Source organism: Natrix helvetica (genome assembly GCF_964273705.1).
Source record: "Natrix helvetica genome assembly, chromosome: 2".
Classification (NCBI taxonomy): Eukaryota; Metazoa; Chordata; class Lepidosauria; order Squamata; family Natricidae; genus Natrix; species Natrix helvetica.
The window spans coordinates 279,796,715-279,918,930 of NC_138552.1; the positions used below are offsets into that span (position 1 = coordinate 279,796,715).

The 122,216-nt window shown below is 44.7% G+C and overlaps 1 protein-coding gene across 1 annotated transcript; it reads right to left on the reverse strand.

The window, feature by feature from the left end:
- Positions 1-6,416: 6,416 nt before the first annotated feature.
- RASA4B (RAS p21 protein activator 4B) lies at positions 6,417-109,921 on the reverse strand. The gene is made up of 21 exons (XM_081943400.1): positions 109,554-109,921; positions 64,250-64,306; positions 61,210-61,323; positions 58,753-58,814; positions 50,139-50,268; positions 40,975-41,056; positions 37,412-37,546; positions 32,399-32,490; positions 31,339-31,456; positions 28,780-28,933; positions 27,911-27,975; positions 27,678-27,790; positions 25,611-25,803; positions 19,498-19,635; positions 18,585-18,729; positions 17,247-17,416; positions 14,951-15,088; positions 12,189-12,324; positions 10,220-10,340; positions 8,543-8,598; positions 6,417-7,150 (listed from the first exon to the last, which is right to left on the reverse strand). Exons 1-21 carry the CDS (start codon positions 109,616-109,618, stop codon positions 7,020-7,022), a joined length of 2,415 nt encoding a protein of 804 aa, XP_081799526.1. The 5' UTR covers positions 109,619-109,921; the 3' UTR covers positions 6,417-7,019.
- Positions 109,922-122,216: the final 12,295 nt, after the last annotated feature.

Sequence of the window (122,216 nt, forward strand, 5' to 3'; positions counted from 1 at the left end):
GTTCAAATCTCACCTTGTTCTAATTCAGTGCAAATCTCACCTTGCTCTAATTCTAATTCTTCTACGCATCGGAGCTCAGAATCTGGAAAACGTTGCTTCTTCAAGAAATCCATTGTTAGTGAAAAAAGTTCTGTGTAAGATGCTACATCACAAGATTCAGGCTGCTTGCTAATGCAACACGGTGTGTGTTTTAGAGCGACATAAGAAAAAGACCGAAGGAAAAAAGATGGAAGAATGAAAGGCACAGAAACTTTACCCTACCACCCCCGCCCCCGCCCAACAGAGTAGCTGGATTGTTGTTGTATATTATCAAAAGCATCATGAGATAGAGAAACCCAGGGGTTTTTTAGTAAGAAAAACAAAGAATTGTCCAATTCTGGTGGATGAACAGAGATAAAAGAGCCAGTCTCTATGATCCACAGAAACTAGAGGCCGAACAACTGAATTACAGGAGGGGTCCAGTGGTGGGATTCAAATAATTTAACAACCGGTTCTCTGCCCTAATGACCTGCTGGGTAGGTGGGGCTCGGTGGTCATGTGACTGGGTGGGTGTGGCCAACTCAATGTCACTCATGTCGATGGGCGCTTCATCTTAGCTGTTACAATGTAATAAGGGTTAACTGGAGAGGCAGTTTCAGGGGAAAAAACACCCTGTTAGAAATCGATGGACCGTGGCTGATTCCCTTCCGCATATCTTTTGAGATATTTAGAAAAGAAATAGTCTTTAAGAAAATATTCTAATTAATAAACAAACTTTAATAATAAAATAATAAAAGTAGATGAAACAGAAATAACTAATTGGTTACATTTTGATAATGAAAGCTACGTTTGCCAAAGTTGGCTGCCGAACAAAGAAGAGAGGAATTTTGGAATGTGTAACGCGTGCGCAATAAATCACTTTCAGATAAGAACCCTTTTTTTTGTTTTATGACCTGCGCAATAAAGCTTTCTTAGTTTAACTCTTGAGTGTCAATTCAGGCAGTTCAGGCCTAGCAAACTTTTTAACATCGTGACACCCCTTCTTTTGCTAGTCTGGGCTGACGTCATCAAATCATCAATTAAGGCACATCTTCTTTCGCAGATACTCGTGTTGATTTGCGGCGAGTGGTTTGTTAAGCATGTCTGCGATCTGATCATGTGTAGAAACATATTGCAATTTAACAAAACCTTGCTTAACTAATTGCTTTGTGTTTTGATAACGAATGTCAATGTGTCTGGACCTAGAACCTGTAAAATGTGACTCAGAAATATAGACAACAGATACATTATCTTCCATCACGGTGATTGGTCGAATCGGACGTGTCCAGATATCTGTGATCAAAGCATCAAACCACGTTAGAGAATTACAAGCATCTGAAACACAAGCATATTCAGCTTCAGTAGATGAACATGAAACAAAACTCTGTTTTCTCACTTGCCAGTAAACAGGACAACCATTTAGGAACATCATGTAACCAGAAGTGCTTTTGCGTGACTTCTTGTCGCTCGCCCAGTCGGCGTCGGCAAAACAAATCAACTTTGGTTGATCAGTGTGTGTTGGTTCTAGCAATAACTTCATGTGCTTAGTGTGTTTCAGGTATTTCAACAACTTCTTAATGCATGACCAATGAAATTGTGTTGCCTTACCTACGTGTCGTGATAAAAGATTAACACTAAGTGCGATGTCAGGTCTGGTCCAACTACTAATGTATAATAGTGAACCAATGACTGAACGATAGAGTGTTTGATCCTCGAACTCAGGACTTGGTTCATGTGTTAAGTTGTGAAAATCTGTTTGCATGGGTGTCTTTGTTGTGCTAGCATCTTTCATGTTGCAATGATGTAGAATGTGGTCAATTTTCTCTTCTTGTGAAAGACTAAACCCCTTCTGTGTCTTTTCAATTTGAACACCTAAATAAGTGCTAATGTGTCCTAAAGATTTTAGTGTGAAGTATCTCTGCAAACTTTTAGCAAAAATCTCACTCATTTTCTTATTTGGACCAATATAAACAATATCATCAACATAAACAAGAATTATCTCATATGCATTGTTAGATCTTTTTGTGAACACGCATTCATCAGTTTCGGACTTAATAAAGCCCATTGAATTTAGTTTGTCAGTAAGACATAAATACCACATTAAACCTGACTGTTTCAGACCATAAAGACTTTTGTTCAGGAACCAGGTATCCCCTTCTTGCTTTCGGAATCCTGGAGGGCTTCTCACGTAGATCTCTTCATCTAGGTCTGCATGTAGATAAGCTGTGTCCACATCAAATTGAAAAACTTCTAAACCAAGAATAGTTGCAGTGGTTAAAGCAATTTTTACACTTTCAGTTCTGACTGTTGGTGAGTAAGTGTTTGTGTAGTCCTCAGGATAACGTTGAGCGAAACCCTGAGCTACAAGTCTGGCTTTGTATAAAGACTCACCATTTGGTTTCTTCTTGATTCTGTAGACCCATCGGGTGCCAATGACTTTCTTGTTTGCTGGAGGTTTTGCAGGTGTGAATACATTAAGTTTCTTTAAACTGTCCATTTCATCCTGCATTGCATCATACCACTTGTCTTGTTCTGAATCAGGAAGCTGTTTGATTTGTGTGAATGTCTCTGGAGGAAGAGTAACGTTGCAAATCAAAGGTACTGGTGTTTTTGTCAGTTGCCATGAATAACGTTGTGGAGGGATTCCTTTTGTGGCCCTCTTGGAGCGTCTAGGAACAACAGTCCAGTCTTCTTCTTCTTCTTCATCATCATCCTCGTCCTCACGTTCGTCGCTAGCATCAGCATCCGCGGCTTGAGAAGACGGAACATCAGGTTGTGAAGAACTGGTAGAAGGAACATCTGCCTGCGAATTGTCATCAGGCTGCGTGGCATCTGGAACACCATCTCTAGGAAAATAAACTTCAGGATCATTGGAATGGATCCTGGACCAGTCAATGTCTTCCTCAAAATTAGCAGATTGTGAAATGACAATCACATGTTTAGTATCAATGAATTTGTACCATTTTGAATTATCATCAATACCCATAAATCTTAGTCTCTTTGGTCCTTGAGTTATAGGAGTGTTCACCATAGCATATGAACCAAAAATATGGAGGTTCTTGAGATTAGGCTTGTAGCCATACAGCATGTAGAAAGGAGTTTGATTGATTACACTGCTCCAAGTACGGTTGACAATGTAATTTGCATATTTGATTGCTTCACCCCAGTATGCGTTACTGAGATTGGCATCTTCTAGAAGACAACGCATCATGGTTTGTAGAACCCCTTGTCTTCTTTCTACGACTCCGTTATGAGCCGGTGTATATGGAGCAGATGTCTGATGAAGAATTCCATTCTTACGCATCCAGTCCTGGAAACGCTGAGACATGAATTCTGCACCACGGTCACTCTGGATTCTGGCGATGCGAACTTGGTATTGTGTAGAAACAAACGCTGCAAAGTCTTTAAAGATCTGAAAAGTCTCAGATTTCTCTCTCATAGGATATACAAATCCATATCTAGAATGATTATCTACAATTGTTAAAAAATACTTTCTGCCACCAAGTGTTGGTGGGAAAGGACCCACTATGTCAGTGTGTACCAAATCAAAAATGCGTGTTGACCGGCGTGTAGCGTGTTTGGGAATTGCAGCCGCCTTGGATTTAGCCTTTTTGCAAACCGCACAATCCAAAAACACCTTACACCCCTTTAGATCCAAACCTTTTGCGAACTCCGGCATCTTTCTAAGAACACGGAAACTGGCATGCCCCAATCTTCTGTGCCACTTGTGAATACACCTGGAATGCAAAGGTTTACCAGTTAGTGAATTCTCAACATTAACAGTTTCATGAGGACCCTCAGGCTTGCTTTGAGCAATCTGTTTCTGTTTTCTTTGTTTGTTGGCTTTAGGAGCCTTTGGCACAGTAACGCTTTCTCTCTCTGGGACAACTCTCTCTGGGTCTGCGTTGTGCCTTTTGGAGTTTGCATACTTGCCTGTGCTTGCCCTTTAGGCTTTGGCTTTAAGTAATAAACACCACCAATCAGCATGGTTTCAGCAACAATATCACCATCTTTAACTAAGTAACTTGCTTTTTCGAGGTGGTGAACCTGGAACTTTAACTCTCTAGACAAGTGACTTTGACTAAGCAAATTACTGGTTGCTGAAGGTATGTAATAAACATCAGGGATGTGTGTATCGAGCTCTTCAATGTAAACAGTTCCTTTTCCCATAACCTTGCAAGTGTGGTTGGTGAAGGAATACAGTTCTCGATACTCGGGCTCTGGTTCGCCCATCTCTGTGAAAAGTTCCCTTCTGTGGGTAACGTGCACAGCTGCTCCACTATCTAAAGTCCACAAAAGACGTCTGTCGAACTTTGGATCAGGTTGTGGAACGTTGGTTATGGCCAGTGTTGCAAGCGGAGCTTGTGGATCACGCCTTGGACCACGACGACCTTGTCTTCCGCCTCTACCTCTGCCTCTGGAATCTGTTCCTCTGGGCTGGTACGTGGCGGGAGCTGGAACTCGTTGGGGACAATCCCGGGTGTCATGTCCCACACGGTTGCAGGTGTAGCATTTTGGCATCCTTGGAGCGTAGCCTCTTCCTCGGAAGGGACGTCTGGCTGGAGCCTTTGGTGCTGGAGGCCGTTGCAGATGTGGGGTAGCTAACCTGATAGCTTCGTCTTCCACTAAAAGTCTGCAAACGTGGTTAACTGTGCGTTGAGCAATAGGCACGTAGTTAATCTTTGCAACAGCATCTTTCCATTCATAATTCAATGAGTTAATGATGATGCTAATCATTTGGATATCATCGATTACATGGCCATTTTGTCTCAATTCACTTCTCATTCTTTTCAGTTTGGTCAAATGTCCACCAATTCGTTCACCAGGTTTCAACTTCGAACCATGGAACTCAGACATGAGCAAACATGAGGATTCAATTGAAACGGGCCTGTAGCAATCTTCCAAAATAGCCCATATTTCTTGGGCAGTTGCATCAGGTGGAAAGATACCTTGGATCTCAATTTCCATTGACATGAGTAAAGTCGTGATAGCTCTGTTTTCGAGATCTCTTATCGCAGGTGTCCAGGGCTGACGGGGAGGATTAAAAACCATGGAATGTGTGCCTTCTCTTCGAAGCAAGAGCGCAATTTCACTGACCCAGGCTTTATAATTCTCTCCTGACTCCTTTAATTTGGACTCACCAGTCAAGGGGGTGACTGTGAATACCTGCTGAGGAATGATTTGTTGCTCTGGTTGCAAAGCTGGTTGTTGAACCAGGGGATGCTGGGGTTGCATCATTGGCCTTTGCGTGGCAACATCAAATTGGCTTCCTCGAATTCGCCTTTGGCTTTGCCTTTTTCCATCTAGGGAGGATTCAACGCCGCCAGGGGGTGTTGAAGACTTAACCTCTGGAGACAAAGTTTTGGCTTCTAAAGGACTCATAGACAGATCTCTGAAAATCTGGTCCAATTGCTTAATCTTTTGCTGTAATAATTTTTCTCCGCCAGCAGATGGCAGTGCAGCTTCACTTTTTGGCTGCCTCTCCTTTCTATACGTATGCGGAAGTTCAGTCGACTCAAAGGGACCACGTGACCTCGGTGACGTGTACATGTCTCTTTGTTCTAATTGACCAATGAACTCTGTGGGGTGTGTCTTAGGCTGTTGTTTTGAAGAAGACAAGATGGCGTCCTCAGACATTTTGGGAGTGGGGGAGCTTCTTCTACTTCGCCTTATCTCTTCAAAACACACTCTCGCCTCCCTAGCATATTTTTCAAACAGTTCTATTTGATCTAGATAGCTTTGCATTTCTTGCTCACCATCTGGGGAGATGTTATAAAATCTGCTTTCTGCGTGGGAGGATATTTTCTGTGCCGGCAGTTGCCATTCATCAATCGTTTGATAATCTGCGAGGGTCTGGGAATGGAGTGGCTCTGGCAGAGTGGGAAGTTTTGGCTTGGCCCCCAAAAATTCATAATCTCCTGGAGATATTTTAGAAGGAGGAACCACTGACCTCGTTTCGTGGATGTCGCGTCCTGTAGCTCCTTCTCCCATATTTGGCTCGGCACCTGAAGGAATTTGTTGTTCCTGAAGCACGTTTTGATCTTGCTTCTCTGTGTCCGAGGGAGCCTCCTTGTCAGAGGAAGCTGATCCATCTGTGCTCGCCCCATCTTTCTTTTTCTTTTTTTTCTTTTTCTCCGACATTGCTAATTAGGCTTAGTCGGTTATCTTTAGATAGCATGAAGGGAAAATACAGCCATAAATTGTAACCATCTCAGCTGGTATCATCAAAAGCCAAAACTCTGCTACCAAGTTGTCAGGGGAAAAAACACCCTGTTAGAAATCGATGGACCGTGGCTGATTCCCTTCCGCATATCTTTTGAGATATTTAGAAAAGAAATAGTCTTTAAGAAAATATTCTAATTAATAAACAAACTTTAATAATAAAATAATAAAAGTAGATGAAACAGAAATAACTAATTGGTTACATTTTGATAATGAAAGCTACGTTTGCCAAAGTTGGCTGCCGAACAAAGAAGAGAGGAATTTTGGAATGTGTAACGCGTGCGCAATAAATCACTTTCAGATAAGAACCCTTTTTTTTGTTTTATGACCTGCGCAATAAAGCTTTCTTAGTTTAACTCTTGAGTGTCAATTCAGGCAGTTCAGGCCTAGCAAACTTTTTAACATCGTGACATGTAAGCAGGGCAATAAAGCTTAAGCTAGAAACAACACCAGAATGTTTCCTTCCTGCCTTCCTTACAGGATTAGCCCTGTAAAGTGGAAAAAAACAAAAGGAGATTTCTTCCAACAACCGGTTCTCCGAACTGCTTAGAAAGTTAACAACCGGTTCTCCCGAATAGGTGCAAACTGGCTGAATCCCACCACTGAGGGGTCCCAAAAGAGAGGTTAGGACTTTCCGAGTCCCCCCCATTCCATCTCAGTGGACAACATTGAGTCCAGAGTGTGTAGTTGCCATTCTGGGGATGTAGCAACCATTCTGCTTGAAGAGGACAAAGGTGGAGCTTGCCCCCAAATGATTTTTTTTCTTTTTTTGGTGGGAGTCACGTCTGCAGTTCCACCAAGTGATTCTGATGGGCCATGTCAGTGGACCGGGAAACCTCCTTTTGATAAATTTCTTCTAAATCACGTAGTATCTGGAAAAGCCTGAAAGGGCGGTCAGCATTTTCAGGATCTGTAGCAAAGAGAGGGGGAGAAGACAAGAGGGGAGATCAGCTAGGAAGAGATATCCAAACCCGCTAGTCATCATTTGATATCCCTAAAAGAGGACAGCTTTGACATGCAGAACAACCTTTTTTCTATCAAGGACTATGTTTTTCTTTGAGCTGATTTTCTGCAACAGAGTAGGGAAACTAGAAGTGGACAGGGACATACATTCTCCCACTGACGTTCTGCAGGGTTATGTGCAAAAGACCTTGGGAGAAGGAGCGAAGCAATGCTGCCTTGGGCTAGGTCCGATAAGAGACAGCATATTAGCCAGGGGTGGGATTCAGCCTGTTTGGACTGGTTCGGGCGAACTGGTAGTTCCGACGATCAGCCGAGAGCGAACCAGTTGGCCTGCCCACCTGCCCTTGCACTTTACTTACCTATCTCCTCTCATCTGATTAGCGCAGCAGGTCAGATTGCTGCACCTCAACTGTTATTGCCCAAGAAGTAACGTGGAAGATAAGCTTTGGTAAAACTGCGCACACGATCACCGAACCGGTTGCTAAACCGGCAGGATCCCACCACTGATATTAGCTGAAGAGCGGGCAGGGCAAGAGGCTCAGAAGGGACCCTCCCTAGCCTCTCAAGATGTAAAGGAGATGGGGGAGAATTCCACTTACAAGATTCTGTTAATGTATCCTTACAATAAAGTAGAATGACCTCATCTGATCATGTTTTTCTGTCTGATGCATCTGGTAGGGCTGACACCAATCTGTCAATTCACTCTACATATTTATAATCCAGCTATTATATCCATAAACCCATGTCATGATAATATAGATACTAAGATATGAATGTTGTATTTGTACTGATAAATAAATAAAGGGAGACTAGTATAGATCTATTTCGAGCTAATTAGCTCTCATCAGCTAGCCATACCCTTACTGGGATTTGAACCTGGGCTGTATTATATCTTAGGCAGGAGTCTTAGCCACTAAGCCACAGGCTCGCCTCCTTATCAGTTGAGCCAGGGAAATAGGTATGTATTTGTGTTACAACCCCTGGTATGCCTAAATATGGGAGGAAGGTCACTATTTCTTTCTGTCTAAGATATGAATACATATATCTGTTCACCTCTGTTAAATTTGGAACAAAAGCGACCTCAACCCAGCATCCCCATTTCAACCAGTTACTATCATTATTATGGTTTGTTGGACAATCAGCAGGATGTTTAGACTGGACTTGGCATCTTTATCCACCAACTCTATTATTATTTAAATGTATTAGCTTCCAAAACTCTGCCTAACAATGGATTATGGCATTAAATTAAATAATAATTTAAAATTTAATGCCAGAATCCATTGATGGGCAGAGTTGGGCAGCTAATACATTAAAAATTAAATTAAATTAAATTGTGTACCTTCGCTCTGATGTTTTTCACTTTTCTCCAGAACTGACAATTCCTCATACTTTTCCCTTTGGACAGTAAAAAAAAAAAGTTAAAAGTTAGTAAATCATATAGCAGGGGTGTCCAAACTTGGGAACTTTAAGACTTGTGGACTTCAACTCCCAGAATTCCCCAGCCAGCCATGCTGGCTGGGGAATTCTGGGAGTTGAAGTCCACAAGTCTTAAAGTTCCCAAGTTTTGGACACCCCTGTCATACAGCACACTTCACAGATGGATGCATTTTGTGAATTGCGTTGCAAGACAAGGAACATTATACAATAATCACTTCAAAACTTCAATAGTTTTTCAGGTGTAAGAGAGCGTGCTGTCACACTGGGAAAAGCAGTATACCTCAAACTTGGCAACTTTAAGAGGGCCACACTTCGACTCCCAGAATTCTCTAGCCAGTATGGCTGGCTGGGGAATTCTGGGAGTTAAGGTCCACCCCTCTTAAAGTCGCCAAGTTTGAAAAACACTGCTTTAAGCTTTTAATTTTTATCATCAATAAATGTTTCTATCAGTTGGTTTTACTAAAGTCCACTTTAGGATTGTTTTCTCTGAAAAACGGACAACATGTCGCTTGTCTTCTCATCAGTGTCGTTATACAGGCTACCTCTTCACGACATTTCATCCCTAATTCCTTTAACTGCTTTCTTTTTCTTTATAAATCTTGGTTGCAAAACAGTTCCCCCCTCGGCTGCATGAAGTCATAACATCAATTCCCTAATTAGTGCAGAAGATAAGAGAATAACAGAATTGGAAAGGACCTTGTGTGTAGGTCATCTAGTCCAATCCCCTGCTCAAGCAGGAGACCCTATACCATTTCTGTCTAATCTCTTCCTGAAAGCCTCCAGTGATGAAGCACCCACAATTTCCGAAGGCAAGTTGTTCCCACTGGTTAATTGTTCTCACTGTTAGGAAATTTCTCCCTATTCTAGGTTGCTTCTCTCCTTGATCAGTTTCCATCCTTTATCTGGCCTTTGGGTGCTTTGGAAAATAGGTTGCCCCCCTCCTCTCAGTAGAGAGGAGTCCCCTATCATGTCTCCCCTGGTCCTTCTCTTCACTAGACTAGCCATGCACAGTTCCTGTAACCATTCTTTGTATGTTTTAGCCTCCAGCCCCCTAATCACCTTGGTTGCTCTTCTCTGCACCCTTTCTAGAGTATTTGATTGAGGATGATTATATTCTACTAAGTTGGTGTTATTTCTTGGCAACCACATAACCTTCTTTTAAATGACTTATGTAGCAACATCCAGGAATATGAAGAATTAAAAGCCAAAGTCTCCGTTCCCCCCACCCCAGAGGTGGTATTCAGCAGGTTCTGACCAGTTTTGGAGAACTGGTAGCGAAAATTTTGAGTACTTCAAAGAACCAGTAAATACCACCTCTGACTGGCCCCTCCCTCATCTATTTTCTCCAGAGTCCCGGCTGATCGGGAGGAAATGGGGATTTTTGCAGTAACCTTCCCCTGGAGTGGGGAGGGAATGGAGATTTTATAGTGTCCTTCCCTTGCTATGTCCACCAAGCCACGCCCACCAAGCCATGCCCACAGAACTGGTAGTAATTTTTTTTTAATCCCACCACTGCCCCCCCCCAATTTTATAAGAATACTTCAGCATTGGGTGAGGAAGGGATGGTCAGTCAAGTCACCTCATCACTTCTTGAATTGCAAGCAGATGCTGGAATATCAGCTGAGCCTCCAAGTCAGGATCCAAAGGATCATTCCATTCCCGCAGAGTAACTCCATGCCGAGTTTTGTCACAACCAAGACCTTCAAAGCAAAGAAGAGACGACTGAAAGCATTCTGTTCCAATTTTGGAGAATCATCTTGCTGACAAAGAGCCCTACATAGTCCCAAGCTGTAGGTCAGCGCCGGCGAACCTTTTTTGGCTCACGTGCCATAAGTGTGGGGAGCGCAGGGGGGTCGTGTGCGGGCGTGCCGCACCCATAAGGCAATGCGCGACCCCCCAGTGCGCATGCACGCAGTACAGACACGACCCCCCCCCATTTTTGCATGCTTTTTTCGCTCTCCCCAAGCTCCAGAGGCTTTATAGGAGCATTGGGGAGGGCGAAAACAGCCTCCCCCCCCCCCCGGAAACCCTCCAGAGGCTTCAGGCACCTTCAGGAGGCTTCCCTGAAGCCTTCGGAGGGCTCAAAACGACCCTCCGAGCAAACCGGAAGTGACTTCCGGTTTGCTCAGAGGGTCGTTTTAAGCGCTCCGAAGGCTTCAGGGACCTTCAAGAGGGTTCCCTGAAGCCTCCAGGGAAGTCAAAATGACCCTCCAAGCAAACAGAAAGTCCGTTACCGAACTTCCGGTTTGCCCGTAGGGCCAGTTTTTTGCGCTCCGGAGGCTTCAGGGAAGCTCATGAAGCCTCCGGAGGGCCTCCGGAGTGGGGGGGGGGAAGCTCTTTTCACCTTCTCCAGGCTCCTATAAAGCCTCTGGAGCCTGGGGAGGGCAAAAAACAGCTTTAAAAAAGGGTGAACTCATCTGGTCAGCGCGCGCATGCATGCTGGCCAGCTGACAGGGCAGCGCCTCGCGTGCTCTGACCAATGGCTCCGCGTGCCACCTGTGGCACGGGTGCCATATGTTCGCCATCACTGCTATAGGTAGTCCTCGACTTAACAACCACAACAGGGCTGCCAGAAAACTCATTGTTAAGTGATGTGATTATTATGTGAGGCATTGCATGACCTTATTTTATGAGTGTTTTTACTGTAGTCTTTCTATGAATCGCCCTAGTCATTCAGTGAGAATCCCAGAATGTGCCTTATGATCTCCTTTGCTGGCTTTCTCATTGATTTTGCAGGCGGGAAGCAAATGGCAGGGAAGGTTGCAAACGACAATCATGTGACCACGGGACACGGCAACTGTTGTAAAGGTGTGACAGTTGCTCAGGATTTGAATCATGATCCCGTGGCTGCAGGGACTCTGCGATGGGCCGGTCACAAGTACTTTTTTTACATCCTTGCAGGCCTTCCATTCCCCTCCACCCAGACAGAACTGAAGAAGCTTCTTGGATGAGAAGCGAAACGTCTTCAAAGAAAAACCGGACAGTCCAACTGACTCTTGAAAAAGCACCTTTGGGACAACCATGACCTGGATGACGGAGAATCTCCATGGACATTTAGCTCTGTTAAGGACCATCGTAATTTTAAATGGCTGGCAAGCGAGTGATGGTTACACAAGGAAGTGCTGTACATTTTTCTTTTCTGACCCATTTCCCCAAAAATAAGACTTCCCTGGATAATAAGCCCAATTGGGCTTTTGAGTGCATGTGCTAAAATACCCCCCCCCGAAAACAAGCCCTCCCTGAAAATATTGCAACATAGCACCAGCCATGAGGTGACCACGATCGCCGCCTCCTGTACCTCAAAAATAATAAGATCTCCCTGAAAATAAGCCCAAAGTGCTTATTTTGGGGGGGGGGGGTCAAAACAAAATAAGACCCTGTCTTATTTTCAGGGTAAATGGGTATAGTTTTTATTTTTTAAAGAGCCCTCTTATATTGATATATATTAAAATAAACTTAAGGAGAAAACATTGTGATACAAAGTCTCAGACCCAGAGATATGGGAGATAACAAAGGCAGTACAGTAGCATTGCCAACAAATGCAATACCTGCTTTGTCCTTTAGGTGGCAGCAACTCCATTTGTCTCCTCTGAAAACTCCTGGGTGATAGGAGCATAGCATTCCCGCGTTATTCCCACAGACTTTCCGTAAGGCTGAGAGCCACTGGCTCAGCTCGTTCACACACTGTAAAACAAGGTCAGGCAGAAAGGACATAAATGCCATGGATTCTCCTGATGGGAGGTAGCCCGGGCCTTTAACACATTTCCCCTTTTTCTGCCCTGCTTCTAGGGAAACAGATACTGCAAGGACCAGGCTGTGGGTTTTGCAGTGCTGTATATCCCACACACTTGTTTGACTACAGCAGGGGTGTCCAAACTTGGCAACTTTAAGACTTGTGGACTTCAACTCCCAGAATTCCCCAGCCAGCTGGCTGGGGAATTCTGGGAGTTGAAGTCCACAAGTCTTAAAGTTGCCAAGTTTGGACACCCCTGGACTAGAGAAAACGGCAAATCAATAGAAAGCAGAGTGGACATAAAAGTCAGGAAGCCAATGTTGAGCTACTTTCAATTCCCTTAAAAGATACACACCTTCAATCTTGTTCACTGTGACATTCCAACCCTCTGGAATGACCTCCCCCCCGATATCAGAACCACCACCGACTTCCGCTCCTTTCGACAAAAACTGAAGACTCACCTGTTCCGTTTAGCCGGCCTGGCCCATTTATAGTCTTATTCTACCTCCTGGCAGATATTTTAATTGGGTATTTTTAGGGTTATTTAAATATTGTTTTTAACTACTTTACTTCAGAAATGTACAGTTTCTTATTGCCTCCTCTTTTATGTTTGTACTTTCTATCTATTGATGTGTTTTTATCTGACTGTACACTGCCCCAAGTCCCTTTGGGGAGAGGGGGCGGTATAAAAGTCTAAAAGTCTAAAGTCTAAATAAAAGTAAGTAAGTAATTTGTAGGCGAGAGAATAGACATATAACAGGATGCTTGAACCGTAGTTGATACTTAACCATGCATATTAAAATTAACCAATGATAAAATACAAATATAGAATGGAATTACAACCCGATTCACACCTGATTCACCTGATTCATTTATTTTTCAAATTTATTTGATGCAATGGTTTCACGGTCTAATTAAATGTCAATGCCTAATACAGGTTCTGCCAACTGCAGAACTGATTTCATTGACCCAGCGTTCAAGGAAGATTCTAATTAGCTAGAGATAGATCCTTTCTTTTTTCAGGGCGGATGGGGCTACATTAATTTAATAAACTCCTTTCATGGTATGTTAATTACTTACTGGAGGGTAACCTGGCCTTGTTATCAGTCATTATTGAGACAAAGACCTAGAGAGGAACTGCAAAAATGGAATTTATTTTGAGACTCTGTTTCTGTGGTCATTTTAACAGATTAACCGAGTTGGAAGGGACCTTGTAGGTCATTTAGTCCAACCCCCTGCCCAAGCAGGAGACCTTACACCATTTCTGGCAAATGGCAGTTCAGTCTCTTCTTGAAAGCTTCCGGTGATGAAGCTCCCACAATTTCTGAAGGCAACTTCTCTTCCATTGGTTGTTTGTTCTCCCTGTCAGAAAATTTCTTATTTCCAGATTGAATCGCTTCTTGCTCAGTTTCTATCCATTATTCCTTGTCTGGTCTTCAGGAGCTTTGGAAGATAGCTTGACCCCTTCCTGTCTGTGGCAGCCCCTCAAATATTGGACAACTGCTATCATGTCTCCCCTGGTCCTTCTCTTCACTAGACTAGCCACGCCCAGTTCCTGTAACCGTTCATCGTATGTTTTAGCCTACAATCCCCTAATTATCCTGGTTGCTCTTCTCTGCACTCTTTCTAGAATCTCAACATCTTTTTTATAATGTAGGGACCAAAACTGGATGCAGTACTCTAGGTGTGGTCTTACTAGGGCTTTATAGAGTGCTATTAGTACCTCACTTGATCTTAATTGAATCCCTCTGTTAATGCAATTTAGGACTGTACTGGGTTTTTTTGGCTACCTCCACACACTGCTGGCTCATATTTAACTGGTTGTCCTCTTAAGACTTCGAGATCCACCTCACAGTGACTGTTTGGGAGCCAGGTTCCTCCTAAACTGTCCTTTGTTTTCATTTACTGCAGTGAAGTCTTTCCATGGTGGTGTTCATCCTCACTGAAACACCATCAGTCAGTCACCCCAGATTAGCTATTCGCTCACAAAGCTGGAATTATTGTGGTTAACCCTAAGCCTGACTGATGCCTGGATCATTCTCACAATGCAAATAAGGCCTATGCTCTTGTTAAACTCTCATAAAAAGTAAAGCGTCTCTCAATCTAAAATTCGTCTCCTGGTGAATTCATTGATGCTTCGAAATACTTTTCGTGCAGCAGAACAAAGTTAGTTTCCTGCTGTCTTGTTTGGGAACATTTTGACGATAGCCCTGAGATTTCCTAGTGGTTTCCCTTCCAGAGATTTAAACAGACCTGACTCTGCTTAGCTTCTAAACCCAGACAAAGATGGCCAAGTGCCACACACTTGCTGGGGCAAAGAATCAACAGGCTGAATTTTTGTTTCTCCTTAAAAACATTTTGATTCCCTTGCATTTTATTTGAAAGCATCTCTCAGTTTTGCAGACGTGAGAAACGGCTGGATTCTATGTATTTTTTTGTCTAATCTATATAGCTGCTCATTTCACAAAACAAGTGGCATATTGTATCTATCAATGCAACTTCTGTCCTGGGGCCACCCAGATGGATTCTTGCTTCTCCCTCCCCATCCGAACAAAATGTGACTTCTAGTGTCTCCACCTTGCACTGCAGGTACGCTGTGTCTTCTTGCCCAGCATCGTTAGTGTAGATGATCTGCATGACATGGGAGATACCAAAACTCTTCTCTTCTACTTTCTCAGCTGCCCGGATGCTAGTCAGTGGCACAAAGGAGCTTTTCTGAAAGGAAATCCCATCAATATTTATTCAAGAAACCTTGAGTCAAATAGAAGCAAACTTTGTCTCGCATTGTCAATCCAACCAAATGCTTCCAGCAATCCTTTCCCCCAGTAGCCACTAGTATTCTGCAGAAGACAGTCTCTAATCATGGAGATTCTATATCATCACAATAGGTGAGAGTACTAGAAATAGAGCTTTCTTCCTCCGCGAATCTGACAAATTCTCTTTTAAAGTTTCCCTCAAATGGAAAACACTTAAAAAGATAAAGGCAAAGGTTTCTCCTATGCACGGGATGGCGAACCTATGGAACACGTGCCAGAGGTGGCACGCAGCGCCCTCTCTGTGGACACGCACTCTGTCACCAGCTGTTATATGGGTTTTCGGCATGCATATCTTTGCAGACCAGTTGGTCTTTGCAAGTGCTGAAAAACAACCTGAAAACGACCCAAAAAATGGCCATAAAACAGGCATGCGTGCGCCAGCCAGCTGGTCTTTGGGTTTCGGTGCTCTGCTGCGCGTGAAAATTAGCTGGCTTGAATGTTATTCTTCTTCAGCACAATAATAGCTGGTTCAAAATCACATCATGAGTTTTATAACCAAGATTTGAATTCAAATTTCTGCACTCCTAGTCCAACATTCTTATACTATTTTATGTCAACTCACAAATTATCCTTGGCCTGCTCTTGAGTTGCCATAGGCAAGGGGGATGGGAAACTGACGAAGCAGCATAGCGGCTACAAATAGAAGCACATTCCAAGCATTTCTTTCTCAAGGCTGTCTCCCAGGTTACCCACAGCAGCTGGAGGGGGAGTGATCTCTACAGCCCATAAAAGTACTCTGTTGGCTAATGTGATTTATGACACACCCTGGGGGGAGTGGGGGAAAATAGGGCCATAATTGGACCATAAATTATATGGGGTCGGAGTTGGCTTCACTTGGGTACGTACCAACATGTTGCTCCTAATAAATAACTGGATTTCTTTTGAAGCTTGGCTCAAGGGTCATGATTTAGTTAGGGCAATGGAACCCTGACACATTGCTTCAAGGGCTTCAAAGTTTTGAATATTTGTCATCAAGTTGTTTTTGACTCCTAGTGACTATGCAGGTAGATTATATCCACAATGATCTATCCCTAACCTGGTCTTTTAAGTCTCGCAATGGTGCCCCCATTGCCACTGCACCTGAATTCAGCTCAGCAACTTCAACTTCTCTTCCCTCCCATCTTTCCCAGAAATGATACCTTTTCCAGGGAGCTCAATCTTCACATAATAACAATAGCACTTAGACTCATACACCACTTCACAGTACTTTTACAGCCCTGTCTAAGCGGTTTACAGTGTCAGCCTATGGCCCCCAACAATCTGGGTCCTCATTTTACCCACCTTGGAAGGATGGAAGGCTGAGTCAATCTTGAACCCACCAGGATCAAACTCCTGGCAGTGGGCAGAGTGAGCCTGCAATACTGCATTTTAACCACTGCACCATCACAGTTCTAATGTGCCCAAAGTAGGATAATTTGAGGCTGACCATTTGGCTGCTGCTTTGGGGGGAGAGACCTACCATATTTTTCGGAGTATAAGATGCAGCAGCAAGGTTTTGAAGAGAAAAATAATTTAAAAAAAAGTTTTTGCACTCTGCAAACCTCCCAAAAATGGCCCGCTTCCCCCCACAAAAAAGGCATGAAGAGGGAGCCTTTAGGGTGCTCCGGGGGGGGGGGGGGGACAAAAACGACCATTTTTTTGTAAAAAAAAAGGGCATGGATAGTCTTTAGGAAGCTTATAGAGTGCTCCTGGGAGCTGGGTAAAATTGAGCAAAAAATGGCCCGTTTTTTGCTCATTTCTGCCCTCCCCAGCCTCCAGGAGCTCTCTCAAAGCCTCCTAAAGGCTATGCCCAGCTATTTTGGTGAAGGGGGCAGGATTTCGGGAGGCAAAAAATGCTGTATTCAGTGTTTAAGATGCACCCAGATTTTCAGCCTCATTTTTGAGGGAAAAAGGTATGTCTTATACTTTGAAAAAATATGGTAGTTTCTATGATGATTGGCTAGCTTTCATGGGCACTCCTTCCTTGGACTCCCCAACTTATAGAGGGTTTCAAGAAAAATGATTTCAGGACCATGGCCAGAGCCTCTGGAAGTGGCCAATCTCCATCCTTTACCTACCTTGGAGTTGGGTGTCTTGGCACAGGTGAGAGCCTCATGCGTCAATGAGAAATAGAGCTTCTTGAAGGAGAACGAGAGGAGAGGCCCCTTGCTTCTCGCCTTGTGGATGAAGAGGTATCCTTCTTTTACCACCTGAGGTTGCAGGGAGATGGGCTTCTGCAAGTCTAATTCTGTAATTTAATATCCGCAGCAGTGAATGCAATATTTGTGCATGTGTTTTGAATGAGCAGGAAATAATAATAACATTAGTAATAACACGAGTTGGCAAAAAATCATGAGATATAATCTGCTGCCCTCATTGCTAACCTCAGTCCTACTTATATAGTCTCTGTTCTGGCTTGTTGTTAACTGGGATTGTCCCTGCAAGCTGTTGTGGTCCACCAGCAGCCAGTGGAACCGGCAGAAGATTCAGACAGTAAGGAGGTTGGGGAGGAACATGGGCCAGTCCTGGAGTCTGGGGAAGGCTCTGATGAGGCAGAGATGGGCTCAGAGCCGTATGCCAGGTATCAGCTGCCTTCAGAGTCAGACATCAGTGAGGCAGAGGAACAGCTGGAGCCTGTTCCCAGTGTGTGCATGCACAAAGTTGCCAGAGGAAGGGAACAGCTAAAGAACAGAGGTTGACTTGGGAGTAAGGCCACAGGTGGACAATGAATTGCCCCTCTCAGAGGAAATAAAAGATGAGCGAAAGAGGAGTGGAGTTTGCAGGAGACAATTAGTTTGCTTAAGTGGTTTGTGACTCTCCAAGATTCCTTGCCAGGTTTTGCAGATATCAGCCTGTCAGGTCTCCAAGCCAGATAAGGTCTGTGGCTGTAAATCCTCCCTTGAAAGACTTCGTTGGATGTGAATGAGCAGAATTCACTGTAAGTTAATAAAAGGGTTTTTTTTCCGGGACAAGGAGTTTGTTTCCTGCTCTTGGGAAGCCTTGGTCAGAACACAAGCTGTCCTACTCAAAGCCATTAGTGAAGCTACCTGGCTTTGCTTCCCTCCCCTCTTTGGATGATACCAAGGGTCGGAAGGCTCATCCACAGGTGCTTGCTATTTTGGTCATCAACTTTGTTTTTGTCCTTGGGATACAAGCTCTGCAGCTTTTGTATATGCACGTGATATCACAACAACCATACAAAAGGATTGTAAATCATTTTTTTCTGAGGATGTCATATCTTTGAACTGTCGTTAAACAAACAGTCATAAATTGGCCATACTAAGAAAGAAATGGGATTGGGCTTTACATTTCAAATACCAATAAAGTACCCTCTGGCTGATGGCTCAGAGAAAGCACTTGGCTGCTTGCAGTAACCAGAACATTTCTTAATTGGTTTGGCTTTATCAAGCATTTACCATCTTTCTCCTCAATGTCTATTAGCTGCAGGATGAACTGCTTCATCTGGGCAACCCCACGTTGAATGATGGCTTGCAGGGGGGCCATCCACGCTTCCTTGGTGCGGCTGATGCTGTTGTCCATGTTCCCCACGTTTTGGACAGCCTGGCCCAGCAGAAAATCAGAACACGTCACCACAACTCAAGGACAAGCTTCAACCAGATTGAGAGAAAGCCAGAAAGGTTTGCAGTGGAGAGAATGCTGGGACTCATGAGATGAAGGGGATTGAGATTTAAATAGCCACCTGGTCCAATCCAATCAGGAGTCATGTTTGGCTCAAGGGAAGGGAAAGGAAGGGGGAAGGGAGAGGAGGAGAGGGGAAGGGGAGAGGCAGAGGGAGGGGGGGAGGAGATGGAGAGGGGAATGGGAGAGGGTGAGGATAGGGGAGTGGGGAAGAGGAGATGGAGATGGAGAGGGGAAGGGGAGAAGCAGCAGGAGAGGGGGAAGAGTGGGGAGGAGGAGATGGAGAGGGGAAGGGGAGAGGCAGCGGGAGAGAGGAAAGAGAGTGGGGAGGAGGAGATGGAGAGGGGAAGGGGAGTGGGGAGAAGGAGAGAGGAAAGGGAGAGGGGGAGGAAATGGAGAGGGGAAGGGGAGGAGAGTGGGGAGGAGTAGATGAAGAGGGAGAGAAGAAAGAGAGAGGGGGAGGGAAGTGGGGAGGAGGAGACAGAGAGATAGGGGGAAGGGAAGTGGGAGGGAGGAGAGGGAGAGATGGAGAGGGAGGGGAAAGGGCAGAGAGAAGGAGGGGAGGGGAAGGGAAGGAAAGGAAAGCAAGATGAGCTGAAATAAGAAACTAGAAAAGAGAAGAGTCAAAAGAAGGACCCTTTTTAGACATCTTCAGGCTGTTAAGAGCATTTCTCCTGGGACAGGTCTTACCTTGGCCAGCAGAAGAAGAGCCCGGCTGATGTGAGCATCGGCGTGCTTCTCCCGTAGGTGGAAGAGTTTGGGAGACATAATGGCTGGAGAGAAGAATCGCAGGCAAAGGAAGCTGGTGATGGCAATGAATTTCACATTCTGCAAGTTCAGAAGCACAAAGAGCTTTTGACAGGGGATGGGAAGAGACCAAGGACAACAACAACCTGACAGGCAATACCAAATCTCTCCTTTGTGATCTCGGAGGAAAGGAGAGTGGTAAGACTAAGGTAAGAAAATTAGAAATGAAAACTTCCTTAGGATATTGGTTAGAAACACATTCAAATCCCTGATGGATGGGATTGTCAGATCCTGCCCCTTTTCTTCCCACAAGATCTCACAAATTGCCTTATCTGACAAAGAAGCGGAAGACTTACCAAAGAATTTGTAATCACAAAAGAATTACCAAGAGTTTACAAAATTATAATCCCACATTACTGGAAGGGGAGCGAGATAAGTTACAACAGGAGTGTCAAACTCAAGGCCCGGGGGCTTGATCCAGCCCATGGGGTACTTAGGTCTGGCCCGCAGGGCCACCCTGGAAACAGCAAAGGACTGGCCCGCGGGGCTTCTGCCAGTGAAAACAGGCTCCTGAGCTCAGTTTTTGGCTGCTACGGCCTCCTGCAACCAGAGATGGGCATCACATAATGTAACAACCAGTTCGCCCAGCACCGAAAATGTGAGCACGCGTGCATGCGCAAAGCTCCAAAAACGCAGTGATATAGGATGAAATACCCGCCAGTTGGAACTACTGGTTTGGCTGAACCGGTCAGAACCGGCTGAACCCACAAATGCCTGCAACCCTTGTTGTATTCTTTCCTCCCCGACTTACGACCGGGGAATTCCCCCTGTTGTCAGCCAGCAACAGCCATGCTGCGCCTTAGCCAATCAGGCGCGGCATGGCTGAAGGCGGGCTGATCGGTTCTCCTGATTGGTTCCTCGGCCTGACAGCTCTCCCTTAAATAGCTGTCAGGCTAAGGAACGGGCGATTCTCTCCTGTATTGCTTGCTGTTATTAAATCCTAATAAAATAGAGTTGGACGTTCCTCAGTGTGTCAAGCCTCGTCTTTCCCCACACTTCTTCACTGGCGACGAAGGTGGGATCCTCCTGAGGCGACGACCCTGACGGAACCCGACCTCTTCACACAGCCGCTTGAGTTTAGCTCCCTGAGCCGCACAACTTCAAGCCGCTATGTCTTCGCTTCCTCCGTTCGCTCCCTTCGGAACCGAAGGAGAAGGATGGACAGGATTTTTGGAGCGCTTCGAGTGTTTCCTGCGAGCCAACGGGAAAAGGGGGATCCCGATGGAGGAGAAGTGCAGCTTCTTCCTCAGTAGCTGTGGAACCCCGATGTTCAACGCCGCCCGGGCGTTGGCAGCCCCTTTGCCAGTCCACGATCTCGACTGGGATACGCTGATGGCCAAGCTGAAGGGACATTACGCCCCGACCCCATCGAAAATTACCCGGCGGTACGCTTTCCGCCAGTGCGTCCAGAAGCCGCACGAAGACGTCAGCCAGTTCCTCCAGTCCTTGCGGACCACAGCTATTCCCTGCGAGTTCCCGGACTTGGAGGACAACCTGGTGGAACAATTTGTCAGCGGAATCAGGGACCGCCGGCTGAGGAGGCGCCTCCTGGCTCGGCCAGAAATCACCTTGGCAGAGGCGGTCGCTGAGGCACGGGCGGTGGAGTTGTCCGAGCAATCCGTCGCTGAGATGGACCGCCACCCGTTTCCATCTTCCCCAGCGCACACCTGCCTCATTGATCAGCTGGTGCCCATGCCGAGCCCGGCTGAAGAAGAGGAAGAGCTCGTGGCTCGCCTGGCAGAACTGCAGAGACGCCGCAATCCGCGACCTCCGCGCCAGACTTTGACAACCTGCCTTGGCTGCGGGGGCAGCCACGACCGGTCCGCCTGCCCATTCCGGGCATCCATCTGCCGCCGGTGTTCAAAAAAGGGGCACCTGGCCCAAGTTTGCCGAGCCGTGCTGCCTCCACCACCACCCCAAGGATCCACAGGCCAGCAGATGACAGCAGGACCGCAGCAGCCCCGCCGCCAGCCGCGCACGAGAGCCAGCTGCTACACCGTGGAGCCAAGCCCAGCAGCCGCCCCTGCTGAGGCGACCTACCAGGCCTCCGCAGGTGCGGACAGAATCAAGGCGTCAGTCCTCATTGAGGGCACGCCTTGCGTAATGGAGGTGGACTCCGGCTCGTCCCGCTCCATAATTGCCTGGGCTGACTTTCACAAACTGTGCCCTGGCGTCCTTAAACGCCAATTGACTGCCAGCCCCGTGGCCCTAAGGGACTATCAGGGGTCACTTATCCCAACCCTGGGCTGCTATACGGTCAGGGTTGAATACGGGGGGTTTTCGGGTTGCCTGTCAGTCCTCGTAGTTGAGAAGCCCCTCCCCGCTTTACTGGGGCTGGATTGGTTCCCCGCCCTTGGTCTCTCCGTGCAGGGGGTGCACTCCATCTCAGACACGCCCCCTGACGTAGCTGCTGTCATCTCCGCCTACGCGGACGTCTTTGACGGCAAGCTGGGACTATACAAGGGCACCCCCATCTCTCTTAATTTAGATCCCCAGGTTGCTCCCATTAGGCTGAAGGCCCGCAGGGTGCCTTTTGCCTTAAGGGCCAAAGTTGATGTGGAGATTGACCGCTTGCTGGCGCAGGGCGTATTGGAGCCTGTTGACTACTCACGTTGGGAGACCCCAATAGTGGTCCCTGTGAAGGCCGACGGCTCCATACGCCTCTGCGCCGATTTTAAATCCACCATCAATTTGGCCCTTCAGGCAAACCCCTATCCAGTCCCTGTCGTACAGCACCTGCTCCACTCCCTGGGGCAGGGCTGTATTTTCGCGAAACTGGATATGGCGCAGGCCTACCAGCAGCTCCCGGTGGATGACGAAGCGGCGGCTGCGCAGACTATCGTCACCCACCGAGGGGCTTTCCGTTGCCGCCGCCTCCAATTCGGCGTTTCCGTGGCCCCGGGGATCTTCCAGAGCCTCATGGAGCGATTGCTCCATGGGCTCCCTGGCGTTGTACCCTATTTCGACGATGTCCTGATCGCTGCATCCAGCCGCTCAGGACTCCTCGAAGTACTGGGGAAGGTCCTCGACCGTTTTAGGGGCGCGGGTCTCAAATTGAAGCGCAGCAAATGCTCATTTGCTGTGCCTAAAGTGGACTTCCTCGGCTTCTCCATAGACGCCCACGGAATCCACCCCACCCCTGCGAAAGTCGCAGCCATCAAGAACGCCCCCACCCCCGCCTCTAAGGCGGAGCTGCAGTCGTTCTTGGGGCTTTTAAATTTCTACGCGCCATTTCTGCCGCACAAGGCGTCACTAGCCGAGCCGCTGCATCGGTTGCTCGACCGATCGGCGGCCTGGCGCTGGGGCAGCCGCGAAGCGCATGCGTTCGCGGCTGTCAAAGACATGCTGACGTCAGAGGCAGTCCTAGTCCAATATAGTGACAGGATGCCCCTGACTCTAGCGTGTGACGCCTCCCCCGTGGATTTGGGGGCTGTCCTGAGCCACGTACTCCCCAACGGCTCGGAAGCCCCCATAGCTTTTTATTCCCGGACACTCTCTCCAGCGGAGAGAAACTACAGCCAGATCGACAAGGAGGCTCTGGCTGCCGTGTCCGGGGTTAAAAAGTTCCACGAGTACCTCTACGGATGGCATTTCACGCTCTTCACTGACCACAAGCCGCTCCTTGGGCTTCTGGCCGGTGACCGTCCGACCCCTCCCATTCTGTCACCCCGGATGACACGTTGGGTGGAGTTCCTAGCGGCATACTCGTATGCCCTGGTCTACCGCCCTGGCAAGCAGCTGGGGCACGCTGACGCCCTCAGCCGCTGCCCCTTGCCCGTTTCCAACCCTCAGACAGTGCCTTGCCTGTCTGTTTTGGCCATTGCAGACCTCGCCTTGCCGCTCTCTGCGGGCGATGTGGCGGCAGCGTCTCTGGCCGACCCCACCCTCTCCCAGGTGATGACCTGGGTTCTGCGGGGGTGGCCTGGGGGGCCGGTGTCCGACGACCACCGCCCCTACAAGGCCAGGCAGCTAGAGCTGTCCCTTCACAGTGGGTGCCTCCTGTGGGGGGACAGGGTGATCATTCCACCCACCCTGCGCGAACAGGTGCTGTCTCGCCTCCATGAGGGCCACCCTGGCATAGCGCGCATGAAGGCACTGGCGCGCAGCTATGTTTGGTGGCCCCATCTGGACGACGAGATAGCTACCTGGGTTGCCAGGTGCTCGACCTGCCAGGTCTCCCGTCCAGCGCCTCCGGCGGCCCCGCCGCGGGAGTGGGAGATTCCTCGCGGCCCATGGTCACGCCTCCACCTGGATTACGCCGGGCCCTTCCGAGGCCAGGTTTTCCTGGTCGTGGTGGACGCTTACTCGCGCTGGGTGGAGCTCATCCTCATGACCTCCACCACAGCCGAGGCCACTGTCCGAGCATTGACGCGCCTGTTTGCCACCCACGGCTTGCCAGACGTCGTTGTGTCGGACAATGGGCCTCAGTTTGCGTCCACCGTGTTCCAGGAATTCCTGGCCACCCAGGGCATCCGGCATGCCCCAGTCGCTCCCTATCATCCGGCCAGCAATGGCCGGGCGGAACGCGCTGTCCGCTCGGCCAAGGACGCCCTTGGACGAATGGACAAGGGCGACTGGCCCACGAGGGTGGCTGCCTACCTCCTGGTTCAGCATTCCACCCCGTGTCCACTGTCAGGGAAAACCCCCGCTGAGCTGCTGATGGGCCGGCGCCTGCGGACCACCTTAGATAGGTTGCACCCAACCTATTCTGAGGCACAGCCGAGCAACCTGGGGCCCCCTCCCCGCTCCTTCCGTGAGGGCGATCCAGTTTGGGCAAGGGCTTTCTCCGGGGATCTTAAGTGGGTGCCTGCCACCGTCATTTCTGTAACCGGCCCCTGCTCTTACAGGGTCCGGACCGCCGACGGTGCAGACTGGCGCCGCCACGTGGATCAGCTAAGGCGTCGCCAACCTTCGGATCCACACAACAACCCTGCAGGGTCGGCCTCTGCCATTCCACCAGAGGCCCTGGGGTTGGCGCCGCACCCGATTTCCCCGCCGTGGCCGTTGCCCAGGCCGCAAGAAGTTTCAACTGAGTCTGTTCCAGGCACCTTCCGCCTTCCACAGCCGTCCATCGGCCCAGCCCCCGTTGGGCTACCAGTTCCGTCATTGCACCCAGTATTGGCCTTCCCTCAATCAGGCCAGCCTGTTCCTCAAAACAATTCAAACTTCCCTGACTCAAGCCCGCCAGCGGCCGCGCCACCCCGGCCCTGCCTACCTGCTCCTGAGTCTCCGCCTCCGGCTGGGATAGGCCTTCAAGATGGCGCCTGGAGCTCCACTCCCTCCAGGGAAGAGCTCCCACGGACACCACCTCCTCCTCCGACGATCTGCCCAGTTCTGAGGCGTTCTGGGCGTGTCCGACGCCGCCCAGCCTATCTTAGCGACTACGCATGCTCCACTGTTACGCATGCGTCCTCGCTAGGGGGGAAGGAGTGTTGTATTCTTTCCTCCCCGACTTACGACCGGGGAATTCCCCCTGTTGTCAGCCAGCAACAGCCATGCTGCGCCTTAGCCAATCAGGCGCGGCATGGCTGAAGGCGGGCTGATCGGTTCTCCTGATTGGTTCCTCGGCCTGACAGCTCTCCCTTAAATAGCTGTCAGGCTAAGGAACGGGCGATTCTCTCCTGTATTGCTTGCTGTTATTAAATCCTAATAAAATAGAGTTGGACGTTCCTCAGTGTGTCAAGCCTCGTCTTTCCCCACACTTCTTCAACCCTCTGCCTGAGAAAACAGAGCTCAGGAGGGACGCATGCAGTCCTCCCGAGCTCCGTTTTCACTGGCAGAGGGTTGCAGGAGGCCGTGGCAGCCAAAAACAGAGCTCGGGAGCCCGTTTTCGTTGGCAGAGCGCTCAAGGCGCCACAGGCACCCCCAATATGAGTGACGTCGAGCTAGCCATGCCCCCTCTGCCCCCCCCAGGTCAAACACAACCCTGATACAGCCCTCAATGAAATGGCGTTTGACACCCCTGAGTTAAAAGAATCTAACTCCGCCCCACTGACCTGATTTTTCTCCTCAGAGAACCGTTCTCCAACTCGCTTGAAAAGGAGCTGAAAAGTGGCACGGATGACAGGAGGGCATATCTTGGCAGACCTGGTGATGGTGTTCAGTAGGTCAGTCAGATACGACTGAAGGAGCTGGCCGCTCTGCTGGATCACCTCACTTTCACTGTGGATCCGGTGAAGGCTAGAGCATCTGAAGCAAGAAACAAAAATAATCAAATATTTCAGAGCTTCCCTGTATGCCATCACAGCCATGTTGGATTTCACCAAAAATGAAGTAGCCCATCAAACGGATGTCACATTCAAAATGGTCGTCACAAAGGTGCTTTTTTCACGAGGCAACTGGATGTTCTTTGTTTTCCTTGAAGATGTTTGGCTTCTGATCTAAGAATCTGCTTCAGTTCTGAGAAGAGAAAAGTCTTCCAGAAAAAACAAAGCAAGTTCAGTTGCCTCTTGAAAAAAGCATCTTTAGGACAACCATGACTTGGATGCCTGAGAATCTCCATGTTGTTGTTAGCTGCAAAGTCATGTCCGACCCATTGCGACCCCACGGACAACGTTCCTCCAGGCCTTCCTATCCTCTACCATCCTCTGGAGTCCATTTAAACTCACGCCAACTGCTTCGGTGACTCCATCCAGCCACCTCATTCTCTGTCGTCCCCTTCTTCTTTTGCCCTCAATCTTTCCCAGCATCAGGCTCTTCTCCAGTGAGTCCTTCTTTCTCATTAGGTGGCCAAAGTATTTGAGTTTCATCTTCAGGATCCGGCCTTCCAAAGAGCAGTCAGGGTTGATCTCTTCTAGGACTGATTGGCTGGATCACCTTGAAGTCCAAGGGACTCGCAGGAGTCTTCTCCAGCACCATAGTTCAAAGGCCTCCATTCTTTGGCGCTCAGCCTTTCTTATGGTCCAACTTTCGCAGCCATGCGAATCTCCATAGACATTCAAAATGGCTGCTTCATGCTCCGAACACTCCATCAGTTTGCTGGAGAGTAGCAGGTGAATGACTTATTACTTCATTAGAATCGGAGGCTTTTTAACATGGTGTTTCTCAACCTTAGCAATTTTAACTTGAGTGGATTTCAACTCCCAATATATATATGTATAAGATTCAAATGTTCTAAAATTATGTTGCCTGATAGATATTTTCATCCCAACACTTCAAGCAATAAGACAATGAATAGCACTAACATTCTGGCATCCAAGATTTTTTTAAAAAAATCTTCTAATCTAAAATATATTTAACATCAAAAATGGCATATTTCTTTAATTGCCAGTGTTAATCTGTTCATTTCTGCACATTGTAATATTTCCCTAATTGCATTCTCCTCTGTAGGCATCTCTTCACTTTCCCAGTTTTGTAGAAATACAATCCTAGCTGCTGTCATAACATGGATAAACATATAATAATATATTATATTATATGGGAATCATTTTATCGATGGTTAGAGAATAAATATAAGAATTAGAAATAGTTGTGTAAAATATAGAAAATGTATTAATAGTAATTAATTAGTAATAGTAATTAATAATTAACAGAGTTAAATAAATCAAGAAGAGGATTGTTATAGTATTAGATATTTAAGGTATTGGTATTAAGCTAGGAACAGATTAAATAATGAATATGATTGTAAATTTTAATTGTTATTGCAGAAAATATTAGTACCCAGATGACACACTGTTTAATGGAAGATGGATTGTTTATTTAAAAAATAAAAATAAAAACTTAAAAAAAGAAGAAAATGGCACATTTCAAAGAAACACACTATATTATTTCCCAAAATGCATTTCGGAATCAAATCAGCCATTTTTGAAGAACCAGGGATGGGAAATAGCAATCAGGGAGAACAAGATTCCACACACACCCTTTCCCCATCCACCACCCCAGTTTCCATTCTGGTAAATGGGAGGGATGTGATTGATAAAGCTCATAAGGGCTGCCATTTTGTGAAGGCACCCACAACACTTCTCAAGGTTTTGTATCACTGGCTCAAAAATGGCGAGGCCCTTGACTAGAAATCTCTCCTTCACAGAGACGCCTCCCCACTGTTGCTCCTTCCTTCTTCTTACCCGATCTCTTTGCTTTCCACTTTGCTGGGATCTAGTTCGATGTATCTCTTCTCTTCAAACACTCGGTTGATGGACGGCCTAAGGATTCGATGGAGATAGTGCATACCTGCCACCTACACAAGCCAGAGATTAGAGACACAGCAGAAGAAGACAGTGAGCTTCATAATCAGAAACTGGTAGGAACAGCCTCCCCCCCACCCATCGTAGACGGAAGGCAGAATCCCACAAAGTACCTTCAGAAATGACTCCATAGACTTAGAAGCTAAAGAGTTGCTCCGAAACAATGTGTTGGGTTCAACTGAAACACAGAAAGTGGTTTATGATCGATCACTGATCTATATACCCTTTCAACCACTTCATCTTATTTTATGAAGAAAAACAGGAAGACTTTCTATCTATGACATTTTGATGTAGAAAAGATGTGGAGACTCTAGAAAGAGTGCAGAGAAGAGCAACAAAGATTATTAGGGGACTGGAGACTAAAACATATGAAGAACGGTTGCAGGAACTTGGTATGTCTAGTTTAATAGAAAGAAGGAGTAGAGGAGACATGATAGCATTGTTCCAATATCTCAAGGGTTGCCACAAAGAAGAGGGAGTCCAACTATTCTCCAAGGCACCTGAGGGCAGCACAAGAAGCAATGGGTGGAAACTAATCAAAGAGAGAAGCAACTTAGAACTGAGGAGAAATTTCCTGACAGAACAATTAATCAGTGGAACAGCTTGCCTCCAGAAGTTGTGAATGCTCCAACACGTTTTTAAGAAGGTGTTGGATAGCCATTTGTCTGGAATGGTATAGGGTTTCCTGCCTAGGCAGGGGGTTGGACTAGAAGACCTCCAGGTCCCTTCCAACTCTGCTATTGTATTGTATTGCATTGTATTGATCCTTGAAAAGGTCAAGACATCTTTCATTAGTTGTCCCCTTTGATTCAGCTATATCTTTCTCTTAGATCAGGGGTCTCCAACCTTGGCAACTTTAAGACTTGTGGACGTCAACTCCCAAAGTTCCTCAGTTAGCAAAGGCATCCTCCCCACCCACCCACACCCACACCCACACACTCATAGAATAAAGTAATGTGTGCCCTCCTGCCCTGGTCCTTACAGGTTCTGTCCAGCTCCAGTTTGAAGAGGAGGTCCAAGAACTCTTTAATCAAGCCTTGGCCCAAGAAGAGCTTGACTAGGTTCACCGCAAGTTCCTGCCTGCATTCAGCTGTTGTAGTCTCATCAATCAGGGTTATTAAGTGCACTTTCTGGTTCTGTAAGGAGAAGAACGGAGGCCGAGGAAATACATTTCATGGAGAAGTTAATGCACATTAATTTCAGAAAGGGCGGGCGTACGTTTCATAAAAACGTGATGTTTTTTATGTCCCTTTGAACATCACCGTGTCTGCGTTCTCTGTTTTATCAAGCACATTTTCATCGAACGTACAGCCTTTGTGCAGTTGCCGTCCATTCCAAGCCACACGAGAGTCGTAAGTGTGAGCCAAAGACATTTCCCTGCCTAAGGCGAAAGATGAAACACTGATGAAGATTCTCAAGTCTTTCAGACAGAGTTATCTGGAAGCTGAACCATGGCCATTGAACTTCTTTCCTTTTTTGGTTTTGAAATGTTTTGTGGCTTATCAAAGCAGCTTCTTCAGTCTGAGATTCTTCATCAACAAAGAAACTACTTCGATAAGCAGCGAAATGTTTGAAAGAAAAAGAAAAAGGAGTCCAGTTGCCGTGACTCAACCCTCCGCACATGGCCCTTTGTTCTGTGTACAGAAACCGATCCAGCAGCTCAATTTTGCTCAATATTAGCAATAAGAGAAGATTAAGAGCTATGGTGATGCAGTGCAGAGGTGGTATTCAACAGGTTCTGACCAGTTCTGGAGAACCAGTAGCGGAAATTTTGAGCAGTTCGGAGAACCGGGTAAATACTACCTCTGGCTGGCCTCGCCCCCATCTATTCTCTGCCTCCCAAGTCCCAGCTGATCAGGAAGAAATGAGGATTTTGCAGCAACCTTCCCTTGGAGTGAGGAGGGAATGGAGATTTTACAGTATCCTTCCCATGGAGTGGGGTGGGAATGGCGCATGCGCAGTACTAAAAAAATGCTTCTGCGCATGCACAGAGGCAAAAAACAAGATGACGGCACCTATGGCGCTGCCAAGAGAACTGGTTTGGGGGCGTGGCAGGCTGAGTTACTACTTCTCGGTCGAACTGGACCAAACCAGGAGGAACCCACCTCTGGAATGGACACTTTATAGTATCCTTCTCCTGCCATGCCCACCAAGCCACACCACACCCATCAAGCCATGCCCACAGAACCAGTAGTAAAAAATTTTGAATCCCACCACTGGGCGCAGTGGTTAGAATGCAGTACTGCTGACTACTTCTGCTGACTGCCAGCTGCCTGCAGGTTGGCAGTTCGAATCTCACCAGGCTCAAGGTTGACTCAGCCTTCCATCCTTCCGAGGTGGGTAAAAATGAGGACCCAGATTGTTGGGGGCAATAGGCGACTCTGTAAACTGCTTAGAGAGGGCCGTAAAGCACTGTGAAGTGGTATATAAGTCTAAGTGCTAGTGCTATCCACCTCCGCTCACTCCTGTGTGCAGTGAGCCAGCTTAGGAGGTTCAGGAAAGACTGTGTGGCCTGAAGAGCTTTATTCTTCAAGAGAGTGATTGGGAGGTTCAGATGGAATGGCTACTCAGCTGTGCTTGTTGCCCTTTTCCCCAGCATCACAAAGCCGGCACCTCACTCCCCCTAATAGTGGGCTCCATTGTGAGATAGGTTAGCATGAGAGAACTACCTGGTCTATAATCACCCAAGGATCATTAGAAATGTTTGGAATAAGAACATGGGGCTCCCAACCACTCCTTTTCCTGGGACAAGAATGGTACAAGGGTCTACAAAGATGATTAGGGGACTGGAGGCTAAAACATATGAAGAACGGTTGCAGGAACTGGATATGTCTAGTTTAAGGAAAAGAAGGACTAGTGCAGAAATGATAGCAGTCTTAAAATATCTCAGGGGCTGCACAAAGAGGCAGGGGGTTGGACTAGAAGACCTCCAAGGTCCCTTTCAACTCTGTTACCCTATTCTATTCTAAATCAGTCTTAAACAGTGGAATGACTTTCCTTCATATGTTTTGGGTGTTCCAACAAAGGAGGTTTTTAAGAAGAGATTGTACAACTATTTGTTGGAAATGGTACAATAGTCCTCAACATACAACAGCTCATTTAGTGACTGTTCAAAGTTACAACGGCGCTTTAAAAAGTGACTTATAACCCTTTTTCATACTTACGACCGTTGCAGCATCCCCATGGTCACGTGATCAAAATTCACACGCTAGGCAACTGACTAATATTTATGACGGCTGCAGCAGTCTGGGATCCTGGGATCCCTTTTTGCAATTTTCTGAAAGCAAAGTCAATGGGAAAGCCAATTTCCCTTAACAACTGTAATATTAACTGAATACCTGCAGGGATTCACTTAGAAACTGTGGCCAGAAAAGTCGTAAAAGGGAGCAAAACTCACTTAACATACCTCACTAAGCAACAGACATTTTGGGCCCGATTATGATTGTACGTCTAGGACTACCAATATAGAGTCTCCTGCTTAAGCAAAGGGTTGGTCCCCCAAGGTCCCTTCCAACTCTGTTATTCTATTAGTCCGTCTCACCTTTATCCCTGCTTTCACTTCCTGGCACAACAGCTCGACAAGAGGCTGGTAGTAGATGGAGGGCAGAACCATCTCATCCCGAAGCTGTACCTGCAGGTGTAAGGAGCCTAGATTCCCTCTGAAACACATGTACAAATAAGGATATTAGATATATATTATAAATTGGCTACCACTTTCCTAGCATTTGGGGATTACAGAGACATTTCAGTTTGGTCTCATGGAATATGAGTTCAATGGATGATCTCATGGAATATTTCTCGTAGGCATCTCCTGTTCTGACCTAGGCTTCCCAAGAGCAGGAAGCAAACTCCTGGTCCCGACAAAAAACCTTCTTATTAATTTACTGTGAATTCTGCTCATTCACATCCAGCAAAGTCTTTCAAGGGAGGATTTACAGTCACAGACCTTATCTGGCTTGGAGAGCTGACAGGCCGATCTCTGCAAAACCTGGCAAGGAGTCTCGGAGAGTCATGAGGCAATTAAGCGAACTAATTGCCTCCTGCAAACTCCATTCCCCTTTCACTCCTCTTTTATTTCCTTTGGGAGGGGCCATTCATTGTCCACCTGTGGCCTTACTCCCAAGTCGACCCCTGCTCTTTAGTTGTTCCCTTCGTCCGGCCACTCTGCGCATGCGCACACTGGGAACAGGCTCCAGCTCTTCGTCTGCCTCGCTGATGTTTGACTCTGAAGGCAGCTGATACCTGGCATACGGCTCTGAGCCCATCTCTGCCTCCGACACAGAGCCCTCATCAGAGCCTTCCCAAGACTCCAGGACTGGCCCATGTTCCTCCCCAACCTCCTCACTGTCCGAATCTGCTGCCAGCTCACAACATCTCCATACTTATTCTCCAAAGAAGCAAAGATGACGTCAGATGTTTCTAATAGCCTTAGGGCAAAATTAACTAATCAGACAAAAAGTAAAAGTAGATAAGATGAATCCGTTCAAGACACTGTAAGGCAACTTTTAATGTTTTTGGAGGAACCCCTTCTGAACTTCTCCCTAGCATCATTTTTCATTTCTCCTTTGATAATCTGGTAGGTATTGAGAATTCAGACTTACTCATCCAATCTTGGTTTGGATTTGTCTGGGCGGAGCAAAAACCATCCTTCTTCTCTCTGGACAGCCTTCAGCCTTTGGACATTGAATACCACCTGCAGATCAGAAAGAAATGTTCAAAAGAGGTTGGTGGCCTCCCAAAGACATTAACCATCCATGAACCAGGGATCACGTGGCAAGTAGATGCAATAAGCCATTTCCCAATTGTTTCTTTCACATTAATTATTTTGTGTTGGGGGGGGGGGAAGCTGAGTGGCAGAAGAGATGCCATGAAAGCAAAGAGGTGCACCCTATTTTTCAAAGAGGAGTTAGTTTAGAGTCCTATCAAATTAAGACTTGATTATCAACTAGCCGGCGTTGCTGGGGTATTTATTTATAGGGGGAAAATGTCTGGACCAAACATAATTTCTAATGTTGGATTTTCCCCCTTATCAGAGGGAGCCCCCTTGTGGTGTACTGTGAAGCCATTCCATGGCAACTCCACCACGCTGTACAGTAAAAGTCATTTTAAAGCACAACAGGCTGTATCTTAACAGAGCACCCCTCCTGAGGGATGTCAGGGGTATCTTATCCCCAGAGTATTTGTTTCCAGAGGTTAAGTCATCTGTGTACCAAGTTTGGGTGAAATTGCTCGAGGCTTGAACACACACACAGATATTGTGTTGCATTTTCTCCCTGGAAGGCTCCTAGGGTGGAGCTGAAAGGCAAAAGGGAAGCAGTATGCTCCCTCCCATATTTGGGCATATCAGATGCTTTAACATAACACTTAATATGTATGTATGTATGTATGTATGTATGTATGTATGTATGTATGTATGTATGTATGTATGTATGTCCCATGCACAAGATCTGTGAAAGGACAATAGGAAAAAGCCAAAAACAGCCTCTATAAAAGATTGTTCCTGCTCCAAGTCACTGCTATCAACTGTACTTTAAGAGTCTCACAAAAGTCCGTTGGTTGGATTTTTTTTCAAAAAAAATATCATCGTTTTTCTATTCATATGTGTTCTGTAGGGAGAACGAGGCAGACAGGAACTGAGGCAAGGCAGGTTGAAGCTAACACAACCTTTATTAACAGCTTAATAAGGCAAAATGTAAACCTTGACCCGTCAAACAGCAACATTTGACAGCTGACAGGCCTTTTTATACTAGAGCTGTCAGACGCTGAACCAATAGAATGGCTGCATTCTCCCGCCAGCTGGCTGCTCGCGTCTCAACCAATCAGGGGCCGGCAATGATAGTCAAGGGCGTCGTAGCCTCGAGGACTTAACAATACGGCTTGAATATTTTGAGGCAGAGTTTTTCAAACTTGGCAAATTCAAGATGAGTGGACTTCAACTCCTAGAATTCCTCCAGATGGCAGCACATGGTCAATTTATTTGAGAACCTAAGCAAAAACCAGGCCTAGTAATTCAAGTAGATCAGGGAATCCCAATTGTAAGAGGTCTGGGCAGCTGGAAGGGCATCCTGGGGGAATGAACATCAAGCCATTTCTTTAACTTTGCAGGAAAAAAATGTGTACCTTTTAAGTCAAACTGACTTTGTTGGGAGTTTTTTTTTCTTTTTTAAAATCATGATTATCATCATCACCATCTTGACCCAATATAAAGCACATGCATGTATCCATATAAACAGCTTATTGTTGGAGTTTATTATTAATGCTTATCGTTTGTGTTTATTGCTCGCGTTTTATCTTTGAAAGCCACCCAAAATTACATACCATGAGATGGGTATCTATATAAATCAAATCAAGAAATAAATAAACACATCCAGGGGTGGGCTGCTGGGGGTTCGCAGGGGTTCGGGAGAACCTCTAGCTAAGATTCTGTGCAGTTCAGAGAACCTCCAAATCCCAATCCTGGCTGCCCCCCGTCCCAGGAGTCCCCACACAGCCCGTTTGGGATGCAGGTATGTGCAGGGCACACACGGAGGCTCAGGGAGGGCGAAAAATGAGCCGACCGGAAATTCAGGGAGACCAGAAACGGGCCTCCAGAAGTGGGTTGCTCCCGGTTCGGCCCAGATTGGAAGTGTTGCATGAGAGCACGTCCAAACCAGTAGTAAAAAACTGGCAACCCACCACTGCTGGGGAGGCCGTTTTCGCCCTCACGGAGGCTTGAAAAAAGCCTCTGGAGCCCAGGGAGGCCAAAAACGCCAGCTCCCTGCTGTGGTGGAGAAGGCCGACTAGGCCAAGCCTACCATGACCGCGCCCACCCAGCAACCAGGCAGAGAACCCTTTGCTAAAATTTTTGAAGCCCACCCCTGAAACCATCTGTTTGCCAGGCCTGCAGTTATATTCCTTTTAGGATCTTTGGCCTGCCACACTCTCTCTCTTTCTTTAGTGGGGAATTAGTGGGGAATTGGGAGGGAGGAATAGTAAGGAGTAGAATGTGTTTGTTTTCAAAATAAAAAAAATCCTTTCTAGAAATCAAGGTCATTCTGTGTCTCTGCGCCACTGCATCTGACCGGAACTAGATGAGTGGACATGCCAGCATGGCAGAGGAAGATTGGACCATGTGATGAACTTCTGGATGTGGGGACAAGATCATGAACTTTCAACTAGGTGGAAACCCAGGAAGTTTTCAGATTTGGGTTCCCACAGATTGTACCAGAATGCCTCTCTTATTAAATTGATGGAAGCTATGCCTTGAACTCTGATTTAATTCCGGATGATATTTGGAACACTGGCACTGTTTTGTCATTTATTTGCATCCAGTGCCTACTGTGGACAAGAGGACCCACTGCCTGAAACAAAAACACCCATCTCTCTCACAAAACCCCTTTCCTGGCAGACCCCCTCATCTTACAACATCTCCACCAAGGTGCCTTCATAAAAGGTGCAGGTGGGTGGCCCAGCCACCTCGCAGTGTGTCATCCTTTCTCAATGTGTCAAATGGCCAGAGAGCCTCTCAAGAGCTTGTGGGGAGGGGAGGGGTGGGGGGCTTGGCCCCAGTTCACTCCCTATCATGCATAACGCTAAGAGTTGCATAGAACCAAGACGGGCGGCAAATAAATCTAATAAATAAGCGGCAAAGATGACTCTGCAGTGATCCAGCAAACAAAGGAAGGCCGCCTCTGCTTTGTGGTGCAGTGACTCATCATTAATTACGCAGCCACATTTTCCCAGGCATTGCCAAAATGTTAAAAAATACGCATCTATTCACACATTGCGCCATGTGGCTTATTGGTTTGGGCTTGCATATTGTGGGAGCCCAACAATTTACTGAACACATAAATCAAAGGTTAATGAAAAAGTAATACTGTTCTTGTTATGAAGGATTGGATTCAAGAGATATGTTTTTTAAAAGGCATTTTTATCTATTATTAGCTGATAACCCAGCGTTGTCCAGGTATATATTTATAGCTGGGGGGAGATGTCTGGACCAATCATAATTTCTAATGTTGGATTTTCCCTCTTACCAGAGGGAGCCCCCTTGTGGACTACTGTGAAGCCGTTACCATGGCAACTCCACTGTGCTGTACAGTGGAAGCCATTTTACAGCAGTACAGAAGCCATTTTAAGACACAACAGGCTGTATCTTAACAGAACATATACCCTGAGGGACTTTAAGGGTGTCTTAACCCCACAGTATTTGTTTTCAGAGAGTAAGTAATCTGAGTTTGGTTGAAATTGCTCAAGGCATTCCACCTTCCAGTTATGCTGGAATGAACACACACACACACACACAGTATGTATGTATGTATGTATGTATGTATGTATGTAAACACACACAAATATATCTTGGTACGTCTTTCTGTGACATGGCTGTTATGATCTCCTCTAACATTAGAGAATTATTTTTTTTAATTTTATGTTACTGCTTTGGGTAGATTTAGATGTCTCCTTGACATTTGATTGATATGTGGCAAAACTAGATAATTTCCACCTTTTCTGATTTTATTTGTGTTTTGTTTTGTAGTTTCTCATGTACTTCCCATTTTTTGGCATTTCCCCCCCTATTTCTTTCTGGAAAACTAGTTAAGATAAAACATAATAAATAACCCAGGCTAAAGCAAGTCATGGCTTTGTACAATGGGTCTCTACCAATGCATTTAGATAGATAGATCCTAGTATTATTATCAAACAGCAGCTATTCTTCTTTTCTTTTAAGTGCATACTGTAGGAAGAAAAATCCGGTCTTGTTCCAAGTTGGGAGAAAGCCACTGGAAATAAAATGGAGGCTGACTGCAAGGAAAGAAAGTTTATTTGGTTGCCAGAAACTTCAGTGACAGCAACTTGTTTCTGGGATGGCTGACAAAATAGCTAAGTGAGTGAATGGATCTTTATAGGCTTCTGGGGTTTGGGGTATGAGATGCTCCAGGGGGTTGTGCAATGGAGTGAGCTTTGTCTTTTACTATTTCAATGGTGAAGGGTTAATCCTATTACGTCCTAAAGGTCACGTCCTGTCCTTAGAATTTGGGTGGGGAAATGCAAATTCTTAATCCCATCAGCTCCAGCCTTCTGTGGGAGGTTGTGGCTGAAGGTGTTTTGTTTGTGAATAGTTTGTCCCAGTCTTTCTTAATGGATGCAAAAGATCCAACTCTTGATACTACTGCTTGAGGCTATGGGGCTGCTTTCTGCCTTTAAGAGCATGCTTCTCTGTTTCTTTTTTGGAGAAATATAATATTCCGGCCTCTTTTTAATATTAAGAATAAATAATATTTTAATCAGGGGAAGGGGGTTCCTTCCTACAGTAGTAAGAAAAAAAGAAGGAAGGAACGGTGAAAAATAAAAAAGAAACAAACATCAGCATCATCAAGAAGCTGTTCGAGGCAATACAAGCATCCAAGACATTGATGATTTCAACTGCAGCCATGTTTAATTTTCAGGCCTTCGTATCCCACGTCTTAGTCACAAGAATTTGCAAGCAGCTACTTCAGATTATTGCTCTCCCCCCGGGTTCTCAAGTTAGAGTTTCTAAATATAGCATAAACAGGACAGTCTTTCAACAGAGCCAACTCCTTGCTCCTCAGATGTGCTAACACCTGCCTTCAGCGTACCCTTCTTTTTCAACTCACCTTCCCCAAAAAATCATTCCTGCTGACAAGATCCCAATCCCAGACTTCAACAATACACAGCTTTTCTGTGGCTGACTCATCCAGGTCAAACTCAAAGGTCTCGTTCCATTTGGGGTAGCAGGATTTTTTGATCACCTGAAGAAAGAAATCGGTAATTGTGAACTACCTTGAAAGTCTGTGGGAGAGGAATTCACTGCACATTAAATAAAAAGGGGTTATCGGGACCGGGACTCGGCTTCGTGCTGCTGGAGAAGCCTAGGTCAGAACAGTTGCTAAGTTGGATTTGTCTAACAATCACTCTAAAAATTGTCGTAAAATTGAGTCTGACTCAACTTATGACCACAACGACTTATGTACAATGGAAATTTAGTCCCATTTGTGATTGTAAGTCGAGGGCAGAAGTGGGTTGCTGCTGATTTGCACCGGTTCGGGCGAACTGGCAGTGGTATTTTGCCCTGGTCACCCGAACCGACAGCGAAGTTCTGGTGACCCAGGCCAAAATTGGAATCGTTTTGCCCTAGGTCGTAACAAACCATTGCTTCTGGTTCCTGCAAAGCACAAACCGGAAGCAACACTGGCAGCACCCCACCCCTGGTCGAGGGCTATTTGTAGTAATGGAAGCTATAACAGAAACTCTTTTTTAATGATCCAGCTAGGCACACAGAACCCTTGTCTGTCTGTCTGTATCTATCTATCTATCTATCTATCTATCTATCTATCTATCTATCTATCTATCTATCATCTATCTATCTATCTTTCATCCATCCATCTGTCCATCCGTCCGTCTAGCTATCAATAGTATCTATATATCTATCTATCTATCTATCTATCTATCTATCTATCTATCTATCTTTCATCCATCCACCCATCCGTCTGCCCATCTATCTACAGTATCTATCTATCTATCTATCTATCTATCTATCTATCTATCTATCTATCTATCATCTATCTATCTATCATCTATCTATCTATCTTTCATCCATCCATCTGTCCATCCGTCCGTCTAGCTATCAATAGTATCTATCTATCTATCTATCTATCTATCTATCTATCTATCTATCTATCTATCTATCTATCTTTCATCCATCCACCCATCCGTCTGCCCATCTATCTACAGTATCTATCTATCTATCTATCTATCTATCTATCTATCTATCTATCTATCTATCTATCTATCATCTATCTATCTTTCATCCATCCATCTGTCCATCCGTCCGTCTATCAATAGTATCTATCTATCTATCTATCATCTATCTATCTATCTATCTATCTATCTATCTATCTATCTATCTATCTATCTATCTATCTATCTTTCATCCATCCACCCATCCGTCTGTCCAGTGGTGGGTTCCTGCTGGATCGCACCGGATCGCGCGCGCTCCCTTTCAGCGCTCCACCTGGCTTGCGCGCTCCCTTTCAGCGCTCCACCTGGCTTGCGCGCTCCCTTTCAGCGCTCCACCTGGCCTCGCGCTCCCTTTCAGCGCTCCACCTGGCCTCGCGCTCCCTTCCGGCGCTGAAACCGGAAGTCCAGTCTTGCCCCGCCCCTGGCGAAGCAACGACGCCTTTCTGCGCTCCACCAGCTCGGCTGGGAACGGAGATGTTTCCTCAGCGGAGCGGAGCGCCTGAAAAGACTTTTCAGGCGCCCCGCTCCGCTGAGGAAACATCTCCGTTCCCAGCCGAGCTGGTGGAGCGCAGAAAGGCGTCGTTGCTTCGCCAGGGCCGGGCAAAACTGTACTTCCGGTTTCAGCGCCGGAAGGGAGCGCGAGGCCAGGTGGAGCGCTGAAAGGGAGCGCGAGGCCAGGTGGAGCGCTGAAAGGGAGCGCGCAAGCCAGGTGGAGCGCTGAAAGGGAGCGCGCAAGCCAGGTGGAGCGCTGAAAGGGAGCGCGCAAGCCAGGTGGAGCGCTGAAAGGGAGCGCGCGCGATCCGGTGCGATCCGGGAGGAACCCACCACTGCGTCTGTCCATCCGTCTGCCCATCTATCTACAGTATCTATCTATCTATCTATCTATCTATCTATCTATCTATCTATCTATCTATCTATCTATCTAATCTTCTGTCAGTCTGTCCAACTATCTACAGTATCTTTATCCTATCTCTCTATCTCTCTATTTATCTATCTCTCTATCTCTCATCTATCTCTCATCTATCTATCTATCTATCTATCTATCTATCTATCTATCTATCTATCTATCTATCTATCTATCTATCTTTCATCCATCCATCTGTCCATCCGTCCGTCTAGCTATCAATAGTATCTATCTATCTATCTATCTATCTATCTATCTATCTATCTATCTATCTATCATCTATCTATCTATCTATCTATCTATCTATCTATCTATCTATCTATCATCTATCTATCTTCCATCCATCCACCCATCCGTCTGCCCATCTATGTACAGTATCTATCTATCTATCTATCTATCTATCTATCTATCTATCTATCTATCTATCTATCTATCTATCTATCATCTATCTATCTATCTATCTATATCTTCTGTCAGTCTGTCCAACTATCTACAGTATCTTTATCCTATCTCTCTATCTCTCTATTTATCTATCTATCTATCTATCTCTCATCTATCTATCTATTTATCTATCTATCTATCTATCTATCTATCTATCATCTATCTATCTATCTATCTATCTATCTATCTATCTATCTATCTATCTATCTTCTGTCAGTCTGTCCAACTATCTACAGTATCTTTATCCTATCTCTCTATCTCTCTATTTATCTCTCTCTCTATCTATCTCTATCTATCTATCTATCTATCTATCTATCTATCTATCTATCTATCTATCTATCATCTATCATCTATCTATCTATCATCTATCATCTATCTATCTATCATCTATCTATCTATCTATCTATCTATCTATCTATCATCTATCTATCTATCATCTATCTATCATCTATCTATCTATCTATCTATCTATCTATCTATCTATCTATCTATCTATCTATCATCTATCTATCATCTATCTATCTATCTATCTATCTATCTATCTATCTATCTATCTATCTATCTATCTATCTATCTATCATCTATCTATCTATCATCTACCTACCAACCTTCCTACCTACCTACGTTTGTCTATGGCTGGCTAAGGGTTCTGTATATTACATATGGGTTTTTTTTCCAGTTCAGCAAGCCAAATATCTCCTGTTTGTTAAGGCCAGACTGGGGATTATGAGATTTGAAACTGTATGTATTTTATCAAAGTGCTTCTTTTTTCAAAAAAACCCCTTTTTTTGCACTTTGCTTTTACTTAATTTTTCAATTTAAGTTGTCAAGTCTTTCCAACTGTCAGTCTTATAGATCTAATGAAATAAATCTGTGTGGGGGAAAGGTCATAAAATCAGGCATGACTCACTTAACAATTGCCTTGTTTAGCAACATAAATTCTGGTCCCAATTGTGGTTGTAAGTCAAGCACCGCCTGTAATGTATGGGGCATTAATAAATTGTAAACCCAAGTTGGATAGACAAAAGTAATCAACTACAATTTCAAATATTGGTGGTGTCTCATCTTCTTCTTCTCCCCACAACCTCAACTCACCGAAGTCTCTTGAATCTTGCTATTATAGCGGACTCTGACAAAAGGATCAGAAGCTCCATTCCGATCTTTCCGAGCCAAATCCCTTGAAAGAAAGAAGAGAAGGAAGGTTACAGATGATGATGGTGCCATTTGCATGAATGCAAGGGAAAAAACAAGACAAGTTTAACTCTCAAAAAACTAAAGTCTACCATATACATTTGGCACACCTTTGAATACAAGGTGGAAATTGTGTCCGATTCTGGAACACTCCCTGGACAAGTCCCTGCAGTTTTCTTTGCAAGGTTTTTCAGACGTGGTTTGCCATGGCCACATTCCTAGGGCTGAGAGTAAGCTGGCTTTGTGTCTAAGGCAGAACTAGAACTCCCAGTGTCCTCGTTTCTAATCTGATGCCTTAAGCAGGGGGTGGGCTGCTGGGAGTTCACATGGGTTCAGCCGATCATCTAGCTAGGATTCTGCCCAGTTCGGCAAACCCCCAAATGTCACCCCTGGCTGGCCCCTCCCACCCCTCCCCTCCCAGGAGTCCCCACGCAGCCCATTCATCATGGCAGGTAAGTGCAGGGCCCCGCGGAGGTGGGGAAATGGGCCTACCGGAGGTTCTGGAAGTCCGGAAACAGCCTGTTTCCGGCCTCCGGAGGGCGTCCAAAGCCTGGGGAAAGCAATTTTTGCCCTTCCGGAGGCTCAAGAAAAACCTCTGGAGGCTGGGGAGGGAGAAAAACTCTCCCCACCCCCCGTGGTGCAGGACTAGGCCACGCCCACCATGGCCTCAACCACCACGCCCACGCCCACCATGGCCACGCCCACCCAGCAACAGGGCAGCGAACCTGTCGCTGCAATTTTTGCAGCCCACCCCTGACTACAGCAAATTAGCTCTCTCAACCCTGCAGTACCCCAATATTACTACAGCTCTGTAAATCCTTAGTAAGACCACACCTGGAAAAGTGCATCCAGTTTTATTCACCACATTACAAAAAAAAAGATGTTGAGATGTTGGAAAGAGTACAGAGAAGAGCAAGTAAAATGATTAAAGGCCTGGAGATTAAAACATATGAAGAACGGTTGCAGGATTTGGGTTTGGCTTGTCCAGAGAAAAAGAAAAAAAGGACTGGGTAAGGGGGTGGGGGTGGATGACACAGGATAGTAGTGTTCCAGTATTTGAGAGGCTGCCACAAAGAGGAGGGTCAACTTATTCTCCAAAGCAGAAGACAGGGCAAGAAACAATGGATGGAAACTAACCAAGGAGAGAAGCAACCTGGAATTAAGGAGAAACTTTCTAGCTGTGAGGACAATTAACCAGTGGAACAGAAGTTGCCTTCAGAAGTTGTAGATGCTTCATCACTGGGGGTTTTTAAGAAAAGACTGTTCAGCTACCTATCTGAAACGATGCAGGGCTTGAGCAGGGGGTTGGACTAGAAGACCTCCGAGGCCCCTTCCAACTCTATTCTGATTAAGATCAAATTGGTGCCCTTCCATCTGCAGACTCTCGTATACTGCCAAGAAGACATAGCCACTCCTGAAGGATACAGGGCATCCAAGGGCAAGTCGGTCTTTTAGAGAATTCTTATACCGATAACTCCATGCAGATAAGTAACAATCTGCCTCCTTTGGGAATCAATTCTTTAGTCTTCTGAACTGTTTTGTTTGCTGTATAAAATGGCATTTTCCTGATTTCCAGGATGCCCCCCTCTCTCTCAACCCTTGAAAGCTTGCAAGTGTTCAGACATACTCCATTTGGTTTTATCTTGCCCATCCCATCTTTTAATTGCAAGATGTTTTTTTCTGACTCTAATTAAAAAGTAAAGGTGCTGGTTGTTCACGACTCTAGGGGGCGGTGCTCATCTCCGTTTCAAAGCCGAAGAGCCAGCGCTGTCCGAAGACGTCTCCATGGTCATGTGGCCAGCATGAGTAAATGCCGAAGGCACACGGAACGCTGTTACCTTCCCACCAAGGGTGGTTCCTATTTCTCTACTTGCGTTTTTTACATGCTTTGGAACTGCTAGGTTGGCAGAAGCTGGGACAAGTAACGGGAGCTCACTCCGTTACGCGGCGCTAGGGATTCGAACCACCAAACTGCCGACCTTCTGATCGACAAAGCTCAGTGTCTTAGCCACTGAGCCACCGGTCCCTGAGTCTAATTACATAGGTTTATAAAACAGGAAGATGGAGAACCGTAGTGCTTGGACAATAAAGTAGTGCTTGGACAATAAAGAAAGAGGAATTATGAAGTTCGTGTGATTCAGAAGAACGGAACACGAATGAACAATGGTAAAATCCTCAATAAAGGCACAAAACCTTCTGCTCCAGTGTGGTCCCCCCGGAACCCCTTTTGTGATTCTCATCAAGAGGCCTTTAAAAAGAATGATAAAATGCATCCTGTAAGGATGCTGCCCACCCTCCCTTTCTTCTTTCTCGCTCACCCCTTCCTGATGATACTCTGTAATGTTCAAAAGAGAAAATCACTACTCACAGAGGCGGCTTGTAATTTCAAAGTGATTTCCTTCAATTACAGACTGGGGTTTTATTTTAATGAAAAAATATAGGATGCTTGTATCCAGCAGTGACCCGATAGATTCCAAGGCTCACGAAAAGAAAGGAAATGGAAAAGTTCACAGTTCTCTGATTCATGTTGCCAGATCCTTTGCTTTCAGAAAGCAAGGGAAAAAATATACATCCCCACCCCCCAGTAAAACTCATCTTTTGCTCCAATTTTACCCTATTAAAACGGTCTGCTTTGTTATGGTAAAGGTAAAGGTTCCCCTCGCACATATGTGCTAGTCGTTCCCGACTCTAGGGGGCAATGCTTATCTCCGTTTCAAAGCCGAAGAACCAGCCCTGTCTGAAGACGTCTCCGTGGTCATGTGGGTGGCATGACTAAATGCCAAAGGCGCACGGAACGCTGTTACCTTCCCACCAAAGGTGGTCCCTATTTTTCTACTTGCATTTTTACATGCTTTCGAGCTGCCAGGTTGGCAGAAGCTGGGACAAGTAACAGGAGCTCACTCGGTTATACGGCGCTAGGGATTCGAACTGCTGAACTGCCGACCTTTCTGATTGACAAGCTTATATTACATTTCTTTGGTTATGGCAGAAGCCTGTCACAGAACACTCAGAACTCCAGGATTTCTTCCAGATATGTGGACCAATTCTCCAAATTCTTAGCAATGCCCATTTGGGAATTTAGCAAAACAGAATAACAGAGGTGGAAGGGGACCTTGGAGGTCTTCTAGTCCAACTCTCTGTTCAACCAGGAGACCCTATCCCATTCCAGACCAATGACTAGCCAATCTTTTCTTTAAAATCTGCAATGGTGGAAAGCAATCTAGTTAGAAGACAGCAGACTGGGAGAGATTGGCCTAGACCAGGGGTATCAAACTCGCTCCGTCACGGTGGCATCACGTGATGTATCACTTTTTCCCCTTTGCTAAACCGGGCGTGGCCAGCGGGTGACACATCCGGCCCATGGGCTGCAAGTTTGACACCCCTGGTCTAGACTGATTGGCCTGAAGTTTCTCAAACTTCAATGACATTAAGATGTGTGGACTTCAATTCCCAGGATGCTGGTTGGGGACATTCTGGGAGTTGAAGTCCACACATTTTCAAGTTGTTGAGGTTGATAAAGATAAATTGCTGGTTTATTGTTCATTCCTTTGATTTTAACAAAGAAGACCTGGCTAAGGGCACCTTGGCTGCTTTTCCAAACCAGAGTAACAGAAATCCCTCTTCCAGCTGAGTACAAGCACAACTCTTAGTACAACGCTTATAGCTTATAAATTTTGGTCACCATACTACAAAAAAGATGGTGAGGCTTTGGAAAAAGTTCAGAGAAGAGCAACTAATATGATCAAAGGCCCGGAGACTAAAACATATGAAGAATGGCTGCAAAATTTGGGTTTGGCTAGTCTAAAGAAAAGAATTAGGGGTGACATGATAGCGGCATTCCAGTACTTGAGGGGCTGCCCCAAAGAAGAGGAGGTCAAATTATTCTCCAAAGCACCAAAAGGCAAGACAAGAAACAATGGATGGAAACCAACCAAGGAGAGAATCAAATTGGAATTAAGGAGAAACTTCCTAACCGTGAGGACAATTAACCAGTGGAACGTCTTGCCTTCAGAAATCATGGGCGCTCCATCACTGGATATTTTTAAGAAGAGTCTACAGTCACTTATCTAAAATATTATAGGTTCTCCTGCTTGAGCAGGGGGCTGGACTAGAAGACCTCCAAGGTCTATTCTATTCTATTCTATTCTATTCTATTCTATTCCATTCCATTCCATTCCATTCTATGCTGCTAGGCACGGTTTCTTACTATCAATCTCCTTTTATTGAGGTTAGGGCATGTAGAACAAGAGAGCTACACTGGCTCAGAATGTTCCCAGACAGGAAAGGTTTGGTCTAAATCTAGTCGGAAGTTTAAGACGTGAAAACAACAGGACATGTGGAAATCACAGTGACTTCTAAGATTAAGAAATCCTGGCAGCAGAATTCCTGTAAAATAAGTCTAGTAGCTGTAAACAACCCGCTGTTTTGTATTCCAGGACATGACACGAAGGAAAGTGAGGTGGTGATCTTGCTAATGCTAACAGGATTAGGTTTGATTTTGTACATCCCTCATAATGAAGGAAGAAAAAAAAAGGAAACTAAACGAAAGAACACTCAAAGACCTCAGTAACAAGATCAAGCTGAAATATTTCCCTAATTTTGCAATTTTCAAGAATACTAGAATTTATTTTAAGATATTTTTTTTAGGATAGATAATGTTCCCATTTCTCTTTGGGTTTTCCTTTTCTTTTCATACTTACCTAGTTTAAATAACATAGGTACCATGGGGGTTGTCTTGGCCTTCTTCCAGAATTTTAAAAAAATCTATTTTGGCCTCCATCTCTAGGGTTTTCTGGTGGTCTTCTACACAACTACTAACTACTTTGCCTCTCGCGTATTTAAGACCAGCCAAAATTAATCAGGTATTGCTTGTAATGTGGAGTTAAATGGTTTTAAAAATAGGAAGAAACATACAGTTCAATCAGCAATTGGCCATGAGCTCTGCTAAGATGGCAGGAATAGCCAACACTCCAAAAGACAGGCTTAAGATACAGAAGGATTTTGACAGACTTGAACTTTGGGTACTTTCTAACAAAATGAAATTCAATAGTGAAAAGAGTAAGGTTATATATTTAGGCAAGAAAAATAAAATGCCCAGGAACAGTATAGGTGGTACATGGCTCAATAGTAGTAACTGTGAGGGGGATCTTGGAGTCCTAGTGGACAACCATTTAAATATGAGCCAGCAGTGTGCAGCAGCTGCCAAAAAAGCCAACACAGTTCTAGGCTGCATAAACGGAGGGATAGAATCAAGATCATGTGAAGTGTTAATACCACTTTATAATGCTTTGGTAAGACCACACTTGGAATACTGCATTCAGTTCTGGTCGCCACGATGTAGAAAAGATGTGGAGACTCCAGAAAGAGTGCAGAGAAGAGCAACAAAGATGATTAGGGGACTGGAGACTAAAACATATGAAGAACAGTTGCAGGAACTGGGTATGTCAAGTTTAATGAAAAGAAGGACTAGGGGAGACATGATCGCAGTGTTCCAATATCTCAGAGGTTGCCACAAAGAAGAGGGAGTCAAGGTGGCCAGGAACTACAGAGCCCGGGCCTACGGCTGATGCTTTGCAATGCAAGGTCTGTAACCAACAAGGCCCCCTTCATTAATGAGCTGATCTACAAGGGGGAGCTGGACCTTGCAGGGATAACGGAGACCTGGTTGGGCCACGAGGGTGGTTTACCCCTCGTGGAAATGTGCCCATCAGGTTTCCGCGCATTCCATCAGCCTCGGGCCCTGGGTAAGGGTGGTAGGGTGGCGGTAGTTATACGGGAAGGTCTAGAGCCGAGGGAGTTCACTGTTCCTCAGATATCCGGGTGTGAGTCCCTTGGTGTGAAATGGGGCCTAGGGAGGCAGTTGGGCTTGCTGATTGTATACTTGGCTCCTCGCTATACATCAGCGGCCCTGCCCGAGCTCCTCGAGCTGATCTCGGAGACGGCGGTTGAGATCCCCAGGCTTGTGATTATGGGGGATTTCAACCTGCCGTCGACGGGAGCAGCGTCTGAGGTGGCTCGGGAGTTCATGGCTTCCATGACAGCCATGGGCCTGACCCAGTTAATTCAGGGCCCCACACACGAAGGTGGCCACACACTGGACCTTGTTTTTGTATCTGAGCAGTGGACGAGTGATCTGGGTATAGGGGACTTTGTTGTTACACCCCTGTCATGGTCAGATCACTCATGTCTCCGGCTGGACTTCCCTGGCGCTACCCCCCACCGCGAGGAGGCGGGACCAGATGGTCCAAGCTGGTACCGCCCCAAGCACCTGATGGAGCCGGATAGGTTCCAGACGGAGCTTGGGCCATTACCTGTAGCCCTGACCCGCGCTCGGTCGGAGGACCTAGCGGCCGCCTGGAATACGGCGGCGGCTGGGGCCTTGGACCGGGTTGCGCCTTTGCGACCTCTCCTGCGGCAGCGACCCACCCGGGCTCCTTGGTATACCGAGGAGCTGAGGGTGATGAAGCGCCACAGGAGACGTCTAGAGAGCAGGTGGAGGTCCTCACGCTCCGAATCTGATCGAACACAGGTAAGAGCCTACTTACGGACCTACCTTGTGGCATTAAGGGCGGCCAAACGTAGATATTGTGCCGCTCTTATTGCGTCCGCGGATAACCGCCCTGCCGCCCTGTTTAGGGTGACCCGCTCCCTCTTGTCACAGAGGACGCAGGGGGCACCCTTGCAGGGCAGAGCAGAGGAGTTTGGGGAATATCTGCAGGATAAAGTCGCTCAGATCCGGAGCGGATGGGCCCCCCTCAGTGGACCGGACGGGCCGCCAACAGCGAGTCTTGTGAGACCATTCTGGGAGGAGTTTGATTCTATTGCCCCCGAGGATTTGGATAGGTTGCGTGGACGGCTGCGACCCACCACATGTTTAATGGACCGGTGTCCCTCCTGGTTGGTACTGGCATCTTGGGAGGTGACCCGAGGCTGGCTTCTGGGCCTGGTGAATGCCTCATTGGGTGAGGGATCCTTACCAACCGCCTTGAAGGAGGCGGTGGTGAGGCCCTTACTTAAGAGGCCTTCACTCGACCCAATGGAGCTAGCTAACTATCGTCCAGTCTCCAACCTTCCATTTCTAGCGAAGGTTGTTGAGAATGTGGTGGCGCAGCAGTTTCCACGGCACCTTGACGAATCCGAGTATCTAGACTCACGCCAGTCCGGCTTCCGACCCGGGCACAGCACAGAGACAGCCTTGGTCGCGTTGGTTGATGATCTCTGGAGGGCCAGAGATAGAGGTTGTTCCTCTATCCTGGTCCTATTAGACCTCTCGGCGGCTTTTGATACCATCGACCATGGTATCCTATTGCGCCGGTTGGAGGGGATAGGAGTCGGAGGTACCGTTCTGCGGTGGTTCGGCTCCTACCTCTCCGACCGGAGGCAATGTGTGTTGACAGGGGGACAGAGGTCGACCCCGAGGCCACTCACTTGTGGAGTGCCACAGGGGTCGGTCCTCTCGCCTCTCCTGTTCAACACATATGTGAAGCCGCTGGGTGAGATCATCCGTGGTTTTGGGGTTGAGTATCACCTCTACGCTGATGATACTCAGCTGTATATTTCAACCCCAAACCACCCCAACGAGGCTGTCGAAGTGATGTCCTGGTGCTTGGAAGCCGTCGGGGTCTGGATGGGGGACAACAGACTTAAACTCAACCCCTCCAAGACTGAGTGGCTGTGGCTACCGGCACCTCGGTTCAGCCAGCTGACCCCATCGCTGGCCATAGGGGGCGAACAACTGCCCCCTGTGGAACGGGCGCGCAATTTGGGCGTCCTCCTTGATGCCCGGCTGTCAATGGATGACCATGTGGCAGCCGTGGCAAGGGGGGCGTTCCACCAGGTTCGCCTGGTGCGCCAATTGCGCCCCCTACTGGACCGGGATGCCCTACGCACGGTCACTCATGCGCTGGTGACGTCCCGCCTGGATTACTGCAACGCTCTCTACATGGGGCTGCCCTTGGGACGCGCCCGGAGACTGCAGTTAGTTCAGAACGCAGCCGCGCGGGCTGTGATGGGGAGTACGAGGTACTCCCACGTAACACCTCTCCTGCGCGAGCTGCACTGGCTGCCTGTGGTTTTTCGGGTGCGTTTCAAGGTGCTGATTACCATCTTTAAAGCGCTCCATGGCACGGGACCTAGTTACTTGCGGGATCGCATCCTCCCACATACATCCCTGTGGCCAATTCGCTCACACAGGGAGGGACTTCTCCTGGTGCCATCCACTAGGCAATGCCAATGGGCGACACCGAGGAGTAGGGCCTTCTCTGTGATGGGCCCAACCCTCTGGAATGACCTCCCCCCCCGACATTAGAACCACTACTGACCTCCGCTCCTTCCGGCAAAAATTGAAGACTCACCTGTTCCGATTAGCAGGCCTGGCATAATTACAACTGTCCCTCCTGGCAAATGTATTATTATCTGGTTATCTTAGGGGTTTTTTAATTCGTTGCGTCTGTTTTAGGGATTTAAAATTTGTATTTATATAGCTCTGTACAATTCTTTTAATTGCATTTTAACCTCCTCCAAACTGTACATATTTAACTTTTTTATTGTATTTTCTGATATCTCTATGGACTGTACACCGCCCCGGGTCCCTTCTGGGAGAGGGGGCGGTCTAGAAGCACCAAATATAAATAAATAAAAATAAATAAAACTATTCTCGAAAGCACCCGAAGGCAGGACAAGAACAATGGGTGGAAACTAATCAAGGAGAGAAGCAGAACTAAGGAGAAATTTCCTGACAGTTAGAAAAATTAATCAGTGGAACAACTTGCCTCCAGAAGTTGTGGATGCTCCAACACTGGAAGTCTTTAAGAAGATGTTGGATAACCATTTGTCTGAAGTGGTGTAGGGTTTCCTGCCTAAGCAGGGGGTTGGACTAGAAGACATCCAAGGTCCCTTCCAACTCTGTTATTCTATTCTATTCTATTCTATTCTATTCTACTGGAGTTACTTGAGGTTTTGACCTCATATTCTTTTCCTTCCTTCCTCTGCTTTCTCCAATGAGTGAAACATTCTCAGTACTGTCTCCTTGCAAGACCCTCCTTTCTTTCCTGGGCCCCCATTTTTACCTGGCATCGAACACAACACAGCGCAACTTCCTTGCAGCACCGTTGCCGATGATCTCGATCTGCAGGTGGATTTCTCCTTGCACTTCCTCATCAGGGTCGATTTCCGTGAGGTTCAACCAACCATTGTAGCCTAAAAACAGGAGCATGCAGAGAAGGGGGTGGGGGGAACCAAATGTGTACCATGAGAACAATAGCAGAGTCTACTTTGCAGGGATGGTGCAAGGTGAGATAATCAAGAAGATTATCAAACACTTTCTTGACATTTCATTCCCGCCTCATGATTATCTTCTATTGGTTAAGGTTTGGTGCTGCCTTTGCTTCTACAGTTCAAGACAGCATTCATTTACTCCCTGCCATGGTTATATATCCCCCCTGCAATCTGTGAGGTAGAATGGGCTGAAATAGAAAGTTCCTCCAGGAAAGTTCCCAGCTTATCGTCTGATTTACATCAGGGGTGGGCTTCAAAAATTGTAGCAAGGGATTCTCTGGCCGATTGCTGGGAGGGTGTGGCTATAGTGGGCATGGCCTAGTCGGCCTCCTGCACCACGGCCTGGGAGGGAGCATTTTTGCCTTCCCTTGGTTTCGGAGGTTTTCTTCAAGCCTCCGGAAGAGCGAAAACAGCCTCCCCAGGCTCTGGAGACCGGAAAAGGACCTGTTTCTGGCCTTTCTGAACTTCCAGTAGGCCCGTTTTTAATCCTGCTCGAGCCTCTGCGCACGCCCGGCACTTAACAGCGTCCAAAACGGGCTGCATGGAGACTTCTGCAAGGGGAGGGGTGGGCTGAGCCAGCCAGGAGTGGGATTTGGGAGTTCTCCGAACTGCACAGAACCTTCGGTAGAGGCTCTCCCGAACCCCTGCGAACCCCCAGCAGCCCACCCCTGGTTTACACACACTGCACACAGTTGTTGTGTGTTGATTAATTTTGAGTTGATGAATAAGCCACGATACGTTTGCACAAAATGGTAGCCTAATCCACTATGGCATATAACCACAAAGGTTGGATTGACTCAACAGAATAAGCAGTGGCATTACTACTACTACTGTACTACTCCTCCATTTGTGTTGGAAGCACCTACAAGGTGCTTCGGGGTTGAAAGGATTAATAAAGGAGAATATCTGTAGCTCGGGGTTGAAATGAGGGGTCCTAGGTGCTCTCTGAGCTTGGCTGTTTTCTTGCAGCTGTCTCATTACCAAACTAGCTAACATCATCAGAACACGGATGATGTTACCTAGTTAAGGTAATGAAACGTCTGCAAGAAAACAAACAAGCTCAGAGGGAACCAAGGACCTCTCTTTGAAAGTGTAGCCAGTGACATCACTGTTGCCCAGGGGACTCCCAAGGGGTCACTTTTATGTTATTTTTCCACCAGTGGTACCTATTTATCTACTTGCATTTGTATGCTTTTAAACTGCTAGATGAGGTAGCAGATGCTGCGGCAAGTAATGGGAGCTAATTCCATCACATGGCTCGCTCTCGGGTTTTGAACTGCTGAGCTGTCGATGGTCTTTTGACGTGAGCCACCACAACCGCAGCATTGGCTCAGAGCAGGGGTGTCAAACTCGTGGCCCGCAAGCCAGATGCGTCACATGCTGGCCGTGCCCACCCCAGTTTAGTGAAGGGGGAAAAAGTTTTGATACGTCATGACAACATGACGCCCAGTGGTGGGATTCAAATTTTTTTACTACTGGTTCTGTAGCATGGCTTGGTGGGTGTGGCAGGGAAAGGATACTGCAAAATCTCCATTCCCATCCCACTCCAGGAGTAGGATACTGCAAAATCTCCATTCCCACCCCACTCCAGGGGAAGGATACTGCAAAATCTCCATTCCCACCCCACTCCAGGGGAAGGATATGGCAAAATCTCCATTCCCACCCCACTCCAGGGGAAGGATACTGCAAAATCTCCATTCCCACTCCACTCCGGAGGAAGAATACTGTAAAATCTCCATTCCCACTCCGCTCCAGGGGAAGGATACTGCAAAATCTCCATTCCCACTCCACTCCGGAGGAAGAATACTGTAAAATCTCCATTCCCACTCCGCTCCAGGGGAAGGATACTGCAAAATCTCCATTCCTACTCCACTCGGGAGGAAGAATACTGTAAAATCTCCATTCCCACTCCGCTCCAGGGAAAGGATACTGCAAAATCTCCATTCCCACTCCACTCCGGAGGAAGAATACTGTAAAATCTCCATTCCCACTCCGCTCCAGGGGAAGGATACTGCAAAATCTCCATTCCCACCCCACTCCAGGGAAAGGATACTGCAAAATCTCCATTCCCACCCCACTCCAGGGAAGGATACTGCAAAATCTCCATTCCCACTACACTCCGGAGGAAGGATACTGCAAAATCTCCATTCCCATCCCACTCCAGGGGAAGGATACGGCAAAATCTCCATTCCCGCCCCACTCCGGGGAAGGATACTGCAAAATCTCCATTCCCACCCCACTCCAGGGAAAGGATACTGCAAAATCTCCATTCCGACCCCACTCCAGGGGAAGGATACTGCAAAATCTCCATTCCCACTACACTCTGGAGGAAGCATACTGCAAAATCTCCATTCCCACCCGAATCCAGGGGAAGGATACGGCAAAATCTCCATTCCGACCCCACTCCAGGGGAAGGATACTGCAAAATCTCCATTCCCACCCCACTCCAGGGGAAGGATACGGCAAAATCTCCATTCCCACCCCACTCCGGGTAAGGATACGGCAAAATCTCCATTCCCACTCCACTCTGGAGGAAGGATACTGCAAAATCTCCATTCCCACCCCACTCCAGGGGAAGGATACGGTAAAATCTCCATTCCCACCCCACTCCAGGGAAGGATACGGCAAAATCTCCATTCCCACCCCACTCCAGGGGAAGGATACTGCAAAATCTCCATTCCCACTCCACTCCGGGGAAGGATACTGCAAAATCTCCATTCCCACTCCACTCTGGAGGAAGGATACTGCAAAATCTCCATTCCCACCCCACTCCAGGGGAAGGATACGGCAAAATCTCCATTCCCACCCCACTCCAGGGGAAGGATACTGCAAAATCTCCATTCCCACTCCACTCCAGGGGAAGGATACTGCAAAATCTCCATTCCCACTCCACTCCAGGGGAAGGATAATGCAAAATCCCCATTCCCACCCCACTCTGGGGCCACTCAGAGGTGGTATTTGCTGGTTCTCCAAACTACTCAAAATTTCCACTACTGGTTCTCCAGAGCCTGTCAGAACCTGCTGAATTTCACCCCTGATGACGTTGCAAGTTTGACACCCCTGGAACAGAGAAAAGAGACATTTCAAAACTCTTCACCCAGACAAAATGGGCGGAAGTGTGTTTTAAGGCCAGAACAATGAGATAACATACGGAAGCAATTCGGCTAGAACTTCCCTAATTATTTGAAGTATAAGGAGGAAGTAAAGGTGGCCCTTGAGTTACAACCATTCATTTTGTGACCATTTGAAGTTACAATGGCACTGGAAAATGTGACTTATATCCCGTGGTGGGATGCAACCGGTTTAACCACCGGTTCGGTGAGTGCACACTTTCCGGGGGGTTGGACTACAAGACCTCCAAGGTCCCTTCCACCTCTGTTATTCTATTCTATTCTAGATGATCAAATTGGTCAGTCTTTCTGAGTTCCCAGCGGTCCTTTTCCACTCTGCTTAGGGGATGAAAATGGTTGATTCTTTATTTAAAACATCTGCATCCAGTCTTAATGAAACTGAAACTTGCTCAGTGCTGTGAGCCGCCTTCTAATAGCAGCCAGTGACGCTGTGCAGCAGCCAAATACGCTGAATTGTATCTCGCCTTGTGGCTCATTTATTAGCGAAAAACCCAAAACCAACAGCTGCGTTCTCCCAATATGCTTTGCCTGGTTACCGAAGTGACTCATTTTCTGGATGATAAAGTGAACCATAAACTGAAAACAAAACACAAGGAGGGTTTGCAAAACACATTAAACCAAGTGCACACATACACACGCACGCACATATCTAGCTAAAGTTTAAAGCCGTAGCCTGTCAGGTCCCTTGTTAACTGACTTAATAGTGTTGTTTGAAAACAGAGACTGCGTGTCCTCAGCTGTTCCCCATTCTAATCCCACGTACAGTAGATGGAAGTTGGGGTTACAAAAGGAAGAATGCTTACTCTCTTTTCTTGGAAAGGGAGATTAAGCGCATGAGGGCAGGACCAGAAGCAATGGGTGGAAACTAATCAAGAAGAGAAGCAACCTAGAACTTAAGGAGAAATTTCCGGACAGTTAGAACAATTAATCAGTGGAGCAACTTGTCTCCAGAAGTTGTAAATGCTCCAACAATGGAGGTTTTTAAGAAGAGATTGGATAACAATTTTTCTGAAATGGTATAGGATTTCCTGCCTAAGCAGGAGGTTGGACTAGAAGACCTCCAAGATCCCTTACAATTCTATTCTAATTCTAAATCTAATTCTATTCTTATTCTAATTCTATTCTATTTCTATTCTATTCTATTCTAATTCTAATTCTAGCAACATACCCAGAGGTGATATTCAGCTGGTTCAGACCAGTTCTCCCGAACCGGTAGCGAACATCGTGGATGGGCCTGTCCACGCGCCCCAGCTCTATGCTGTCCTATTTAGACACGTTTTTGAGGCTGGGTGCATGCATGGAAGACGCATGCATGAGCAAAGCGCATATGCGGCCGGGCGCATGCGTGGAAGGGGTACGTGAGCCCGCAAAGTGAGCGCGTGTGCAGCGAATCCATGGTAACAAAATGTGAAACCCACCAGTAAAGATTACCTCCCTAAAACTATCTTAGGCACGAAGCCAGCAGAATGATTTTGAGCCAGTCCCTCCCTCTCAGCCCTAGTAAGAAGGTAACAGCAAGCCTCTTCCAAAAAATGTTGCAAAAAATTCAACAAGGACTGGTCCAGGGAGTCACTAAATGTTAAGACACACCAAGGCACACTTCAAAAAAGCAAACAAACACTTGAGCTGACAAAATCCACTGCACGGTTAGAGCACGGGTTGATCCCAAGCTGGTCAACCTGCTTTGTCATTTTTTTCCCAATAGAGACTTGAACTGGAAGGCAAGAATTTCTATGCTCTTTTTTAGCTTTACAAGAGCTTTCAACTTCAGCCCCAGCAACTGCAGAGAGAGAATATCTTCCTGCCCCCATCTCAAGGATGAGTCAGTTTGTTTCCAATAGATCACCCCAGATTTTTAAGTAAGTATCTCACGTTCTCTGTCTAGCATGGAAATTAGAAAAGAACCAAAATAAAATATTATGTGCAAAGAAAGAGGGAATCCTGCTTTAAAAAGGTCTTCCCTTCTCTGCTATGGTCCAGAGGTGGTATTCAGCCGGTTTGGACAAGTTTGGGTGAATCGGTAGCGGAAATTTTCAGAGAACCAGCAAATACCACCTCTAGTTGGCCCCATCCTCCTGCTCCTGCCGTTTCCTGTCCTATATTCCCTTGTTTTTTAGCTCAGCTGATTCGCGCATCAGAGTGAATTGCCACGCCTCAACAGTTCAACTCACCAGCGCTGACACACTGAGGGCGGTCTTTGAGTGTTGTGTGCAAAGCACTCTCTCATAGAACCGGTAGGAAAAGATTTGGAATCCCACCGCTGCTATGGTCCAGAGAACGATAGATGATGAAGAACCGAGAGGTTGTGACAACCAACAATATTTGTAGCTCTAAAGTTTCTTGGTCAGCTTTGACTGAGAAGAGAGGCCACCAGAGCTTATGTTATGTGGCGTCTAAATCAGCACTGACATAGTGAAGACAGCAAAGCTATAGAAACCCTGGCCATTTAAAGATGTGTGGACTTCAACTCCCAGAATTCCCCAGCCAGTCTTGCTTCCCTTGCTGGTTGCAGAATTTTGGGAGTTGAACTCCGCACATCTTAAAGTAGTCAAGGTTGGAAAACATTGTTCTAAACGTGTGGCCGCCCCTGTGTTGTTTAGAGAAAAGAAAGATGGCTCCTTTCGTCTCTGTGTTAACTACAAAAATCTTAACAGTGTGTGCGTGGAAAATGTATACCCCCTCCCTCTGATGAAGGATATGTTGGCCTAATTGGGTAAAGGGAAGATCTTCATGAAATTGGACCTAAGAGAGGCCTACTACAGAGTCAGAATCAAAGAGGGAGATGAATGGAAAACTGCTGTCAACTGCCCACTCAGATGTTTTCAATTCAGAGTACTCATGTTTGGCCTAGAGGGGGCGCCAGCTGTTTTCATGCAATTAATAAATGAGGTTTTACATGAATACCTGTACAAGGGCGTGATGGTCTATCTTGATGACATCCTTATCTACACAAAAACACGTGATAAACACATGACTTTAGTGCGATCTACTCAAGAAACTCCGGGCCACTGAACTTTATGCCAAATTGTCTAAATGTGAATTTCATCAAGTGAAAATTGATTACTTGGGCTACCGCATCTCCCACAACGGCATTGAGATGGACCCGGTGAAAGTCCAGGCTGTAACTGAGTGGGCACCTCCTCGCATCTGCAAAAAATTACAAAGTTTTTGGGGATTTGCGAATTTTTATCATCAATTTATCACCTCATTCGCCAGCATTGCTTTGCCCATTACAAATCTCCTAAAGTCAAAAGGGGTGGCCAAGCCCAGACCGGGTAAGCCTTTGAATTGGACTATGGAGTGTCAAGCCGCTTTCGAGAAATTAAAGCGACTCTTTGCAGCTGAACTCATTTTGAAACACCCAGATATGGAGGCACCATTTATCATTCAAGCTGATGCCAGTGATGTGGCGGTGGGGGCAGTATTACTTCAAACAAACGCTGATGGAAAATTGCAGCCATGCGCTTACACCTCTCGCAAACTGACAGAGATGGAGAGAAGATGGGCTATATGGGAAAAGGAAGCTTTTGCGGTCAGATGGGTTTTGATGACCTGGCAGCAAATTTTGAATAGGGGGGTCCAGTTCACCTCCCTCTTCTGGAAGGAGTTTCTGAAGTTAATTGGCTGTGTCCAGGGACTAAGCTCCGCCTACCATCCTCAGACTAACAGGGCTTGTGAACGGACTAATTCTGTTTTGGAACAATACCTCCGGTGTTTCATCCATTATCAGCAAGATAACTGGGCTGAACTGTTACCACATGCTGAGGTGGCATACAACAACTCTGTTCACAGCTGTACCGGCTTGACTCCTTTTAGAGTTGTGTTTGGGCAGGACTTTGTACCGATTCCTGAGTTGCCTCGAGAAAAACCACAAATTTTGTCCCTCTCCGAGTGGAGTGACCAGCTTCGCCAAATTTGGCCCATGACCCACATTTATGTAGTTAAGTGAAAAATGAATTTGTCCCATTTTATGACTTTTCTTGACACATTTGTTAAGTGAATCACTGCAGTTGTTACATGAGTGTTAAGTCATAAATGTGAAAAATGGTCACTATTTTCAGTGCGGGTGTAACTTTGAACGGTCACTAAATGAACTGTTTATAAGTCAAGGATTGCCTATATTAAAAATGGATTTGATTTAGTCTATGGAGTGACAATGACCACTCCTCTGATTTCTTTCCCTTTGTTCTAGTGGAGCCCTGGGATCCATACCTAAACCTTTGAGGGAATCACTTGTTCTCCAAACCCAGTTTATAGTTTTCCCTCCAGAATTGCAGCCAACACTCATGCACATTCCTTAAGTGCAGTGCAGAACAGTTGAAGAACACAACGCAAGGCCAAACAACATAAGGAAAGTCTAAATAATAAGCAGGCGAGGACACCACAACACAACAGAGTAAATAAGCAGGAGAGGTTCACACACAACAAAATTAAAATAGGATATTGTTATTCAGTGCATTGTGAGAACCCAACCATTAGCTTAGCACAAAGGGTGAACTAGAAGTTCTGATGAAGGTATAATATGGAGCACAAGATGTTCTGTGACACCCACATTTTGTTTGATTCACATGGGTTTAACAAGTTACTGTGAACTCATCCAATAAATCTGGGGGGTGTTGTTAAAAGCTAACAATCTTCTTCCCTCTTCCTCCCCTCTTCTGAGCTACAACCTCTCCAACCAGCTTTAACCATGACACCCCCAGATGAGGTGAGATGAGGTGGGTGCCTCCAAGCATTTCAGCCTGCCTGTTTACCTGGGAAAATGAATTAGATTTGGAGCTTGCAGGCAAAACGGTAAAGGCAAAGGTTTCCCCTGTTCAGTCATGTCCAACTCTAGGGGCCAATGCACATCTCCGTTTCTTAACCAAGAGAGCCATCATTATCTGAAGACGCTTCCATGGTCATGTGGCCATTATGACTATACGCCAAGGCTCACAGAACACTGTTACCTTCCCATCAAAGTGGTACCTATTTATCTACTCGCATTTGCTTGCTTTCGAACTGCTAGGAGCTTACCCTGTTGTGCTGCACTCAGGTCTCGAAACTGGGCCGTCAGCTTTCCAGCTGACAAGCTCAGCATCTTTAACTGCTGAGCCATCGCGCCCCCTTTGCAAGCGGAAGTATTGATCATTCTATTTTTAGAAATGAGATGCCCAGGAAATAGTTCTAACAGTAGGTTCAAAAGGCAGAAGAAATGATCCCATTCGTTTCTGCATCCATTCCATTTACTCATTCAAATGAAGAGGTGTCTTTCTCAGCCAAGAGGGAATCTCACCTTTTGGATGCTCGGCCAACAAACTTTGGGGGATGCACACCTTCCCAATGACGTCATCCCGGCTGATACAAGGAAAACAAACAAGACAAGACAAGGCACTTCAGCATTATACAGATGGGGAGCCTAGAGCTGAAAATATATTGGTAATATTTTATATGGGAACCAGGACCCACAACAGGGTTACAATGACCTGTACGATAATCTTTATGGACTTTCAGAACCAGCTCTTTCAAAATGTTACAGTACTCTGCTTCACCATTTAATCATTTGTGCCTCTGCCAATATATTTGGTTTCTTCTTCTCCTATAACCCTAAAGTGCTGGAGATGCTAGGAAACTCCTGCGAGGAATCTGTATTACCGTATTTTTCGGAGTATAAGACGCACTTTTTTTTCCTCAAAAAAGAGGCTGAAAATCTGGGTGTGTCTTATACATCGAATATAGCATTTTTGCCCACCCCCCTGAAGCCCCGACCCCCTCACCAAAATGGCCATGCATAGCCTTATGGAGACTTTCAGAGAGCTCCTGGGGGCTGGGGAGGGAGGATAGAAATAAGCACAAAACGGCCCGTTTTTTGCCCCCCTAACCCCCAGCAGCACTCTATAAGCCTCCATAAGGCTACGCATGCATTTTTTTTGACAAAAAGGGCCGTCTTTTGCTCGTTTTTGCACCCCCCCCGAGCACTCTGCAAGCCCCCCCCCCAAGGCTATTCAGGCCTTTTTAAAAAAAAAAAAACACAGGCCTGTTTTTGTGAAAAACAGGCCGTTTTGGGGAGGTTTGCAGAGTGCAAAAACTTTTTTTTCCCTTTTGGAAAGCTCTTTAACTGATTGATGAGAATTACATTGATCAAATGCTGTGCCAGCAGAAAGAAAATCTTAGGTGCTGCAGATTATCAGCAATTTCCTTCTCCAGCACATGGATAAATACACCTGGAAACATCTACCTACCTACCCACACACACTCTCTCCCTACATACCTACTGTATTTCTCTCTCTCTCTCTTTCCCTCCCTCCCATTTCCTCTATCTACCTACCTACTTTTTAAAAAAAATTTCCTCTTCAAAACCTTGGTGCGTCTTATACTCCGGTGCGTCTTATACTCCGAAAAATACGGTATATTACTTTGAAACACTTCTTCTCCAACCAGTCACCCATCTCCAAACCAGCAAAATCTAATCTAAAATCTAACCTCAAAATCTAATGCCACCTAGTGGATAAACATTGTATAATGCAATTATCCACACACTTTGATTGGCATTGTATTGTATACAGTTTTCTCCTCTTTAGAGGGAGAATGCTACCCTCTAAAAGTCTGATTAGGATGGACAGTGGTCCCTGGTCACAAAACACCTACTCCTGAAAGGGAGGAAGGCTGCAAGGGTTAGAATGAAGAATTCTGAAAAAGAGCATCTCACACTACACCTGTTCCCTTCAGATATCTTGAAAAGCTAATAAGGGTGGAATCTCTTGAATACCTGGATAAGGGAACCTGCAAGAAATCAAGATGAGGAAGAGGAGGAGGAGGAGAAAAGAGAAGGAGAAAGAAGAAGGGGAAGGAGAAAGGAGAAGGAGAAAGAAAGAGAAAGGAGAATAAAGAAAGAAAAAGAAGGGAAAGAAGAAGGAGATAGAAGAAGAGAAAGGAGAAAGGAGAAACAAGGAGAAACAAGGAGAAATAAGAAGGGGAAGGAGAAAGAAAAAGAAGAAAGTGAAGGAGAAAGGAGAAGGAGAAAGGAGAAGGAGAAAGAAGGAGAAAGGAGAAGGGGCAGAAGAAAGGAGAAGGAGAAAGAAGAAGGGGAAGGAGAAAGGAGAAAGAAAAAGAAGAAGAGAAAAGAGAAGGCGCAGGAGAATGAAGGAGAAAGGAGAAAGAAGGGAAGGAGAAAGGAGAAAGAAAAAGAAGGGGAAGGAGAAAGGAGGAGCAGGAGAAAGAAGGAGAAAGGAGAAGAGGAAGAAGAAAGGAGGAGAAAGAAGAAAGGGAAGGAGAAAGAAAAAGAAGACGGGGAAGGAGAAAGGAGAAAGAAAAAGAAGAAGCGGAAGGAGAAAGGAGGAGCAGGAGAAAGAAGGAGAGAGGAGAAGGGGAAGGAGAAAGGAGAAGGAGAAAGAAAAAGAAGAAGGGGAAGGAGAAAGGAGAAGAAAGGAGAAGGAGAAAGAAGAAAGGAGAAGGAGCAGGAGAAAGAAGAAGAAAAGAGAAGCAGAAAGAGAAGGAGAAGCAGGTGGAGGAGGAGGGAGAAGGAAAAGGGAGATCTCAAATGACTTTGTACTACATGAATGGTCTCCATGACGTCACCAGAAGCCAAGCTCCAATGTGAAAGATACTTTCCTTACTCTCTTATAAAATACACAGTGCAGCAGGTGGGCTCAGCAGGGAGACCTCGTCCCACTGCTGCTTCAGCATGTGAGGCATTCTCACTAAAGGCAGGGGACAAGGGGAAGGGATCGTTCTAAAGGGAAGATTACTATACCTCAAAGCATCTTCATCCATCACATAGAAGGATACACAACGGAAACTGGGAGACAAGTGGACTTCATATTCTTCACCCCAAAAGGGAAAGAGAGTTTTCCACACTGTGGCTGTCCTGAGGGAAGAAGGAAAGCAATCAAAGAACCTTTTTTTTTTTGCTCAAATGTAACAAAGAGGGTTTTTAAAAATCTCCAACAAGAATACATTTCTTAACAACAATGCACTTTGGACAATAATTTAAGCAAAGCCCCAGGAATATATTTAACACCTGAGTAGTCAATTTATTAGAGAAGAAGCTGTATTTTATGTTATTAATTTATTTTGAACCGGCAAACCCTATAGCCGTGATGGCGAACCTGTGGCACGCATGCCAGAGGTGGCATGCAGAGCCCTCTCTGTGCGCATGCACGCCATCACTAGCTGCTCTGGCCAGCTGGTCTTCGTGGCCTGAAAACAGCCCCCAAAATGGCTATTTTCCAGGCTGTTTGGGGGCCTTTTGGGGGGGGCTGTTTTGGGGGCCATTTTCAGGCCGTTTTTCGGGCCTGCAAAACAGCTGGAAAACGGCATGAAAATCAGCCAAAAACAATCTGAAAAACAGCCTGAAAACGGCCCAAAAAACGGCCTGAAAACACCCAAAAAACAAGCATGTGCGTACCAGCCAGCTTGTCTTCAGGTTTCTGGCGCTTCAGCGCACGCATAGACACACATGTTCCAGTTTGGGCACTCGATGCCGAAAAGGTTCGCCATCACTGCCCTATGGCATTGGTGTTACCCAGAGTCTATGAACCTGAAATAGTCGGATTACTTTCCAAATTCAGGGCAGGAGAGAGAAAGGTTAGGAAGGTTACAGAACAGCCCACCTCAAATGATTAAGCAGATAGAGAAGGAAGAGTTGGATTTGTTCCCTCAAATTTATTCGCAGTATTTAGGATACATCATTTTGCCGTTCAGATATCGGTGGCAGAATTAATAGAGCTACGTAGGATTGGCTCACCTCAGTTTGACTTTTGTTTTGTTTTTTTACTGATCCTCCATCAGGCTAAACAACTGTGGTCGCAGACCAACGTCTTCTAAGAAGTGATAGCTACTATAATTTCAAACTTCCGTCTAAATAAAGTTTCACCAGGCTGGTGAAACAACAGGTGTTTCCTTAGGCTGGGCTTTTAATTCACTTCCACAGAGCACTCAGAAGGCAAATATTGCATGATTCATCCTTATTGGGAATCATCAGATGTTGGCAGCCAGATGTTCCTCTATGACTAATTTACACTTGAGAATTACCAGTAAGGATGAAAACTGGAAGTGGGAAGGTAACGCAGGCCCTCCTAGTGAGCTACGTGACTGAAAAACATAACACAAGGTACACACTGTGTGAAAATAGAGAAATGTTCCACCCCTCCAGGATATGGGATTGGGTGGAAGTCACATAACACCTTGTACACGTGGGCATGGCATGCAGATAATCCTCAACTTACGCCCATTCATTTAACGAACATCCAAAGTTACAATGGTGATGAAAAACATAGTTTGAATGGTAGTTGCGCTTAAGATTGTCACAGGATTCCTGTGGTCACGTGATCGAAATTTGTTGCGGGGCAACTAGCATGCATTTTATGACAATTGCATCACATGATTGCCATTTGTAACTTTCCCAGGATTTTCTGACAAGGAAAATCAATGGGGGAGACTGGGATTTGCTTAATGACCATATGCTTCGCTTAACGATGGCAGCAAAAAGATCATAAAATCAAGCGTGACTCACTTGACAACCACACTGTTTAGCGATGAATTTCCAGTCCCAATTGTGGTCATAAGTTGAGGACTAGCTGTAATATAACATCTGTATCCCTGCTCTGAGAGCTTAAGGCAGCGATGGTAAACTTTTTTTGGCTCACGTGCCATAAGCGGGGGGGGGAGTGTAGGGGAATTGTGCGTGGGCGTGCCGCACCCATAATGCAATGCACGACCCCCACAGCGTTCATGCGCACATGAAGATGCAACCCCCCATTTTTTGCATGGGGGGTTTATAGGAGCCTGGGGAGGGCGAAAACAGCCTCCTCCGCCCCTCCGGAAGCCCCCCGGAGGCTTCAGGAGCTTCCCTGAAGCCTCTGGAGCGGAAAAAAAATGGCCCTACAGGCAAACCAGAAGTTCAGGAACGGACTTCCGGTTTGCTCGTAGGGCTGGTTTAAGCCCTCCGGAGCCTTCAGGGGCCTTCAGGAGGCTTCCCTGAAGGCTCCAGAGGACGAAAAACAACCCTACGAGCAAACTGGAAGTCACTTTCAGTTTGCTCATAGGGCCGTTTTTAGTCCTCCGGAGCCTTCAGGACCTTCAAGAGGCTTTCCTGAAGGCTCCGGAGGACTAAAAACAGCCCTATGAGCAAACCGGAAGTGACTATAAAGCCTCTGGAGCCTGGGGAGGGCAAAAAAATGGCTTAACAAAAAGGCTGAACTGCGCGCTGGCCAGCTGACAGGGCATTTGCCTTGCGTGCCCTGACAAGTGGCACAGGTGCCATAGGTTCACCATCCCAAGTTTAAGGGAAACTAGACTTTATATACCACTAGTTCATAACCCGCCATTTCCCAGGTGTTTATTTATAGAGGGAAAATGTCCGGACCAAACGTAATTTCTAATATTGGATTTTCCTCCTTACCAGAAAGCCCCCTTGTGGAGTACTGTGAAGCCGTTACCATGACAACTCCACTGTGCTGTACAGTAGAAGCCATTTTACGGCAGTACAGTAGAAGCCATTTTAAGGCAGAGCAGGCTGTATCTTCACAGAACGCACATCCCAAGGGGTGTTAGGGGTGTCTTACCCTCACAGTATTTGTTTCCAGAGAGTAAGACATCTGTGTATCAAGTTTGTTTGAAATTGCTCGAGGCGTTCCAGAGTTATGCTGGAACACACACACACACACACAGCCGTATGTATGTATGTATGTATGTATGTATGTATGTATGTATGTATGTATGTTCTGGTAAGTTCTGATTGTGGTCTTTTTTGTTCTATGAGGGAAAGAAGAAAAAAAGTGCTTTTGGCTTACCTAATTATTGTTTCATTGTCAATTTTCACAATACAGTAGGGGTCACTGCTACCTGTACTGAAAAGGAAAAAAAAGAACAATACATACAGTATAAGGATATGTATGACAGTAGGACAAAAAAGCTAATACAATCCTTGGTTGTATAAACAGAGGGATAAAATCAAAATCACATGAAGCCTTAGTAAGACCGCACTTGGAATACTGCATCCAGTTTTCGTCACCACATTACAAAAAAGAGGTTGTGACTTTGGAAAGAATACAGAGAAGAGCAACTAAGATGATTAAAGGCTTGGAGACTAAAACATATGATGAACGGTTCAGGTTTTGGGTCTGGCTAGTATAGAGAAAAGAAGGACATGATAGCAGTGTTCCAGTATTTGATAAGCTGCCACAAAGAGGAGGGGGTCAAATTATTTTCCAAAGCACAGGACAAAAAACAATGGACGGAAACTAAACAAGGAGAGAAGCAAGCTGGAATTGAGGAGAAACTTCCTAATAATTAGGACAACTAACCAATGGAACAGTTTGCCTCCAAAAGTTGTGGGTGCTCCATCACTGTGGTTTTCAGCAAGAGACCGGACAGCCACTTCTTTGAAATTGTATAGGATCTCCTGCATGAACAGGGGGACTGGACTAGAAGACCTCCAAGATCCCTTCCAGCTCTATTCTGATTCTGATTCTTCCCATACCATGTATATAACTAAATGAATATAAGAAATTATCCACTCATTTATTAGTGAAATCAGAGGGGCAACTTGCCAGAAAGAGCCCCATCATTTTCCTTTCCATATTGTCATAAGCTAATTAATACTTAAAGATGTTTCCTCTAACTCGTTTATCCAACTTTTAAGTGCCAAGGAATCCTCCCTCAACCAACCTGTCTAAGCTTTGTAAAGCTGTATAATGAGGAAAGCTGAGTTTATGTGACAAGCACATACCATCGTTTTTCATTGGCAATCTGATCCTGGTTTTAAAGACTTTGCAAGCGATGGGGATCTCTAAGTGCTGAAAACGAAAGGCAGGGTTTGCTACCTTGGGAAGATTTGCACCGATTTCTTCTAATTCACAACAACAAAAGCAGAAAACCAAATTTAAAACCCTGACTCTGCCATGTATATGTCACGATCCTATTGCACTTATTAGGTCTCGACCACATGTTGGAAGAAAGGTTCCTGCTAACTGCTGGTTAAGGACATGAGTCCACATGCCATTTTCAATCTACTTTTGGTCCACAGAGAAGGAAAACTGGGCCCATCTCTATCAAAAAGAGTGTGTTCTGGCTTCCATTCACACAAGCAGTGTGTTGTGGCCCACCAGCAGAGCTGGTGGCAGACTCAGACAGTGAGGAGGTTGGGGAGGAACATGGGCCAGTCCTGGAGTCTGGGGAAGGCTCTGACGAGGGCTCTGCATCGGAGGCAGAGAGGGGGCCAGGTCCGTCTGACAGTTATCAACTGCCTTTGGAGTCAGAGATCAGTGAGGCAGACAAACAGCTGGAGCCTGTTCCCAGTGTGCGCATGGACAGAGCTGCCAGGAGAAGGAAACAGCTAAGGAACAAGAGCCGACTCGGGAGCAAAACCACAGGTGGACAGTGAATGGCCCCTCCCATAGGGAATAAAGAGGCACGAAAGGGGAGTGGAGTTTGCAAGAGACAATTAGTTCAAGTCATTAGGGTAAAGATCTGTTCCTGACTTCTTGCCAAGTATTGTCTGCTGCATTTGGAAGATATCGGCCTGGCAACTCTCCAAGCCTGATAAAGGTCTGTAGTTGTGAAATCTCATGAAAGACTGTTTGCTGGGACTTTGCTGGAGACGAATTCCTTTTAACCTAAATAAAAGAGGTTTTATTGGGATGAGGAGTCTGCTTCATGCTCTTGGGAAGCCTAGCTCAGAACACAGTGGTACTTGGTCTTGCTATGGTCTTCCTTTCATTGTAGGTAATGCCTCCATCCAACTGGCTGGTGTATAGCTGGGGTTCTTGCAGTTACTTTCATCTGCTTGCTGTCTTACAGAGGGAGGAGGGGAGGAAGGGGAGGGGTATCACATTGGGGGTGGTTGATAGATTAACAACAGATCCAACCCCCCCTCATTCTCATCATACTCCCATCTTTTTATCTACGTTAGGTTTTTTTTTAATAGTAGACTTAGATTTGGACTTAGAATAACTTTATTGTCACTTTGAAAGTACACTGATCGGCATGCATTAAAATGAAATTTCGTTGCATACAGCTCTCAAAGGGTCTCCACCTCTAATATACACTACATAAACATGACAAAATAAACAAAGAAAAAATAAATACAAAATTATTGCACATGTATTATATGACACGGAGAAACAACATGGTCTAGTTCGGGTGTATACATGTACATGGCGAGAGAAACAAACCTTGCGAGTTTGCCAGAAGGATGGCATAGGGGAAAAAGCTGTTACAGAATCTGGTAGTCCTGCTAGAAATACTTCAAAACCTCCTCCCAGAGGGCAGCAACAGAAACATACCGTAGAGTAGGTGTGGGGGTCTCTAACCATGCTTTGAGCTCTAAGCACATAGCTCTTATAAGCAGTATTCCGAATAACAGGAAATGAGCTTCCAAAGGCTTCTCAGCTGTCCCCACCACTCTCTGTATGGACTTTCTATCTGAGGCACTGCTGCCACCAAACAAAAAGTGATGCAGTTCAGTAAAACCACAGGGAGTTCTCAACATACAACAGTTTATTTAATCATCGGCACTAAAAAAAGGGACTTATGAACATTTTTTCATACTTACGACTTTTGTAGCATCCCTATGATCCTGTGATCAAAATTTGGATGCTTGGTCACTGGTTCCTACTTTACGGCCGTTGCTGTGTTCCATGTGATCACCCTTTGCAACCTTTTGACAAGCAAAAACGAGTGGGGAAACCAGATTCACTTAACAACCGGGTTACTGACTTATCAACTGCAGTGATTCACTTAACAACTGTGGCAAGAAAGGTCGTAAAATGGAGCAAAACTCACTTAACAAATGTCTCACTTGACAACGGAAACTTTGGGCTCAATTGTGGTCATTAAGTTGAGAACTGCCTGTATTGTATTTATATTATTAGGTCTCAGAGTTACTGGGTAGTAAATGGGTGGCTAATTAATTTTACACATAAATAAATTACAACTAAACATCCATACATATGAACGAGGCGGTGCCATTCTGGCTACCCTATCATCATTTTCTCCACAGGACATAATAGGACCCATCTAGCAACAGAACTTACCGCATGGCAGCTGGGAAGATTACATCAACCCAACAAGGCTCAACCAAGCCTGGGACTCAAAACACAACCTATAAAGCTACACCTGCATGGCCCCATGGAAGTCTGACAACCAATCAGAATACAAACTCAAATTCAAAAGCGCAGAGAGGGCATAAAACTCAGGCACTCTCAGCATCTCCTCCCTTTTTCCTTCGCCCAAGATCTTCAAGCCATGTGATCCTGTTCATCAATAAACCTTCTTTCCAAGCAACTTCCATGAATCCAGTGTCTTTTTCCCACTTGGAACTGAACCCAGAAGGATATTTCTTCCAACAAGACAAAGAAAACTGGAAAGCCAAGTGGGGAGACAACAATAAGGAAAAGTCTCAATTGCTTTCTTCTGCACAGAAGTTGTTCAAAGAAAGTTCTCTCTTGATTCTGGAAAAGCAGAGGAGCCAGGGCAAGAAAATTATTCCCCATTGGCTGTTTGATGGACTGGAAAATAATGCCATAAACCCAGAACCAGAGTCTACAAGAAGAGAGACACAGCTCACTGATTTCCTGATTCAGTCGATAAAAGTGGTCTGGAATGCACTCTGAGAACTCATAACTGGATTTTTTTCATTAACATATTTGACAACAAAAGTGGGCAACATTTTGCTTTGCGGGGTGGACTTGTGAAGGGAGGGAGTAAAGAGTACAAAAAAAAAAACCAATCATTGGATTTAAAATTAATTAAAAATAAACCAATTAGATAATACAGTTCTTTTCCATCATTGAATGATTTTCTCCTTTAGCCAACCTAAACCTTCATGGCTGCCAGAGGGACTGGAATCTCACTGGTGCAGTCTGGTTCTTCTTTTTTGTTTTGATGGTTGATTCTGAGAATGTTGGCTCATAGGAGACCAATTGTGATTTACCAGAAAGTTGATATTCTCATTTTATTGAAACCAAAAGATTACAGGGCTCATGTGAATATTCCTGAGAGATCAGCTTTTGTTAATCCAGACCCAACTGCTATTTTTTTTTCATCAAGAAAATGCAGCAACTGTTTGATTGATTCCTTGACTTTATGGAGTTTCCATTCTGCACTCTTGAGGACTCATAACTGGATTTTTTTCATTAACATATTTGACAACAAAAGTAGGCAACATTTTGTTTCTTTGTGGGCTGGACTTATGGAGGGAGTGAAGAGTACAACAAAAACCCCATTCATTGGATTTAAAATTAATTAAAAATAAACCAATTAGATAATATGGTTCTTTTCCATCATTGATTGATTTTCTCCTTTAGCCAACCTAAACAAGGTTGTATTATTGGTGCAAAGAGAGCTTTTGATAGCACTTAGACTTATATACCACTTCACAGTGCTTGACAGCCCCCTCTAAGCGGTTTACAGAGTCAGCCTATTGCCCCCAACAATCTGGGTCCTCATTTTACCGACCCCGGAAGGATGGAAGGCTAAGTCAACCTTGATGATTCAGAGAGGCCCAGAAACTCAAAATACAGGAATAAAATTTAGAATTAATTTGTTTGGCTACCTTGAGCAAAGTTATCAGCTCATCTGATCATTCCAAATACTGAACCATTGTTTGGACAAGGCCCAATATGCTAATCTAGGGGCAAGAGTTCTCATTGTTCCTGGAAAAAACCAACAACCGGATGACATTTGGCAGAGCCAAAGGAACTACCAATCAAGGAACTACCAATCCAGACAAACAAGCTAACCGTCAATAATAGTCTAATCAAGGAACTACCAAGAATACTCCCACCAACGCTGTCAGAGCAAACCACTAATATGTAAAAATAAAACCAAACCTTCTCCATTATAGCACTGATGATATTACCTAGTTTGGTAATGAAATGTCTGCAAGTGTAGGAAGTTAAAACCCACCCCTCTGCTACAAAACTGAAATATCCTGGGAAATATTAAGAAAGCAGAATATTATATTTCCCTGGCTGTGAAATGGGAGAAACATGTTTTTAAAGACAAAGTAGCTCCCTGCCCACCCCCCACCTTTGTCAATGAGCCATTAGACTAGCCTGAGCTAGTCTACTCTACATAACAAAGGTAGGATTAGCCTTCCACAGAAAGTCACCACAAGGCACCTGGGAAAATTACATCAGCCAGAAAGACAACCAAACTTGGATTCAAAGCACAGTCTACAGAGTTCTCCTGCATGGCCCTATGGGAGTCTGACAACCAATAAAGGAATACAAGATCAAGATCAAAGCCCAGAGAGGGCATAAAACCAGGAACTTTCAGCATCTCGCACTCTTTTCTTCTTCGCCCAACAACTTGAAGCATGTGATCCCCCTTTTCTCTTCAGGAGCTCAAATCATGTGGTCCTGTCCACCATTAAACCATCCTTCCAAGCAGCCTCCATGTTTCCAGTGTCTTTTTCCCCACTTGGAACTGAACCCAGAATGACATTTCTTCCAATACAAGAAAACCACTAAACTCAAGGACCTCACAGGTACAGGGCAGTGTTGAGCTTCAGGGTTTAGTAACCATGGATTTCCTGACATTTTGTTGGCAATTGTGACAGTTGGCATTTTCAGAGACAAGATAATCTGCTGCACACATCACAGGCAACTAGGAAGGGACTGACTGTGTTCCTGTCTTCATAGCCAAGTGACATATATGGAGTTTGGGACAGAGATACACCTGAGTCTCTGATTTTTTGGTGGCAAGGATGAAGTTTGCCTTGGAATAAAAGTGACTCACATATACAGCAAAGTCAGATCAGATATTAAGAAACTGAAGGTGCTTGCAGGGAAGACAGGATGGGTAGGGAGGTGTAGATGAAGATAAATAGAAGAAATAATATAATGCTATTTCGGATAAATTATAATTAGAACCCTGGGGCCTAACTTATTTCCTAGCTTACTACCTGCAATGCAAGAAGCCAGAATTTTTCCAACAAATGAATTCTAGCCTCTGCTTATTAAGTGAGGTCAGCTCCATTCCTTGCCTGTGGCTGCCTATTTATTCCTTCTCTTAAATTGCTCAGACCTGAGAAATTACCAAGTGAGTCGCTCTTCCTTTAGCCCATGATAGTTGCAAGGGGTGCTATTTCAGCTAATGCTTGTCCCCCCCCCCAAATATCAAGCTCCTTTCTATCCATCCGTCCACCCACTGCCCACCACTGGAAGAGCAAAAGCTGATTATACAAAGGGTAATCACTCATCTCCCTCGCCAGAGTACAATAAAGCAGATGGAAAAAACCATAGCCAAACAGGAAGCTTTCAATTAACATTAAGGAGGATTTGGGCTGAATGGAACTTATAAACAATCACAGAAGAATGAGGGTCACCAGAAGGGTAATCTAGCATATACTTCTAGCTGCACTGGGATAATCAGAGTATAAGGAGACATTTCATATCATCTTACCGTATTTTTCAGACTATAACACGCACCAAGATTTCAAAGAGGTAAGTAAGAAAAAAAAATTGTCCTCCCCAGCCCCCAGGAGCACTCTGCAAGCTTCAGCAGGGCTGGGAGAAGGCAAAAAGGCCTTCGTTTTTTACAAAAAAGGAGGCGTTTTTGCCTGTGCCAGTCCTGCTGAAGCCTGCAGAGTGCTCCTGGGGGCTGAGGAAAGGCAAAAACGCCTCCGTTTTTGCAAAAAACAGCCCGTTTTTCGCAAAAATCGGATGCGCGGGCAGGGCTTCAGGAGGCCAAAAAGGGCTGTATTCAGTGTATAAGAAGCACCAACATTTCCACGTTCTTTTAGGGGAGGAAAGGTGCATCATATACTCTGAAAAATACAGTAGTCAAATAGCCTGGTACCTCTAAGTACTACTGTAGCAGTGGTAAAGGTTTCCCATATACAGTCATGTCGGACTCTAGCCGCTGCTGCTCATCTCCATTTCTTAGCCAAGGGAGCCAGCGCTATCCAAAGACCTTTCTGTGGTCATGTGGCATCGAAGTGGTACCTCTTTATCTACTCACATTTGTATGCTTTTGAACTGCTAGGTGGGCAGAAGCTGGGGTAAGTAACGGGAGCTCACCCCATTGGACAGTGCTCGGGTCTCGAATTTGGGCTGTCAGCTTCCCAGCTGACAACCTCAGCATCGTTAACTGCTGAAGCATCCCATCCCCTTACTTAGCAGTGGTTCTACTGCTCAATCCTTTTGACTAGAGTCAGTAGGAATGTAACTTTGCAATAATGTCAAATATCTGTAGCTCGGGTATATGTAACTACTGGCAATGGAATGGAATGAAATAGAATAGAATAGAACAGCGATGGCGAACCTTTTTTGGCTCGCGTGCCACAAGGGGGGAGCGCAGGGGGGTCGTGTGCGGGCGTGCTGCACCCAAAAGGCAATGCACGACCACCCCAGTGCTCATGCACGCACAACACGCGACACCCCCCCTTTTTACATGCTTTTTTTGCCCTCCCCAGGCTCCAGAGGCCCTCGGAGGGTCGTTTTAAGCGCTCCAAAGGCGTCAGGGAAGCCTCTGGACGGTCCCTGAAGCCTTCGGAGGGCCTCCGGGGGGGCGGGGGGCTCTTTTCGCCCTCCCCAGGCTCCTATAAAGCCTCTGGAGCCTGGGGAGGGGGAAAATGGCTTTTAAAAAGGTGAACTCAGCTGGCCAGTGTGCGCATGCGTGCTGGCCAGCTGACAGGGCAGCGCCTCGTGTGCCCTGACAAATGGCTCCGCGTGCCACCTGTGGCACGTGTGCCATAGGTTCGCCACCACTGGAATAGAATAATAGCCTTGGAAGGGACCTTGGAGATCTTCTGCTCAGGCAGGAAACCCTATATACCATTTCAGACAAATAGTTGTCCAGTCTCTTCTTAAAAAGGTCTAGTGTTGGAGCATTCACAATTTCTGGAGGCAACTTGTTCCACTGATTGTCCTGTCAGGAAATTTCTCCTTAATTCAAAATTGCTTCTCCCTTTGATTAGCTTCCACCCATTACTTCTTGTCTTGCCCTCAGGTGCTTTGGAGAATAGCATGACTCCCTCTTCTTTGTGGCAACCTCTGAGATATTGGAAGACAGCTCTCGTGCCACCCCTAACTCCTTCTTTTCATTAAACTACACATTCCCAATTTCTGCAACCTTTCTTTATATGGTTTAGCCTCCAGTCCCCTAATTATCTCCATTGCTCTTCTCTGCACCCTTTGTAGTCTCAACCTCACAGCCCGCCAAAAGGGGGTTTCAGCCATTCTTGTCTTGCTCCTCTTCAGAAATACTATTTTGCAGTTCCTGCCAGCCACAGAAGCAGGTCCTTCAAACAGGTGGTGTTTGTTTATGGGTATGCATATACAACACACATTAAAAAAGGGATGTGATTGTAGCCGTCATCATGATTTTTTTGTACACCTCCCTCCACAGATGTCCTCGTGTTAAACAAATCTATGGCAGCTCTCTATGTATAAACTCAAATTACAGTTAATCTCTGGAAAATCTTAAAGTAATAGAGGACAGGTCTACCTACTGAAGTCTTTGGATTTGGAGAGCATATTCCTTCCAATACCGTACAGCGGGGTGTCCAAACTTGGGAACTTTAAGACTTGTGGACTTCAACTCCCAGAATTCCCCGGCTGGGGAATTCTGGGAGTTGAAGTCCGCAAGTCTTAAAGTTCCCAAGTTTGGACACCCCTGCCGTACAAGTACCCACACACACCTGACCGATGACCACGATTGAGCCCAAAATTTCCATCACTAAGTGAGGCAGCTGTTAAGTGAATTCTGCCCCATTTTATGACCTTTTTTTGCCATAGTTGTTAAGTGAATCGCCGCAGTTGTTAAATTAGTAACATGGCTGTTAAGTGAATCTGGCTCCCCCATTGACTGAAGGCTGCAAAAGGCGATCACATGTCCTTGGGACCCTGAAACCGTCATAAATATGAGTCAGTTGCCAAATGTCTGAGTTTTCTATCTTGTGACCCTAGAGATGCTGAAGTCGTAAGTCACTTTTTTCAATGCTGTTGTAACTTTGAACGGTCACTAAATGAACTGTCTGTAAGTCAAGGACTACCTGTACTTGCAGGGAACGAAGATGGGAGCAGAGAACGCCTCCATCTTCTTCCCCTGAGCACCCAGAGGCATCAAGTTGGTTCTGTAATAAGCCAAAAGCTGCATAATATGGTCCTCGTATTCCTCCAGCAGGGCTATTTATGTTTTTATATTCTTATGACTCATATCTGGCTTGTGATAAACTTAATAAAAGTACTGTTTACATCAGTTGGCAAATCCCCCCCTCCCCCACAATTTTCACTTTCTCAACCATACTTGGAGATGTGAGCAACTGGGGTCAGATTTTTCTTTGGAGTTCCTCAATTTTAACTGGAGAGAAATATTTAAACCCAAACGTTGGAGGAAAGAAGCAAATTTCATCCCAGCTTTTAAAAGCTAAAGATTTCTTAGTTGTTGGCAACTGATCAAGGCAATAATTGCTTGCCTTGCCTACTGAGTCTTCCAAGATTATAGCTTGAAATGTAGAGTTGGGGGGAAGAGAGAGAGAGAGGGGGGAGAGGAGGGGAGAGAGAGAAGAAAGAAAAGAGAAAGGAAGGAAGGAAGGAAGGAAGGAAGGAAGGAAGAAAGAAAGAAAGAAAGAAAGAAAGAAAGAAAGAAAGAAAGAAAGAAAGAAAGAAAGAAAGAAAGAAAGAAATCAATCAACAGGGAACATTTACCAAATTAAAAATTTTGGAACTTCTTCTACCAATTAGTCACTTGGCCTTCTGGCAGGCATTCCCTAGATACAGGAAAGTTCATTAAGCTGCTGATCTGCAGTAGATAAGATTCATTTCCTTTGAACTGCAAATAAACAGGTTTCATGGAAGCCAGGATAATAAGGGCCATTTCCCCAGAAAAAACTGCAATAGCTTTTGCAGCTGCAGAAATATTTTGGATGGGGATGGGATTGCTTGTGCCTTAATGTGTTGTGTGAATGGAGCCTGCGTCTAATTCCTGCTGTCCCCATCTTGCATTAATGAGAAGGGTGGGAGAGCATCTTTAAAATATCAGGTTTAACATAAATTGCTTGGAAATAACTTTTTCTTTCTTTCTTGTTAATGTCCAAGTATGTTTAACATAGATTTAAATAATTTGTTTGTTAGACAGACATAAAACCTTCCAATAGAAAAGAAAACAGGGTTGAATTATAGAATTCCTGGTGCTGACTGAGTTTAGTTGTTTTCTTGTAGACATTTCATTACCCAACTATCCCAAAGGTGCTTTTCAAAAGGATACTGGATTGTCTTTGTTTTTTCCTTGAAAATGCATCACTTCTAATCAGATAGACAGATTAACAGAGTTGGAAGGAAACATATAGGTCATCTAGTCCAACCTCCCCCCCCCCCACTCAAGCAGGAAGCCTTTCACTATTTCTGACAGACAGCAGTCCGATCTCTTCTTGAAAGCCTCCAGTGATGAAGCTCCTGCAACTTCTGAAGGCAACTTCTGTTCCATCGATTGATTGTTCTCACTGTCAGAAAGTGCCTCCTTATTTCTAGGTTGAATCCCTCCTTGTTCCTTTTGCATCCATTATTCCTTGTCTGGCCTTCGGGTGCTTTGGAAAATAGCTTGACCTCCTCCTTTTTGTGGCAGCCCCTCAAATATTGGAACATTGCTGGTCCTTCTCCTCCCCAAGAAGCTTCTTCAGTTATGACTGAATAGTTTGTACATTTGCTTTCTTTTCAATAAAGGACCATGTCAGCCCAACATGGAGAATACAGGCAGCCCTTGACCTACAGCATAATTGAGCTCAATATTTCTGTTGCGAAGTGAGACTTGTTAAGTGAATCCCTGCAGTTGTTGAGTTAGTAACACAATTGTTAAGTGACTCCGTCTTTCCCATTGATTTTGCTTGTCAGAAGGTCGCAAATGATGATCACATGACCCCAGGACACTAAAACTGTCATAAATATGAACCAGTTGCCAAACATCCAAATTTTTATCATATGACCATGGGGATGCTGCAATGGTTGTTAAGTGTGTATGCTGTAACTTTGAATGGTCAGTAAATGAATTGTTGTAAATCGAGGACTCCTTGTACTGGGCCTCGGCATTCAAAACATATGTTTCCACTAAGGAAGAACCCTGCCTAAGGAACTGACTTTATGTTGGCTTGGTTCACTCTGAGCCATGATATGCAAAAACTGTGGCTTGCGGAATGCACATTGGATGGGTTGGCACATACGACTTGCTAAGCTAGAAGTAAGAAGGGCTGAATTCATGCATCACGCTAAGCCCCAAATCAAAGAAATAATGCTGTGGCTTATGATTCATTCACATTTCTGAGATAATGTGCTTTCCTCCTGGGTAGAAAGTATGCCAACTGAGAGGCCATTGTCCACACAGACACTAAAATAATGCTAATAGCTTTGAGAGCAGCAGTGGTTCTACCAGAAAGCAGCTCTGTGGGTAGAGAGGCACCATCCCACCAAACAACTCTGAACAGGGATGCTGTGCTGACAGACAAAAGGAGAGAGAAAAAATCACACAACAGCCTAAAGAATCTCCATAGAGTCAAGGAATCAATCAAGCAGTTGTTGAATTTTCTTGATGAAAAATAGCAGTTGGGTTTGGATTAACAAAAGCTGACCAGTGATGGACCTCTCAGGAATATTCACATGAGCCCTGTAATCGTTTGGTTTCAATAAAATGAGAATATCAACTTCCTGGTAAACCACAATTGGTCTCCTATGAGGTCAACATTCCCGGAATCAACCACCAACAAAAAAGAAGAACCAGACTACACTAGTGAGATTCCAGTCCCTCTGGCAGCCATGAAAGCAGAACTCCTAGTAGCAACAGCGCTTACTCATATATTGCGCCACAGTGCTTTACAGCCAATGTTAGGTTCCGGATCCCGGTGCAACTGGTACAGTGCAACGGGGCCGGGCGTCCACCACATGAATACACAGAGCGCCGCACACACGCACAACGCGTGCATGCATACTTACCGTCTGCAACGCTCCACAACGCCTCTGCGACGCCTCCGCAACACCTCCGCAACGCTCCGCAATGCCTCCACGACGCTCAGCTGCTCGGCGGAGTGTTGCACAGGCGCCGTATGCTCCATGCCCATGCACAGAAGCTCCGAAAACTTCAAATACTGGTAAGGAGGGCAGGTGGGCCCTCCAGAGCACCGTACCGGAATGGTACCTGGTGCTCCCAGCAGGCACCGGTACGCCCGTACCAGGGTGTACCGGTTGTAACCCACCACTGTTTACAGCACTCTCTGAGTAGTTTACAGATTCAGTATATCGCCTTCAACAATCTGGGTCCTAATTTTACCAACCTTGGAAGGATGGAAGGCCAAGTCAATCTTCAGCTGGTCTGGATTGAACTCCAGGCTATGGGTAGAATTAACCAGCAATATTGCATTCTAACCACAGCACCACCACGGCTAAGTAGTTGGATGAGAAGGGGTGATTCTGCAACAGGCCAATTGCAATCCAGCAGATCACTGCCTTTTTTTTAATTATTTTTTTATTTTTTATTTTCAAAACAAACACAACACATCCTTCTTTACATACTGTAGAAAGTGTATCAGTTGGTTACAAAAAGGCTTTCGTGCATCTCCTCCACAGTCAACAAACATAATTCATATTAACTCAAGTATTTTAACTCAGATATTTATACATCCTACCATCATCATGCCTCCATTTTCATTTGACTATAATTGTTTAAATGTCCTTCATCATAAAATATACCAAGATTTAATACATAACCACATACTGGCATTTCATTTACTATTTCTAAAATCATCCAATGACACTAAATCCTTATGTCCTGTTCTAGCTAAAAATCTATAATATTTAATAACAAAGTTTTCTAATCCTCCTTTCCAAATCTCTGTTTACAATTTACATCCAGTTTCCTCATGTTGTACCCATACCCGTATATACGTTGTTATCATTATCCCTCCTTTATTTAACTATATCCTGTATCATAACATTTCCCCCCTAATAATCAAGACTTAACTGTATCTAACTTAGTTCTTTTTAATTAACCTTTATATATAATCCAAATTGAGGCCTTTGAACGATGGTGCTGGAGAAGACTCCTGCAAGTCCCTTGGACTGCAAGGTGATCAAACCGGTCAGTCGTAGAGGAGATCAACCCTGACTGCTCTTTAGAAGGCCAGATCCTGAAGATGAAACTCAAATACTTTGGCCACCTAATGAAAAGGTTCACTGGGGAAGAGCCTAATACTGGGAAAGATTGAGGGCAAAAGAAGAAAGGGATGACACAGAATGAGGTGGCTGGATGGAGTCACAGAAGCAGTAGGCGTGAGCTGTCCAGAGGACAGGAAGGCCTGGAGGAACGTTGTCCATGGGGCCATGGTGGGTTGGACACAACTTCGCAACTAACAACAAACCTTGATTAGTACTATGTTATTTGGTGTTTTTTTTGTAATACACTGTGCTGTAGAAACTGAATCAATAGTGATTTATTCAATAAATCACAGTTCAAATAATCAAGGATGAATACAACATGTGAATCCTGGCAACACTTAAGTGCTCAACAAATGTTAAGTATTTTTGGACATTCTTTTATGGTGGCAAATATACACCCTCAAAGTACTACATTATAATCTGTTGGATTTGACCATAAGCCTTATTGGCCTTATTTTCATAATATACTGTGCCATAAATCATAATCAGAGATCTCACTTTGCTACAATCACATTGGGTTGCCTTAATTAAGGATGTTGCCTGAAGATAAAGGTTTGGTTTATGAAAACAGTAGATATTACAAGGACAAATTTACTTCATGAACAACTGCTTTTGATATGTGCTTGCTTCAATTACCACAATTCGCCATTATTTGCTAAATTTGCTAGGAATTCTGGGAGCAACATGTTACAGAAAGCTGAGATAGTCACTGTGAGGGTGGAAATGACGTTTTAAAGAGTACGTGCAGTATAATTATTCAGAGAAGTGTCCAACAGAAGGCCCAAACTAACGGGGGTGTGTGTCTGGGCTAATTAAAAACTCCTTTAAAACACTTCAAATCAGAAATAACATTTCTACACTAAGTTAGTAGATTTTAAAGCTTTCCTATTTTTTCTTCCACTGAAGAAAATGAAAACCCCAACCTCAGTCTGATTTAAGTAGAGGTGGTCAAAACATTACCAGAATGATAATGTGTTCAGAATGCAGATAGTCCTCAACTTGCAACCGTTAGTAATGGTAATGGAGTTTGTCCATTATCGTCATAAGTCATAACAGTTATAGAGCAGGCCATCATGTGAACGACCTGATTTTCCGACTTTATTGCAGTGGTGGGTAAGCAACTCACCATAGTAATTAAATTAACCCACTGTTCGCTATGGAGAGTTTTTGTTGAAAACCAAAAGTAAACACTTCTGTTTTTTTGTTTACAGCAAAATATGTTGTAAATTGCAGTCATCAGGCCGCTAATAGCAGCAAATGCAAACTGGTTGCTGAACACCTGAATTACAGCAGGAGGGGACTGCTGAGGGTTCGAGAGAACCTCTAGCTCAGATTCTGTGCCGTTCGAAGAACCCCCAAATCCCACTCCTGGCTGGCCCGTCCACCCCGCCCTGCCCCTCCCAGAAGTCCCCACGTGGCCCCTTTTGGATGCAGGTAAGTGCAGGGCCTGCACAGAGGCTTGGGGAGGGTGAAAAACAGGCCTACCTGAAGTTTGGGAAGGCTGGAAATGGGCCTGTTTCCAGCCTCCACAGGACCTCCCAATTTTGCCCTCCCGGAGGCTCAAAGGAAGCTTCCAGAGCCCGGGGAGGGCAAAAATTCCCTCCTGCCATTGTGCAGGAGGCCGACTAGGCCACGCCCACCATGGCCACGCCCACCCAGCAACTGGGCAGAGAACCCTTTGCTAAAATTTTTGAAGCCCACCCCTGGAGAGGAGGGGTTTCCATTGGAGCTTTGGAATCAGCTCATAAGTACCTTTTGGGAGGGGTCCATGATAACTTTGGGTGGTTGCTAAGCTACCTGTCATAAGTTGAGGACTAGCTGTATGGCTGATGCTAAAGTTTCATCCAGAATACCACAATTTCTGGGAAAACCCTGGGAGAAAACCCCATCATGGCCCGACAATGATGGAGACAATGATGGTTCTGGGAAATTTATGTAATGACTCAATCCTCTGACAGTAGGATACACAAGTAGGAAGTCTTGCATTTTCCTACGCACGACTTCCTCCTAAACATGAAGACCTCACGTTTCTGAAAGGGAAGCTTGTCACAAGTCATTTCTGCATTTTCAGTCCCTGTTCCCAGACTCTGGCCCCTCCCAAAATAGCAAACAAACTTACTCAAGACTGCATGACTTCACGCTGCAACCGGGAAACTCACAAGTGAGAATGCCTCCCCTAAACACAGAAAAGTGCAGTGCAGAGGTGGGCATCATATAATGTAACAACTGGTTACAACTCTAAAGTCCCTTCCAACTCTGTCATTCTATATCGTTTTATGTCAGTGATGGCAGACCTTTTCGGCACCGAGTCCCCACACCGAAATGTGCGCGCATGTGTGCGAGTGCCGGTGCGTGCATGCCTGTTTTTCAGGCTGTTTTTCGGCGCTCATGAAGACCAGCTGGCCTGCAAAGACATGCATGCCGGATACCTGAAGAGCAGGTGGTGACAGCGCGCATACCCACAGAGAGGGCTCTGTGTGCTGCCTCTGGCACGTGTGCCATAGATTCACCATCACCGTTCTGTGTTATCCAGTTTGCATTACAGTGCTCCTGGCCTGGTGTCATGCAGATGAATTGGGATCATGACTCCCAAAATTCCCCAGCCAAAATAGTTCCACTGATCTTTTTCTTCCTAGTGTAAAATCTTTTATTCTAAGATAGTATCATATATATCTTGCCAAGCTATGACTGATTTATTTCCCTTTTGGAGTCAGTGTATTATGCAAACCGCAGCCACTATGTTTTGCAACTATCGTTTACCGCACTGAACCGAAACAAGGTTATCTTATTCAAAAGGCCATGCTTCAAAACAAAGCATAGTATAATATATACAACCCTCTTAAAGAGTCCCTTAGTTTAAACTACCAGAGTTTGTGCCCTGGAGCAGAGCTTCTTAAAACAAGATCTATGGCATTTCAAGGCAATCTCCCAATTCCTCTGATGTCATTTTAAAGTGCAGCCAGGATTGATCAGGGTTGTTTTGACTGATTAATGGATATCGAGATGCTATGAACATGGGCAGGTTTATATGTCTGCCAGACTATAGAAGTTGCAGGAAGCCAACTAACTAAACCTAATCAAGGAGAGAACCAACCTAGAACTAAAGAGAGATTTCCTGACAGTTAGAACAATTAACCAGTAGAATGGCTTGTCATCAGAAGTTGTCCATCACTGAAGTCTTTGGAGGTCTTCTAGACTAAGCCACTCCGAGGATACCCTATATATACCATTCTGGACAAATGGTTGTTCAATCCCTTCTTTAAAATTTCCAATGTTGGAGCACCCACAACTTCTGGAGGCAAATCGTTCCACTGATTAATTGATTGATTAATTGTTTAACATATAAAGAATGGCTGAAGGAACTGGGAATGTCTAGTTTAATGAACCAGGGGTGACATGATAGCAGTCTTCCAATATCTCAGGGGCAGCCACAAAGAAGAGGGAGCGAAACTATTCTCCAAAGCACCTAAGGGCAGGACAAGAAGCAATGGGTGGAAACTAATCAAGGAGAGAAACAACTTAGAACTGAGGAGGAATTTTCTGACAGTTAGAACAATTAATCAGTGGAACAACTTGCCTCTAGAGGTTGTGAATGCTACAACACTGGAAGTTTTAAAGAAGAGATTGGACAACCAATTGTCTGAAGTAGTGTAGAGTTTCCTACCTAAGCAGGGTCCTCCAAGGTCCCTTCCAACTCTATTATTCTGTTTTCTATTTTCAATCTGTCAGGAAATTTCCACTTAATTCTAGGCTGGTTCTCTCCATGATTAGTTTCCATCCATTGCTTCTTGTCCTGCCTTCAGGTGCTTTGGAAATGGGCACCTATAGTCACAAAACAAAGCTATGACCCACTCAGCACAGAGGTGCTGTACGCTTCCGCACTGTTTCCAGGAAATGGCAAGCGTTGAGATAGGGAACAACGGAATGTAAAACAAAAGCATCTTATTTTTAGCAGCCATAGTTCAATGGTTTCATTTGTTAATCATTTGTAAACTGTAAACAACACCTACCTGGCCTCTAAAGTCTTTTGCTTTGACTCATTGTTGAATGTTGCAGTCCTGACTCTGTGTGTACAAAGCAAGATCAGCAAAGTGATTGCTCTGTCTTCTAGTTTTGCTCCTTTTCCAGTTCCTCCTTTCCTAGAGATGGCCAGAAGTGTAAGAAAGCACACCAGTGCAGAGGTGGGTTGCTCCCGATTCGGCCCGGATCAGGCGAACCGGTAGTAGCAGCTGCAGGAGGCTCCGCCCACCCATCCAGATGCTTCTGTGCATGCGCAGGAGTGGTGCACATGCACGAGCGCATACAGGACTGCCCCCGAACCGATAGTAGAAAAATTAGCAACCCACCTCTGCTCCTCTGGTATCTTGGGCTAAAGTCAAAAACCAATCAGGCAGGCAGCTCTTCCACCCAGAGCCATCCATAAGATCTTTGGCTTTTGTCAAAAACGATGAAAGCAATGTTGGACCAGGATGATACAAGTTCCTCTCCTTTCCTACCCAGATGCACAACACAAGTACAAAGGTTGCAAAGCTTGCATCGCAACAGTGCAATGCTGCTTTTGTTATTTGCCCCCGCTTGATTACCATCTTGTGACAAAGGACATCGGCAAGGAGGGTAAAACAAAGTAAATATTATAATGGAATGTAGTGGGCTATATGTTTTGCATGAGGGAAAGAAAGCGAAGACTGTCCCTGCCTAATAACTGTCAGAACATGTAGTAGATGCATAAAGAGTACTCAATTTGGCAAGATTCTGTCTGCAGAAGTCGTGGGTTCCTACCGGTTTGGATAGGTTCAGCCAAAGCGGTAGTGATTTGGCAGCCTGGGTCACTGGAACCAGCAGCGACCCAGGCCTGCCACGCCCCCGAACCGGTTTCCCGGGCGCCACTGTTGGTGCCGCCCTCTTGTTTTTCAGTTCTGTGCATGCGCAGAACAATTTTAATTACACTGCACATGCGCATGCAGAGAGCATCAAGCATGCACACGAGCGAACCAGCAGTAGTGCCAGAACCCACCCCTGGTCTGCAGATGTGGAAGAACGCTGCTTGGAAGAATCAATACATTGACATTTTTGGATTTGGGGCCTGATATTTGTGCTTTTTAACCTATGAAGCTTGTATTTTTAAAAAAGTGGGATTTGAGTGTAGATTCATGACACCCATCTTGAGTTAAACAAATGAATGTCTTTGTTTACAAGACATCAGCTAAAACTCCACTCGGAGGTCTTAAACTTTAGAAAATAATCAAACATTGGAGGAAAAAATAGAGGCAGGGAGAAGAATATGCAATTGCCTTATTTGCAATTGCTTTATTTGTTCAGCCTTAAAGTTAGCAGTTCATAAAAGAAAAGGAGATGTAAGTTGCTTTCTAGAGTAAATGACAGCCTAATTTTTCAGTCTTATTTGTTAACCTTAAAACATACTTTATCTCATTTTTTTTTCTACCTTAAACTTAAGCAAACTGAGAAACGCATCAGCCTGTAACAAAACATGTTTTCTTCCTAGAGGCCTTTGGCGCAGTTATCGTTGAATAAACAGTTTTTAAAAGGTCACACTTAAATCATTTCCTCTCTGAAAAATTTTATGCTTTGTTGATGAAGCCACAAGGTCTCCAATTAGCTAGGGAGAGCTTTCCAGTAAACCATACTGGCAAATAATGGCTCTGAAAGAGTTCTAATGTAAAATTTAAAGGGATTCATCTTGTAAGTAGAAATGTGAAATGGGTCCCTTCTTCAGTAGATGAGTGCAGAACAGAAAGTAAACAGATTAAAAGTGGCCAACATTCTCCTCCAAGCCCAAAAATAAATAACAGAATAATAGACTTTGAAGGGACCTTGAAGGTCTTCTAGTCCAACCCCCTGCTCAAGCGGGAGACTGCTCTGGACAAATGGGTATCCAATCTCTTTCTAAAAACCTCCAGTGATAGTGCACCCACAACGTCTGAAGGCAAACTAATTCACGGATTAATTTTTATCACTGTTAGGATATTTCTTTTTAGTTCTACATTGGATCTCTCTTTGATAGGTTTCCATCCATTACTTCTTCTCTTGCCCTCAAACTGCTTTGGAGAATAGATTGTCCCCTTCTTCTTTGTGACCCTCAAATACTGGAAGCAGAGGTGGGTTGCTGCCGGTTCGGCCTGGCAAACCGGTAGTAGCGGTGGGGGGAGGTTCTGCCCATGTGCAGAAGCATTGCGGAAGGAGCGCACCCAAACCGGTAAAAAAATTAGCAACCCATCTCTGATTCAACAAAATTAGCAACCCATCTCTGATTCAACGAAGATGATTAGGGGACTGGAGACTAAAACATATGAAGAACGGTTGCAGGAACTGGGTATGTTTAGCTTAAGAGAAAAAAGGACTCGGGGAGACATGATAGCAGTGTTCCAATATCTCAGGGGTTGCCACAAAGAAGAGGGAGTCAAACTATTCTCCAAAGCACCTGAGGGCAGAACAAGAAGCAATGGGTGGAAACTAATCAAGGAGAGAAGCAACTTAGAACTGAGGAGAAATTTCCTGACAGTTAGAACAATTAATCAGTGGAACAGCTTGCCTCCAGAAGTTGTGAATGCCCCAACACTGGAAGTCTTTAAGAAGATGTTGGATAGCCATTTGTCTGAAATGGTATAGGGTTTCCTGCCTAGGCAGGGGGTTGGACTAGAAGACCTCCAAGGTCCCTTCCAACTCTGCTATTGTATTGTATTATTGTATTGATTGGAAGACTGTTATCATGTTATCCATAGTCCTCCTCTTTGCTAAATTAAACCTACCCAGTTCCTGCAGCAGTTTATTATATGTTTTAGCCTCCAGACCTCTAGTCATCTTTATTGCTATTCTCTGCACTCTTTCTACTGTCTCAATATATTTTTATATCATGAAATTGGATGCAGTACAGGCAGTCCTCAACTTATGGCCAAAATTGAGCCCCAAATTTATGTTCCTAAGTGAGACCTGCGTTACGTTTTGCCCCATTTTATGACTTTTCTTGCCACAGTTGTTAAGTGAATCACTGCAGTCGTTAAGTTAGTATCCCGGTTATTAAGTGAATCTGGCTTCCCCGTTGACTTTGCTTATCAGAAGGTTGCAAAAGGGGACCAGTGACACTGTCATTGTCATAAAAGTGACCCAGTTGTGAAGCATCCCAATTTTGATCATGTGACCATGGGGATACTGCAATGGCCGTGTGAAAAACGGTCGTAAGTCCCTTTTTTCAGTGCCGTTGTAACTTTGAACAGTCACTACATAAACTGTTACAAGTCAAGAACTAAATATATTCCAAGTGTGGTCTTACTAAAGCACTATAAAGTAGTGTTAATACTTCATGTGAGCTCCTCTATGGGCTTTTCATGCCAGCTGCACCACGAGGTCTACTAGATCCCCCTTGCAGATACTGTTGTTGAGCTACAGTAAGTACCACCTATTTTACACCTGTGCATTTGTTTTTTCTTGACTAAGTGTAAAATGTTACTTTTCTCATCAATGAATTGCATTTTGTTGGAAAGGGTCAGAGTTCAAGTATGTCTAGATCCTTCTGGATCTTCAGCCTATCTTCTAAAGTGTTGGCTATTCTATGCCCTCATCTAAATCATTTATGAAGATGTACAGGGCCAAAGCCAGAACCTTGGGCTACCCTACTGCATACTTATCTCATGTAGATGTAGTTCCATTGAGGACTACACGTTGTGATTAGTCAGCCAGTTACAAATCCATCTGAGAGTGATGGTGTCTAATCAATACTTTTTTATCTTACCAAGAAGTAGGTTGTGGTTTACTTTGTCAAGTGCTTTTCTGAGGTTCAGGTATACTGTATCCACAGTGTTTTACTGGCCCACTGCTTTAGTTACTTTGTCAAAGAATGCTACAAGATAAAATAAATGATAAATAATAAATCTTCTACATCTTCATCAATGGATGAGGGAATAAATCCAGAAGACAGGTTTAAGATACAGAAGGATCTTGACAAACTTGAACATTGGGCACTATCTAATAAAATGAAATTCAAGGGTGAAAAGAGTAAGGTTCTACATTTGGGCAACAAAAACGAAACACACAGATACAGTATAGGTGGTACCTTCCTCAATAGTAGTAACTGTGAGAGGGATCTTGGAATCCTAGTGAACAACCATTTAAATATGAGCCAGCCATGTGCAGCAGCTGCCAAAAAAGCCAACACAGTTCTAGGCTACATAAACAGAGGGATAGAATCAAGATCACGTGAAGTGTTAATATCACTTTATAATGCCTTGGAATTGGAATACTGCATTCAATTTTGGTTGCCACGATGTAGAAAAGAAGTGGAGACTCTAGAAAGAGTGCAGAGAAGAGCAACAAAGATGATTAGGGGACTGGAGACTAAAACATATGAAGAACGGTTACAGGAACTGGGTATGTCTAGTTTAATAGAAAGAAGGACTAGGGGTGGCATGATAGCAGTCTTCCAATATCTCAAGGGTTGCCACAAAGAAGAGGGAGCGAAGCTATTCTCCAAAGCACCTGAGGGTAGGACAAGAAGCAATGGGTGGAAACTAATCAAGGAGAGAAGCAACTTAGAACTGAGGAGAAATTTCCTGACAGTTAGAACAATTAATCAGTGGAACAGCTTGCCTCCAGAAGTTGTGAATGCCCCAACACTGGAAGTCTTTAAGAAGATGTTGGATAGCCATTTGTCTGAAACCGTACAGGGTTTCTTGCCTAGGCAGGGGGTTGGACTAGAAGACGTCTAAGTTCCCCTCCAACTCTGCTATTGTATATTATATAAAAATAAAATGTAAAGCAACTTTACTCACTCTGACAACCTCCCAATAGCTGACGTCAGCTTGAAATTATGGATGTTAGGCTTGCTCATGTTGCAAAAATATTTACAGAATAACATAAACGGAATCACTGTTTTTAGAATTTATGCTCTGTTACTTTCCTAATCTTTCCATTCCTCTGTCAGCTTGATTTATTTGATCGTGTTTTACACTTCTATGGGTGACACACAATGTAACCATTTATTATCTTTGCTTCTCAAGAGATCATTGGGGTCCTTTTACTGTGGCTTTTATGCTCCTCTAGCGCCACACTATTCTTCTCACAACTGGCTTTTCGAAATTACACTATCACTGAAAAAAAGTGATTTAAAAGCAGTCCTCACACTTAGAACTGTTGAAACATCTCCATGGTCACGTGACCAAAATTCAAGCACTTGGCAACCAGCATGTAGGCAAGCAATGTCATGAGATCAGAATTTGCCACCTGCCCAGCCTCAATTCTAAGTTGCTTCTCTCCTTGATTAGTTTCCACCCATTGCTTCTTGTCCTGCCCTCAAGTGCTTTGGAGAATAGCTTCACTCCCTCTTCTTTGTCAAAAGCAGAGTCGATGGGGGAAGGCAGATTTGCTTAACAACATGGGATTCACTTAACCCCTGCAGTGATTTACTTAACAACTGTGGCAAGAAAAGTCATAAAATGGGGCAAAACTAACTTGACTTGCTTAGCAACAGAAATTTTGGGGTCAATTTTGGTCATAAATCGAGGACTACCTTATTATATATTACCTGTATTATGCCAAATCTGGTGAAAAAAGCTTTTAACCCGAGCAAATGTACTGTGTGTAGTTTAACAAGGAATGCTATATAACATTCATAGTTCTGGTGATAGGTTTTACTGCTTTCTTTTCTGTGATAAATATGCACATTAGAAATTCAGGTGGAGGAAAAAAGGGGACGAATGTTTTCACTGTTGAATAATGCAGTGCTGAAGAACAGGAGTCTAAAAATTTATAACCTTATTTGTCAATGCATATGGGTTACAAAACCTGACACCATATTCCACAATTCCCCTTTTTTCCATTGCTTCACTGTTTCACTTTATGCAAATTGGCTTAATGCAAGGTTTGGGGGAAATGCCTAACATAAAGTGAGTGAAGCCTGATGGATTTACATCCATCCATACGTATAGGACAGGGGTGTCCAAACTTGGGAACTTTAAGACTTGTGGACTTCAACTCCCAGAATTCCCCAGCCAGCCATGCTGGCTGGGGAATTCTGGGAGTTGAAGTCCACAAGTCTTAAAGTACCCAAGTTTGGACACCCCTGGTATAGGATGTGCAAAATGCTACTCCAAATGCAGAATACAGATAGTCCTCGTTCCGCGACAATAACTGGGACCAGCAACTCAGTCCACTAAGTGAAGCAGTCACTAAGTGGAACCACAACTGTGCTTATGATCTTAGCGCAGTTTTCCTTTGCTTTACAGACCTGCAAGGGTCATAAATGTGATGATTAATTGCAAAGTTTCTTTTCCATTACTATCATATTTGCAACTAGTCATTGTATGAGGCAATCATTAAACAAGGACCACTGTCAAGTGCCAGGAAAATCAGAGATCCAGATAGTTCTTATGGACATAAAGATTTATTGCAAGCTTAAGTTCTCTACAAGAATCTGAACTACTAATGGCCCAGGGAAGTTAGCGGGAGATAAGAGTAGAATGAATTCGAGGAGGGCTGGACCTAGATCTCTTGTGGGTGCAAAGGGACTCATGACTTATGATGTATTTGACCCCTCCCTCAGTCTCAGCCTGGTCATCTCCTACAACTACCTGTAGCTGGTTTGAGTAGTTTTATAGAAAACAAAGCATGGGTATTTCAAAAAAAGAAGTACAGCTCTTTTATAATTCCTCTCCAGACAAGGAGAGGACGAGATTGGCCACAAGTGCTCCAGACAATTGTTCCCTATGGGGAGACTTCAAGACGGGAGACTCCAGCAGGTTTAGAGCTCGGAGAGATGAAGGAATAGTCATCTTGCTCTATCCATGGTCAGGATTTTTGAAAGGCCACTAAATTCACATACCATATTTTTTGGAGTATAAGACGCACCTTTTTCCCCCAAAAAAGAGAGTGAAAATTTGGGTTCGTCTTATACAGCGAATGTAGCCCCACTCACCCCCACCAGGGCCCAAAAACCATGAGGCATGGAGGCAGGCTGGTCTGTGGCAATCCCTGCAGCCTTGAACAGCTGATTGCAGGTATTGTGGCAGTCCAATCCACTGCAAATCAGATGTGCTGAATCAGTCTGCAATAAGTTCTGAAGCTGACCTGGCTGGTCAGTTTGCAGCAGCAATCGCATTCAGAAAGCACACACTAGTAAGCAGGATTCAAAAGAATAACAATATACAATACAATACCAAAATCAGGTTTTCCAAGGTAGCAGTAAATACAAGCAAAACACAAGCAGTTTCACTTTCAGTTCTCAGCTAAGCCAGGCTCCTTCCTGTCTCCTTGTTGTTCACATGGCAAATACTGTTTCAGAGTTCAAATAGCCCTCATTGACTGACTTAGTTGCTATGCCTATTCATTGGCTGACCTTGTAAACATGTGTTCCAGGTCAGGAAGCTAGCCAGCTGAATACCATGGATGCTGGTAGGCAGAAGCAGATTCTTTTTTCTTACTTTTCTCCCCAAAAACTAAGGTGCATCATATTCCTGAGCATCTTAGACTCTGAAAAATATGGGTATTTCCTTTTCTAATTACTTTCAGAATTGGCTTGTTAACTGCTTTTCAGCTATTAGAAAACTTTGAATTGATAACTTTTAGAGCAGCAGATAAGGTTCCTTCAACCCTTAGTGAAAGAAGTTTTACCTACAAATTTAAGAACTTATTTCATTTCCTTTTGGAATAAACAGCAAAAGGTTGACTAAAACTTTGATTTAAAAAAAATATAAATAGACTAATGGTCCACATAGACTTGAAATAAGAGTTGGAATTAATTAAAAAGAAACCTTCCCATGGGAAAATGCTTTTGTTTTGAAACACAGTACGATAAAATTTTAAACATGGGACACTAGAGGGAACTAAAGATTGCAATTAAAGGAGAACATCTAAATTTGATTTACAGTTGCAGAATAAAGCAAAATTTACAAAACAGGCTTGTTTAAAGTTTTGAAGAACTTTATGAGAAGGACTAAAGAAAAAAATGGGGAAAAAAGACAAGCTCAGTAACATTACTGGAAGGAAGTGTAGAATAAGATTGCTAGAAATAAAAGAAATTCAAATCGGTTTATTCGATCAAGGTTAAAATGTCACATTTGGAAACTTTTAATGGACTTTTTTTCTGACATGAGGACTAAAACGGTGATGCTTGATGGATTTTTTTGTATAATAAGGGATGGGATAATGGAAGAACAGTTGTTCTATTTTAAGAGTAAAAAGATAAACTAAATTTGCTTATATTATGATGAAGATGAGTCACCCTTATTATATACCTATTTATATTTTTACCATAAGCTTATTTTTTCTTTTTTTGTTTCCGTTTTTTCCTTTTTTTTCTTTTCTGAATCCTGTATTGTTTTAATTCTAATAGTTTTTCAGTTTGTATTAGTTTTTACCGTTGTAATTATAATCTTTAATAAAAGAACTATTTAAAAAGGCAAAACAAATAGCCCATTCCCTTCAGGTTTCAAAACATCATGTAATAACTCCTCTAGGATGGGAACTATGGCCCTTTTACAATATGCGAACTTAAATTCCTGACCCAGCATGACTTACGATAACTTTTCACACTTATGACCATTGCAGCATCTCCGGGGTCACATGATTAAAAATTCAGATGCTTGGCAACCGACACATATTTATGACGGTTGCAGAATCCTGGAGTCATGCAACCTTCTGATCAGCAAAGTCAATGAGGGAAATCTGATTCGCTTAACAACCATGTTATTCACTTAACAATTGCAGCGATTCACTTAACAATTGTCAAGGAAGGTTGTAAAATGGGGCAAAACTCCCTGAACAAATATCTCACTTAGCAACACTTTGGGCTCAAGTGTGGTCGTAAGTCAAGAACTACCAATACTCAAATGTACTTCTAGAATATAGAATAGAGTTGGAAGGGACCTTGGAGGGACCTCCCAAACCCCTGCTTAGGCAGGAAACCCTACACCACTTCAGACAAATGGTTATCCAACATCTTCTTAAAAATGTATAGTGTTGGAGCATTTACAACGTCTGGAGGAAAGTTGTTCCATTGATTAATTGTTCTGTCAGGAAATTTCTCCTCAGTTCTAAGTTGCTTCTCACCTTGATTAGTTTCCACCCATTGCTTCTTGTCCTGCCCTCAGGTGCTTTGGAGAATAGCTTCGCTCCCTCTTTATGGCAGCCCCTGAGATATGCAACTGCTATCATGTCTCCCCTAGTCCTTCTTTCTCTTAAACTAAACATACCCAGTTCCTGCAACCGTTCTTCATATGTTTTAGTCTCCAGTCCCCTAATCATCTTTGTTGCTCTTCTCTGCACTCTCTTCAGAGTCTCCACATCTTTTCTACATCGTGGTGACCAAAACTGAATGCAGTATTCCAACTGTGGCCTTATCAAGGCATTATAAACTGGTATTAACACTTGATTCTTGATTCTATCCCTCTGTTGATGCAGCCTAGAACTGTGTTGGCTTTTTGGGCAGCTGCTGGCTCATATTTAAATGGTTGTCCACTAGGACTCCAAGATCCCTTTCACAGTTACTACTGTTGAGCAAGGTACCACATATACTGTACCTGGGCATTCCGTTTTTCTACCCTGAGATCAATCTAAGGAAAGTCCTTCTATACGTCACCGACCAGACTTCCCATTTTGTGGCAACAGGTTGCACATTTTCACTTCTCAACATCACACATGCAGACTGGTAAGTAGAAGAAAATGAGGAAACGGCTCTGTATTGAAAGGCAGAGCCAGTAATCTTTTTTCCCCCCAGCTTGGAGTGTTTAAGGGGACATCATGACATTTCCAGATAGGGTTGCTGCTTGCTGTCCTTTTTAATACATTAAAAGGCTTAGCCTTCCTTCTCAGGTATCAGAAAGAATTCAAGGCCAGAAGGGCAGCCACAGAGCCGTGCGTAGGCGTGTGAGGTGGGAAAGAGGGGAAACAAGTGAGGAGACATGCACTGTAGTGTTGTGATGCAAACTCTTCTTCTTATACACTTAGGTATGATATTGTAAGGCAAAGGGCAGTTTCCACTACGCCAGGGGTGTCCAAACTTGGGAACTTTAAGACTTGCGGACTTCAACTCCCAGAATTCTGGGAGTTGAAGTCCACAAGTCTTAAAGTTCCCAAGTTTGGACACCCCTGCACTACGCTGTGCGTCTTGTACTTCAGGAGGAGTTGTAATTAGAAAAACATGTCTCTGGAGATGTGCAGAATGACTCAAGACTTTTGAAAAAATGAGGGGAGGGGGAGGCAAAATAGATTTATGTATTCTGCCCTACATTTGCCTCCTTTTTCATCCCTATAATTGCCAAATTGCAGCAGTCACACTAAAAGAGATCACGCCATTCAAGAGTTATATGGCAGGAGGAACATGACAGGCTTAGGTTTAACCATGGTTATGCCACACTTTAATCTCTTTTTAAAAAGTAAATAATTAAAAATATGAATATGGAATTCAGATTATGCCTAGTGTTAAAAGGATTGGTTTTTTTTGGGGGGGGGTGTTGCTTTTGTGGAAACACCGCATAAATGCAAAAAGAATCTTTAATTTGTTTTTACATTTCTGTATCAACAGATCAAACAACAATTGGGGAGGATCTGAGAGGATATTTATGGAAAAACAACGGAAGCAAACTATACACACACACATTTTTTAATGATCCCATAATCCCTTAATTGAAGGTAGAGCTGGGCGCCTGGATGGAGCTGAGCATTTACTGGCCGGATGCCCTTCCTGACACCTATGTGGAGTTCGCAGCAGGTATTTTCACTTTGCACCCTAGGAGAGAAACATCTGCGCTATTTAGCATTGAACTCTCAACCTTCCAAGTAGGAGACGTATGTCTTCACCATTACGTCTCCATGCTGTGTACGTGTACACACACACACACACACACACACACACACACACACACACACACAGAGTATGATGATGTCGGCATGCAATGCTGCAACTCAGATTAGCTATCATGATGTAAGTATGTAATTGTGGCAATGTCATGATGACTTCATTGCTCACATGTTTGCGTGTTGATGTCATTTTTGTTTGTCGTGCATACTGCTGAATCTAAGTCAAATTCCTTTCTCAATTGTGACACACACTCCTCTAGGTTATATACACAGTTTTCATTTATGGCTTTCAAGCACCTTTTCGTCCTTTCCAATGTGAATGCCCTTTTCTTTCTTTTGTATACAAAAACCACTTGTAAACAATTGTTATGTTGTGGTATTTCATTCCTCATTATCTTTTTCCAACCACAGTTGTTGGAAATGGATACCCTTATTTGAAGAACAAGTTAAATACTGTACCTCCTTTAAACTGTCTCTAGATGTACCTCTACTGAACTGTAAAGATTTTATTACACAGATGAAACAGGAACACTAAGATTTTTTTCATAGGGATTCAATTATCCTGTCTTTGCATGGGATATGCAAATGTATTAATTCAGCTGTGTTACTGTATAGCGTACGCTTCTTATCCAAAAAGCAATAATTATTTAAAGTTAAATCCTTAGGAGAAAAAGGTAAAAAAAAGTTAACACTTCATGTACAAAATCTATTTCTAAAATGATATAGATCTCTGTTTTTTGTTAAATTGAAGAAACATTATGCTTCAGGGATACTTTTATTGAATTGTATCAGACAGTGCTCCCAGGAAAAAAAAGACAAATCAGTAAACTATTGCCTTTTAGATTTGCATAAATTAAGCAACACAATCCTACAGTAGTTCTTCTATTCAAGATTCAAAGAGGAAAAGAGTTTATAGATTCGAAGTCTTAATTTTTTGACTCCAAACAGAAAAATAATAGCTCAATTCTCAGCAAAGGATAATCAGATAATCAGGGTCGGCCTCTTGTAATTGCTTTGCTACAAAAGGAATGGAGATTATTGGACATTTATGAAGAGCATTCTAGGGGACTCTGGGCAGAGAGACGGGTGGCATATAAATTTAATAATTAAATAAAGGTAAAGGAGTCCCTGCAAATTTTACTCCACTAGTCATTGTTGATAATGGAGTTGTGCAGTAGCCTAGATGTGGAGCTATCATCTCACAATCAGGAGGCTGTGAGTTGGATCCTAGGTAGAGGCAGATATTTCTCCCTCTGGGCACACTTGAGAATATATCTGTTGAATGAAACTCAGCATTGGCGACAGGAAGGGCATCTGGCCATTAAAACACTCTGCTAGCTCCATTCAGTTGCCCAGACTCCATGCCACAAGGGATTATCGGATTGTTAAATGACGATGATGATGATGATGTCATTGCTGTTTATAGGGGGCAGTGCTCATCCCCATTCCAAGGCCACTGAGTCAGCGCTGTCCAAAGACATTTTTGTGGTCATGTGGCCAGCATGATGTCACAGAACACTCACTGAAGTGGTACCTATTTATCTACTTGCATTTGCATGCTTTCAAAGTGCTAGGTTGGCAGGAGCTAGGTCAGAAATGAGAGCTCACTCCATCGCATGGAGCTCTGGTCTCAAACCTGGGCTGTCAGCTTTGCAGTTGAGAAGCCCAGAGTCTTAACCAATGAGCCAGCATGCCTGCCGCTAATAATTAAATTAAAAAAACGAAACTGTGTGCTTCCAAGCATGCCAAACTGGCTATTTCTGGATGCTGTGGCAGGTCAGGAAGTAAATCTTTCAAACTAAAAGCAGTACATAGTATTCCAGATAACGGAAGACATGTTTGGAGGAGTAAATGTCTATGGAGATTCTCAGTCATCCAGGCCACGTTTGTCCCAAAGGTGCTTTTTCCAAGACGTTTTGCTTCTCATCCAAGAATGGAAGAAGCTTCTTGGATTGGAAGTGAAACTTTTTCAAGAAAAAAGAAAGTCCAGCTACCTTTTGGAAAAAAGACACCTGTGGGTTTGGAGGAGTAACTTCCAGAAAATCATCAAATGATACTCCCAGGACCCCTGGACTATACAATCCTCTAGATTAGAGGAGAAATGGAATTGCTAGGTCAGTAATGGCGAACCTTTTTCTTACAGCGTACCCAGGCTTCAGGAAAGCCTCCGGACGCTGAGGAGAGTGAAAAACGGCCCCAACAGCCCAACAGGAAGTTCAGGAATGAACTTCCGGTTGGCCCCTTGGGGCCGCTTTTTGCTCTCCCCAGCTTCTGGAGGCTTTCCTAAAGCCTGGGGAGGGCGAAAACAGCCTCACCTGGCCCTCCGGAAGGGCGAAAAATCAGCTGGCCGATGTGCACATGTGCACCGGAGCTGACGGCTGACGGGCCAGCAAGTATGGCTCCGTGTGCCACCTGTGGCATGCGTGCCCTAGGTTTGCTATCAAGGCGCTAGGTTATCAGTGGTTTGATTTCTTCTTAGTTAAATTATTCTTAAATTTAAATAGTGGTACATATCAAGAATATGAGGTGAACACTGCCACCCAAAGTCGGTTACGACTAGCGGAATAAAGATCCGCAGGGACTCCTTCACCTTTATCTTTTACATATCAAGGATTCCTCTTTCGTTCAGATGTTGCTGTAGAGCAGGGGTGTCAAACTCAAGGGCCCGGCGACCGGATCCGGTCAAACTCAAGGCCCAGTGACTGGCCTACAGTGCCTCTGCTTGGCAGAGGGTTGCTGGAGGCCTTCACAGCCAAAAATGGAACTTGGGAGACCGTTTTCGGTGGCAGAGCAGTCAGGCTACCACAGGCGCCCCTGACATGAATGATATTGAACTGGCCATGCCCACCCTAGACACACCCACTCCGGTCCCCCGAGGTCAAACACAACTGTAATGCGGCCCTCAGTGAAATCAAGTTTGACACCTGCTTTAGAGCCTCTAAATTCTGAAAAGGGGTTTACAGAGTGCTTATGTGCTATTGGGTGGCTGGAATATGCCTATTGGATATAATATTACGTTTAAATAAGCCAGAACGTTCCATGTTTAATCTAATGTGAGAGCTTGGTTACTTTGTAATTTGAAATAAATCAGATTTGCTGTCATTCAGTCCCAGCGATAATTCTGACATTTTTCTAACGCTGGAGTTTTAGGCTGCTTTTATTTTATGGCTTTATTTTGGCAAAACAAAAAGATTCTTAAGAAGCTGCCTTAATTGCCAAATTTTGAAATTATTCCAAATTCTGACACAAATGAAAAGAGATCTAGACAGACGGTCCACAATTATTTTGTGTCTTTTGATTAAACTACATGTGATTAAGATTCATTTAATTCCAAATGGCATGATTCATATTTTAGGAGCTCTTCTTATTTTAATTCCTTCACATTACTTTAAGGACATTTATTCATTATTCAATAGCTTCCTTTGACAGGGGCATTCTTCAACTTTTTCATCTATAAATTACAACTGTTGGGGAAAGCAGATTTAATTTTTGACTCTTGCAGCTTACCATTGGGCATATATTTTGGTTTTCACCTTTCAGAATAACAGAATAATAGATTTGGAAAGGACCTTGGAGTTTCTCTAGTCCAACCCTCTGTTCAAGCAGAAAACTCTAGTGTTTAACTGTACCTTATCTGGTACAAGGGGTTTCAGAATTCAGTTCCTCTCTAGGTTTCTTTTGAAACCCACTGTTTGATGTACTGATACTCGGAAAAGAATTGGGCCCTGTTTAATCGGTCTGCTCCAAGCCCTGTTGGCTTTTAGAGATAGTTGGTTCTTGAGGCTAGGCTGTGCAGTTCAACTGTATTATTAAATGCCACTTGAAATGAGAGGAACAACAGTCCAGCTTTGGATTAGATTATTCCTGTGTGACCTCTCCCTGATCACAGATGCTGATTTTTCAGAAGAACTCTTAAGAGATGAAATGGCAGAAATGCCCCTGAGAGATGAGCAAATCTAACCAATTTGTATAAAAGCCTTTATTAAGGCTTTCTTTGTGGTGATAAGCATGGTGAAACTTAAATTATTTCCCCTTCATCACATATGTAGATAGTTAGCTAGAAGCCCTGTTTAAGATGATCTGATCCCTCCTTCCAGAGAAACATCTGCAGAGCTATTGTTCAAGGTATCTGATGATCAAAGCCATTCAGGCCTTCCTTGAGCTGGACACTGAGAGAGGATTGATTATTTGGGAAGAACCATAGAAATGGACAAAATCCTAAGGCTGTGATGGTGAACCTATGGCACACATGCCAGAAGTGGCAAACAGAGCCATCTCTCCGGGCACGCCAACCATTACTTCCGGGTTCCAGTGCGTTGGCCAGCTGGTCTTTGCACGCGCATGCACGCCAGGAATCACAAGATCAGGTGACCATCGCACAGGCGCACGCTGGAAACCAGAAGCACATGCTCCCCCCTCCACACACACACGCTCCCATTTCAGCACTCAGTGCCAAAAGGTTTCGCCAACACTGTCCTAAGGGCTTTGGGCACGAACACCTGAGTATTAGAGCCATCTCCTTCCTGGCTAATCAAGACCTATTGAAAGACAACCTGCAGTTGCTAAGTTCAACTTTGAGTGAGAGGTGGTCCAGCTTGAACTTGATCTGGCCCTTTTCAAGACGCTACTGCAGGACTCAATAGTATTGGGAATTTTTTTTGTTCATTCTTCCCTTTTTAGGTAAGGTGATCCAGCTTGAACTTGATCTGGCCCTTTTCAAGACGCTACTGCGGGACTCAATAGTATTGGAATTTTTTGTATTCATTCTTCCCTTTTTAGGTAAGGTGATTAATAAGGTAATGGGACAGAGGACCCTAGAACCAAATTATTTGACCTTTTCAGTCAGGTTTAAAACCAGGATATAGCTAGCATTGATCACAATTGTGGGTGCTCTCTGGTGGGGCACAGATGGAGGCTACATCCACCCTGGATCTCCAGCATTTCTCAATAGTCTTCAAGATGTATCAGGAAAGTCCTTCAAGATATACATGGAAAAACCAGGTTGATAAAATTTTGATTATTTTTCCCCATCGACCTATAGCTCATATCATGACTGGCTATAAGCTGAGAAGATATACCGGTCCAGTATCTGATTATTTAAAATATAAATGATACTGCACATCAATTATTAGAAGGCCCAGACATTGGTATTTGAACATAGATCTTTTTAACATTTGTATTTTATTGTGTTTTACTAATCTAGGTGAAATGTTAATATATCTCACTGGTCCATATATGATCTGCCATTTGTTAAACAAACAATTAATTTTCCCCATGATCAGTTTACATTATGGGTTAATTTCAGATGAAAATTCATCTGAGCTTCTATTTGCATATTTATTTACTTTGTATGCTCCCTGTTCCTATAGGTTTTGGGCCACTAACAATCAACATCAGCATGAAATAAAAGCAACTCCTTCAAAAACAATGCATTTATCCATAGGTCCACTTTTGAGCTTCCATCAGATGACAATTGTGTATAAATAGGACTTGGAAGATACAATACAATACAATACAATACAATACAATACAATACAATACAATAGCAGAGTTGGAAGGGACCTTGGAGGTCTTCTAGTCCAACCCCAGTATAGGCAGGAAACCCTATACTGTTTCAGACAAATGGCTATCCATCATCTTCTTAAAGACTTCCAGTGTTGGGGCATTCACAACTTCTGGAGGCAACTGTTCCACTGATTAATTGTTCTAACTGTCAGGAAGTTTCTCCTCAGTTCTAAGTTGCTTCTCTCCGTGATTAGTTTCCACCCATTGCTTCTTGTTCTACCCTCAGGTGCCTTGGAGAATAATTTGACACCCTCTTCTTTGTGGCAACCCCTGAGATATTGGAAGACTGCTATCATGTCTCCCCTAGTCCTTCTTTCTATTAAACTAGACCTACCCAGTTCCTGCAATCGTTCTTCATGTTTTAGTCTCCAGTCCCCTAATCATCTTTGTTGCTCTTCTCTACACTCTTTCTAGAGTCTCCACATCTTTTCTACATCGTGGTGACCAAAACTGAATGCAGTATTCCAACTGTGGCCTTACCAAGGCATTATATAGTGGTATTAACACTTCACGTGATCTTGATTCTATCCCTCTATTTATGCAGCCTTGAAGTTTTTGGCTTTTTTGGCAGCTGTTGCACACTACTGGCTCATATTTAAATGGTTGTCCACTAGGACTCCAAGATCCCTTTCACAGTTACTACTGTTGAGCAAGGTACCACCTATACCAGCGATGGCAAATCTTTTTTGGCTCGCGTGCCACAAGTGGGGGGAGCGCAGGGGGGGTCGTGTGCAGGCTTGCCACACCCATAATGCAATGTGCGACCCCCCCAGTGCGCATGCGTGCACAACGCGCAACCCCCCATTTTTACATGCTTTTTTGGCCCTCCCCAGGCTCCAGAGGCTTTATAGGAGCCTGGGGAGGGCGAAAAGAGCCTCCCCCGCCCCCCCGGAGGCTTTAGGGACCGTCCGGAGGCTTCCCTGAAGCCTTCGGAGCGCTCAAAAAGATCCTCCGAGCAAACCGGAAGTGACTTCCGGGTTGCTCTGAGAGTCGTTTTAAGCGCTCCGAAGACGTCAGGGAAGCCTCCGGACGGTCCCTGAAGCCTTCGGAACGCTTAAAAGCACCCTCCAAGCAAACCGGAAGTCACTTCCGGTTTGCTCGGAGGGTGGTTTTAAGCGCTCTGAAGGTGTCATGGAAGCCTCCGGACGGTCCCTGAAGCCTCCGGAGGCCCTCTGGGAGGGCGAGGGAGGCTCTTTTCGCCCTCCCCAGGCTCCTATAAAGCCTCTGGAGCCTGGGGAGGGTGAAAAATGGCTTTTAAAAAGGTGAACTCAGCTGGCCAGCGCACGCATGCGTGCTGGCCAGCTGACAGGGCAGTGCCTCGCGTGCCCTGACAAATGGCTCCACGTGCCACCTGTGGCACCCGTGCCATAGGTTCACCATCACTGACCTATACTGTACCTGTGCACTTCGTTTTTCTTGCCTAAATGTAGAACCTTACTCTTTTCACCATTGAATTTCATTTTATTAGATAGTTCCCAATGTTCAAGTTTGTCAAGATCCTTCTGTATCTTAACTCCCCACCCCCGTGCCTATCTTCTGGAGTGTTGGCTATTCCTGCCAGCTTGGTGTCATCTGCAAATTTGATGAGTTCCCCATTTATTCCCTCATCCAAATCATTGATGAAGATGTTGAAGAGTACTGGGCCCAAAACAGAGCCTTGGGGTACTCCACTGCATACCTCCCTCCATGTAGATGCAGTTCCATTGAGGACTACACGTTGAGTGCGGTTGGTCAGCCAGTTACGAATCCATCTGGTGGTGATGCTGTCTAACCCACATTCTTCTACTTTATCTAGTAGTAGTTTATGGTCTACCTTATCAAATGCCTTACTGAAGTCCAAGTAAACTATATCGACGGCATTCCTCTGGTCCACTAATTTTGTCACTTTGTCAAAGAATGCAATAAGATTAGTCTGGCATGATCTGTTTTTGACAACCCATGTTGGCTTTTGGCTATTACTTTGTTTGCTTCTAGGTGTTCGCAAATTCGTTGCTTGATTATTTTTTCCAGAATCTTTCCTGGTATTGAGGTCAGGCTGATAGTTCTGTAGTTTCCTGGATCTGTTTTTTTCCCTTTTTTGAAGATGGGAACCACATCAGCTCTTTTCCAGTCCTCTGACAGTTCCCCGGTGCTCCAGGATCTCTGAAAGATATAGCTCAGTGGTTCTGAGATCTCGTCTGCCAGTTCCTTCAGAACCCTGGGGTGTAATCCATCTGGTCCTGTTGATTTGAACTCGTCTAGGGTAGACAGGTGCTCACTTACCATTTTCTTCCCTATTTCAACTTGTGTTCCTAATCTGATTTTTGTGGTGCTGTTTTTGATAGGTTGGACTGTTTTATCCCTTTGTGTAAAGACAGATGCAAAACATGAGTTAAATAGTTCTGCTTTCTCCCTGTTGCTTGTCACCTTCTTGCCACTTTCTCCCAGCAATGGACCAATTGTTTCCTTAACTTTTTTCTTGTTTTTAACATATTGGAAGAAACTTTTTTTTGTTATTTTTTACTTTTGTGGCAAGCCTTTCTTCATTGTGAGCCTTAGCTTTCCTCACTTCATATTTACATGCTCGGACTATTTGCTGATATTCTGCCTTAGTTATGTTCCCCCCTTTCCACTTTTTATACTTATCTTTTTTGTCTTTCAATTTGTCAGAGAGTTCTTTATGCAGCCATGCTGGTTTCTTTTGGGAGCTATTATTTTTCTTCTTTATTAGTATTGTGCTAGACTGGGCTTTTGTAATCTCATTTTTCAAAATTTCCCAAGCTTCTTGAATTGTTTCCCCCTTGAGGATTCTCATCCATGGAATTTTTCCTAAGCTCTCTCTAAGTTTGTTGAAATTAGGTCTCTTAAAGTCCAAGACTCTAGTTTCACTTTGTTCTACTACTTGTGTTTGCATAATGTTGAATTCCAATATTGCATGGTCACTTGCCCCCAGGGTTCCTGTGGCTTCAACACCTTCTATCATTTCCTCTCTGTTAGTGAGAATTAAGTCCAATGTGGCTGATCCCATTGTTCCCTTCTCTACTTTTTGGGAAACAAAGTTGTCTGCTAGGTTTGTTAGGAACCTGTTGGATCTTCCACTTGGTGCAGAGTTTGTTTCCCAGTTGATGTCAGGGTAGTTAAAATCCCCCACTACTATGGTGGTGTGCTTCCTACATACCTTAGTTAGCTGACTAGCAAAAAGTTCATCTACTTCCTCTGCTTGGTTGGGTGGCCTGTAGTATAAGACCTATGGCAATGTCATTTCCCCCACAACCTTTAATATTGACCCAAATGCATTCAAGATAGTTCTCATCATTGTTGTGCTCTATTTCTGTAGAGGGGTAATTATTTCTTATATATAGTGCAACTCCACCTCCTCTTTTATTTGGTCTATTTCTTTTAAATAATTTAAATCCTTCTAGCTGTATGTTCCATTTGTCAGTTTCATCCCACCAAGTTTCTGTAATGACAACAATATCGTATCTGCCCTCTTTTACTTGAATTTCTAATTGGCCCTGTTTATTCCTCATACTCTGTGCATTGGTGTATAGACATTTGAGTCCATTTTGATTGACCCTGTGTTTACTGTCTACATAACCTGTTATGCCTGACTGCCCCTATTTCTTGCCACTTGTATGATTCATGCACATGGTATGGCACTCACTATTAAATGCTTGGTTTTGCTTGACAGCAGGATTGATAATCTTACCCGCACAAACATCTGTGTTACATGCACTGATAACCCTATGAATTTTAGATTGCTAGGGACAGAAATGTTCTGTATTAATTAATTCTCTGTCCCCGCTGTTCAGTTTAAAGATCTGTTTGTTCTGATCTGAAAGAAGCTTTATAATATTACCAAACCAGCTTTAGTTCTAATAAAACATTTTTTAAAAAAATCAAAAAATTTAAACTGAATTTAAATTACCTTAGAATGATTCTACGACGTTTATTCAAATTAAGTTTTTCTTATTTGGAATTCCTGCTTCTGAAACTTGTTAATTTCATTAAGTATTCATATCTGTTAATTTAAGAATTTAAGTATGCCAGAAACCACTTTTTAAAAGAAGTTGAAGAAATACCGGTAGATGAAACAGAAATTAATTATTGCCACATTTGTAGGAATAAGGAGTGTCAATATCTTATTTTTCATTTTAAAATATGAAAATAGGTTCCTTTTATTTTGAAATGTATTTGTTTTATATTTCCTGAGAATTTAAGGCAATTTTAGAACTGTTAGAAATGCCTTCCAAGAGAGATTGCAGTATTAATCCATTCGGCTGCAGCTCATCTTCTTACTTCTATATTTTGGCTAACATCCACAGGATTCTTAACATAAATTTAAATAAATTGTTGCAAGCAAAGAACGTGAATATTCTTGACTATTCTTATTTATTATCTGATTTGCATACTGTCAATTTCAAAGTGACTCTCGGGGATTTACATCCATAAAAAAGAAAAGGAAATCATAATATCATAACAATATTTTTAAAAATACACTAGTTCGTTACTTGAAATTTACTAAGATATCAAGAATGGTGCAAATGGAACAGCCAAACATCACACAACAGTGAAAGAATATCAAAAAACTGACCTATTGTAATTTCTTGTTCATATATTGTGTTTTTCTGTTTGAAATAGGATTTCTCTCCAACATCCCCTCCCAAACAGAACAGCAAATTGTACGAATAGGTAGCAACAAAACCAAATAAATAAATTATATTTTTCCATCTTTCCTATTACTTTCTCCTATTGGTATCTTATGATTATCATTTTGTTGTTTGTATGTACACTGACAACTTATGCACTGGAAACAAATTTCTTGTGTGTCCAATCACACTTGGCCAATAAAAGAATACTCTGTTCTAAATGCTATGCTATATACATATACATGGGACGCAGTGGGTCAGTGGCTAAGACTCTGAGCTTGTCGATCAGAAAGGTCAGCAGTTTGGCAGTTCAAATCCCTAGCACCGTGTAACAGAATGAACTCTGTTACTTGTCCCAGCTTCTGCCAACCTAGCAGTTTGAAAGCATGTAAAAATGCAAGTAGAAAAATAGGAACTACCTTTGGTGGGAAGGTAACAGTGTTCCATGCGCCTTCGGCGTTTAGTCATGCCGGCCACAGGATCACGGAGACGTCTTCGGACAGCGCTGGATCTTTGGCTTTGAAATGGAGATGAGCACCACCCCTTAGAGTCAGGAACGACTAGTACATACAGTATGTACAAGGGGAGCCTTTATCTTTACCTTTATACATACAGGTGAAACTCGAAAAATTAGAATATCATGCAAAAGTTCATTTATTTCAGTAATGCAACTTAAAAGGTGAAACTGATATATGAGATAGACTCATTACATGCAAGGCAAGATAGTTCAAGCTGTGATTTGTCATAATTGTGATGATTATGGCTTACAGCTCATGATAACCCCAAATCCACAATCTCAGAAAATTAGAACATCACATGCAATCAATAAAACAAGGAGTGTACATAGAACAATATGGGACCTCTGAAAAGTATAAGCATGCATATGTACTCAGTACTTGGTCTGGGCCCCTTTTGCAGCAATTACTCCCTCAATGCAGCGTAGCATGGAAGCTATCAGCCTGTGGCACTGCTGAGGTGTTATGGAAGACCAGGATGCTTCAATAGCGGCCTTCAGCTCTTCTGCATTGTTCGGTCTCATGTCTCTCATCTTTCTCTTGGCAATGCCCCTTAAATTCTTTACGGAGTTCAGGTCAGGTGAGTTTGCTGGCCAATCAAGCACAGTAATCCCACGGTCATTGAACCAGGTTTTGGTGCTTTTGGCAGTGTGAGCAGGTGCCAAGTCCTGCTGGAAAATGAAGTCAGCATCCCCATAAAGCTCGTCTGCGGAAGGAAGCATGAAGTGCTCCAAAATCTCCTGGTAGACGGCTGCGTTGACCCTGGACTTAATGAAGCACAGTGGACCAACACCAGCAGATGACATGGCTCCACAAATTAACACAGACTGTGGAAACTCCACACTGGACTTCAAGCATCTTGCAGTGTGTGCCTGTCCATTCTTCCTCCATACTCTGGGTCCTTGGTTTCCAAAATGAGATGCAAAAGTTGCTCTCATCAGAAAAGAGGACTTTGGACCACTGAGCAACAGACCAGGTCTGTTTTTCTTTAGCCCAGGTTCTGAGGTTGTTTGTTGTTCAGGAACGGCTTGACAAGAGGAATATGACATTTGAAGCCCATGTCCAGGATCTGTCTGTGTGTGGTGGCTCTTAATGCACTGACTCCAGCCTCAGTCCACTCCTTGTGAAAGTCCCCAACACTTTTGAATGGCCTTTTCCTGACAATTCTCTCCAGGCTGCGGTCATCCCTGCTGCTTGTGCACCTTTTTCTTCCACGCTTTTCCCTTCCACATAACTTTCTATTAATGTGTTTTGATACAGCACTTTGGGAACATCCAGCTTCTTTTGCAATCACCTTTTGAGGCTTTCCCTCCTTGTGGAGGGTGTCAATGATGGTTTTCTGCACAACTGTCAGGTCAGCAGTCTTTCCTATGATTGTGATTCCTACTGAACCAGACTGAGAGACCATTTAAAGGCTCAGGAACCCTTTGCAGGTGTTATGACTTAATTAGCTGATTAGAGTGGGACACTTTGAGCCTAGAATATTGCACCTTTTCACAATATTCTAATTTTCTGAGATTGTGGATTTGGGATTTTCATGAGCTGTAAGCCATAATCATCACAATTATGACACATCACATCTTGAACTATCTTGCTTTGCATGAAATGAGTCTCATATATTAGTTTCACCTTTTAAGTTGCATTACTGAAATAAATGAACTTTTGCACGATATTCTAATTTTTTGAGTTTCACCTGCATACATACATTTTAGATATATGTATATCTATAACTAATGTATCTCCTGCTTAAATTGTTTGATATTATTTTTATGATCCGTCACACAGTCAGCCCAGATGTTGAGACTGAATTTGGCACTTTATCTACCTGTTGAGTCCTTCCCAAGGACCTGGAATAGGTAGATGTGGACGTTTGATATATTGTCACAAGATGTAAGCTATTCCGAGTAAAGCTGCCTTTTGCATTTGACTGGCGGTGATTTTGTCATTTATTATTATGTATCAAGCTCTTGTACTGTCTACCATCATCAAGCCAGAAAGGGCAAGAATGTGAAAAAGTCATGTCTACCTTAAAGCCAAGACCTTGCTTTGTTCCACCATAAATGGTCAAAGACATTCTGTGTGTGAAGTTTCCAAGAGTTGGCCTAATTAATTTACGAGCCCTGAGACAAAGTTAAAAAAAAACCATTCATTTATTAGGACTAACATCTTGGCACGGATTTCTGTGTAGCCGAAACTAAATCCCACTTAATGGCGTCTGAATTTTACCTCTGTGCCCCCTCCCCTCTGGCTTAGGTCATCAATCACATTTCCCCCCCCTTCTCAAGTTGATAGTAGTCATGGAAATGCTTTAGGCGTTTCTGTGGTCAGAAGGTGGTAGCCATCTTCTACTCTTGTTCACCTGATCTTGAGGTTTCCATCTCAATGACAGAAGCCGTGTCTTGTGTTATGTGCCCTCTTGACGTGTGCATGATCCAATACACATACCAAATGGTCGGGATCCTTCTACACAGCTTTTACTGTTGTTCCCCTCCATGTAGGCTGAAGGCAGGATGCCAATACACCCTCAAAACTAGGAGCCGATTGTCCCTGAATTTGCCTTATCCCTCCTTTTTTGAACAATTTCAACTGATGGAGACATCTGAGTACAGTGAATTTCTCATTCTAACTCCTCTCTGAAGGGAGGAAATATTTACTTGATCTTAAAATTTTTCAAAATTTAGTATTCTTTATTGGCCAAGTGTGATTGGACACACAGGGAATTTGTCTTTGGTGTGGTTGTGGCCTGCCAGCGGCCAGTGGAGTATGGCAGCAGATTCGGACAGTGAGGAGGTTGGGAGGAACATGGGCCAGTCCTGGAGTCTGGGGAAGGCTCTGACGAGGGCTCTGTATCAGAGCCAGAGAGGGGGCCAGGGCTGTCTGACAGTTATCAGCTGCCTTCGGAGTCAGACATCAGTGAGGCAGACAAACAGCTGGAGCCTGTTCCCAGTGTGCGCATGCACAGAGTTGCCAGATGAAAGGAACAGCTAAAGAACAAGGGTAGACTTGGGAGTAAGGCCACAGGTGGACGGTGAATGGCACCTCCCATAGGGAATAAAAGAGCAGTGAAAGGGGAGGGGTGTTTGCAGGAGACAATTAGTTCATTCCTGCATTCTTGCCAAGAATTGCAGCGTCTGAAAAATATTGGCCTAGCCACTCTCCAAGCCTGATAAAGGTCGGTAATTGTGAGCCGCCTTGAAAAACTGTGGGAGAGGAAAGACATTGCTGGAGAGGAATTCACTGTAAATTAAATAAAAGGGGTTTATCGGGACAAGGACTCGGCTTTGCGCTGCTGAGGAAGCCTAGCTCAGAACAGGTGTATAAGCTCTCAATGTACATAAAAGGCATTCCTCAAGAATCATAAGATACAACACCTAGTGATAGCCATAGGAAACTAAATAAGCAATCAAAATCATACTAGGAAAGTAAATAAAACAATATCATCGTAAAGATACAAGCAACAAGGTTATAGTCATAAGTAGAAGATAGGTAATAGGAAGGATGAGAGGAAAAATAGTAATATACTCTTAGTAAATAGTTTGACTATTGTGGGAATCTCCTCAATATTTTGTTTCAGTTGATTTTTGACATTTTGAAAAGAAAAGAAAAACTGATCCCATTTCTACTCCCCCAAAACCAAATCTCTGCTCACTTTCAGTTCCATCCCTCTAAACATTTTGGCTCCCCATGGTTTATACTTTTCCCAAGGGTATTTGGAGGGGGGGGGGATGAATGCCTACAAGTCAGGGTTGACTCCTGACAACTATAGGGAGACCCACGATGGAGTCCAATGTTACTGTTGCTAAACAAGACGGATATTAAGTGAATTTTGCCCCTTTTATAACCTTTCTTGCCACAGTTTAAGCAAATCACTGCAGTTGTTAAGTTAGTAACACGGTTGTTAAGTGAATCTGGCTTCCTCATTGACTTTGCTTGTCAGAAGGCGATCAGATGACCCTGGGACACTGCGATCGTCCTAAATACATGCCAGTTGCCAAGCAACCAAAATTTGATCACATGACCACAGGGATGCTACAAGCAGTCGTAAGCATGAAAAATGATCACAAATCACTTTTTTCAGTGCCGTTGTAACTTTAAACGGTCATGAAACAAATCGTTGCAAGTCAAGGACTACCCTGAACCTTTCTTGGCAAGGTTTTTCCTGACGTGATTTGTCCTTGCCTCATTCCTAAGGCTTGGAGTGACTGGACTGTGGTCACCTGGTTGGCTTTGTACCTGTGTGGGAGGATTCAAACTCAGGGTCTTCTAGTTCATTAATTGATTGATTGATTGATTGATTTAGTGAGTGATTTTCTTGCGATTGCAAGAATTAGGTGATTCTTGAACACCTTCCCAATTCCATGATTATTTCCTTAAAGCCATGGCAAAGACCATTCTAAGTCCAATATTTTCCTTTAGGACAGTGTTTCTCAACCTTGGCAGTTTGAAGATGTGTGGATTTCAACTCCCAGAATTCCCCAGCCAGCAACGCTGGCTGGAGAATTCTGGGAGTTGAAGTCCACACATGTTCAAATTGCCAAGATTGAGAAACACTGCTTTAGGAGGATCTATACAAGATCATAGAGAATAGCAATTGCTGCATATTCTCCCTTTTGATTCTCCATATTTCTTTCTAGATAGCCATAGTATTTTTTTTCCCTGTTTCTGGTCCTCCAACATAAAAAAATGCTGAAATTCTAAAAAGAAAGCTAATTAATTCCCAATTTCAGCAAGAAGAAGAGACCCAAGATCTAGGTTGAAATCTGGCACGCACGAATCCAATTTTAAAGATCTTGCACTCAAAAAAAGGTGTTTACCTTTTTTTGACGGCCATTTCATTGCCTGTGTTTTACTCAACACAGTTAAACCTGCCGACTGGACTAACTAACCATTTCTGAACATCCATAACAGACCAAACTGATTGAGCTAGAATCCCAATGAAAGGACTAAAAGATGCATCCTTTCAAAACCACAGCCATAACCAGCTAGAACTGTGCATCTGAGGAACACATCATACCATTCTGAACCAAATTTAGATGATGCCACGAGCTTCCATCTGAATTTGCAGAAATAAGATTACAAAAAGTTGTAGAGATTTAGAAACCGCAGCAAATTATGTTAACGGCGTGGATGGGCACTTACCGGGTGAGGGAATATAGGTGGAACACCCCACCGCCCAGGACGATTTCCCCATTCAGGCTGTATTATTATTATTATTGTTGTTATTATTATTATTATTATTATTATTATTATTATTATCATCATCATCATCAATAATAATAATAATAATAATATTTTTATTTATTTATTTATTTATTTATTTATTTACTTTATTCATTAAACATGAAACTCAGCCAACTGAACATACAAAAATGCATTACAAATACCAGTGACTGGTGCTAATGGTTGATACGGTTTGCTGCCAGCATCCTAGGTATCAACCAAGTACTTTTTTAAAATATAAGATGTTCCGAGTAGCGCAGTTTTTTTGCAGTTCCCCTGGTGTTATTGTTGATGTATGTTCTTGGACATGGTGCCAAGTGTCCCAATGACAATGGGTACTACTACTATTATTATTATTATTATTATTATTATTATTATTATTATTATTATTATTATTATTATTATTATTAATAATAATAATAATAATAATAATAATAATAATAATAATATGTACTTTATTCATTAAACATTATTATTATTATTGGGATTTGGAGACCAGATGTCCACATCCCAGAAAGGATGCCAATTGATGTGGCCAATGTCTCTTAAGTCTCACACAAAGCTAAGAATACATACCACACCTGCCAAGCTTGCATTTTCGGAGGAAAAGTCTACCTCACTCTGCACTTTTCGATTTTAAAGACAGTTGCAAATGTCTCAGACACTTTACACATTAACAGAGTTGGAAGGGACTTTGTAGGTCATCTAGTCCACCGAAGGGACCTTGTAGGTCATCTAGTCCACCCCCACCCCACCCACCTCGCCCAAGCAGGAGACCCTATACCATTTTCTGACAAATGGCAGCCTAGCTTTGAGCTCCAGGAAAAGAAGAGCGGCTCCCGGAGTGCGTTGTTTTCCCCCTCCCCCCCTCACTCAAGCGCCGGTTGAATACGAGGAAAGATTGTAAAGTTATTCAAGCGTAAGAAAAAAAACCCTTCCTCACTTTAAGCTAGCAAGGAACTCCCCTAACGGCCGCCAGGATGGGCGAAGACCACCGCGGGCTGCTCTTGCAAAGCGATCCTATACAGGCTTGGACCGAGGAACACACACACACAATCTATCTAACTCAGTTAGGGGATCCTGGAGAGCAAAATACACCGAGGGTTATTGCAACGGGAAGACTCACCGCAGAAAGCAGGCAAATCTGGCAATTTATAAAGAGGGGCAAAGGGCCAGGAAAACGCGTCTGCTTTTTTAATATATATATATACTTACATGTCTTTGGCGGGCAAATTTTTCCCTTCTACTATTCGGATAAACAAGGAGCTCCTTTTAGCCATGGCTCAATCGCGCGCTGCGTGGAAAGGAGGACCGCCAAAAGGAAACATTAGCGCCCGGTTGGCATAATCGGCGACTTGGCAGGGTTGATGATGCCCAACGTGATGAAGACACTTAACAAGAATAATAATAATAATAATAATAAGAAGAAGAAGAAGAAGAGCAATAAATAATCATTGCAACGAGATCCGAAACTGTGAGCGGAACGGCCGCTAACTCAGCGCCTTCCCTTCCCGCATTTCCATGCAACCTTGCCCGACTCAGCTCTCTCTCTCGATATAGATAGATAGATAGATAGATGGGGTATATAGGAAAGGTGCACTCGTGCCCGTTTTTGTTTTTTTTCCCACGGCTCGGCCAATCGGAAGGCGAAGAGAGGGAGAAGGAGGCGTGGTCGCGAGGGGACGGTCAGCTGTGATTGGAGGAGATGCTGCCCTCGCTGTCCGGAGGAACCCTTTTCATGCTTCCCAGTTTGTGACTTGGGGCTCGGAGTGAAGTCCGCCCACGCCGCGTCCGCCCGAGCCTGGATTGCAACTTCCCGGAGCAGGTTCTCTTATTGGGGTGGGAGAGAGGGGGGGGGGGTCAGGGGCCATGTGGGGAGGAAGCCAGGCGATCTACCATGATGAGTTTGTTTTTAGCTTTATATGAGATAAAGTAGGATAGAATAACAGAGTTGGAAGGGGACAAATTTTTCACTTAACCACATAGATTTTGGGCTCAATTGTGGTCGTACATTGAGGACTACAGTGTACCCTGTATTATACATTTAGGTTATCTTCAATCAGGGTATCTTTGTCTTCAACCCTCCTATGTTTGTGTACCTGTTTTTCTCTCCCAAGTCTCCAATGGCTGAGAATGACCCTATTTTAATTTAGAAATAGAAAAACAGAGTTGGAAGGTCTTCTAGTCCAACCACCTGCTTAGGCAGGAAACCCTACACCACTTCGGATAAATGGTTATCCAACATCTTCTTAAAAACTTCCACTGTTGGAGCATTCACAACCTATGGAGGCATGTTTTCCATTGATTAATTGTTCTAACTGTCAGGAAATTTATCTTTATTTCTAAGTTGCTTCTCTCCTTGATTAGTTTCCACCCATTGCTTCTTGTCCTACCCTCAGATGCTTTGGAGAAGAGCTTGACTCCCTCTTCTTTGTGGCAACCCTGAGATATTGGAACACTGCTATCATGTCTCCCCTGGTCTTTCTTTTCATCAAACTAAACATACCCAGTTCCTGCAACCGTTCTTCGTATGTTTTAGCCTCCACTCTCCTCTTCACTCTTTCTAGAGTCTCCACATCTTTTTTACATCGTGGCAGCCAAAACTGGATGCAGTATTCCAAGTGTGGCCTTACCAAGGCATTGTAAAGTGATATTAACTGGGCATCCAGTTTCCCGACTGATCTGCGTTGTGTAAATGCAGGTGGTTGCCAGGGTCCTTGGTGCTCTCTGAGCTTGGTTAAAAGTCTGTAGAGATTCTCAGTCCTCCAGGTTACAGTTGTCCCAACAATTTTTCAAGAGGCAACTGGTTTTTCTGGTTTTTCTTTGAAGACGTTTTGCTTCTCATCCAAGAAGCTTCTTCAGCTCTGACAATATAGTGGGGAATGGAAGGATTTTTATTCCTTGCAGACAGCTGCTCATTTGCATCCTTTTAGTTCTCGGAGCTTGGTTGTTTGCATGTGGGTGTTTTGTGACCCAACATTATCAGAGGGAGTAATGCCACTCATCCCTACCAAAACTGGCAGCAAACCTTACCCTCCCTTGTCCCGTTGTTACATAGTTGGATCATGAATCATCTGCAAGTAAACTTAGCACCAGGTAGTTCAGATCTGAACAGATACCCTCTTCTGTTGGAACTATAACTGGCTTAGTTAATAAACCATGGCTCATCCACGGTAAGTGAATTGTAACTTACCCCAAGATAATAGTTTTCTAGGTTCGCATAATTCCCCAAACTATAAACAAACCCTATGGAAGGGATTGAGCGCCAAAGAATTGAGGCCTTTGAACTATGGTGCTGGAGAAGACTCCTGCGAGTCCCTTGGACAGCAAGGCGATCAAACCGGTCAGTCCTAGAGGAGATCAATCTTGACTGCTCTTTAGAAGGCCAGATCCTGAAGATGAAACTCAGATACTTTGGCCACCTAAGGAGAAAGAAGGACTCAGTGGGAAAGAGCTGGGAAAGATTGAGGGCAAAAGAAGAAGGGACGACACAGAATAAGGTGGCTGGATGGAGTCATTGAAGCAGTAGGCATGAGCTTGAATGGACTCCAGAGGATGGTAGAGGACAGGAAGGCCTGGAGGAATGTTGTCCATGGGGTCGCAATGGGTCGCACACAACTTTGCAACTAAGAACAACAACATGGAATGGGTACACAGAGCCAGCTACAATGGGATGAGCTAACGGGCTCATTGGGTAGTAGAAACCCAAACAGCAGGGATGTCTGCTGGGGCCAAGGGTTGAAGAATTCAAGAGGGAGGCTGTGATTTGGTTGCCTGTTCTGTATGTCAGGTTGCAACATGGGTAAAGTGGCCTTTCCTGCCAGCAGCCCAAACGGGTTGCCACATTGGCACTTGGGCAGGTCTAGGGAAGCTCTAAATGCTACAGGCATAAAGGAGAACAATTCTACACCAGCACCTAGCTTTAAATTTCACTCTTTCTGAGATTTAAACCTACCCAGCACATCACTTTTAAGAGTCTTTAATAGTGGTTTTTAAATAGGCTACATGACTGGATTTACCCCAGCATTAGAAGCCAAGAAAATTGGAAAAAAAGGTTTACAAACCATAGCAAACTGACTTTGCTTAACTTAGAAAGCCAACACGCCGACTGGCTAAGTGTGAATCGAATCGTAAGGTACACAGAGATTGCCATGGAATTTAATTCCAAATAAACATATATTGGATAATGTTGCTCACCCCCCCTCCCCCATTTCACAGAGGTAGCCTTATGCAGACGTCCTAAAATCAGCTCCTGCTGGATTCAAGATGCTTCTTCTTAGGATGGAAGTAAGATGCATGAAATGAGGCACAGAGTTGCAGTAGCAATCCATTATTGCCACTCCTGATCATACAGTTAAGAATTTAACCCCCTTGGGTCACTGTCAGAAGAGCTGCTGATTGTATGGGCATCCCTAAAAATAATTAATGGGCATTTCTGATGCAGGTTCTTATTGGCATACAGACAAACTGCATCCTGGGAGGAGGTCAAGCTCTTTTCCAAGGCACCTGAGGGCCAGACAAGGAATAATGGATGGAAACTGATCAAGGAAAGATTCAACCTAAAAATAAGGAGGAACTTTCTGACAGTGAGAATAATCACCCAATGGAATACTGGTAGCTTTCATTCGGAAGCTGTGAGTGCTTCATCATTGGAGGCTTTCAAGACGAGGCTGAACTGCCATTTGTCAGAAATAGTATAGGGTCTCTTGCTTGGGTGGGGGGGTTGGACTAGATGACCTACAAGGTCCCTTCAACTTTGTTAATCTAATTGATTAATGGACAGTCAAACTGATGGATGTGTCCTTTTGTGATTATCAGGTCCCACTTCTGCAAAGAAAGGACTCACTAGCTAGCCATTTGCACGGCGGGGGGCGGAATTCAACTCCAAGTTAGAGAGGTCTCCCTATAGGGGGTGTCCATAGGGGCGGATGTCAAAAAATCAACATGGCAGCCACCATTATGCAAGTTAAGCCCTTAAACACTTTGGGAGCTTTAATTTTCTGGTTATGGCTGCCATATCATTTTTTTTTTACTCTTGGACACCCCTTGCCCCCCCCACCCCATCAAGCTGATGCATTCTTGTGTTACAGATGGATTCCTACAAAATGAGTTTGCAAAGAAAACAAAGGCTGCATCTAGTTTTGGTTTATTACATTCCATTGCAGGAATTGGGTACGTCTCGTCTAATGAAAAGAAGGATTAGAAGTGACATGATAGCAGTGTTCCAATATCTCAGGGGCTGCCACAAAGAAGAGGGAGTCAAGCTATTCTCCAAGGCACCTGAAGGCAGGACAAGAAGCAATGGATGGAAACTAATCAAGGAGAGAAGCAACATAGAACTAAAGAGAAATTTCCTGACAGTTAGAACAAATAACCAACGGAACGACTTGCTTCCAGAAGTTGTGAATGCTCCAACACTGGACGTTTTTAAGAAGATGCTGGACAACCACTTGTCTGAAATGGTATAGGGTTTCCTGCCTGAGCAGGGGGTTGGACTAGAAGATCTCCAAGGCCTATTCCCACTCCGTTACTCTGTGATCTATGATGTGCAATTCACTCAATAAAATATATGTCCTAAAGCAAGCAGGATGCAGGGATGAGCCGAGCCTCTGCACGTCTGGCATTTGCTCACCGAAAGCTTGCCTGGAATGCCTATGGCCTTTTCAGCTGTCACAATCCACGTAAACCCACTGTCAACCAGGGTCTCTGTCTAGCATTAAAATTCATATATTAGTGTAATCTTGTACAACAGAAACATAAACCAAGTTCTTATTTATACAATCAGGTTTGGAAGTATGTGTGTGAGGGGGGGGGGAGGTTTATAGATCGACAGGAAGGTGATTATTAAGCACGAATCTTGGTTGGAAAAGTCTCATAGAGCTCTCTGGATCTATCCATTTAACAGAAAGCTCCTTAGATCTGAATCAAGAACAGCAGCAGCTCCCCCTGCTGTTGGCGGAGGAATAACCACGTTATGTACTTCAGTGCCCTTCAGTAACACTATTTTAGCACACTTGGTGGGATTTTAAAATACCAGGGTTGTGCAAATGGTAATGGTCATTAATGGCCGCCTTTCTTTTTTATCCTTATTTCCAAGAATATATTCATGTAGTTTACATACAGAAACGAGTCATACAAATCTTTCAGAGATGGTATTCAGCCGGTTCGGACCACTTCGGGAGGTTTTAGCAACTTCCATTTCTTAACCCTGAGATTTCCTAATGGTCTCCTTTCCAAATACTAATCACACCAGGTTAGTATTTGGACAGGAGACCACAAAGAAATCTCAGGGTTAAGAAATACATTGGAATTTTTAATCTTTGGATTTGGATGTTGTGCTTGTGTTGATAAGTCTGGGGGAGAAAGACAATTGAAAATATTGCCTGAAATATTTTTAGGAAAGCCTTGTAGGAAATTTGTCTCCTAGAAAAATGAAATATTTTAGGACATATTAAAAGGGCAGAATATTTCCCCTAAAAGGGAGGCAGAAACTCATTCCCCTCCTCCCCTTTGGCAATGGGCCATTAAGGCCTGGGGCCAGTCCATTCTACATAACAAAGATCTACCTCCTTCAGGCAGAGCCATAATAGGAATCCCAAAGCCTTTTCATTACATCATCACCCAGCAAGAATCAACCAAGCTTGGGACTCAGGACAGCCTACAGAGTTTCCCTTGTATGGCCCCATAGAAGTGTGACAACCAATCAGAATACAAGCTCAAATTCAAAGCCTAACAAAGGGCATAAATCTATTCATAATCATTATTCCAATATCTCAGAGGTTGCCACAAAGAAGAGGGAGTCAAACTGTTCTCCAAAGCACCTGAGGGTAGAACAAGAAGCAATGGGTGGAAACTAATCAAGGAGAGAAGCAACTTAGAACTGAGGAGAAATTTCCTGACAGTGAGAACAATTAATCAGTGGAACAGCTTGCCTCCAGAAGTTGTGAATGCCCCAACACTGGAAGTCTTTAAGAAGATGTTGGATAGCTATTTGTCTGAAACGGTATAGGGTTTCCTGCCTAGGCAGGGGGTTGGACTAGAAGACCTCCAAGGTCCCTTCCAACTCTACTATTGTATTGTATTGTATTGTATCTCTCTCTCTTTCTCTCTCTCTCTCTCCCATGTGCCTTTTTGCCCAGGATCTCAAACCATGTTGTCCTGTTCACCATTAAAACCATCTTTCCAAACAGCCACCATGATTCTAGTGTCTTCCTCCCCACTTGGAAATGAACCCAGATGGATATTTCTTTCAACAGCCTCTTTCAGGTAAATTGCATGAATTCATTTTGTATATTTTTTCACACAACAGTTGTCACTAGAATGTTGAAGTATGCTTCAAAATCTCTCCGGGCAGTTTTGAAACCTCCTCCTCCTCCTTCCCTACCTCTAAATTGGTTGCATTGGGTCCCATTGCTCCTTTCTTCTTTCATGCACAAATTATTTTATGCATATATGAAAATGATGCAAGCAGCTTACAAGCCAGAGAATGGCAGAACAGAAATCAAGATCTACCGACAGAACTCCGAGAAACTTAAGTGTTCTTACAAGAATTTTTGACACTATATTCTTTAAAGATAACAATGACAACTGCCACTTTCCCCACATTTTGGTGAAAAAAAATAAAGATAAAGAGTTTAGCGAGAAGAGGGTTTTTTAATGAACAATATCAAGGCCTATTTGTATTTGAAGCAAATCTGTGGATTCAGCAATTTACAAATGTTACAAGTAAGGTTCTACACTTAGGCAAGGAAAACAAAATGCACAGGTACAGTATAGGTGCTACCTTGCTCAATAGTAGTAACTGTGAGAGGGATCTTGGAGTCCTAGTGGACAAGCATTTAAATATGAGCCAGCAGTGTGCAGCAGCTGCCAAAAAAGCCAACACAGTTCTAGGCTGCATAAACAGAGGGATAGAATCAAGATCACGTGAAGTGTTAATACCACTTTATAATGCCTTGGTAAGGCCACACTTGGAATACTGCATTCAGTTTTGGTCGCCACGATGTGGAAAAGATGTGGAGACTCTAGAAAGAGTGCAGAGAAGAGCAACAAAGAGGATTAGGGGACTGGAGGGTAAAACATATGAGGAACGGTTGCAGGAACTGGGTATGTCTAGTTTAATAGAAAGAAGGAGTAGGGGAGACATGATAGCAGTGTTCCAATATCTCAGTGGCTGCCATAAAAAAGAGTGAGTCAAACTAGTCTCCAAAGAACCTGAGGGCAGGACAAGAAGCAATGGGTGGAAACTAATCAATGAGAGAAGCAACTTAGAACTAAGGAGAAATTTCCTGACAGAACAATTAATCAGTGGAACAACTTGCCTCCAGAGGTTGTAAATGCTCCAACACTGGATGTTTTTAAGAAGAGATTTGACAACCACTTGTCTGAAATGGTATAGGGTTTCCTGACCGAGCAGAGGGTTGGACTAGAACACCTCCAAGGTCCCATTGAAGGTCTGTTATTCTATTCCATTCATTCGTGCCCTTTTGCATCAAATCCTGGGTGGTGGATTTCTAGGGTTTTAGCAGAAAAGATCTCATAAGCCTAAAATCTGCCCACCCTGGTGGTAAGCTACAGCAAGCCATATGTGCATCACTCTTTGGAATTAACATTTTTGAAATGTAGTTTGCTTGCTGGTTCAGGCCATAAGTGGGGGAGCAACATTTCTCCTCCCTGGTTGCTGGCCCCAGCAATCTAGAATGAAGCAAAAAAAAATCCAGTTAGAAGGAAACAACCTTAATCAAAGCTTGCAACACAACTACCGCACCGAGAAAGAAACAAGTGGATTAAAAGAAATTAAAGGCAAAACACAGAAAACCATAATTTTTTATCCTGGGCATATCGGCTATCAAAGGAAGGAAGGAATGGCCAGAAAAAGAATGTTGGTCCTTACCTGAACGTTTCTTTTTGGTAGACAAGAGGGAGGGGTGACTTCTCAGATATTCTCACAGCCTGATTGATCCAGAAGACTGAGGGAAATCTCTTTTAACCTCCTTCTTTCGCTGTGATTCCCAGTTCCTCGAAGCCGCATGAGTAGAAGCATACTGTCAAACAGACAGACAACAGACAAGGGGACAACCTCCCCCCCAGCCCCTCACCCTGACTGACTACCAACTACGTCTTAATAGGGGCGGGATGTCACCCCTCCCTGTCTACCAAAAAGAAACGTTCAGGTAAGGACCAACGTTCTTTTTCCGGTAGACTTGAGGGAGGGGCGACTCCTGGGATGTACCCAAGTTCAGTCCCTGGGAGAGAAACTAAGACTTGGGGGAAGGGGCTGTCGCTACCTGTTGTAGGACCCTACGCCCGAAGGACGCCTCAGCCGATGCAAAGGCATCCAGCCGGTAGTGGCAGATAAACGGAGTCGGGGAGGCCCAAGTGGCCGCCCGGCAAATGTCTTCGAATGGAGCTCTCGTGGCCCACGCTGCTGTAGTAGCGGCACTCCGTGTGGAGTAGACCATGATCCCCGAGGGGGGGAGGCTGGCCCGAGGACTCGTAGGCCATGGAGATGGCCTGTCGTAACCACCTGCCAATGGTGGCCAAGGAAACCCTGGCACCCAAGGAGCCCGGTTGGAATGAAATGAAGAGGGCCTCAGATCTATGGAAGGAAAACGTGCGTCAGTGATAAATGTGCAAGGCACGCCACACGTCCAGCCTGTGCCAAAGTCGCTCCCTCTCATGGGAGGGAGTTGGGCAAAAATTGGGTAGGATGACCTCCTGTGCTCGATGGAAGGGCGAATTGACCTTAGGGAGAAAGGTAGGATCCAACCTCAGAACTACTCTATCCTGGTGGAACTGGCAGAGGTCATCCTTAGATGACAGGGCCCCTAACTCGGAGATGCGTCTGGCCGAGGTCACAGCAACCAGGAGCGCCACCTTGAGAGATAGAAACTTAAGGTGAATTGTGCGCAAGGGCTCAAAGGGAGCCCCCGTCAGGGCCCTAAATACAAGAGGCAGGTCCCAGGTTGGGAACTTATGAACAGGGGGAGGCTGTAAATTAGCAGGCCCTCTTAGGAACCTCTTGAAAAAGGGGTGTTGAGGCAAAGATGAGCGACCTTCCTCCAGCAGGATCGAGGCCAGGGCCACTACCTGCCGCCGTAGGTTGTTATGGGAGAGCCCCCCATCCAGGCCTTTTTGTAGGAAATCCAGAATTTGAGCGACTGAGGCCTCCGTCGGACAAATGCTGAATGTGCCCCACCACTTAACAAATGCAGCCCATGTGGAGTTGTATATTTGAGTAGTGGAGGGGCCTCTTGATACCTTGATAGTTGCTATAACTCAGGAGGACAGGTTGGCACTTTTCAGGAGGCTCCGCTCAAGCATCAGGCGGTCAAGTGGAGCCACTGGGGCTCCGGATGGATTAAGACCCCCTTGTGTAGGGAAAGCTCCTCCTGGGGAATCCTCCATGGGGGAGAGATGGACGAGGTCCGCAAACCAAGGCTGTTTGGGCCAGTAAGGGGCGATCAGAATGATGTCTGCCCTCTCTACCACTATGTCAGGCCTGCAGCGGTTCCTTTAAGAATCTTTGGCCTGCCACTCTTTCTTTCATTTTATTATACTGTTTCATTATTGTAGTAATTGGGAAGGGGAGAATAGAAAGGAGTAGAATTGTGGAATGTGTTGTTGTCATTCCTTTATAGAAGCCAAGGTCATCTTTTGTCTCCGCACCTCGACACCTGACCGGAACCAGCGGAGTGGAGTTGTCGGGGTCGAAGAAGAAGATTGGACCATGTGATTGATTTATGGGAGTGGGCATAAGATTATGAACTTTCAACTAGGTGGAATTCCAGGAAGTAAATCAGTTGGAATGTCACAGATGTGCCAACATGTCTGTTTTATTAAATTGGAACTTTACGGATAACTCTGCCTTGGACTCTGATTTATTTCTGCATGATATTTGGAACGCTGACACACTACCTTCCTCAGGGTCCCCGGAATCAGAGGGAGAGGGGGGAAGACATACAACAGGCCCGGAGGCCATCTGCTCTGGAGAGCGTCCGTCCCTTCTGCGGCCTGGGCTGGAAAACAGGTGAAGAATCTCGGGAGCTGGGCGTATGATGGGGTCGCGAACAAGTCCACCAACGGATCGCCGAACCTCTGGCAAATCTTCTGGAAGAGGTCTGGTAGAAGCTGCCACTCCCCATGGTCGGCAGTCGCACGGCTCAACCAATCAGCCTGGTGGTTGGCCGTGCCCAAAATGTGCTTCAACATCACTGATGCCAGATGTCTCTCCGCCCAGGAGCCTAGTTTCAATGCCTCCAGCCAAAGGGCTCTGAAGTGAGTCCCACCTTGGCGGTTTATGTGGGTCTTTGTGGCCACATTGTCCATCAACAAAAGAACATGACTGCCCTCTATCATGACTCTGAACTGGTGGAGAGCCAGCCTGGCGGCCTTCAGCTCCAGCCAGTTTATATTGTGGCAAAGGTCCGACCAGGTCCAACGGCCCTGCACCATGTCGGAGTCCATGAGAGCTCCCCAACCGAACAGGCTTGCATCTGTAGTGATGGTCACTCGATCCGGCTCCCAGAACTCCGATCCGCGTTGAAGCCACCACCACAGAGATAGCCGCACATCCGCTGGCAGGTGGATGAGGTGCGGGGAGTTGCTCAGGCATTTTCGCTGGAACGGGATGAGGGCCCACTGCAGAGTCCATGAATGAAGCCGTGCCCAGGGGACAATCCCTATGCACGACGCCATCTTGCCCAAAAGGCGGGACAAGGTCAGGATGGAAACTGATCACCTTGCACGAACCTGTCTTGCCAGGGCCTGGAGGTTGACCAGCCGGTCTGAGGATAGACGAACCGTGCCCTCTATGGAATCTATCACCGCCCGCAGATGTAAGATCTTTGTTGTGGGCGAGAGCTGGCTTTGGGAAAGTTGACGGAAAACCCCACGGTCTGCAGGGTTCGGATGGTTAGCTTTAGGTCTAAAACAGCCCGAAAGTAAGAGGGTGCTTGCATGAGCATGTCATCGAGGTAACATTGTAGTCCCATCGGAACCCACGCAGGTGAGCCGCCAATGTCGCCAGGACCTTCGTGAACGTGTGTGGGGCCGAGGACAACCCAAAGGGAAGGGCCCTGTATTGGAAGTGGAGCCCATTGTGGGAGAAGCAAAGGAACCTGTGGTGAGCAGGAAGGATAGGGATGTGGAGATAGGCTTCTGTCAGGTCCACTGACACTAGGAAGTCCCCCCACCTGATGCCCTGCAGAATGGACCTGAGGGAGGACATCTTGAAGCGCCTATACACCAGAAAGCGGTTGAGACGCTTGAGGTGCAGTAGCACTCTCCAGCCCCCCAAGCTCTTCGGAACAAGAAAAAAGTTGGAATAGTAACCCCGCCCGTGTTCCCCTACTGGGACCGGTTCCACTGCCCGGATGTCCAGCAGATGTTGGATGGCTAGGGACATCTGATGACGTTCCGGATCCCGGGGTGGCGGAAATGTTCTGAAGAAGGTCGGGGGCATGGAAAGGAACTCCAGGCGGAGTCCATTCTGGATAATGGACCGAACCCAGGCATCTGAAGTCACACGATCCCATAGATCTGTAAACAGTTCCAAGAGGCCTCCTATGGGAATGCTCGGATTGGAGTCATTTCCCTTTGCGGAAGGGGTGGCCTCCGCCCCCCTCGAAAGGGCCATCTGGACTGGCCCTGGAACCAGCCTCTGTCCTGGTAGTAGGGCCTCTGGAAAAACCTATCTGATCTATAAGGGGCACATCTCTGTTGTTGATTCTCTGGTTCAGGAGCCCTGAAGGACTGCCTGCGGTACAAGAACAGACAATTGTCTGTCTTCTTGGTGTTGGTTGGCAAGATCTTCTTTTTGTCCCTATTCTCTATGAGAAGGGGATCCAAATATTCACCAAAAAGATTGGGTTCAGAGTAGGGTGCAGCCGCCAAGCCCCATTAGACTTATTGTCCATCTGCCAATTGCGCAACCATAACAGCCGCCTAGAAGTCACCAAGGTGGCCAGGGCTCGGGATGAAGTACATTACAGAGTCTAGGGTGGCATCCGCAGAGAACTGCATGGCACCAATGATCTTTGTAATATCCTGATGAAGTGTCTCATCCTGGATCGGAATGCGATCCTGCAACTGACGAAGCCACATGACAGCTGATCGGTTGAAATAGGAGGCAGCTGCAGTGGACTTCATTGCCCATGCGGAGGCGTTGTAGTTTTTACAAAGTGTAAGTTCCGTCCGCTTGTCCTCCGGTTTCAACTTATCAGCCACATCCCCTGTCACTACTGAGGAAGCATTAGCGAGGGAGGCTATAGGAGGGTCAACGTTAGGCAACTGGAGAGTGTGGGAAAAGGCCGCCTCCATATTGTGGTGGTCGTTGCTCCCGGGATTGGGAAAGGTAGAGAGGCGAGCCCACTGATTCTTTACCACCTCTAGAAAAAGGGGAGGAGCAGGAACCTCCTCCTTATTGGCCGCTGTATTAGAGAACATGACCAAGTTATGTGGTCTGAGCCATTGATGTTGTCTGCCTGCTCTCTGCCATTGGAGCCACTCACGTTTCCTGAGAGTGCTGCTGCCCAAAGTCACCAGCCAGTGCAAGGGCCTTGCGGGAGGAAGGATTGGGCTGCTGAGGCTAAACTTGCCGGCCCGACACTGGCTGCGATGCAAGTGGTAATTTTCGGGGCTTACAAATGGCCTCTTCTACGTGCGTGCCTCCAAAATGGCTGCCCCCATGTGTGCATAGCCAAAATGGCCAACGGAGGACTCCGCGCGCTGCAAACTGCTTTTTTCCTTCAGCCGTGGCTTGAAAAGCTGAAATTAATAGCCCGCAGCCTGATCGTAGGCTCTGGCCAGCAGCCCTTCCGGCGGAGCTGCAAAAGGACAGCCTAATACCCCCGCAGTTCCAGGGATCGGTCAGAGCTC

What these genes read in the sequence shown, in the direction of transcription:
- RASA4B (XM_081943400.1), bottom strand. Translation starts at nt 109,618, where the DNA reads ATGGCTAAAAGGAGCTCCTTGTTTATCCGAATAGTAGAAGGGAAAAAT. An exon ending in GACAATGAAACAATAATTAG is followed by an intron (nt 61,324 to 64,249) that starts GTAAGCCAAAAG and finishes TTCTTCCCTCAG; the next exon opens with GACAGCCACAGTGTGGAAAA. An exon ending in AAGTGAAAGCAGGGATAAAG is followed by an intron (nt 28,934 to 31,338) that starts GTGAGACGGACT and finishes TTCTCCTTACAG; the next exon opens with AACCAGAAAGTGCACTTAAT.